General features: G+C 42.1%; 4 protein-coding genes across 9 annotated transcripts in view; 2 read left to right on the top strand and 2 right to left on the bottom strand.

The window, feature by feature from the left end:
• Window positions 1-401: 401 nt before the first annotated feature.
• snx8b (sorting nexin 8b) lies at window positions 402-14,314 on the bottom strand. 2 transcript variants are annotated; one of them, XM_036535797.1, is made up of 13 exons: window positions 14,246-14,314; window positions 11,859-11,986; window positions 10,114-10,243; window positions 8,063-8,253; window positions 6,615-6,735; window positions 5,583-5,719; window positions 3,410-3,490; window positions 3,021-3,181; window positions 2,373-2,502; window positions 2,218-2,286; window positions 1,875-2,024; window positions 1,479-1,628; window positions 402-1,039 (listed from the first exon to the last, which is right to left on the bottom strand). In XM_036535797.1, the coding sequence occupies exons 1-13, from the start codon at window positions 14,265-14,267 to the stop codon at window positions 908-910; spliced, it is 1,602 nt and encodes a 533-aa protein (XP_036391690.1). In that variant the 5' UTR covers window positions 14,268-14,314; the 3' UTR covers window positions 402-907. The 2 variants fall into 2 exon arrangements, with proteins under 2 accessions (XP_036391690.1, XP_036391697.1); XM_036535804.1 differs by lacking the exon at window positions 14,246-14,314 and adding an exon at window positions 13,382-13,448.
• A 346-nt stretch (window positions 14,315-14,660) lies between these two features.
• On the top strand, window positions 14,661-27,339 carry iqce (IQ motif containing E). 3 transcript variants are annotated; one of them, XM_036520997.1, is made up of 23 exons: window positions 14,661-15,578; window positions 15,782-15,829; window positions 16,108-16,156; window positions 16,312-16,449; window positions 16,583-16,714; window positions 16,814-16,884; window positions 17,127-17,240; window positions 17,404-17,454; window positions 17,820-17,890; window positions 18,053-18,125; window positions 18,344-18,393; window positions 18,482-18,639; window positions 18,843-18,898; window positions 19,089-19,315; window positions 20,300-20,392; window positions 20,559-20,655; window positions 21,284-21,448; window positions 21,618-21,647; window positions 22,444-22,545; window positions 23,927-24,060; window positions 24,512-24,627; window positions 24,723-24,860; window positions 26,953-27,339. In XM_036520997.1, exons 1-23 carry the CDS (start codon window positions 15,525-15,527, stop codon window positions 27,072-27,074), a joined length of 2,289 nt encoding a protein of 762 aa, XP_036376890.1. In that variant the 5' UTR covers window positions 14,661-15,524; the 3' UTR covers window positions 27,075-27,339. The 3 variants fall into 3 exon arrangements, with proteins under 3 accessions (XP_036376890.1, XP_036376882.1, XP_036376872.1); XM_036520989.1 differs by having other exon boundaries at window positions 16,312-16,458; window positions 16,586-16,714; XM_036520979.1 differs by having other exon boundaries at window positions 16,312-16,458.
• Window positions 27,340-29,799: 2,460 nt separating this feature from the next.
• On the top strand, window positions 29,800-97,896 carry ttyh3b (tweety family member 3b). 3 transcript variants are annotated; one of them, XM_036534386.1, is made up of 14 exons: window positions 29,800-31,255; window positions 51,758-51,927; window positions 65,334-65,445; window positions 66,188-66,408; window positions 68,425-68,520; window positions 71,292-71,364; window positions 73,302-73,377; window positions 78,491-78,546; window positions 80,056-80,148; window positions 81,398-81,490; window positions 85,051-85,187; window positions 87,996-88,169; window positions 89,028-89,103; window positions 94,831-97,896. In XM_036534386.1, the coding sequence occupies exons 1-14, from the start codon at window positions 31,130-31,132 to the stop codon at window positions 94,900-94,902; spliced, it is 1,575 nt and encodes a 524-aa protein (XP_036390279.1). In that variant the 5' UTR covers window positions 29,800-31,129; the 3' UTR covers window positions 94,903-97,896. The 3 variants fall into 3 exon arrangements, with proteins under 3 accessions (XP_036390279.1, XP_036390287.1, XP_036390296.1); XM_036534394.1 differs by lacking the exon at window positions 89,028-89,103; XM_036534403.1 differs by lacking the exons at window positions 87,996-88,169; window positions 89,028-89,103.
• An 18,223-nt stretch (window positions 97,897-116,119) lies between these two features.
• The window catches only part of LOC118784007 (beta-1,3-N-acetylglucosaminyltransferase lunatic fringe-like), an 11,349-nt gene continuing 5,572 nt past the window's right edge, over window positions 116,120-121,896 (bottom strand). The window contains exons 2-8 of the mRNA XM_036537975.1: window positions 120,220-120,268; window positions 119,479-119,581; window positions 119,053-119,206; window positions 118,852-118,937; window positions 118,367-118,532; window positions 118,136-118,221; window positions 116,120-117,681 (exon numbers count right to left, since the gene is read on the bottom strand). Coding sequence (XP_036393868.1) covers window positions 117,615-117,681; window positions 118,136-118,221; window positions 118,367-118,532; window positions 118,852-118,937; window positions 119,053-119,206; window positions 119,479-119,581; window positions 120,220-120,268 — 711 coding nt within the window. The 3' untranslated portion in view covers window positions 116,120-117,614. The remainder of the gene's footprint in view (window positions 117,682-118,135; window positions 118,222-118,366; window positions 118,533-118,851; window positions 118,938-119,052; window positions 119,207-119,478; window positions 119,582-120,219; window positions 120,269-121,896) is intronic.

Here is a 121,896-nt window from a genome sequence, read left to right as displayed (position 1 = left end):
CCCAAACCCTTCAATGTAAAACTCCAGTAATGTTGGTGTTACAATGTCATAGTAACACAATGTTGTAGCAATTTATGGTAATGTAGGAAAAACGATGTCAACGACCTGGGTTTGTTCACTGTCAACACACTGCAACACATTCTGCAGCTAAAGCATCACAAAAAAACAAGATGTGGAACCAAACAGACACATGTATGACATCATTTGGAACATTAATGCCCTTCAAATCCCTGCTTCCCACTCTTTTGAGGGTTTATGACAATTAGGAAAACCCACACAATATATAACGAGAATGACAAATATATAATGTGAACAACACTATCAACATTTATTTTAACTTTAGCTTGAGAAACCAAGTGCTCTATGTATCTATAAGTTACATACATATAACCCTCAAATCAGCAACTGTCTAAAGGATTCCAATGTGGACACAAATGTACATGTTTCTTTCCCTTTTTGTTGTTGTTTCTAAAAGAAGCATGCAGAGATAGCTTGGTGGATTGCAAAACCATATATTTTGTCCATTTTTGAACACTAATGAGACAGGCTTTGTGGAATAGATCCGTGTGTGCTCTCCAAGAGGGTAATTATAACAAGCACAGTTGTCCCACATAGCTCCCATCCACCTCTCCATGCATGTTACTCCTACAACTGGCCCATATAAAACTCCCAACACTGGTCATAGGATACTCCTTATTTTCTCAAGTAAACAGCATCAGTCCTTCCTGCAGTAGATTGCAAATTTAATTCCCTGCAATTTCACTGCAATTTAAATTCAAAACGTAACGCACATTGGTGTAGTGATTTCCCTCTGAGCCACTTTAGGTTTGAAGATGGGAGTGTTTGACGAGCCCGCTTAGGGAGGCCTCGAAGCCAAGCGCATGTGGCATCTCTCACCTTTACCTGCTTAACTAGGGGAAAAGGCAACAGCTGTCTTCCCATCCCCCTTCTGGGGTGAGAGAAGCGGAGAGGGGATGCCGTTGTTACCCCCAAAAAGACAACTCAACTTCGGGTGGAGATCGTTCCACACCTCACCCATCTAAAAGAGAAAAAACAAATTCAATCATTTAACAAGTGAATATTCCACCTCTTATCCTACTTATTAATAAAACATTACTTTGACCCTGTGGATAGAGGCAGAAATGTACAGGAGTTGATCTTTGACATAAAGATAGCAAAGAGTTTTAGTAATCCAAGGTCTTTTTTAAAGGGGGATCCCAATTACATGGATAGAAAATACATTGTTCATAAATCTCATCATTTTGTAATCCCTGGCGCTAAACTAAGACAGAGAGATGACTTTGAAAAATCATTTCCTTTTTGGAATCAAAGCAAAGGTCTCAGAGCAATCTGCATTTTTTACTTGTCAGGCGTTAACTAGAGCAGACACTGCCTTTACAGTACTTTGCTTACTCAATCTTCTTCTCCAAAGGAACAAAACAGAACAAAGGGGAGACAAACTGTCGCAGCCTGCAGACCTCTCTGTGTCCTTGAATCTGGGAGTTGACAAGAGCACCGAGTATGTGAGAGGTTATTGGCAAGTAGGTGAAGATGAGCTGGGTCTCCTGGTGAAGGCAGAACAGGGAGAAGTAGTTTCGTAGCTCCATCGTCAGGATGGCGTTCTCCTGCTGTGAGGGAACAAGCATCAGTCAGAGTGCCACTTGAGCAGCTTCTGTCATATAAGGGTTGCTGACAAAATCTGTTACAACCACCACTGTATGCTTATTTCTCAGCTTCTCAGCTTTCTCAGCTTCGTGTGCAATACGACACAGTGCTGGTGTGCTCCAGGGAAAATGCTGGTGTATTCTGAGACAGGGCACCCACATGTTCTGGTACTGGCATACTTAGAGAGCAACCCCAGATCTGCACGTTACCTGCACAATGCGGGACTCCAGCTGCTCCACAGACACCTGCTCCTTGGGCTGCACGGTGGCGCTCATCATCTGCCTCTTCATCACGCTGTACTTCTGCAGCGCGCGCTGGTGCTCGTGCAGGACACCCTTCTCATGCCGCTCGCACAGGTCCTGCGGGAAGAGGCCGCACACTTCCAACACAGCGCAGGCTGCACTCTCCCTCCTCCACACCACTGTAACCACTTCACACTTCACTTCTTGCTTCCACTGCATTTCTCTTATCATCACACACTCGGTTTAATCTCCCCGGATGAAAGATACAAATGTGAAGTGTATAACCCCTTCCTTATGTAGGCAGACTCACTTTGTATGACTGCAGCATATCCAAGAAAAGATTCAGCTTTTCCACAACGTCATCCTCTTCTCTTCTCCCCTTGAAAAAAAGAAGGTGTGAACAGCTAGCACGTTGCTCCAGGGTGGTCAAGTAACAGAAAGAGACTCTGGATAGGGGGTCCGTACCTGTTGAGCTGCCTTATCGGCCAGCAGGGCGAACTCCACGGACAGCCCCTTCAGGGACTGCCGCAGAGTACCCCACGAGCTGTTGGCCAAGGCCAGAGCAGGGACTGGAGATGTGTCTGAACCCACCGCACTGTCACAACACAAATGCAATTGGCTTTGTAAGATCATTCGACTACACTCAATATCCTGTTCTGTGGCAAGCTGCAAAGCTGTTCTGTGGCAAGCTGCAAAGCTTGAAATGCAAAACAAACAGCTGTCAATAATAAGACTACATAATAATGCTGACTCTAACTGAAAAATTATAACAGTGACTGTTTCTTTCACAGTTTCACTTCATTTGCCAAATACTGTTAATTTAGACAGTTAACTGATCATATTTGTCAAACCAGTAGCAAGCTGATTTCTCCAATCCACAGATGACATGGAACCACTCTGTTTGCCAAAAGCAAAAAATATGCTAACACTAAACAGTGCAAAGCTAACAACCACACATACTAGGCTGTTTCTAGAACAGTTCCGCAGGCTCTGCCCCTCGAGCACTTTGCCTGGAACTGGCAGGAATACAAAGCCATACTGGAAAAGTAGGCCATCTGACAGAACAGAGAAGAGGGAGGGAGAGAGAGAGACTCAGCCGTATGCTAAACGTGCCTCAGCTCCCTTCCAAACATTAGCAGGTCCATGGCATTCTCCTTGGAACGTTCAGCCATCTTCTCTGCCCTGTCCCGCAGCTTGTGGAAGCTGTTGAGAATGTTCCGGATAAGCTCCCTGCTGGAGGCAAACTGGGCCTGGATATCTGCCGGGAGGTACTCCTGTAAGAGGGAACCTTAAAGTGACCCACACTCAGCACCCACCCTTCAGCCCTCTACTACAGAGCCATACACAATGACAAACTAAACAAAGCATATCCAGAAATAATGCATATTTTACAATTCACCAAAACTCATTTTATAGGGAAGGTAAAAAACCTAGTAAGGATACATAAACTGAACTGACATTGTGAGGTGGGTGGTGTAGTTCACATTAAAAAAAAGACTAACCTTGGCTTGTGTGGCAATTTTACATGTCATAAACTCATCTCCTGCTCTCTTGAATGCCTCCCGCAGTTTGTTTTGAACATCCTGCAGGAAGAGAAAAGGGAAATGTGCAATTTAAAAAGTAGCCATCAACACAGCTTGGACAGCTTTCAGATCCACCCCCCGCACATACTCTTCCAATTCAGCTGGGAAAGTGACCACACGTTGACTCAAATTATCCACATATAACGGAAGCGAGCTCTTAGGAGAATAAAATATGCACTGAGAAAATGGAGCCCTCCTACTGTACAGACAGTTTATAGTTGCAGGTGGTGTGTGGGAGCCGGAGACCTCTATAGGAGACCCTTTCTGGCAGCCCTCGCTTCAGCAGCTTCGGTTCCAATTTTGCTGATGCAGGTGAGAGAGCAGGAGAGCCCGTGACAGGGTTGGGTGGCATGGATCTGACCTCATTAACCCCCTCGCTCTACTCATTATGCCCACTGGCAGCAGCTTCGCCCATCTCCCTCTCACTGCCTGCCTCTCGGCAAGGCATCCAATCAGAACACATTAATAAGGCCTCCACATCTTAATAAAAACATCAGTGCACAAAAATTGAATTATCCTTGTGCGATGTTCCAGTTCAGGTTTGTGTTTTTTTTTTCTTTTTTTGCAAGCTATTAAGCCTGCATCTCGGTTAGATGATTGATTACAGCTGTTATGGTAATGTCTTAAAACTACTCAAATGTATACTTTTTTGCTGTAAATAAATCTGTCATGGGAAATAACTTGCACTCTGTCTACCTAAAGAAAATGTCAGGTTTTGTGACACGTTGTTTGTGTAGAGGCCAGAAAGGCCAAAATGGTAACAGCCAACCACACCAGTGCAGGGTAAGAGTGGCTTCATGCTGGAGCATGTCAGGTTTTACTAGGTTTTATTTACAAGCTATTAAGATTCACCATCTACTGTGAAGTAACTAACTCTGTAACACAGATAAGTAAAGTACACCCAAAACGTGTAGTGACTGTGGCTTTTTTCATGGATGCACTGGATCCTGATTGTGTCTAAACAACTCTCTTTATTTAGAAGAATATGTATTTGGCCAGATATTTCTTCTACTTCAGGTCTCTGATCTGACCTATGTAAGGCCACATGTTTCATAGTGTTATGCAAGGTCTGGTGGCATCCATAATGGAAATAACAGCTAAAAGTCCAAACAAGTCCAGTTCGGAAAAATTTCTCAGTGGAGGTTGCCGATTCCTGTAAACTCTCATGCACTTTATGCAAAGAAGAATAATTTCGTGGTGGTGAAGAAGCACAACAGTAAACATCATTGTTCTGGAATAACATCTGTATTACTGGTGGAAGGCTGACAGAAATGATCTGTAACAGTGTCAGCAATTCCACTGTCCCTGCCACAGAATTCTCTGACACAGAAAGGAAATGTAACTCAAAGATTTTAACTGGACTTTGCAGCCCAAAAACAGCAGTGAACTTTGGTCAGCACTTGGGCTAAAAATATAAATGCAGCTATTGGCAAGATGATTGTAATGGTTGTGCGGCTTCCCTCTGTAGATGTTGGATTCACACAACTGCATGAAACGAGTTCTAAAATCCTATCTCGTTTTATTCTTTGACAGAGTATTATCTGATATGCACAAGAATGTAATGAAGCCAGCCAGGAATGATCTTGATTACAATTTCAAAAGTGATTTTTTACTCCATCGGAGGCTTCTAACGACTACCACACAGTGAGATATCACAGATCTGTTCTTGGAAATTAAGTTTAGTAGTGCTCAATATTAGATTCAGTATCCATTTGAGTCTTGCATATAAGCTTCAGAACTGTAAACAACCTAAAAATAGGAATTCAGTGTATCTGTTTTTTTGACCTATTGTGCAGATCCGCTCAGAAAGACAAGACAAATTTGAACTGGCACATTCTGAAGCAAAAAGGTTGATGTGCCAGGGCAAAAAAGAACATCCCCAGAACCACACAAAGAAAACAGTTTTGAGATGAGGGCAAACTCATTCCTGAAAGTTAAAACCACAGAGCAAACCTGTCAGAGAAGTCCAATCCTGCAGAATTTTGTCAAGGCTAGCCTCGGACACAGACTCTGCCCCTACCGTCTCGCAGCCAGGCTCCACTGGGCTGCCGTTGCCCTTTAATTGGATGGCCTAATTGGACAGGCCACTCACCGAGCCGCTGAAGGTTAGGAAGGTCTTCACCAGCTCATCTTCGGAGAAGAAGGGGTGCCGCGCCACCAGGTTGATGAACCTGCGCAGGGCCCGTCGCCGCCCCTCAATGAACTCTCGCTCTGAGGTGGAAGTTAGGACTGCAGACACGACACAGGGAAAAAGGAGGCCACACTTAGCTCTGTAGCCTTGCGGCAGTTGGCAGGGCTGGCCACGACATCCTTGCCAGGGATTCTACAAATAGCCCACTTTCAAAGAGTAGATTTGACCCAATGGTTGTTTATTAACCGCTTAAGTGAAACAACAAAATAAATCCACTACCAAAAAAAAGTAACTAAAACTCAATGCTCTCACTAAAGAAGTTAATGACTGTTGAAGGGGCTGGGGAGGTTGTGGGGGTCTTTTTGTCCCTGCCCTTTTGGTCCTTACCTTCTGTCTAGTGCCCTTCCCTGCCAGATGGACCATTGCTAAGCCATGCCCTTTTCTTAAAATTTGAGCCCCTGCTCTCCAGAAAGTCTGTGCAAGGCTGTCTGTGTGTTTTCAACCAGTCTAAGGCAACGAGTGACACCATGGCTGATTAGCATTCAGACTCAGCTGTGCAGATGCCTGTCTATAAGGCCACTACTGTTCCAGGTCCTAAAGTCTCCCAGGCTAGGGAAAGCGCAACCCAAAAATATTGTGGGAGCTGTCCTCTATACTCCAGCTCTCCCATCCAGCATCACAGGCCTCCAGGGAAAAAAGATGTGATAGAACTGATGGAAAATAATGTCTGTGAGCATCCCCCTGCTGTTACATTTGGCAAGGTGCAATTTTACTTCTGACTTCTGATAAGAGTGAATTCAGTCTAAGGAGGCAGTTGCCATTAAAGTCCTGTTAAAGTATGCCTGACCCTCACAACAGAGCACAGAGAAACAGTGTGGACTCCTTAGTGTGCACAGCTCAACACACTGGTTTACAGGTGAGGTGTGTTTGAGTGCATTTTGTGTACTCTAAAATTCAAGCTAAAATTCTGTCTCCCTTTGCAGCCTGACATACCTCCTTTCAGCATCCTTTTAGGTGGGAGAGCTGGCACCATTCTGTAGGCAAACCGCTGCAGCATAAGTTCGTGGAAAACATCGAAGTCACTGTATCTGCGATAGACAGATATTTTGAAGCGCTGTGGAGAAACGATAAAAATAACAACAGTGCATGAGCAAAGGAGATAAACATCACTGATGACCAGTTGTCACTGGCAGCGTTTTCTGTAAAAATGCTCAAATATAATAAAGTTGAATCATTAGATGGTTTAAATTTCCACTTGGCTAAAGAAGCAAACTAACACATGAGAGGATATTTCTTTAAGTGATAATCTTTTGGAGTTGATTATCGTCTGAATGAATGTCCAAGGATGATTACATCATACAGCTCCTTTTATTTCTCCAGATTCACTGCGCAAAAACACCACCATTCAGCTGAGAGGCAGAGGGCTCACAATAACTTCAGCTGCTTCTTTAATAGACAGTCTTTGGTGTACTCTTAATTGAACACAGAAGTGAGTTTTAAATCTAATGAAGGCTTCTAAAAAGCCTAAAGTTCATAAAACAAATGTTGTTCTCTGCTCCTCATAAGCACAGGAACAAAGCATATAATGAAAAGACATTCCATATCTGATCAAAAAGCTTATCTGAGTATTCACTGCTTCCATTACCAATGTAGTAGTATCCATTCTTTCCTCCTGTTTGAAATTGCACTTTTTCTTAAAGCAAACAGAAAATTCATAGTACTTTAATTAACATGCCAAATATCATTAAAATGCGAAATATACTGAGAAAACCAAAAAAACAGATTGTGCTCTTTGCTCCACCATAAGTGAGAAATGAGACACTCCAGAGTGCACAGTTGACTGTATGTGTTTTTGCCACCAAAACTATGTTTACTGCAAGACATGCTAGGAATCATTCTTCTGTTGCAGAATCAGAAATTAAAATATAAAGCCACTTTCTTTCACTTGTAAGGATTAAAATCTGTCCTTTACAAAAGTATAGTAGAGTATATGTTAGAAATAAACAGCGGCAAAACTTTGCACCCCTCTAACTGCTGCTAGGATGATCCATTGTTAGAGTTAGCCATCTTTGGAGCATACTTTTCATGGATGTTAGGTTACTTTGATATGTTTTTAATATATTAATTACAGTTTTGTTCTTTGCCAAATATTGATCACAAGGCAACACTTTTTTTTTTCAAAATGTCACTGTAATGTCTGCTTGCGAAATAGTATAAATATCTGAAACATCTTTGTATCTATGTGGTTATTCTCAAAAAACATTTTAACAGTAATAGCTTCAAGTCGGAAACATTGCCATACGTTTGTGGAACTTAGCATCCTTACAAAATACTAAGTCTGTTATATTCTGCATCCTATGCTGCAACAGTTCCACCGATCCTCCACCGATTCACTGTCACACTGGAGTCTGGTGGACATATGAAGTCACTCCGTCTCTTACCTGACTAGTGATCTGGTACTCCACATGCTTCAGGAAGAGCCCCTTCTTCTCGGGGATGAGCTCCACCTGCACAGCATCCCGTTCCAGCAGCTGTGCCAGGGTCTGCCTCACCACCAGGGGGCTCTCCTGAGCTGGCTGCATCCTCAGGGCCTGAAGGTCCTTGAGTTCTCCTAGCTGGGGTTTGGGGAACTCTGTCAAAACACCCACAAAACACCCAAGGCCCCAACATATAAGCTACAGCAAAAATTCAAAACATTTGCAACTGTAAAATGAGCCCCAGTGATACCCACAATAACCAGCTGACTCCCAGTGGAGTATGCATAGTTCTATTTCATATAAATTACACAGTCCTGGCCATGGATGTATTAAATTACAACTTTTGTTTTAGTAACTAGTGTGGTATTGATTTACAAGCTTATGCATTCCGAAGGAGAACAAGCGAACAACAGAGGAAGTGAACATTGCAGCTGCACAATCATTTGACCCAAGGCAGCCAGGGATGAGAGAACCCCAGGCGGGTGTACAACACATATGCTACTTTCAACGTGCTACACTCTGCATGTAAGATTTGCGTAACAATGGACCCCTGCCACTTCTGCAGCTGGTGTCTATTCAGCTTTACACAACAGGCTGCATCACGAAAGAAAATGTCACCGAAACAAAGAGCATAAAGTGTGTGTAATGCTCACATTATGACTCTTCCACTGGCTGGCAGAGACTGACATCCTTTCTCAATTATGAGTTGAAGGTAATTATGTAGCTTGTACAGATAGCTTATCGGTAATAAAGTTGGACAGGAACCTGATGTAGGAGTGACTAACCTAGACCGTGAGTCAATTGAAAAAAAGGAAAAAAACTGCAAAGCAAGTAGAATTCCACTTTTATGTCACGTGACGTGCAATCCTCCACGATATTGGATAAGCTTAGCACCCCACACATGTTGTCCTTATGCAAACACTTTTACTCACATTAAGTATTCCTTTGGAGCGAACAGGATTAAAATACATTTTAGGAATCAAGGAGCCACAGAGCAAAGGAGTGAAAAATCACAAAACAATGTGATGATTGTCCAAAATGCAGGATTCCTAGCACATTCTCCAGAAATATACTGTAACTGAGGAGAAAGGCATTCATACCAAGAACAGCCACAGACCCAGGGCTGAAAAATGACACTCTAGAGAGTGTTTCACAACACGCATGAGGCTGGCATATTGGAAGCACCTGTAATAACAGAGGGCCTGGATAATGATATGAATTTAGAAAACAGGAGTTCTTTCTCAAGCCTGTCTGAAAATATATCCTGCAGAGTGGTCTCATTCAGCAGTCATGGACTCTCTCCCACTCTTGTTTTTAGGTCAAGTAACAGGTTTAACTAAGAGCCACTGAGACTCTTTGGTCATTCTGATTAATTTTACCAAACTACACGTTTAATACACATCAAAATATATCACTATTTATCTTGTGCTATCAAATGATCAAAATGTTTATTCACACATGAAAATGTATAGTAAGTGTTTAATTAAGATGAATAGCTATTACCTACTTATCCTAAAATAACACTCGCATGCTAGGAAAAGGATGCTGAACACTGGCAGTTCAATTTGTCCAAAAATCCTTCAACTTTCATTGTAATTCTGCACAGGGGGGCAAGGCTGGGTCAGAGCAGAAGATATTCATGAAATGTGCTGACCAGATTCTTTTTGGTATGGGGAGTAGGGGGGTGGGATGCAAAGCACAGAGGTACTTGGAAATGAGCCAGGAAAGAATCTGTAGAGAGCTAATGTAGTTCCTGGCTTTATGACTTTCATGACAACCTTTCCTGCATGTAGTTAGACAGAAAAAAACACGTATAAATCAGATAACACTAATGTTGGTCTACCACTGGCACTGACTGTTTGTGGTAAAAGGCTTTCTCTCCTCATATCTCATGTGAACATGACAATTCGGCTATTTGTCTGTGGTAATAAAAGGGACTGGCAGCAGCACATTTTACTGTATTTACATTTCAGAAGAAGAAAAAAGTTCCCAAAACAGCTTGCTGTGCGAGTTACCTTGTATGTAGTTCTCTAGAAGCTTGGGACTCGGCTGTTTCCCCTGCTGAGCAAGTGCAATCAGAGCCAGGGCTTTATAGAGGGACAACTTGGAGAGGAACCCATCCTTGTGATCCACGTACTCAGCAATCTGTCAAGACAGGGGAAAGTGTCAGCTCTACCTTTACTGTTCATCCATTGACTTGACATTTCATTCACGCATCACAAAACCCAAAAGGTATATTCAAGAGGATCAAGTAGGGGTGATTTAAAGTTTTTTTTCTTTTTTTTACTGTAGTTCTTTTTATATTTTCAACAGATGTAAAAGAAGGCCTGACACAAAAATAGATAGAATGAAAGAGATAAAATAATAAAAACACCATATCTGTGTTTGAGGGCCCTGACACAAAACTGTTATTATCAATAACTTGTTCGTGCAATAAAAGCAGTGGTGTCATTTTAAATGGCTGACAACAGTTATTTGCATTACCCTACCAAAGGAACTGTGGTGAACTGCACAGGACATTAAACTTTGAGCCCCTTGAATGAAAGCGGAAAAGTGTTAAGTGTTAAGGAAACATGCACGACTTGTTCTTGTCCAATGCAGCAGACTTCAGTGAAGTCTTCAGTGATGAAACTGTCTTCTTTTTATAATGTCCAACAATTTCAGAATCCTAAAGAATCAGAAATGACTACTTTCTATTCATTTTCTACAACATTTTTGTACTGTTTGCCATTTTTAAGTCCTTACTGACACTGATCAAAAAATGTACACACAATTGAAAACATTGGTTTAATCTCAGGTGTTCAGTCCTCCAAAAGAAGATCCTTAAATAATAATATCACGTTGAGAAATTAATAATTATGCAGAAAACAATGGAAGTACAACAAGATATTCTTTTAAATCATTGACAGCTTTCTTTCCTCCATTTATTTATGCTGCTGAAGACACATTTATGGTCCCTATGCTAATATCAACATAAAAGAAGATATTCAATAAAAGACAGATGCTGTTTGCAAAATGCATGTTTTAATGAATAAACTGACCTTTCCCTTCCATAGGGAATTCCACTGAAACATCTTTGATGACACCAAAACCAGTAAGGACATGCAACTTATATAATAATTATCTAATAAATCCCATAACCACAAAAAGAGAAAGCAACGTTTTAGATAATAGGTAATTGGCACTTCGATTTGCTTTTTTGCAAGTTTGAAGTCATGCACATGTTATGATGTTGTACAAGAGTCTGTAATCCAGGAGATTCTGACCGATATGTCGAATATTGAAGAAAAAAAAAAACAAAATTTTACTGTTTTGAAAAATACATACACTTTTGTTCTGTCTAAATCACATACTTTGATGTTTAAATTCAAAAGAAGACATTCAGGTTTAATAAATATAGTCACTTCACAAATTGCTACCTGTTTTTCAGCTGTTCCTTCCACTTCCCATTCAATCTGTGCATTGTCTGTTTTCCCTTAGCTTCCTTTTCTAAAGGAGAGGATTTCCTGTGCTGCAATCCATGATTAACCAGCACTTTGTTATCTAAGAAAAGTCTGAACTAGAATGAAGATGACAATCTGGAGTTCCCCAAATGAAAGTTAAAACAAAAACCAAAAAAGACACACATACACACACTCACAAAGATTTTCCTCATGCAAATGCTTCAATATTGCAGTACTTTTTATCTCACAAAACAGACTTGAACAGTGTCTCAGAAAGAACACTAAACATAATATCCTTTTGGAACCTCAGTACTTACCTGACTTTGCACAGTGTTTGGAAGATCTGTACTGCTGAGCAACCTTTGAAACACCGCTATCTGCACCCGTTCATCTTTTTTGTTGCATATTGCTTCATAAACCTCTCTGTAGTAGGGAGGAACCGATCCTGTATTGACAAGAAAAGTACTGAACTTAAGCACGAAGATCAATGTGGTAACAACCAGCTGTGTGATCTCACATGAGGATCTATAGACCATGCAAGAAAACCATGATAACCAATAACATATTCCCTGAGCTTAAGGTTTAAAGGGCTTTGCTTGTACTCAGTGACCGGAACAGAACATATGTACAAAGACCAAAAATTATTATAACCCAAATCATATATAATTGGGCATAATACATAAGCCACGACAATAACTGCACCATGCTCTTTGTTAATCATTATACATGACAGAGAGTAGATAAATAGTACCCGAACTCATCATGTGCGTTTAAAAGGGAATGTATCTCACCACACACTATAGAAAAAAATAGAAAGCACTAAACAGGTACTTTTTACTGTCCAAGGCCAATGCATGAGTTTCGTTTTGCTTTTCAACAAACATAAGCCCTGTGAACTTGGACTAAGATTGAACTGGATGTGAACTTCTTTCATTATTATTATTTCGGACATTTCCTATTTTATCTGAACTCACATTCTCAACTATGTAGATATACTGGACGTTACTATCAATGAGGGTAAGACACGATTCAAAGCTGAAATGTCCCACTCCAAGCTCATATCATCAGCTTATTTGCACAGCTAGTGACTTGGTGATACGAATTATTAGATAGCATTTGCAGGTGTTTTGGAAAACTGCAAGAGAGTATATTCAGCAGATTCCACTGACATAAGGACAGCAGTGTGCTGAACTTTAGTAATCTTGAGCAAGATACTTAAGTTGAATAGTTCCAGTGTTCCACCAACACACATAGATACTATGCAAATATGTGACATTGGGACAGTGGATATGTCATATGCAAAGTTATGGGCTGATAGGACATACCTCGTACTTATAAAGCACCAAAACATATAGAAATAACCATGATAACCCTGAGGTCTGACTCATTAAAAACACTGACCTTGGTCCCATCTAACCTCATTTCAGCATAGAGAATCTGGATAAAATCTCATACAGCCACACAAACAGCCAACCAAAGAACTTTTTCTACTTTCTTCCTTGTCTTCTTTTCCACCTTTTTTGCTTTTCCATCTTATTTTTCCTGTTGAATATCCTACAGATTAAAGCCATAGATAAGGATGTCACTCAAAAATAGTTTCAAGAAATATATATTTACAACTCTACTTTCCATTCTATAGGGCCTAGCAGTCATTCCTAAACTTCCCTGAACTAAAATGCCCATCCATTTAGCTTCACAAAACAAAAAGATCTTCTCGGCTCCTCTCATGGTACAAGGAAACTACTGAGGCCTGCATGGGATCACTATGGAAACCCTGATGGAAGCGTATCCCATGAATGGACAGATTATCGTAACAGGATGGCAAATTGCCCAAATTTACCGTGCAACAACAGTGTACTACTTGAAGGGATCCCAATGTTGCTCTTTGACTTCCAAATGTACTGCTTCCTGCACAAAACACAGTAGGTTATCCACGACGTAGCTGCTTATTAATACGTTCCACTTAACGTTTGAAATAGCCTATGTCCATTTATGTGGAATTCTACATACAACATTGTGTTCAAAAATATTTCGGAAGAACATTCCTTGTGAACATGTTTACGCAGCACTTTCCCATCGCAGCCAGGATAAACAAAGTCTCTCACATTCCACGGCAGGAGAAACCTGTGCAACTGGCATTTAAAAACAGGCAAGGGCTGAGCATCTCAATCAAAATATTTGGCAGGACCTCGACCGATTAATTCCACCATGTAGCGAATACTAATTTGCAGACGGACGGTTAAGTCTAAAGTAAAATATGCAAACAGTAAAAACAAATGTGTTCTTGAATTATATTTAAACTAATATATTAGATTTAAATAACTAGCAATCTTCATTTTCGCTGTTGTTTTTCGTGTTATGTCTGATGACACATACTGTTGAAGTAGGTAGTCGACATCAAGCACACTAGTAACAACACGTGTAGCGTGGCCTCCTACTTATAACGGAGATAAAGTGCAAAAGCGTCGATTGTTCAACAAACAGTTGTAAGTAGTTATTTGGATTGCTTGTTAACTGTACCTAGCTGGCTAAATACAACTGGGCTGGAAAGTCAAGTAAAATGACAATCAAGCAAGAAACTGAAGATGGCGACTAGAAACGTGTTAAATTTTGGCAAAAACGATCTACAGATCTACAGGTCTTTAGGCCATGCACATAAGGTATTTATAAATAACGACTGGAACATAAACAGGTTTTTCGTTACCTTCATTGATGTCTCCTTCCATAGTTCAGATTGTCATGTGAGGACGACAGCACCTCCATGTGATTTCCTGGAGGAAAAAAAGTAAGGATTCCTTCAAGTTGTAAAGGTGGCCAATAAGAAGGTACCCAGAGTGGAAATACCTGAAAGAGTACTCGATTTACTGAGAACCGCGTTCGTCACCACAGAAGTAAAGACAATTTGTTACATTTGCGGTTTATTTTGCATATTCATGTAAAATAGCATTTTCGTGTTCTTCATATATCACAATTTATAGCAATCACATTGAAAAAGAATGTAGCAAGCCAGATGTTATGTAAATAGCCTATTAATCACCTTATTTTCGATGCAAAACAAAACGCGTCTGATTTTGTAATCAATCTTAAAAAGTAGAATATTTAGACTATTTTATATTTTCTCGAATTGTTTTTATTTGTGGATGCCAGCTCTTGAAAGACAGCTCGTGATTCGCCCAAATAAATTCCGAGTTAGCATCCGAGAGTCCCAAGACCTTGCTAGCTACACTGTCTCTGGTTGCTAGACGACTGCAGCGTAACATTGATGCCAAAGCTTGAATAAGGAAGATACGCAACAAATCGTTCAATTAATTGTTGTAGCGACCACGTCGGCCAGCCTTTGTTGTAAATGGGGGACAGATATCAACGTCTTCGAAAGCATTTGATGTGGGAGAAAGCGGAGACGTCCAAATCTTCTTTGGTCAAATTTTCTGTTAGCTGCATAGCTAGCTAGCTATTAACAACGCGATTGCAAGTTGCAGTATCTAGCAGGTTAGCTAGCTCACTACGTTAGATAATGTATAAGGTTACAGTCGTTAGTTAGCTACCTAGCAACGGTTCCTCGTGGTTTTTGATGAAGCTTTGAAAAAAATGCTGTTGTACATTGTTGTGTGTATGTGCAGCAGCTTTTAAACTGGTGCGTTAGCTTGAGTAAAGTGAAGATATCAAATATCATGCCTCGGTTTTTTCCCCTCCGAATGACAAACTGCAAACCCAATAATGGATACCAGCAGTTTCAACAGCCAACCTACTTAGCTAGCTTACTGGCTTGCGATCTAGTAGCTTGTTAACGGAATTAGAGTACCGTTACGTTATATGGTTTGCAAAGTGAAGTCACTCAAATTTAAATCGCCAACATTCGCAAGTGAACAACTGGTACTTCTGTAGCCTACATTACCTAACATCATAGCCACAGCTAATGCTAGGTCAGTGTTGCTTGTTAATTTGGAAGGATACATTCAGTAGCAAAATATCTAGACAACGTTATGTCCGTCGTCACAGCCAGTGATTTTCTTACGGATGAAGAGTTGGAAGATCTGGTAAGTGGCAATCCATTAAGTGCTGACAGTAGTTAAGCTGATGTTAGCAATTTTATGTCTGTTGTGTAGCCAAATGAATATTTGATTTAAAAAATCAGTAATAAAATGATTAATTTGATTATAATTAATGAGCTAACTTGCTGGTAGCCATATTTATGTATTTAATCTTATCTAACGCGAGTTAACATATTCGTGTCATTTAGGGTGAAGATGGACTTTCAGTTGTTACCTATATGTCGGACGCTGAGAAGGTACAGAGACTTTTTTTAATGATAAATAAAGTGGTAGCAAACAGTAGTTTTGTTCAAGCTGTCTGACTATTTGTGGGCTAGTATGCCGCAAAACGTCCAGTTAATGGCATTGTTCTGCAAGCGTTTGACAGTATTGATCATTCGCCGTAGCTGTTAAATATCCATTAAAATAAATATGCATAAGCCTTTAGATGAAATCGGTGTATGTTAGACAAAAATAGATATTTGAGTTAAAATACTGTAACACGGTCCTAACTTTTGATTGTTCTTTTTCTCAGCGACCCAGAAGAAAGAAAATAACCAGTAGTAAACCACCTCCATCACCTAGTAAGAAAGATATTTACTGTTGCTGCATTACTTGCCACTAACACTAACACCGTTTTGTTTTGGTAATGTTGTTGTGACCATCTGTTTTTCTTGTACAGGATGTACCAATCACTGGTATTACTTTAAACTTTACTTTTTTTAAACTTACCTTGTAGAATCGCCTTATTTGACTAGCACTAACCTGCACCCAAAAAAGGCAGCAGTGTGGCGATCTTTGAAAGGGAGCGGGATGATGCACACCGAAAATCCAACAGCACGAGCACCCAGGGAGTTCTGGCTGGCATCACTCAAAGGTGGACTTGGTCTGTATTTGTGGTTTAGTCATGTGAGTTCTGTAGCTGCTGGGTTTATAAGGGCAAACGCTTCTGTTGCTGAGCTTTGTCGGTTTGGCCTCGTTTAAATGGACTTTTTAATATTCCTCCGTAGCAGTGTCTCAGCCTTTGAAAACAGACTGTGATGTGACCTCAGCTCGGCTGTCTACTTCCATCAGCACACCTGAATACCTGAAGGAGGCTTTTGGAATGAAGAAACCAAAGCACTCTCGTTCTGCCAGTAATGGTGAGGAGAGCATAGTGCAACTGGAAACACAAACACTGCTGAGTTTTTGTGCGTGTGGAATGTATAAATTGAGAACTTTTATCTTTCACTCATTCACAGGTTATATTCCAGGAACTCCAGACTTTAAAGAGAAAGAAGACATGTATGATGAAATAATTGAACTGAAGAAGGTAAGGGGAGGCAATCAGTCGGGAATGTGATAAGGAGGTTTCTGCTGAGTGACATCTTGTAGAAATCTCTTAAAAATAGAGCATGGATGAGGATTTGGTGTCAGTCTTATTCTCGATATCCTCTCCAGTCAAACGCATGTTTAAGTGATGTCTCTAGAAAACAAGAGAAGAAAAAGAAAATGTGCGAAGAAGAATCACATAACCAATATGTTTGGATTTTAAGGTTTTTCTTTTCTGTTCAGTGCTTGCAGGCTCAGAAAGCAGAAAATGACATAATGAAGACCAAACTGCGCAGACTGGAAGAGGATAACAGTAAAAAAGAAAAGCAAATAGAGCAGTTGCTTGACCCCACAAAGGTAAAATGACAACACAAAATGAAAAAAGCACTCCAGAAGGAGTGTGCCTGTTAATATTTAAAAAAATAGCTTTCAAAGAAGATGCTTAAGTTACTATAAGCACAATATTATGTTAAGAATCTTCATAATCAGTTGGATTATAACTAATCTTTTTCCTCTTCAGGGCTCTGAATACACAAGGGCTTTAGTTGATAAAAAGAACGATGGAAGGGCTGTGAGTATCTCTAGCAACTGCTGTTTGACTGACCTCAGGCAGGATACAGTCTAGTACGAGAGAACTCTTATGCCTAAATTGTTGCTCTGATACTGAACATTAGTAGTCACTTCTTTTTCCAATTAATTTTTATAACCAAACATTAGAACAGTCTACTGGATGTGATATATTATGTGAAGAGACTCAGGATGCATTACTCAGTGTCATCAAAATATTTCTTATTCAAAACTGGAGTTAAAAAAGGCATTAAATAGTATAATAGCTAGCAACTGGACTTGAAAGCAGACAAGGCATATTTCAACTGTGCTGTTTTGGTTCAACAGCCTTATTTGAAATCATGTGTTGAGTGCTCTTTCCTCATGCAGGTCATCAATGGTCTGAAGCAAAAGATTCTTAAGTTGGAACAGCAGTGCAAAGAGAAGGACAGTGCGTTAAGGTAAGAGTGGCCAGTTTTAAAGGAGCATCTCTCGCAGTGTTAGATGCCAACTGCAAATATGGCCATACACTTTTGGATGTAGATAAGTGGTGGCATTTGTCAAAAATGTCTCATTGATCATACTATATTGGTAAACATGATTATTTACTATAATTTCCCCAGTAAACTTCAGAGTGATTTGAAGACAACAAGTATGGAAGAAATGAAGATTACACTGGAAACATACTTTGAGGAGGTACCTTTTCTGAATACTTTTTGCATTCTGAAAATCTTTTAGATTACCTCGTGAAAGGAAGAAGAAACTATCATAGTTATGAAGCCCTATCCAATGGTTTAAAATTTTTATACGAAATCACATGCTATATTTGTTTTGTCCTATGAATTAATCATAAATATGGTGACTGATGTGTGTTAACTCATAATGTCTTAAGCAGATGGCTTATCTTTTTTCAGATTCAGAGGCTGAGGGTGTTACTAGCCAGTGCAGAAGCCACAGAGAAAAGGTAATATATTTAGATATTTAAAACCCTTCATGTACAGCATGGCAGTCTGAAAGGATGCAGCAGAAAATGCCTGTTTGACTCTTCACAGCAACAGAGCTGAGAGTAAAGAATCCCTGAAACAGCTGAAAGTTCTCAACACAACCAACCTGAGACTGTCAAAAAACATCAAACAGCTACAAGAGGAGAATAAAACTCTGCGGGAAGAACTTGAGAGAGCAACCGAAAGCCCTTCCAGCACTGCCAGAGGTGAACTTCATGCACTCTCGCTCTTTTTAATATCAGTACTCATAAAGTTATTGAACTGTTTCTTCTGTGGCAGATTGAACTCAAATCAGTTTGCTCAAAAACTATTCTGACATGCCACATCAGATTTCTAAGGCATCCCAGTGCCTAAAACGAGTTTGACAGTCTATTGCTGTCATATAAATGAACATTTTTTTCTATTTCAGGGTACAGTGAATGGAGTAAACAGAGGCTGGTGAGGCGAATCACTGAGCTAGAGAAGGTAAACACACTTTTCTGGGTGCAGTTCCACCAGATATGTGTATGTTTGGCTGTAGCCCCAAAGATAGAGTTGATCCATAGCAAACCAAAATAGCTGTTGAAACTGTCAATACAAGAATGCAAGTCCTTGCATGTGTTATTATAAGTGTAATGTAACTTCTATGCACATGATACTACCATGTAACTGTCAGAAAATTGAGGATTCTGGAGGTCCACAGTCTGCCAAAGAGACAGATTTGGCTGGTGGTGCCAAGGCTACCCACATGAACACGGTGGTGCAGAATGCAGACCTGGCCATGCAGGGAGTCACTGCGGCCCCCTCAGGCAATGACCTCCAGGAGTGCACACGTCTACGGGGGCTTGTCAAGAAGCTTAGGGAAGAGCGGGCTGGGCTGCAGGAATCTCTTGCTGACAGAATGTAAGTTTGCGCTTGTGTAGCCGTTTATCCCAAACCTGTTCTGCTGCAGTGCACTCTCTGTGGTCTATCTGTTATGAGCTGTAGTGCTGTTTATCTCCGGTTATATGTAAAACATTCAGCATGTCTGTGAGGTAGCCACTGTTTTGCAAATGGAGGGTCTTTGAAGCCTTGTGATGATAATGATGCTGTGAAGCTGCCTCTTTAAAGGCTATAATTGAGAATCCAGGTTCCCTGGTGAAATTCTGCATTAAATTGAGAGAAACTTCTAGTATTATTAGGTTCTTTGCTTCACAATGATTCTTACCTTCCTATTGTGATATTTTTATCTTGGTTTTTTTTTGACAATTTTCCTGTTCATAATATACTGCCAATAGAGTACATTTGTAATATCCACATATGTTACTGTTTCCACATTATTGTAATGTGAACACTTTTCTCAACAAATAACAAGCTAAAAATTGTAATTTACAATGGTGTATCACAATATGGGTGCATACTTTTTGCATATCATTACATGGTTATGTAATTCCAAGTGCTGTACATCACTTACCCAAATTGACTCAAAGCATAAATAGTCATTGTTAGTCTAAGGGGAATAAGGTTCCTGCACCGCACATAATGCATTGATAAAAATGGGACAGTTATTAAAAGACAAACCATGGCCTTCATTTCATTTTTCTGTGGTTCGTTTTTCTGTGGGCTGTCACAGTTAAACCCTTGGGCCTGGAGTTTCTACAAATAAGGAATGAACCACCTCCATTTAGGTTAGCTCTTTAAGCAATACCAAAGAGCTTAACACCAGAGTGATACACAACAGTTATTACTAATTAATTGATTAAATGGTAGAGGAATTTAGCTAAACAGGTGTATTCCTTTGCTACCAAGCAGTAGACTGGTAATTGTTACAAAATGTACACCCAAGTTTAACACACTGTGAAAAATCTTAATAAATTGCATTTTTTACTGTTCCTCTTGTTGCTCCAGTGCAGAGATAAACCGGTTATCTACTGAAAAAGCTCAAGCTTCAAAAGATGTTGAGAGGCTGAAGGCTCTTGAACATGAAGTATCAAGTCAGAAGTACGTGCAGTCATATTTCTTTCACCGTTGCTATGCTGGTTCAGTTATACTACCAAGTCTAAAGCTGATTAATTTTTCTCACATTCACACTGTCTGAGGTTTTAAATGAAGTATGTGATGGACATTTTCTACCTGTACCTTTTGCCTGATTTTTTTTCTTCATCAGAGAGGAAATTGAGAGATTAACAGGAAAAATAGAAATGCTGGAAGCGGAGCTAAAAGAGGAGCGACGTCAAAGGGCTGAAGCACAACAAAATGATCAGGTGAAATAGCCAGTCATTCCTTGTTTAATTTGATTGACCGATTATGACAAATGTGCTAATATCCCCTCAGTGCTCTTTCTGTGCTCGTACACTACATATGTGAGCTTATATTTATCAGTTATATTTGACTCTTTGTCTCCTACATAGTAATAACACCATGCCCAATATTTATTTAAGCCAGATTTTGGACGAATTAAAATAAAGTGGGAAAAGTAGTAGTGCACACACAGGTTATTGCAAAATTGATTTCTTTGTCAGGCAAGAATACTCTATGTTTATGTCTGAAGACTGAAGTAAAAACTTAAGAATTTTTGTGCTATTCCTTTAATGTAATGTGTAATGATTGTTACGCATGTATACTGGAGTCTCGGATCATAGTTTTTGCATACTCGAGTAATATGTGTTCACCAAAACATATATGCAAAAAAAGTAGTGCTTCTGGAGCATGTCTTGCACTTTTATAAGTCCAAGTAATTTAATACCTAAAGGATACATGAACATACATGTAATTGAAAGCTGATGTGTGCAATAATTCACTTGTCACCTTCTTCAATGTTAAAACACGCATCTCGCTATTTCCGAGTCCCATGTCTTCCTGCTGAAAGATGTGTGCTTTCTTCATGGTCAGATGTTATGTTCTGCCTGTGGAGATCCAAGAGGTCAGACTCAGAAAAGTCCTGGGCAGATTTCTGAATTTCTATCACCCCAAGTGGCCCAGCACCAAAGACAGGATGAAACAGAGGAGAGGGCAGCAAGGACCATCCAGAGACACTGGCATGATTACAGAAACCGAGTAATGCCTGCTTATGTGCTGTTTTCTGTGTCACTATTGCTTCTGTGTGCTTACCACACATAGACAACTGTCCATCATAAATTCTGGATAAGATGTGTGTTTAACTCACATAATGTGTGAGTTAAGCATGTGAAAATGTTTAGTCATAAAGTTTTATTTCTTATTTCAGAAAGAAAACAGAGCTGGATATTCTGAGGAGGTAGGAATCTCACATTTACATTTACATTTATTCATTTAGCAGACGCTTTTATCCAAAGCGACATACAAAAGTGCATATAGTGGGCAAACGGGCGCAAGGGCAAGATGTGTACAGGTCATACAATGCAGATAGTGCTGACGCTGAGCACAAGGTCAGTGTGGCAGGACAGAACTAATCTGATCTATATATATTGAATACAATCACTGAGACAATAAAGTACCGCTATACTACCTAGGCAAAAACATGCTACAAATACAAGGTAAGAGAGAGAGCTACAAGTACAAGCCAAGAATCTTAGATTTACAACATCAAAATGGCAAGGGTGTCAGTCCAGGTAGAGTCTGAAGAGGTGTGTCTTCAGCCCACGTCTGATTAAGCCCACTTCTCATTAAGTGTGCTTTATCCGATTGCAAAAAGGTATCAATTAGCATCAATCATTAATTACATAATATTCTCTAGGATTTTTAATATACATGTGAAGAAATACAAAAAAGTATTCTTTATGAGTCAGACCTTTTTGAGAATTAATATCACTATTCAACTTTGTTTCTTTGTGGCAAATTCTAGATGTCTGCTAATTCAATAGTAATGACTCACTCAATGAAGGTTGCATTGTAACATTGAAAGACTTTATAAGAGGTCTTTGTCAGTGCTTAAGCCTGAAGAAAGGTAACATTTTCTTGTGTTAAGTGTGTTAAGTTGTTATCTACAACACTCTGATGAGCTTAGCAATTTGGAATGCCTATGGGGGGTGTTTTGGAAAGGCTGTGATGAGTTTTTATCTCTGTTTTTGTAGGACATAGTCATGATTCAGTCAGCACTAAGGGGACATATGACCAGGCTAAAACAGTTCGCACACCTTAAAGATGCCCAGAAAGATAAAAATATCTTCCACAAGGTAAAGTATTTATCTTTTTTTATACTGGAACTCATAATGCTAAATAATCTTGAGTTTCAGCCTCTCATCATCTTGGTTCCATCCTTAGTCAAGATGAGCTAACGCTGAATGTTTACCTGTGTCCAAGTACTGCTCTGTTGGTATTGCAGTAACATAGAATGGCCACAAGGTGGCCCTGCAACCTGTATGGCAGCAAGGGTTGAAGAAGAGGGGAGTAAGTGACATTGTGGGACAAAATGAGCATTATATATCAGATGGTATATAATAGTATTGTATATCACCGGCAAAGTGACACACTTGAAATCTTTGCATAAATGGTAGCATACTCCAGTCATATGCGGACTGCTGCAAGTTTTTGTGTGGGGAAAAATAAGAAGGGTTAAGTTAAAAAAAAATAGTGGGATTGAAATAAAGCTACATTGGGGACATAGCACAACTGTAATATGCTCAAATTTATTTTTTTAATTCCTTTGAAAGCATCAGTTATGGAATCTGTTGTTCAAAAACTTAAATGTGAAGGTATTTGTCATTTAGAATGAAATAACTTACTGTTACTTCTTTGTATGTTTGCTATGTATGTCTTCCAGTTTAATGAAGTAAATGGAACTTGTTGGTGTCAATATGGCACTAGTGACTTTTTAACCAAATTTTGTGAAGTGTTTTGATGTTTTTCAATATTTACTTTTTATAGCATTACTTAGTCATTGCTAATCAATTAGAAAACACATGTTTTTAATGTAGTGTTTGAGACAAAGAATGTTAGTCAAAATTTTAAAAATGTCAGTTACATCCCTCTGCTTATAAACCCTTGACTTGTGTCTGTAGTTCAGTCTGCTCTGCTGTGAGAATTCAGGCAAATATTACAAAATCATAGTTAACACAGCTGAATTAAAGCTCTCTCTTCATACACAACAGCAACAGTCTTCCTACAAGAGAAATGTTTTTGTAATCTAGCAACTGCGGATGAATCCAGTAGGAGGGGGTTGGATAGTTATATCAAATGATAAAAATCAGTATGCTTTGCAAATTGATGATTTTAAAAGGGGCCTAATCCCTGGATGACCTAAACAGTGAATGCTGTCATCTAAGCAAAGTGGATTTAAGAGCACAAGATACAGATGATTGAGCCTGCCTCATAATCATGTGATCCATAATATCTGACATGATATAAATCCATGTGTCTAAATGTGCATAAATCCCCTCCATGCCTCCAGTCCACATTAATGCTAGCTGTAAAGTTGTTTTCTTCCTTGGCACTAAATAGCAGGGAAGCAGATGTTACCATGCACTTAACTTACTTAATTCTGAAGCTGGATAATCTTATGGGCCAGTTGAAGTTTGGTGAGTGCACTCCGGCAGCTAGTGGGACCCTCTGTTTCAGAGCCGCCAGAGGGAGTCCAGCAGCACAGCTCCCGGCCTCCATGTGGGTGACGGGGATCAAGATGACGACACCGTGACACTCTTGCAGTCTGCTTTCAGAGGGCACCTGGCACGCTGCAGACTGGCCACAAACAGGTGATCTAATATATACAGCTGTCCCTCTGCAGAGGCTTTCAGAACCACTTGCCACGCTGTGGGTGTTATCCAGAGGGAAGTCTATGAATACCTGCGCAAATGCAATCCTTCTGCTTCATGTTAAAATTAGAGTCAGCATGCTTATTTTTGCTTGTGAAATTATTCCCTGGAATGGAAAAGGAGGAAGAAGTCTTCTTTAGAAAAGAGTCATTGTTGGTTTCATTTGTCCAAAGAGCAAAATGCAGTGTCATGTATACATTTTAACTCTGAACTGAAGTGTACTTGGTACAGTACTATGGCGTTTCTGACTGCTGTTTCAAAAATACTAAAATAAAGGGGATATCATATTTGTTTTGATGTTTGCATGTCTCTTCATGCATAGGAAGTAGTCCTACAACTGACTAAAGCAGTGCCACACTCCTGACACTGATTGTTGTGTTTCTGAATGCAGCGCCTCTGTTGGGACAGAGTCACAGACCTCTACTCCCAGGACAGAGAGCTCTGTACCAACACCAGCCCCGAGAGTGATCTCCTCAGCTGTTCCACGCTACCACTCAAACACCCAAGGTAGCAATGTGTCACAGATATGTGGGCCTGTGCTCATGTCAGTGGTATGAAATGTGCAAGGAGGCAGAGAATGACCTGGGGTTGTGTTGTGTTAGGTGTTAGCAGCACTACAGGGAGTGATGAGGAGGTGATCGAGGAGGATATCCCTGAAGACACTGGAATGGACACTGATGAAAATTGTAACAGTGCAGACTCCAATCACTCTAGCGCTTTTAAGCAGAAGACTGCTCCAGGTAGGCATTGAGAAAAGTCAAGAAAGCTCCCTAAAAACTTGTCATTTCGCATCCTCCTGCTTTCTCTCTGAACATCCTATTGCTATTTTGTATAATTCAACAAACATTTAACTTAGTTGAATGAATTTTTGACAGAAATTTCAATGTCTAACGAGGTCTCTCTTTCTTAAAACTTGCAATGCATCACACAAGCTCAAGGAAGCAGCATTTTTAAGAGAATCTAGTTCAGAGATTTCCTTGCATGATTTTGACAGGGCATGACAATGCAGTAATATGCCGTTAGGGCCTGTAAAATGGTTTGATCCTCAAATCCTGTGGATTATGAATCTATCATACTTCATCAAGCAGAATAGCATGTCTCTCCTTTTAACACTGTCGAATGCTTGTGATTTAACATACTGTCAGTATGTAGGTTGAAGATGTTTATAGCATGCATGTTGAAATGTAGAAAGGATGCTGAGGGGCAATGACATGGATTTGGTTATACTCTGTAATCTGGAATGGCAATATCAGCTCTTTAGTTTCTTGTCCTTGCTCATTCTAAGGTGAAACTCATGACTCACTCCTTTACCTGGGCATGCTTCAGGTATATTCCCATACTGGAACCTTTTATTCTTCTGCTTTTCATGACAGTGTGAATGGCTTTGCATGGCTAATCACATCCTCACGGTCTGAGAATACTGAATCACTCCAGATATTCTCAGCCAATGCAACTGAAGTTAAAGCTTAATAAAATGGCTGCAGTATTTTTCATCACACAGAACAAAGGGTTACATTTGATGAAAATACATAAACACAAATACAGTGCTTTGCAAAAGTATTCAGACCCTTGAACAAATTCTCACAATTTACTGAAATACAAATGATACATTGAAATGCAGTTCTGTGTGGTATTTTATTAAAAAAATACTGGAATAAGGTGACATTGGTTTTATGTTAAAATAATCTAAGAAAAATAAACTGAACACTGACACATTAATATTTGGAAGAGCCACCTTTTGCTGCAATAACAGCTTTCATTCTTGGCAGATTTGCTCCAGCTTGTTCAGGTTAGTTGGACTGCGCTTGTGGACCGCAATTTTCAAATAGTGCCCAAGATTCTCAAAGAGATTGAGATCAGGACTTTGACTGAGCCACTAGGACATTTACCTTTTTTGTTATTGAACCACTCCAGTGTTATTTTGGCCTTGTGCTTGGGATCATTATCCTGCTGATAGGTGAACCTTTCCCAAGATTCAGTTTCTTAGTGAACAGAAGAATGTTCTATTGCAGTATTTCCCTGTGTTTTTCTCCATCCATTCCTCCTTCAGTTTTAACAAGATGCCCAGTTCCTGCTGATGAAAAACATCCCCGCAGCATGATGTTGCCATCACCATACTTCACTGTAGGGTGGTGTTTTTTGAGGCATGGGCAGTGTTAGGTTTGCACCACATATAGCACTTTGAATTTTGGCAAAAAAGCACTATCATGGTCACATCTGACAAACCATTTTCCCACATCTGGGAAGTTTCAAAATGTGGGTGCCTACCTGGGTCACTCTCATGCTTACTGGCAAACTCCAGACATGCTCAGAGATGGTTCTTTTTGATTAGTGTCTTTCTTGTCACCCTCCCATACAGGCCATTTTTTTAAACAGAGTGGGGTTTTTATCCAGAAAATGTGACAGTTACTTTAATGGTTCACAAGTAGAGCCCAATGGTAAGGCAACTGTGTCCTCATTAGGGCAGTGTTTTCATTTGTGTAAACTTGGAGCTTCCAGCACACAGGGGTGTGAATACTTGTGCAAACAACATTTTTTTCCCTTAAACTATTTTCTAAAATAAAACCAATGTCACCTTAAAATAATGAATTTTAAGTTTCAGTAGTACTTTTAAATGAAATATCACAGAATGAAATGTGTCATTTGTAATTCCGTAAAATGTGGGAAATGGTCAAAAGTCTGAATACTTTTGCAAATCACTGTATAAACACACACACACACACACACACTCACACACACAAATAGAATAATTGCTGCTTAAAGTTACAATAGGTCTTGAATAGGTCAACGGGACATGTTTGGATAACAATTACATGTTTTTTTCCCTAACAGCACAGTTAGAGCTGCATCAGCCCACAGTTGCTGAAGCCACGAAAGCAGGCGACTCGGACGACTCCGATGACATCATTGTTTCACCGTCAAGGCCTCTGAGACGAAGAGACTCCTTCTTCTAGTTAATGTTGGCTTTCATTGTGCACTGCGTCTGTGGAGGCTGAATTGGAAGTTTCTAGACTGAGCCAAAGCCAATGCTCATGTTCAGGCTTGCATTTATGTGTACTGCAGTTGGGTGTATGGGTGCGTGAATGAAATCAGTTTTATTTAAGCTCGACATGAATCACTTGTGTCCTTGAACAATGGAAACCATTCCTCTTGTGTGCATAATTGCATCAGTCCATTGTTATTACCAGCTCCTAGCAAACGGCAAAAAACTGTATTACAGACAGGACTTTGATTTACCAAAACTTAGTGAATTGCAATGATGAATAATCCATATCTTACATTGTGCCTTTTAATTAATTTATAAGAAATAATTTGTTTTATATAATGTGCCTTCTGTCACATTAAGAATGTCCCTTTACTGATCAAATATCTCATATGAATAAGCATACAGTGTATGGATTTTTAAAGGGTTGTGCATTTATTTAACATGTGCTTTACTTCCCCTCTGAAACAAGTGCCATGCACCCCTCTATTATTATCTTTAATTATTGACCAAAAAACACATGGTTATTTTGGCACAGATAAAACTTAGATTTGATTTGCAAACGGCAGTGAGAGTGTTTTACCCAAGCTGTGCTTGTCCTATAAACCAGAGGCTGGAGGTCTCTTTTCTTCTCAATGTAGAAAATGAAACTGAACAGAAACACTGCAATACTGATCAAACTGTGAATCTAACAATGTAATATAATTACTGCAATATGGCACTCTTAGCCTAAATATTTGATATATGTCGTCATCTTCAAAAGATATAAAAGATAAGATGTTAATTGGTTTTATGTGGAAAATTATGCATTGATACATTTGTGCTCTGAAGCCAGTTGTGTGTTTGTGTGCATGGATTGTTTTTTTCTATACAGTGCCTTGATGGATACTGAAAACATGAGGGATTTTGAAGTTGTTTTTCTAATGTATTTATAAATATTGCTTTTGTTATTAAACACACATTGAATGCACTTTACTGTTTCATTTATGAGTGGACCAGCTATACTTTTGCATTACATGATCTCCTGAAAGGGAGGTCTTTACATTTTTGAAAAATGAGAACCTCCTGTTATCGTGCAAGTGTCAATTGTGTGTAACATTTTCATGTGATGAACTTAGGCCACGTCCACACGTACGCGGGTATTTTTAAAAACCGGGGTTTTTAAAGAAAAAAAAATCTCAGTCCACATGAAAATGCAAAAACGCGCAGTCGAGAGCATGCAAAACCAACAGGCGGTGATATAACCCTAACTGTAAAGCCATGCTGGCCAATCAGAAGCCTGAAAAAAGTTATTACAGCGCACACTCTGACGTTACAAGCAAAAAACTTCCCTGTCTACACGTAAACACTGAGAACGGAGTTTCTGAAAATGTTCACCCTGGAAGGAGCTTTGCAACAGGTCCATTTTCAGTGATCTAAAACGCAGTTTGCGTGTGGACGAAAGGCCAAAACGCATAGAAAAAGCTATGTTTTAAAAAATATCCATGTATGTGTGGACAAGGCCTTAGTAGTCCATCTTCTGCTTTTTGTTGAATTTTAAAATTCTGAAAGCTGACAAAACTGAAATAATTATACACTGAAAAGCATTAAAAATGTAACTATGCAATAGTATATTTTAATATTTAAAATAGATTGGCATATATCTCTAATATTAAAAATAGATTACAGACATACATTTTACTCATTATTTAAAATATACAGACTATGCATGAGTCGTGTAAGGTTGGCTTATTTTGACTTTGATTTTTGTCATAAGCAAAGGCCACAATGGAGTTTATTTTACACTAAATTCTCAATAGTATGTCTTTCATTGGTATACAGCAATACTGGATATTCAGAAGGGTGTATGACTGTGGAATCACATTCTACTCATTCAAAAGAGCGTTGCACACATGAGCATTGTATACATAAACACGTTATTTCAGTTTTAAACTGCAGTTTTAACAAATAATGTTAACTTAAGTTTGACTTTATACTAGATTTACCACACCCCCAACAGCGTATTTCTTTTACTGATAAGCAACAAATTAAATGTATTGATGGCAAAAAAGGTTGGTATTCAATTAACAGTTTAATCAAACCTGCTTAACCAAGAGCTTGGCTATACATGATCTGAATTATTTACTGGTGAGTTAGTTATAATAGTGGTGCAGTGGAAGTCAACTACATTCTATGCACATTGTTGGTATAATACATTTGTTGCTAGTATGCTGTATAAAAGCTATGAAATATAGGCTAATTTCATTGTTCAACTGAGGGAAAATATTATTTTGATTTTATTAAAATATTATTATAAGTGATTTGAGACCATATTGATATTTCACATACATTTTTTAAATTCAGTTTAACTTTTGAGATGCTGGGATGAGAACATTTTGTTTATTGAAAACAATCTACTGTTTTCATTTGCAAAGATATGTTCCCTAATAACGTCTATAAGCGTATTAACTGGTAAAACAAATAAAACTGCTGTACAAGTTCACTGAACGGAGGTCAAGTTAGCAATCAGGGCCTTGCTTAATGAAAACACACTTCACCTTTTGTTTGCAGTATGAGGAATTACTTTTTCAACCCTGTTACATTGTGACGATCTTGGTGGGTATGTTGCGTGAACCAGCTGTGGACCACCAGGGGTCAGTGCACGCAACTATTTTCCTCCGATGATCATTATCTCGTGTCCTTTTAAAAGAGTGGGAAGCTCGAAGGGGGGACTGTAGCTATCTACTGTGAGCTGTGGATGTGAAGCAACGGCGTTCTTCTTGTTCGTTTCATTATCTGCTTGGATCGCGGCGATATCTGCACAGCCTCTCTGATGTAAGGAAAGGGAAAGCATTCGTGGACTTTGAAATCCAGAAGACTTCATCATATGAAAAATAGCCACCCGAACGCTGTCGGAAAACAGAAATCTAACAAGGAACCAGTGTGCAAAAAACAGAGAGCGTTGCTCTTCAGATATCAAAGGACAAGGAATGGTTGGATTAACAGGGGAAATCCAAAACGGCAGGACTAAGATTTAAAAATACAGTTGTTTAAATATCTTTATGATTTCAGATGGAAAGGGTAGCTATGGTGTACGTGTCTGTGTTGTTTAGCTAGCTTGCTAATTAGCTAGCTAACTCCCAATCTCTGAAACGGCAGCTAGTGACTAGCTAATCTGAGATTCTGTAACAGTAACAGGATACATTTCTAACAAATTGTTAATGGTCACTGGCAAGTGGAGCAAATTGTCAGATCGCAGTTCAGTTAGCAAACAACGTAACATTGTCTCTGTTCCTCTTGATACTAACAACAGCATGCTAGTTAATTAGAGATTTGCAGTGGTGTTATTAGCTATCATAATATGATCATGTAAACATTAGAAACGGTAACAGTCTGATAGCGCTCTTCCTCGTTAACTGCTGGACTTTGGTTTGCAAAGGACAATGTTGTGGATGGGGCAGGAAAGGGAGATATTTGCGGTATTAAACACTCAAGTCCTCTGACTGTGTAGTTTGGGATGCATAGTGGTGAAAGAAAATTAATCCATAACGTGATGAGAGAAGGGAAACCAAAGATAGTACCTAGATAGCGTTGTTTTCTTGTCATCCAGCTAGACTAGTTGCATGATTCTTTGATCAAATCTTGAACTTGAATCAGTCCCAACAGATGTAAACATTTCTGACTATCAGGGTATTGCTGTTCCACTGCCAAAATTCAGGACTAGCCCATGATCAGCAGTAATTTTGCTTGACACAACGAAAGGAACAACTGGAAAAATAGTGTAGGTGAGGACCGATCATACTACATACAAAGGAGATCTGTCGGGGAAAAAAAACTGAAGGACATCAGTATTACATTGTAACAGGAGTTTCCAGATTCTACAAGATACTGAGTTTTACCTGGTCAGTTAGTAACTGCTGGCAAACTGTCTGATAAAAGTGGAATATTTGGACTTTGGAACTCCCTACATGTAAATTGAAATCTCGCGCAAGTTCAGTGTCAACCCGTTCAGAAGACATTGGATATTCTTCCGACCTCAAGCAAGCCATGGCAGCTGTAGTAAACTACTCACCTCCATGGTGGGTGAACCTACTACATCGACTCCCTCACTTCAATCTTCAGTTCCAACAAATAAGCAATGACTTTCGCCCAGAGGACTCGGAATACCAGAAGGTATGTTGAGTTGAAATGAGAGTGACATGTACACAAAATCATCCATCAGCGTGGCTTCAAAACGAGCCAAACGATTTATAAGTGCATACTTAATGTGTCGATCGATCTCCTCCTGGGTCAAATGTAAATCATATGGCAGTTTGCCCTATTATCATTAATAATAATAATAATAATATTAGGCATGCAGATTCTTTATGTTGTGGGTTTTAATGATATTTGATGGTTCCAGGGTACATATATATATATATATATATATATATATATATATATATGTATATATATATATATATATATATGTATATATATATATATATATATATATATATATATATATATATATATGTATATATATATATATATATATATATATATATGTTTATTGTCACAGGTATTTAAATTTCATATATTTAAAGCCTCTATAACACGTAATTCCATGGACTTGGTCAAAATCAGTGCATTTCGAAAATGTAAAGGTTCAGATTATGATTACCTCCAATTTATTTGTTTGTTTTAGTTGTTTAACTGTTCATTTGTTTTCCTCCAGAATTGCATTATAATGTTGCTGGTATCAAGTAAAGACCATGAAGTGTGTGTAAGGAGGCATCAAAATGATGCACATTAACAGATCACAAATCTAATGGTTGGAGTGTATTACCAGAGTTCAGGGTTGTTTTCCTAGTCTGTGAACAGGTTGTGAGGTGCTGACTCTATCTTGAGAAAGGAGGGATATTACCCAGTCCCTTGAACCCCTGCAAGTGTATGTGGCACCCTTCTCCTTCTTATTTTTAAGGCAACAGATGGCTCTCAGACATGCCAGGAGATGAATGACAGTGGTTTTAGAATTGGCTGCCCTACTGCAATTTGCATATGGTTCATCTACATTGCTTTGAATTTTAAATATGTCTTACTATTTTATTTTCCCATCCTCTGTCATTAAAATAGGCGGCGGTTGTGTAACAGCAAAGAGCTGGGGGTGTGAAAGAGCCGTGAGTCAGAAAGATGTTTTTTCCATGTAAACCTTGTGTGTAGGTAGGAAGGCACACATTGTTGTGGAGGTGGGATGAGACATGCCGTCTGCTATGTTTCTGGCTGTACCTTGGATGGCAGCATGAGTGCCATGCTCAGGTTGGTCCAGACTTGGACATGGTCCAGACTTGGACTTGGGTATGGGCATTTTAAAAAGCTTGCAAGGTTAGGTTGCACTCCTTTACATCATTTTTAGATGGGTAATCTCTTCTTAATGGACTTGGGTCTTGCCTTACTATAGCTTTTAGGTACAGTAACTAATTTATCATCTCACCTCTCTCATATGGTGTGAAATCATTGTATTTGCTTGAACGTTTATGACTGACTTTGGCCTTGCAGCCAACAAGTTCAAAGGTCATGTGAGCCTAAAGGTAGACACACACAGGCTTGGATTTGCTGGTCAGTATTTTTAAGGTATTATTAAGGATTTGCTGTTCAGTATTTTTCAGCTCGACATTGTTTTCAAAATCTCCAAATTTGCTTGCCTAAACATCTAAATTGTAATAGCCTGCTTCCTGTTGTAGTACTACCCTTGTAGTTGCTTGTTTGATTGTTCCCATGGTAATCTGTCAGAACATGATTAGATTCCTTTGGTGCATTTTGTGAAATAATTTGTTTGACTGCAGTTGATTAAAATGTTCATACCTTCACTGTGTGCCATGATCTTTTCCTGCGATTACACAAACCTAGGTACTGTTAGAATGCCAGGAGAAAAGAATGGCTTTCAGTACAAGTTGTTCATGTCACTTCACAGTGTTCTAGACAATGCTGTTGACACCCTATACCTATCTTGTAAGTAACCCACGAGTCTTTGTATCTTGTTTAGCTCTCTCTTGCCTGTAACAGTCTTAATCATGCCCAGGTGCAAGTATAGGGTCAAATATATGGAGAAGGAAAATTTAAAAAGATTGAAATTGATTGGTTTCTATGTGAGGTACCAAGAAAGCAGATCCGTAGATGGATGAGATTTGGGGATTCAGCGGTCTGTTTATTATGCTCTGGTGTCAGTGGAGTGTGAAGTGAGGCTTGATACAGCTAGCCAGCAGGTCAGATTCCTACTGTGGGTCAAGGGGTCACTGCAGACAAGTCCAGACGAAGCAGCAAGTTCACACTGCTGAATGGTATGCTTCACTTATCCTGTGTCTGACAGTGGGCACCTTGATCAGCCCATGCCTGGCAGGTTATTTGGTTTTTCCCGGTGTCGCTGGGGTGAGAGTGTGAGTTCAGCATGGCAGTGATTTTCTAGCAGTGACCTCAGTGTGCTTACACCGCTGTGTCCCGATGCTAAAGGCTCACGATCCTCTGCACAGACATAGCGCTCGGGGAGGCCGCTCATCGATTGATCACACTCGTTCGGCTGGAATTCCATTTAGGCCTGCGCTTCCCCTCCATCCCCCAGGACTCTTTAATGCCGTTATGGAGATTCTCAGCTGCCCACCGCCAAAACGCCTGCAGGACAGAGGCAAAGCTGGCAGTCATAATGATGACAAATGGACGTGTGATGATTTCTCCTCCCCATGCTAATGGAGGCTAAAGTAAATACAGTTTGTCTGTCTGCCTTTATGCTGGGTGGATCATTGTGGCAAGAAGTGCAGGGAGGGGTGGCTGGTCCTGCACCTGGAACAGGCCATGAGAGGACTCTTTCCTGGGGAAGGAGTCACCGTCATCATGGCCACAAAATGGCAACACTGTTACTGCCAGTTCTTTTGACTGTTGGTGCAGTGTTGCCAATGGTACACCAGCTCTCTGGTATAGTTAGAGGTGTTGTGCTTCCGTTTGCTATCTCCGGTGTGGGAACACCAACATGGATGAATGTGTGGATTAAGAGATTGAACTGCTTAATAACGTGATAAGCAGTGGAATCGCATTAGCTTTGACAGTATTTGATTGTGTATTGGATTGAGTATTGGACCTCCATGAGAAATCTATGAATGAACTTGTAGCTAATGGTCCCGGTTAACTAGAGTGTCTATTAGTTTGACCTTTGCGGCAGAAGTGCATCTTAGTTTCCATCTTATTTTAACTATGTAGTGAAGTAGGTGGTATATGTCTTTGCAGAGTTGAAAAGAATATCATTTCTGTTACAACAGATACAGCCAGGCATATCAGTGGCAAATCAGTGCTACTGAGACAGTTGGCTTATAATAAGAGGCCTCATTTCTCCGGGTCTTGAGTTGTCCTATGTTTTGTTATCGTAGTTCTATGTTATTAAGGAAGCAGGCAGTAGATAAGCAAAGGCAACAATATTCTGACTCTTCCCCATGGATTCGTTGTGTGTCTGTCTCCTCCCATATCTCATGGATATGTTTATTTTGATTAAAGATTTAATCATAGTAGTGTCTTGGGAGAAACTCTTATGTTACCTGTTCTCAAAAAAGGCACATTGTTCCAGTAATTTAACATTATTAATACTGGAGAAGAATGCGTGTGGCCAAATTTTCCTTTTCATGTCAAAGCTCTACCCATCTACTTACATTCAGCGTCTCTAATGAGTTACTGCTACTGACACCAGCAGCTACCCTCCTCTTCATGCAGTATTAGTCTATAAGCTCAGCTGCTGTTGACTTAAGGTGGTCAGTGCTGTCGCTCTAATTGGTTTTGTAAGTGTTGCCCTTGTCTTTGATGTCAAATACTTTTATTTTTCAGTAGAGTTATTTCCTCCTCCTGATGCCGTGATCAGAGCTGGGCTGCAGCTGGATGAGCTGTGACATGGATTGATTAGTGAAGCCCATCTTGTTGTTAAAACTGGCAGCAAGCATACTGATGTGTGTGTGTGTGTGTGTGTGTGTGTGTGCTTATGAATTATATATTTCCATTAGATTTAACTCTCGGTTGTGGATGCAGATGGGACACCATCAATGTGTGTTTGAGACTCAGTGATCTAGATAGATATTGTTACCTCACTACATCTTTATGGATTTTTGAATCAGGTCATGTCTTCACTGATGGCAATTTTGTATCCATATCAGTGTTAATAACAGAATGCAGTGCTATTTTCCCCCTGTCTGCTCTCAAAGCGGTAAGAAAGCGGTCCCTAACACCGTTTAAGTGCAGAGGGCCACATGCAGTTGGCAGTCATTTAGTTTAACTGGGAGGTGACGTGTTAAGGGCCTCATACTTCTCAGGCAGAACGTGTAATGGATTTTTTTTTTTTTTTTGCATGTGTGTCATTGGAATTTGCCACTGTGGGAAACATTTCAGAGGTCATCTCTGCGCTGCCTCACATGCCCCAGCTATTCTGTGTTTACACTCTGCAGCCCGGCTGCTTGAGGAGAGGTCATAGGGAGTCCTGGGGGACTCGCTTTGAGGAGGGAGTCTGTTGGTCTGTTGCAGCTGAATGAATGCTGGTTTTTACGAGTGCTCATAGTATGGATTTAATCTCCTATTTGTCACTGTACTTTTCACGTATGCCTTGGTCGGGCTGACATGGCTGACTCTGAATGGTCTGCATTAAGGGGACTAGGCAGCAGAAATGTCTGATCTGTATGCAGAGAGGATCGCCAGGGACGGGACGGTCGGATGCAGACAAAGACTTGACGCCTTTGTATTCAGTTATTCAGAAGAGCTGTCATGGTACTGCCACTGACGGAGCAAAGTGCTCCATGGGGGATGGGCTGGTGTCAGTAATGTGAGGAGCTGGACCGGGTGTCTTGGGCTCTCCTTCAAGCAAGTGTGAATCAAAAGACAGATCACAACAAGTAAGCTCAAACAATGGGATAAGGCGAGCCAAAAACAACTGAGATTCGCACATGTGTTTCATTAGTGGAGCCGGGTGTTTCCTGAAAATGAATATGAATTTTAACCCTCAGGAAATGTTTGAGTGTGTGACAGAGCATGGGCATCGGGAAAGATCTGACTTCCATTCCAGAGATGGATAACAGCAGAGATCCGGGGCTAAAAGAGCCCTGGGAAGCAGGAGAGTTGGTTTAGACTCAAAATCCATTTTCTCCGTGAGTCCACACTGTCACCCCTCTCCAGTGGAACGACCTGCTGAAGGGTCGCACCGAATTGCGTCCGCCCTTCTCAGCTGACCGAGGGAGCGAGACCAGCCCTCTGTTTCAGCGTACCAGCCGCAGAGCAGAGGGCCGCGAGCAGATAACCGCCGCTGCAGTGTCATCAGACATCAGAGTTGACACACGACAGGCACAAAAATAGGGGTGGATTATACGCCGGATCACGATGGCAGCGGCTGCCGGCGGGAAGCGGAAAGAGCGCCTGCCAGCGCTGCTCATTCCCAGCAGCGGGGACTAAGATAACCCATAAGCCTGTCAGGCATCCTGCCTGTTAAACATGCTTGAGCATTGTGCACCCTCTCCTTTCAGCTGAGATCCTTCATTTTACTAACCTTTGTTTACTGCATACGTGCGATTAAGCACCTCCAGGATGCTGAGACTGACATTGACATTGTCTTCAGTAACAATTTCACTTTGGCTGTTTTTCTGGTTAAGAAAAAAACATTGACTTTGTGCACAGTCAGTCCCAGCAGTCTTCACTTCCCTCATTTGTCAATGCGGTACTACTGAACATGTTGACATCTGGTAACATAAATGTTAACTGTAACGTTAAGCTGCCAGCATTTTGTATTGGAGGCTTTTGTCTCCAAGGCTTAAAAGACTAATGTGTGTCACAAGGAAAAGCTGCTTGACCCAGGCTGGCCATGCTAGAGCAGACTCTATGGCGTATGAATGCTAAAGCTGATCGACAGCTTTACATGTAACTGCATTCTCATGCGGGACTCTTTTTCACATGTTACTCCTGTACAGCTGCAGCTGACCTGAGCTGATACCTCAGTCTATAGGAGAAGAGGGATGTTTTTAGTTTGGCTCTGGAATGGTCCTCCTCTGCTCTGCGTCTGGTGCTTGAGCACAGGAAGTCCCACAGCAGATGTGTCTTGGCTCAGGCCTGCAGCAGGCTGCTTCCAGAGCCGGGCTTTGTGGGAGGGGGCAGGCCTCCTGATTTGCGATACTGCTTCAGAAGGGGCGGGGCCCTGATTCAGAGAGGTCAAGGGAAGGGCCGGTGGTGGAGCTCCTGCCTCGAATCACCTCTGGAGCTATGATTTGAACCCTGGCTCGTCACAGTGGTGCGCTCCTCCTTCCCGCAGGAAGTCAGCATGTCTCCCCCCCGGGCTGCACGGCAGGCCTGTCACAAACACTCGCCTTCTGCCATTGCCGCATGTCATGTGCTGTCATCTCAAACTGCTGGGTGAAGGCTGCTGAGGAATGGGCCTCAGTGACTCATCACTGTGGATGTGAGTGCCACTGTACTGCAGTGTTCAGTATGTCCTCTATTGTCTCTCAGTCACTGTAGATGGACACTTTGAATGCAGCACGTGTAAGATTCTGTCCCAGACTTGCCTGTTCTTGACAGCGCTGACCTAAATCGCTACCTCACTTTGGCAGGCTGATCAGTTTTCTCTTTCTGCACTCTACTCACTGTCTGCTGTGCCTGCGTTATTCGGAAGAACGGAGTCACTGAAAGCTGGCTGTATGGAATGCCTCTGCCTTCCTCCTCAGGCACCTCCCTGGTCCAGTCAATCAGAAACATGGCTGCAGGGTTTCCTCCTGCTGCAAGCAAAAAAAAATTCTGAACGTTTGCAAAGCTGTGGAGCCGATTACTTCAGCAGATGCCGTCCTGTAATCTGCTTTCGATCTTGAGTGTAAAGGACTGATTTGGGCCTGGACAAACAGCGTATCATGGAATAATTAGAAACACATTGAGTTAAAGAGAGTCCAGCTGGCGAGCTGCAACATTTTGTGCAGTCATTTCACACTGGAGGGGGTTTTACTGTGTTGTCATCTGAGAGTTGGAAGGAAATTCAATCAAGGGGTGTGCAGTGAAGTCACAAAATAATTTGTTTGCCACAGTGATCCCTGACAGAGATTTTATATCAGCATCAGCATAATTTGAAACAAGAAAAAAACATTCACTCTACATAAACAAAAGGTAATGAGTTTCAGTCAAGGTCACTGTGAAAAGGTAAAATTGGTAACAACACTGGTACAACACTTGGTTAAAGCAATGCTCGCTTTTTTTGTAGACATGCAGCTGTCCTTTGAATAATTTCATTGGCTTGATGCAATTGTATATACTCAATGTCTTCCACTTTTACTGGAGCTGTCGTGACAGTGGTGGGTGGTGCAGAAGACACTGCTGACAACAATGTACATTTCATACAGCTTGTGTATTTTTTAAAACCCAGTGAAGATCGCCTGTTGTTGTGGAAATCATGTAACAGTGGGGAATTGAGGCCGGCCGCCCCCTTCACTGGGTCATGGAGGTTTCCTCACCACTGTGGAAGAGTCTCTGCTCTTCCCAGGGAGTCTCTGGCCCTCCCCCCTCTCACCGACGCCCTGGGTGTTGTTCTGTCACAGCGCATTACTCTCACCCAGTCAGGCCCCTTCTACGCTCTCCATTATGTTACATTCATGCCTCTAGTGCCCGCTCCATTTCTCCTCTCAGTTTTTAACTATGCACCAGATATTACATTAATGAAAATCGGCAGAGCATCAGCTGCACAAGACCCATTTCCACGAGAGGTTGTTTGTCTAATTGTGTGTGAACCGTGTAGTTGTGTTGATAAGGTCAGCAGTGCGTTAATGATGGCAGCTTGGACAGGCGGAGAAGGGCGGGGGGAGGGGAGGTCAACCCGTAGTTTACAGTAGGACGAGCACACGTCTGTCCAAAAGTACGGATGGCGGTAATGGGGTTAAGCTCAGTCTGGCCAAGAATCTTTTTTTCTTTCACAACAGATAAACTGTTTTCTCTTTGCATGCCTTCAGTTTACATGGAACTTCAACAAACAGTTAAACTCATCTTTTTTTCCTCCACATGTGAACTAAATTATCTGTATTTGCTGCCCTTTCTCCCAGTGTACTCAATGCAGATGGACTTTTTTCCCTGTGGGAAATGGAAAATGCCTGCGGCATAAACTCCAGCATAGAATTGCAGTTGGGGGGGTAAGCCGGGTGGACAATAGAGCTGTCTAAAGAGGTGTGGACAATAGCCAAGCTTGGGGGGAGGGGGGAGGGGTCTCCTCATCAGTGCGGTGGAGCATTTCCTGTGTTGGTAATGAATTGGTGCTCGGCGGCGGTGCTGGGTTTGTTTTGGTGCCGGCAGACGAGGAGATGAGAGCAGACGGGGCCAGCGGGGTTCCAGCAGCTCTGCGGGTCAGTGAGTCACAAGAGGTAGCCAAGGAGGAGCGCGGTGCTGTGAGGTGGATCAAGACGCCATTAACTATTCAGTGCACGCACACAGGCTGGTGGGAGAGGGGCTGGCCACTGCCTTAATGAAGGTCACTGCAACAAGGACAAGGCCACACAGCCTGATAAGGGAGTGAACAGTCTGCAGGGATTCCCTTGGTCAAATGTTGGACTGGGCTCTGTGGGGAAATCCCACTATTAACAACCTCCCAATATTGCAACCTCTCAATTCCATGCACATGCAAATTAGAATATGAGAAGTTTATAGCCAAATGTTTATTACATACAGTTTAACACTACTGCGAATGCCATCAACTTAATGGCATACATTGGCATACACGTTTTAAATTACTCCACTGCTTTTCCTAGGCATTTTCTTGTTGAAACTGCCAAGTGCAGTGGAAGTTTTGCCAAATCTGTTTATTTTGTGAAACAGCAACATACTTTTTTGTTAGTTGTCCTGTTTTATAGGGTGCAGCACCTGGTCTCCATCAGTTGATTTGTTTTGAAGTCTGAAAAAAGATGAACTTTTGTATCTGGCTGCATGAGCTAATCCTTCCCCATTCATTACGTTCCCATCATAATCAGCAGTCACTGTTTTGAAATGCACAGAACCTAATGCTCACCAGTAGTTTCCTTTTCAATAATCACCTTTAATCACTGATGCTTCACCAAGTTCTTACACATTTATATTAACTGTGATTGTCAGACCTAGCCACTGAAATGCATTCATTTTATACTGCAGCTCTGTGCTTAGTGTGCTGGCTGAAAGGAAAAGATGTCAGCTAACAAAAACCACAGCATGGGTGCTAATTACTAACTACTGTTCAAAGCTGCTGTGTGGGAAATGTACAGTGGGCAAAAAGTAAAGAGGCTTCTTGATACTTAAACTTGATAAGGTGTGTGCTGCACTTTGCATGAAACTGATTTGTCTTTTCCTTTGTGTGTCCTAAATGAATCATCATCTTACGCAGCCTCTATTTTGCTATTCACAAGTTTGTCACTAACTATTTTTGTGTTAGCATTTTCTGCATTTGTTTTAATGAACACTGCAATTAAAAGTTGGGTATAGAAATTCAACTCTGGAATGGCTTTTGAGTATAATGTATGAAATAAAATAAAAAATATAAAATAAGATAAAAAGCCTCACTGACATTTCTTTGTGATGGCTGGTTAGGCCTAGTTTGTATGAACAATGACTGGAATTACTGGAGGAAAAAATAAATCATTTTCATGCACCCATAAGAAAGTAAGATCTGGCTTCAAGATGACTGATACTTTGCAGATTATGAAGCAGTGTTATGTCTCTTTTGTAATATTATGGGCAGGAGCAGTACCAATGTCCAGATAACCTGACGGGACATTGCTTTTGAAGATGATATAGGTATGATTGGATTAAAACATCACACTGCCAGCTCAATCTCACTTGCTCGCAATCAGTGCACTGGTGACTGAAGCACTGTTGACCGAAAGGAGAAAATACATCTTCTAAGTATTTCACAGAAGAGGTGCTTTGAAAATCAATAAAGCTTGTAAAGTGGACTCTAGAGAGAGATGAGAGGCTGCAATCCATCCAGGTTCCTAACTTGTACCAATTCCACAGAGCACATTGCTGAAAACCTCTGGGCCATAAATGATGACCTCTGAGGATATGTGGCACATTCCCTGTCCCCCCCACCCCCCACACACACACACACACACACACACACACACACTCACTCACAAACACAGGCATGTCCTGATACAGTAGTCTTGGTTCTGCTCTAACTGGTGTAATGTGGATATATGGTTTCAGTCAGACAGTTAATGCATCAGTGCTTGATTTGGTTTTTGCCATTGATTCCTCTGAAAAAAAATATGTCTTTTAGAAAGCAGAATGCTGGTGTTTTAAGGAGAGGTATACATCCCTCTGCCTCCTGTGGCTTTGTGGTGATGCAGTTTGAAACCAGAGCCATTGATCCAGGGTCACCTGTGTGTGTGTTTTAACTTCAGTCGGTGTATGTTTGGAACAGGGAGCCTCAGAGACTGAGCTCTGGCCTTTTTGGTGAACTTTAGTAAATTTAGACCCAAACATGAGGCCCTGACAACAGTGCGAGAGGGCTCCCCTTGGTGAGGCCGTGGCTCAGTTCACAGGGCACACGTGTTTCACCCTCATTCTGAGAAACTTTTTCAAACTAAGAGGGAAGGTGCCCTGTCGGGTGAACGAGCTGAATTCTTGGAGGGGGTTGAGGGCATAGGTGGGCGATTCTGGCGGAGCACACTCCCGGGTGGGTGGAAAAAGCTCTCCATCAGCCTCCGTGGGCCCCCTCTCACCCTGACAGCGGAGGTACTAAGGAGGTACTGAGGTACTAATTGAATAATTGTGTTCAGCGTGGCACACCACTCTCCCCACCTCCTGCAGCCTCTGCCCAGCGTGCGCTGGGTAATTGAACAGCAGTAAACCCTTTCTGATGTGCACTTGTGAAGCCTTTTGATGGCTGATAACTCATTTGTGATGCGCACCTTTTTATCTCGCCCAGCACCCTCACCCCCCAGTGCTGCATGCTGAACTTTGAGAGGACATTCTTCTGACACCGCTTTGGAGAGCGGGGCTTTTGCATTTCGTGCGACTCCTGGAGCTTATGAGTTGCTGATGAAGTGTTTCGTGTTTGTGTGTTTGGCTTGCTCCTCTCAGCCCACTCCTTGGTGTGTGTGTGTGTGTGTGTGTGCGTGTGTGTGTGTGTGTGTGTGTGTGTGTGTGTGTGTGTGTGTATGTGGTGGGGGGGGGCGGGGTGTGAAAAAAATCCACAGCTGTCTACTGCATGCAGAACAACTCCGTTGTGAGAGCACCAATCCTCAGTACGACCTTTTAATGATGAATAAGTCTATTCTTGCTTTCATGCTTGCACAACCATGTCATTTATGGTCTTTTAAGGGTACCCTGACACACCTTAATGAAAGGCAGTGGTAGCGTTTCTGATCTGGGTTGTCAGTATATTTGTGACAGTGGGGTGGCACTGACTGACGGGCACACTTAGACATTACACACACCAGGAAACTCAAGCTCTTTCTCTCTGCAGCGTACTGCAAACATATTTACTGTAAGAATTATCACAGTCTTGCCTCGCAGGCAGAGCGCGTATGTGTGCATGCTCTAAAAAAAAAAAAAAGAGTGGAGGTGCATCCGTCTTGGAGAGTTAAATGGTTTTCATGACCTCACTTAAAGGGTTAGCCAAAATTCTTAGAAAGACTTTAGGTGAGTGAGTTCCAAGAAATTGCTTCAGCAGTTTCTCATCTGTAAGTGTTGTTTTTGTGTCTGTATCTGCATCTGCATATGTGTTCGTGCACGTGAGTGCACGTGGGTGTGTGTGGGTGTGCACACGCATCTGGGTCTCTGTAAACCTTTCCTGCTCTTCATAGGCTGAGGTAACCCAAAATTAAGTCATTAGAAACTGATGAAGTGAAATGTTTGCTCTGGCATATTGGCTCTCCTCATAAATTGATGACTGATATGCTCTATTGTTCTTTCTTTTCCAGTTACGCAACTATAACCATCACCCTCCATTTTTTGGGAAAGATTAATCATAGAGGAAAACAATGAAATGAACTTTGCAGTATTTCCTGTTCTCACACAACAGTTATATGGAAACATGACCCTAGGAAGGCCTATGTGGTTATTTGTCAGGGAAAATATGGAAAAAGTAATAACTGGAAAAAGTCATAGGCAGGAGATGGAGGTGAATTAAAAGTTGTCAGTACTCTCCACAGTCTGTGATGTGTACCGCCATTGAACAGCTTTAATGCGGAATCGGTATTTCCTTGAGAGGTATTTTTTCTGGGTCCTCCTTCCATTTGTGTATGTACTGTATGTTTGCCATCGGATGTGTCTCTCCTGGTAGGTCTCTTTACTCAAATAACTATCATGAATGTAGATTTAAATTGGTACTGAACATCTCACTGCAAAACCGTCTCCAAAATAGTTGCAGTTGATGGTTTGACCAAGAAAGGGGGTGTGTTAACTCACATCTTTTGAGCATAACTATTATAATACCCTGGTATTATATGAGAATAAATTAGCATTTTTAGAGACATGAATGGCTACAGGACTGGCTCTGATTTTTTTCCACAGCACAAAAATTGGTGAGAAACACTGATGATAGGATAAGGTAGTGAGGTTAGTGCTTCTGATTTACCTCATTCATATAAAGGTTCATGTAACAACTTGAGCAGCACAGAGAAATGACTGTGCTTTTATGGACTTTAACATTTACAAAAGGCGAGGTTAAATATTATTTTAATATTTTTTTTTAACATTTTTCAGAGGTTCAGGACCTGAGCTGGATCAAGCTGAAGTATTCTGTTTTCAGACCAAAGGTGAATGAAAATTGCATCAGAGATCAGATTGTCAATAGTGAACCAATTAGTGCTATCCTGGTATCTGTATTAGTTGGAAGGAGCCTTGTATTTACATGTATTTGTTCTGTATAACTGATCAGTGGCACAAGGAAGTTCTAGAATGCCTACAAACCTGTACTATCCAGTTTGCTGGGCATGCCTGAACCTGCTGTTTGGCCAATATGACTTTTTTTTCTGGATTGTTAATCTGTATTTTGTCTTTAATGTCAGTGACCACCAAAATAGGAACTGCTTAAATTCATTTTATTTTCATTGAAGCAGTTAAACCATCATAGCAGTTAGGGTAAATGAGCCCTCAAAGAGTTGGAAATGAATCCTGCTCACTTTTGCATGCTGCATACTCCATCAGGCCAAATGCCTGGATAGGTTTCCTTTCCCTGGAGGATGTTTCTATCTTCTGCTTGTTCTGATTACGCTCCGTCATGGAGTTCTCACTTAATGGATGGACTGCTGTGTGGAAGTAAAAAAATCAGCAGTAAGTCTGCAGCAAACAAATGAAGACCCAAGCAGTCAGAATAAACAGAAAGGCTCACTGGCCATGGGCTGGTAGATTGCATTACATTTAAAAAAATGTGATGATGGATTTATTTGTCTTTTTTGTATATAGTGGCAATGGAGACCACAAACAATTCTAAGCCTACGTCTTTTGCAATGACATTGCATGGGGTTGAAACTCTGTCCTTCATGCAGGAAAATAGAGAGTTTTGCTAAATCAAAGACAGGCTTTAGAACAAAACAGATTGATGTAGTTAGACTTATCTTACACCAACGTTCTTTCTTTGTTTCTTTCATGCAGTTTTCTTATTATATGCTCTTTGTTCCCTTTCCTTGAAAGTTGTTCTGGATCAGTGGTGGCAAAGAATAGAATGTTGATGCTGGTATCCTGTCCAAATACAAAACCTGGCTGTTTCTGTTTGTTTTCACCAGTAGTGGCCAGGTGGTTTCAATGGAAGACATTGGATCCAGTACTCAATACATTTGTACATGGTTAAGGAGGGCAAATAAAAAGACGAGTATTCATGTATGCCTGTGCTCTTTGTTGATGGCCCACTCCAATGATTTGGGAAAAGGATGTTTGCCCAACAAACTGCAACTTATTCGTTATCCTCTCAGTGGGCATTCGGGCATGGATTCATCAGGTCTTGTTTATTTTCAATTTCAATTGTTGAAGATGGAGCCTTTATACCAGACCTATGCTTTATATAAAGGCTGTTGCCTATTCACAGTGCAGGAAGATATTTTTAGAGACCAATTTCCTCAGGGATACTGCAAGCCATAGCACACTCTTAAAGCCGTGGTAGTGTAAATTTGAAAGGACCCAGCATTTCTGAAACACACAAGCCCACAGTCTTTTGGAGATTTTGTAAATCAAACGTGCTTCAAATTTTCTATAAGACAAATAACTGCTGTTATTTTCTTTGATGGAACAGGATTTATGTTGTGCATTTCGCTACTCCTTCAATCTACTTTGGTACCATTGATTTCATGATGACCTATGAGTAAAGGCATGCTTTTTACTATGAGAGATGTTGGTTCCTATTCTATTCTCCATTCATGCATAGATCCTCAGGGGCAAACAGCATCCAATGTTAAGAAATTGCCTAAAAACCTCCCTCTACCCTTTATTTTCATTGTGTTGGACATGATGTTTCAATCTGGCTGGTGAACCTTTACAATAAGGAGATGGTAGCATGCAAAGAGGGAAATGTCAATGAGATGCTGTAATTGTGGTTGAGGTTTGCTCTTAGAATGGACAACTGAAATGGTTATGATTTTTATGGAGTTTCCTTGTATTCACCATGCAATAAGCTCATTAAGATAACTTCCTGTAATCACGACTAGATAATCTCAGAATGGGCCCCAGCCCTTTCCTGTTTAACGGCTCATAAGCCAAGACAAGCCCTTGCCCCTTATCTGAAGTGAAGTGGGAATGTAATGCAGTTTGTGGCTGCAAATCTGCTTAATTGCTATACACTGCAACCTCCCACCCCCCATGACTTTATTGAGAATAAAAATGTGCAGAGGAGGGGGAGGTGCCTCTTGCACGTGTGGCCTACATTTGAAATGACCCCTGTGCTAACACGTGAAATACCAGGTGTTCATGTACAATGCTGGGCATGTGCTCCAGTTACTTTACTAAAGAGCAATGCTGCAGTGCAGTGTAATGCATGCCAATATCAACCTTCATAAGTCAGGTTTTTGAATAACTCAGAGATGCTTTTCATTGATGGCGACAATGTACATGACACTTATGTGTAATGATGTATGATGTATGGTGACGTCCTCCCCTGTTGTTCATAGATTAAATTCATTTCAGAGGCTGAATGTCATTTTGAATCCCTGCTTTGCACAGCCCTTTCTTATGTGCGCCTGTGCACACACGCACACACACACCAGCATAACACAAGTGGAAGTGCACAAGTGCACTCACCATTATGTCTGCACAGTCCAGTCTTTCACAATAAGGTTATTGTAGGACATATTGTTGCATAGTCTAATAATGACATGTCCCCAATACACCAGACCCACTGACCCTACTGCATCCTGCTCGATCCTGGGGGATCTGACTTAAGTGTGTAGGCTGAAGTTCTCAAGTAGTAGTACTTAGGCAATGGGACATTCCAGGGGCAGGCTCAGATCATATCTGTTACTGAAGAGCCTTAGGAATCTTGTTTGTTTTCAAAATTCCCAACTTTGTCTTGACATGGTCATGGTCCTGCATCTCCCATTGTAGTCTGAAGAAAAGGCTTTTCCTGTGGCAGCTGTGTTTCCGCCACCGCTTAAACACTGAGTAATTCAATGACATTGCATGCAGAAAGTTTTTGGCACAAATCCTTTTAGCTGCACTTTTACGTCATCAGCTCTTCAGGTCTGCTGGGAACTGTTTTATTTTTGAAATCAGGTTGTTAATGCTACAGCAAGAGGTAATGCCTCAAATATATACTGTGAAACTGTCTCAGATCACTTCCAGACCTGCTACAAGCTGCCTCAGCGTGTGCTGTCAGTCTCTCTTTTTCCACTCCCTGGCACTTCTTTCTGCCAAATGGCAGTGTCTGAGCCTGGAATACATTTCCAGAGACATTAAAGGCCCAAGCTCCTGTGATCTACGTGGTGGGTCTCCTCTGTTTCCTCCTTGATGGCCGCATGTTCACTTTCCTGATAGGCTTGCATTTAAAGGACAGACCTCAGGAACGTTCCGGCTCTGCTTAAATGGCGTGACGGAAGAAGTACCTCTGAGACACTATAGTCTTCCTCAGGTTCAGTGCTCTCGGGCACCTTGATCCAGCTGCCAACTTGGCCTGCTTTGAAAATAACCACTTATATGGTAAGGGGCTGTCATAAATTCATGAAAGGACCCAAGAACCAAGAATGCCGTGCTCCTTAGCCTTTAAAAGACCACACACAGTTGTCTAATACATCGTAAAAGGCTTACATTTCTAGCCTAAATAAAATGAGGTGAAAAGAGGTCACAAATAAGGCTAGGCATTTGTAGCAAGAATCTGAAATACTTTGAATTTTTGACAGATGACAAACAGAATGCAGGCTGGGCTGTTGAGACCACATAGACCACTTTCTGCTTTAACAGTTCGCAGTGTTAGTTAGTACGGTCAGCTTGTGTGCTTACAGTAAATCAGCACTGACAGGTTGGATGGATTGACAGATTTTCTGCAAAGAGGACTCACATTTTAACATTTCTAAAAATTCTCAAATCCTGCTCAGTCTGGTACTGTGCACCAAAGGATATGCCATATTTCCCTCCCTTTTAACTGTCAAATAGTTTTTGAACAGATTCACCATTACATCTTTTACAACCGTGTGTTTCCACATTCTTTCCACACGAAATTTGTAAAAAAATAATAATAATAATAAAAAAATTACCCAAACCCTGGGCAGTGTGAATGAAAAGAAAGCTTTTGTGAAACATGGACAGCTAATGCAAAAAAACTATTTTATCTATTTTGGTCATGGACTGAAGATGCATGCAGTGGACAAAAAATAGACATGGCAAACAAATGGCACTCATTATGCAGCCAAGACAGCATATGATGTAGCATGGAGCCAACAAAGCTGTAACTGCAAGAACCTCTGCACCATTCTTCCCAAAAGAATATGCACCGCACCATCATGGAACTATCAGAACCTTTTATGTTGGAATGCGGCGTGCAGGGATGTAGAGTTCCATGGGTTGTCAAAATGTATGTTCGTGTCTTCATCGGGAACAGGATTAAAGATGATTCAACTGACCATATCATACCGCTCCACTGCTCAGAAACCCATCACCTCCTCTCCTTGCATCACTTGACCCACAGGTGGGCTTTGCCAAGTGTTTTGCATGGTTAGTGCACAGCTGAGGTATTCAAGCCCAGTGATGTTCCTTTATAACCTTTTTAGATGATACTGGATGCTCATAACCCTGCTTCAGCTCTGCACAGTTTTGCTGCCATTGCTCTTCTGTTTTGTGTTGCAGTTGTACCACGGAAATGCCAAGGCATTTATTATACGCCTACACAAACCTGTGCAATAAATATGTTGCTTTGGCTTGGACATGCACCCACACATTTTTGGAGTATGCACTTTAGCCAGCTGTTGCTCATCGATGATGGTCTTGCCTTATTATTCTCAAGATGACATTAGTATGGGAACCAGTCCCCCGACACATGAAGTAGCACCACAGTAGCACTCAGCTACCTAAATGACTGCCAAATCTGCACCAATAATTAGACCTTGTCCTGTGTCACTAAGGTCTCTTCCAGCCATGCTGTCTCATAATGCTGTTTTTTTTCTTGTTTTATTTTTATGTCCTCTGCCTGAGATATTGAATATTTTCCTTACAGAGTCCTTGATATGGTCCAAGAATGTTATCATTTGAAGTGCTGAGTTCTTCAGCTCTTCTGATAATCTCTTTCCCTGCATCAACAGCTTTGCATATTTCAGTACAGAATCAGGGAGAATAAAGAGAGTGACTCAGTACCCTTTGTTAAAATTTGCTGAAATCTTGTTTGAGATTTCAAACTGCCTCTCACAGACCTTGTGCAAATTGGTATCCTCAAAAGGGAAGGCACATGAAGCCTTGAAATTAATTATCCTTGTCATCTGAAAAATTTAGTCACTTGGCAGAATTAAAAATGGAGGTAAAGCGAAGAGCAACACTGATGTAATCTTGAATATTTGATTTGACTCCAGTCCTCCAGTAGCTGCTTCGTAAGTTTGCCCCAGTGTTATCTTGCATGCCATTGCCACATCTCAGATTCATCCACCCCTTGTGTAGATAATATGGTCTGGAAATCTCCGTGTTGTCATATTTATTTCTCTGGAAAGGTCCTTTTGGCTTTCCTAAACAATACTAAAGTATGCCTTCTTGTGCCATCTTTGGCTTTGTTCTTTTCTTTTCCAAGTCACTTAGTAGCATACAGAAGCTTCCTCCTTTGGCCTGAGCTCTAAAATTAGTTCCTTGCTTAGCATCAGCCTGGAGGAAATGTACCGTCCTGTGTTATGGAAGTCGTTAAATTTGTTTTGCATATCAGATAGGTTGAAATGGTTCCCCACCACTGCGGTGAAGAAATTTATTAGCAGACGCATCAGCATGAAGTTGTTGCCACAGCAGGAACAGGCAGTAGACACAAAAACAAACTGTTTTGTTTGAGGCGATTGCAGAAGAGGCAAGCTCGCAATGCAGTGTGTGCCAAGTGCATCTGTGGATTCCATATGGGTCATGCTGAAACCGATGACTGTGTGTTATGCTGTTCTCTAATTGTTGAAAGTGCACACTTTTTATCTATGCAGTAACCATTTGCTGTTGGGGGTGGCAAATGGGGACTGGCAAATGACAACCCATTAAAAATTGCCCCATAACATTTTGCTGGGCTGTTTTTTATTTGGAAAGGAACTGCCAAAACTAAACATGTTGATCGGGGTCTCTGAAATGCGGATGTCTGCTGAAGATTTGTTTGCTGGTGTTTGGTGGTGGTGTTTAGAATCCTGTACAGTAGTCCCCATATGTGTGCAAGTACTCTCATCTGTAAAGAGAGATGGTGTTTCCTAAGATCATCCTGCTTAACAGTCCTTGCTCTCCTATATTAGAAAACATTGACTAGGGCTGTGACGGTAATGATACATGCCCATACATGCGAAAGGGTTAAAACGAAATTTGCCGTTCAGCACATCTGCGTTTGCCACGCCTTTCAGTAATCCAGCCACGTAAATATCAGCGCTGGAATTATGGAAGGAAGTTCCGGTCAAACTTGATAATATGATTAATTTGCATTAAAACATTAAAGCATTAAAGTTTCCAGATTAATTGTGAACGAGCCTTAACGCGTTAACGTTGACAGCCCTGAAATAAATAATTGTGGTGATGCAGTAATGAGCTCAACCCCGTGGGAGGCGTCTCATGACCGCGGTATTGCGGTGATGCGGTTATCGTCACAGCCCTAACATTGACACTAGTAGGCAATTGTTACACGCTCTGTGTGCTGCATTCTTCAGTGAGAATCTTTCGCACACCCATCGGGCTTCTTTTCTGCTTGATATTTGAACTCTCTGTAGAGTGGCAGAGTCCTTTTTCTGCTGTCTGAAGTCAGAACAATAGGCTCCTCAGTCGATGATCGCACAGAGTGGGAGAGAGACGACTTGGCACGGGTTTAAAGAGAAAGGGGCAACTCAGAGTTACTGGGTGTCAGCAGTGCTGAAGTGCTCACAAAGACATAGGAAATCCCTGGGTCTGCAGAGATTAGCATGTTTGACATCCAGCCAGCAATGTTGATAGGCTTCGCTCTATGATGTAACCATTCATTTCTTGGATTTAAGGCCTCCCTTTTTGAAAGAAGAGTTTTGCCTTTTCACCTCAAGTCAATATGTGTTCTATGCAGACTGAGGGGCTTTTGTGCAGTTGTTTCCAAAAAGATGGGTGCTGTGCAATTAATAGGCTTATCAGTAATCTACTCGACCTGTTTCTAAGCCACTGTCATATCCTTCATCACAAAGCACATCAACTGAGGGTGGGACAAGGGAGCTTCTGTCATAATGCAGTTTAATGACATCAACCTTGTCAGTACTCACACATTCACTGAGGCTGGAGCAAAGATGGCAGATTCAATGGACAGGTCATAAGAACTAAATAACTGGCTAGAAGTGAACTCTCCAAATCGGATAAAATGATCTAAATGGGAATTGAGGTTATTGGTCTGTCTGTTTCTTGAGTTATTATGTCAGCTGATTTCAACTGATAAGCAGGATACACACTAATAATTCATGGAGGAAGATTATTGTTCAGAACCTGCTGTGGATACAGTTATGTAATGCTGTAGGCTTTTGTAATTAAAACATGCAGGTGTTGTTAGATTTCTTCTCACTGTGGGGCTCTTGGTTATGGAACATTCCAGGGTTGTTGTCCTTTGATGGCTCTAACCTTGTGCAAATGACGTGTGGGAGGCCAAGCAGCAGTGTTAATGAGCAAGCCCTCAAACGCAGAGTCATTAAATCCCTTTTTGGCTCAACACTACTGCGGTCGGAAGACAGCAGGTTGTTTCAGTGACAGATTGTTTGTACAGCAGAGATGCCAGGTAGTTTCTCCCAAAGAGAATATTGACTGAGAGAAACTGGTGTTGTGCATTTAAAAGGTGGTTATGTAAACTTTATTATCTCTGATTATACCTTTGAATTTTATTCCTGTGATTTTTTTTTCTATTCTCAGTGGGAAGCAGGTTACATTGAAGCAATCAGGGTCGTACGGTAACTGTCCCCCATGCAGGACAGTGGGCTTTCCGACCGTACCTTCACAGATGACACAGGCTGCAGTTTGCTCACTGGTGTACCCCTCGTACTCCTCTCCATTGCAGTTTGTGGCGTGTGATGTCATATCCCGTCTTCTCCTTTCTTCCAGTCCATCCTGCTGCTGGGAGGCGTGGCACTCGCCTGCCTGGCCCTGGACCTCCTCTTCCTGCTCTTCTACTCCTTCTGGCTCTGCTGCCGTCGCAGGAAGAACGACGACCAGCCCAACGCCGACTGCTGCTGCACGGCCTGGTGCGTCATCATTGCCACGCTCGTTTGCAGGTGAGTCTTTTCTGCCCGCCCTCTTCTCAAGCTGTGTCCTCTTCAACCAGACGCCAGAACCCGGGACTCCGTGAGACCACAGTAGGGCAGTCAGTGGCGTTTCCCTTCTCGGGTGCTCCGTGTCCAAGCCTTACTGTGCACTGCGGCTTGCGTTAGTGCAGCATTTTCAAGTCTTGATGAATCTCGGCAAAATCGATCATCAGCCTTTTCATCATCGAGAGCCCACTCCGGTGTCACAGGTGATGGAGCCGGAAGGCCTCGCAATGCTGAACAGTGCCCATCATTGATATGTAAAAGATGGCTTTCCCTGGGTGAATTGATGGCCATTTTACGCAGCCGCAAACCAAAATCTGATAGATCTGACAATCTGGAGCTGGTCCCTGAAAGGCAGAGCCGCACTCATTAATCTTCTCAGCAGATAGTGGATAGCTAGGGCACTAGGAATGACAGGCATCCTTACACACTGGCTCTGTCACTGGCATTCCTCTGTAGCTATTAACATGTGGTCAGAGAGGGGATGAGAAAGGCAGACTGTTTTCCCATCCTTCTGCGCTCATTAAATTGGATGTGAGGATTCGTCTGAAGCTCTCAATGTGTGCACCCAGTCACTGCATATCACAGGCTGTCTGCCCCTCATAGCAACACGTTTTCCAACTCCTACAGTAAGTCTTTACATGTCTTTAGGCAAATTTTACTTAAAATATCGTCAAATGTAAACGTTTCCAACAACAGAACAATAATGGTAACTGTCTTCCCTTGTTGTTGCTGGCTGAGCAGTTTGGTCTAGTACTGTGAGGTTGGTTTTATCTTCCACTCCTCAGCCCTCCCAAATCCTCTGTTCTAGGTTTAGTTTAAACGAAAATGTAAATGTCTTTTGTGAAGGTTTGCAGTGGGTTATTATAGAAGGTACAGTGAAGTGTTACATCAACGAAAACATGCTGGTTCCGCAGCCTCAGTGTGAAACTACTGTAGCATGGTATTTTTAGAAATAATCCCCTTTCTACTTCATTGGAGCTGTTACGCGGGCAGCACGGTTTATTGTATTAACTCCTCCTTGGCAGAGATCTTTTGGTCTTAAACTCATTGCCATGGTGACTTGTAAAAGCCGCTCAGGCTGAAGCCACAGTGTGGAGGGGTTAAAACAACTCTTGTTGTTTTAACCCCACATCTCCCTGGCATCATTTGAGCAACTTATAGGCAATTGACAAGTTGTGGGTTGCTTTTAGCAGCACAAGAGGAACCCTGGCCAATGAAACCTACCCTACTCGACCCCAGCAGAAAGAAGGCAGTTGTGTGCTACCATTATGGGCTTGAGGTCATTGATAATAAATGACACAGCTCAGATTTATACCCAGGTTTGAGCTGTGAGACTCGGCATGTGCTTGGAACAAGCACCTTAGTTGACTGAGCCATCAGTATCCTGCTTGTCCTATTCCTTATCAACAGTACCAGACAGTGCTGGGAAGTGGAAAGGCTTTTTTTTTTTTTTTTTACATGTTTTGGTTTGTGAGGCACTGTATGATGAACAATGCAAAGGGGGAGAGAAGACATTCTGTTACAGACCAATGTATTGAGTATAGCTAGTCTCCATTCATGTCACTATTGATATTCCTTTATTCATAATGGCATTCTCAGTTTGCTGTGGAAACGCATCAGTAGAAAAATGGCCTCTAGAGATCGTTTTTACTAATAGGATTTTATTGATTGATCATGATGAGACTATAAAATAAGCTGAAGCTATGATTTTGATAATGGAAGCAGAGCATCAGCAGCGCTCACAAGGAAAGGGGAACAGTGGGGAGCAACGTATGTAAAGAAAGGAAAAAATGCATCTCAAGTGGAGGAGACCGAAGCAGATGGCTTCACTACACTCTAGGCATTTGTTTGACTGTGGAATTTGGATAACGCCTTGTGCTTGCACACTGAGCCTGAAACAGAGTAACAGTCAGCCATAACGGATGTTGTTTGGGTATAAACAACCATTAAGCGGATATACCCCTGCAGATTAAACATTGTTTGTAGTGACTGTGAAAGAAGACATCCTTAAGTGATTATTGTCAGTTCTGAATTGTGAAGGGCCTCTTCAAAGGCTTGTATGTTTATTGAGAAGGGGATGGAGGACCATTACGCAGAATTTTTCACCACTCTGACATGTACAGTATCTTGTGAATGTGTGCTATACAGCAGTATGACACATATACTGCTCCTCTGGAGAGACAAGATGTTTAAATGGTGTTTATGTGCTTTCTTTCGGATTCTTTAGGATTGTCAGTTTTTTATCACAAAACTAAAGAAAGTGTAAATTGGACTTTTTTTTTATTCCCATTTGACAGGATCATTACATAGTGCTAAATTCCTGTAGAATGGTCATCTCATCTCATCTCATCTGTTCCCTTCTTCATGACTACAGTAGCCTGGTGTATTGCTGAGTGAAGCCTGGCCAAATATTGAAATCCACCATGCATTTTCAGACATACTGGTGTCAACAGCAGAAGCTTGAGGACAAGAAAGGGAGGCAAAACTCAAATACAGTTATTCCAAGGTTCTTGAGATTTACCAATTGCTCTTGATAAAAACGGTAGATAATTAATTTACTTATGGCAACCATTATGTTCAGATATTTTAATTATCCTGGCAGTTGCAATTTGAATATCTTATATACCACCCATTTAGGCAGATTGACAATTAATGATGCAATTCAGGTTAAGCACCTGGCTCCTAAGTGTACCACCTGTCAATCAAAACCTGCAACGCTCTTGCTGTGTGTTGAAACGCAGAGTGTTGAGGTATTTTTTATTTCTCGTGGAGCAAATCTTACTTATTTCTCCTGACTCCTATCAATAACATACAGTCTCCACTCAATGACAAGTTTATGACCAGCTAATGATGCTTATGGCTGGTTGCGAATAAATTGAAAATGAAGATAAATGTAGGTTTGTATTTTTGAAACAGCTAATGAACATAGTCATGTCTATGTGTAAGTGTCACGGGTGTAATTTCAGTGTAAATTCTGTTCTGAAAACCTGACATCCACTTTGGAAAGTGATGAGTGTCATCAGCCTCAGTAAGTACACTTGCATCTAGTTTTTGTACCATGCTATGACCAAACCATCTGTGCGAGAAATGTGATGTATTTAAACTTCCTGTTATTTTTGAGGGTTTCCACTAAATACAAGTTTTATACATGCGTGTCCACTACACTTCAAAAGAGACATAACTTGTGTCCATTTCATAATAAAACCCAAAGAAGTGTGAGCAAGCTTTCAGTGGGAATTTTATTATAATTTGTCCCACTTAATTAAAGGAAAAAAAACTGGAGCAAACTTTTGATGGATTATGGATGATGGATGATGGAAATAGGTTGCATCTAAAACAGACTTTGGCTCTCTTGACAGTAGACTAGAGTGATTAGAATCAGTTCCTTTCCAGAGCCATTTAGCTGTCACATCCACCCCTGTGCCCCTGTGGCCCACTGTGTTTGTAGAGCTCTTGAAACAGAACAGATTCTCACTTCAGAATCTCCATGTAATCAAAAATGCCATCAGTAGAGGGAGGACTCTAGACGGTAAAACAGAGAATGAGCATCAGCTGAGCTGAGTTCATGCTTTCCTTTGGGAGAACAGCCCCTTCTAGCTACAGTGTGTATTACACAACACTTTAGTTTGCCCTCCACCCAGCCAAGGATTTCCAGCACAAATAAAGGCAGGATAGTTCCGGGAGGCAGTGAGGACGATCGCAGGGAAGCCTCGGCCTAGTGGGCCAAGTGGGAGGGGTCCGGCCCTCTCCGGTCCCTCTTCATGTCCCGAGTTGCTCCTCCTGCAGGGTGACAGCTCACCATGTGAAGGGAACTGATGGCAGCGGAGATTGAGCCGTCCCAGGTCAGCGCCCGCATTCTCCGGCTCCGCAACGACGTGCCAGGCTTCAAAGGGCTGTCTGTGGCCGCGTGCCGCGGCTTGTCGCATGCAGGGAGCTGTGGACTCCCCTCCCTCGACTTTCTCACTGAGTGTTTATCAAGGAAGCTGCATGAGGGAGAGACAGGGCTGCCCAGGCTTGGGTGGTAAAGTCGCTGTGAATTACACATGCTTTGGCCCAGCAAATGGGCTCCTTTGGAACAGGGTTGTAAAGAGGACCTACCCTGCACAGATCTCATAAAGTATTCATGTTCATTGATTTGTTTTGACCTTTCCTCTGCGAGTACACTGTACTGAAAGGCACTGTAAAATGTTACACATTTTTTTAAATAATTGAAAAATGCAATATAAGTTTATGTATTTATCTTGCAGAATGTTCCGGCTGTCTATGATTCATGTGCAATATTTCAAGACAGCTGCTAATATATATTTTTTACTGTCCATAAGAGTCATATAGATGTTAGAATGACTTTGATTTGCATCAGCAGTTCTTCTAAAAGGGCTGCACAGTTCAGCTTGTTTCCACAGTGCAAGCACATATGAATCCAGGATGTTGCAGCTTGAACCTGTTTGCACATGGTGCGTTTATGTCTGTGATGTCGCTGACCAGTGCACACATAAATGTCCTGCCATGGGTGACAGTGACGTTCTCTGCCATCAGCATGCCCGCATCCTGCTCATTTCCAGCAGTCGTGTTATTTTTGTTCGTGCATCCAGAATGGGCATTTTTTTCTGAATTTGTGTAGCTGTGGTAAACAGTGCATAAAAGACAGAGAAAACACAACAACCTTCAGATGTGTGCCATTGAAGGATTGCACCAGTGTAAAGCTTATGACTAGTGATCTTGTGACAGTCACTTGCATCTCATTAATCAAATTTTGGGAGTCAGTGCATAGAGATCCTTTAATGCTGCTGAATTGTAAATGCATTTCTCTAAAAATGCATTTTCATTACCTTTCAGTGGATTTGTTTAGTTTGACACAACCACGTGTCTTTGTTTTCTGTACTTTGAAACAACATCTCACATATTTCCTGCCTTCAGAACTTTAGTTGTGCTCATTTTGACTCATTCACTGCAGAATGATTTTTGGACTGTTGTTGGATCGTTGGGAATAATTGACATCCTCTTTACCACACACAGGGTGTGATCAACAAAATATGCATGATGTGCCTCGTTAGTCAATGGATGAAGTGTCTGTCGTATGCAACAAGCCAGCTGTCTGCATTCTCATCTTCCGCATGCTGAGAGAATGAGTTCCCTTTATCTGTTTCCAGAGATGCAGTGAATCAGTGCAAACCAAGGCCTGGTGTTAAGCGAACTATAATTGAATTTTGCCTGCGCTGGTATGATGAAAGTTTGGGCCCTTTGAATTCCTGAGAGCGATGACAGTGATAGCACCAGCTGTCGTGAAGACAAGGTTCATTAGCTTTGGGGGTGATATCTTTTCTGTCTCTCTGGATGGTGCCTTCACCCGCAAAAAGGTACTTGTAGAGGGAGAAGATTTATGGGAATTGCAGGTGAGGTTGCCCCTTGCACACAGGCTGAGAAAGGCACTCACCCCCTAGAGCACATTGAGGGTAGGCAGCAGAGCGTCATTGACACTGAGAATATGAATAGCCTGAAATTGCCGTTATTAAGTGAGAGTGTGCAAAGTGAGAGGATGTGGTTAAGTGAGCGCTGTGGAGGAGTTCCTGGAAGCTCGCGAGTGGAGGGTGGGGGCCTCTGCAGTTGCAGCAGCTGTAGGAGTTTAGATTCAGGTGTGGGAAGGGAGGTCACAGCAGTGCTGCACGATCACATTGGCTCCTTTTGCTTTTTTAGCCGTTTCTTTATGCGGAGCTTAAATCTGCAAAGACTGAAAATGAGAAAATCCATATCTTTAACAGGGCCTTATCTGTAGAGAATATGATCAAAATGTAGCTACATCTTCTGTCACTTCAGAAATCACTGTAGTGATTGGAAATTACATACCATTTATGTAAAGGGGGACATCCATATGCATGTATATGTGCACACCTATATCACTAAGTCTGGTAGGATGGTGGCAGCCTCTGTGAAATTGCCTGACAATTCGCTCTGTTTTCATATTTTTTGTACGGAGGTTTTAGCTGCAGCCCACCCCCCTCCCAGAAATGCGCACATGTCGTCTCTTCCGTTTGTCTGAGCTCCTGGGGTTGTGCTGCTGTTATCTACACAGACACAGCCGGGAATTAGGCCTCAGAGATGGCCCTCATCTCCCTCCACTCTCTTCTCTGCAGCAGTACGATATGGCTGTCAGACAGACCAACAGACAGACAGAAAGATGGACAGATAGCTTTGGGATGGTGTCTGAAGCAGTCCAGCAATGTTTATGTGTGTTGCCTCGCTGCACTGCGTTCAGAGACTATTGCATTCTGTGGTTTGTGAGACAAACACTCTGTTCTGCTTTCGATGATGATGACCTTGCTCCACCTCTGGGGCATGTTTAGGACTGAATTATGACTACATTACATTACACTATTGGGATTTAGCAGAAGCTCTTATCCAGAGCAACTTACATAGGTTACAAGTTTTACATGTTACTCGTTTATGCAGGTGGATATTTACTGAGGCAATTCTGGGTTTACCTTGCCCAAGGGTACAATAGCAGTGCCCCAGCAGGGAATTGCACCGGCAACCTTTCGGTTATGCATCCTGCTCCTTACCACTGTGCTACACTGCCACCCCAAAGCTAAGCTCAGAGTTAGCAGTCCTCCTCTTCCATGTTGTGGGTAAGCTGTAAAAGTGTTTCCATGCGCAGTTGTCAGGGACCTTGCAGGAGTCTTAAAGTCCTTTGAATGCAGTTTTTTTTTTTTTTTGCAAGACTCCACAATTTAGCCATGAAAGCAGTCACGCTTAGGGAATGTGTGCATTAGACACAGTCTCAAAGGAGAGCACAACATAGAAAACAAAAAACAAGCCAACCTACACACAAAGCACCCACTCAGAGAGTGGAACACAAGAGAAGACCTGTAATGGACATCTCCACTAAGAGCCCCATATATTCCCATCACTTATTCATCCTGGGAGCAGAAGTGCATGCTCTCTGCAAATGACTTGGGCTGCCGCCTATATTGTGGAATCTTCCTTGCATTGTGTCATGGCCATTTATTCAGAGGGGCTCAGCTGCATCCTGTTATTCACTGCTTTGGTCAGGAAATGGCCATCCAGCGGAGTTTAGCCATGAGGAGCTCTCTTCAGCCCTTGGGTCTAATGAACACAAAGACTGTATGGGAGGACAATGCTGCTGTATGTGCAGGGGAAGGAGGCGCGGGAGGAGGGGCAAGGAGCAGAAGCTGCAGGGACAGGAAGAAGGGGAGAGTTGTGGCTCACAGGGAGGAGGGCGAGCGGATGGAGACTGGTGTTGCGGCGGGTCCTCTGTGGATTGCCGAGGGAAGAGGAGGCTCCGGTAGCAGGAGGAGTGGGGCTGAGACCAAGGAGGCGACACTGCAGCGTGACTTTCCCAGCAGAGCAGGCAAGGCATCTTGAGAGGGCTGCCGCAGCCTGCTCCTACAGTGGCATCAATTATTGAGCGGGGAAGGAACCGTGCTTTCCGAAGGCCTGGGTCTCACGCCAGCCGCCCCAGCCCCCAACCCCCCTCACTGAGACACACCACATGCAATATTCAGGCCAGAGTGGAGCACTGCAGACTCAACCCCCTGCTCCTCGGCCAGAAGAAGAGATAATGTTGTTTCATAGTATAGTTATGCTGCCATTAAAAAGTAAAAGAACAGCCTCTGTCCTGTGTTTCTTTGGTAGTAAATGGAGCTCCCTTCACCAGGCAGGGGGCTTTTGTGGCCCTGTTATTTTTTTTCTCTTCACTATCTCCTCGCCCCTATGTCCCAGCACATCATGTACTATGTCCTCAAAAAGACAGCATTTGCAAAATGACTGCATTTGAACAATGACTGCAGTGCAGAGTGTTTTATATTCCATTGTTCTGAAGAAACAGAATGTGTATGATGATCATGATTTACCCGTGATACTGCTTAAAATACTAATGCACTGAGAACACCATTATCAGGTGTTTTCGTTGGCTGTTGCCACCGACAGACTGTGATATGAAAGGAGTGCAGCTATCAGAATGGCTGGGCCTTTTTGCCTGTGGAGACTGAAGAAGAGTGGGTGGGTGGTGGGGGCTGCGGGTTGGCTATGATGGCGCAATATGCATCATTATAACGACCCGTGTCATTCATTAACTGTGTCATTATGGAATTAAACATTATGGAAATCCGGCCAAAAAGACGGTGCATAACCGGATTTATGGAAATGGGTTTTACCCTTTGCCTGGAATCCATTTTAGAAGGTGTAATATCATCAGGTTTCTGTGGCTGGCTACACCCCACACTTGTCAGCCCATCGCTGTTGGAAGCGAGTCACAGTTGCTGTGATTAATTCAGGCCCTGAGAGTGGGATGTGGGGCAGATCCGCTCTGTGGAAGCGTTCTCCTGCGTTCTCTGGGGTGAAGCAGAGCGCTTCGCCTGCGTCGGTGACACATAGATGTAGGTTGCTTGTTAGCTGTCTCTTTCTCCCACTTGCATCAGATTTATAGAATTATGCTAACCAAGTGCATAAATATCCCTGTGCGTAACGTAGTACTCAGTGCCAGATTCCTGAGCGGGCGAAGGAGGAATGGTTGATAAGTCTGTCCCTGCACCTGTGAACTTGGAGACATACAGCAGGTTCTTTGCACCTGGAACCCGAGCCTGCGCCTCCTCCTCCGCCCATGCTGCACGGTGACGCCGGCCGGCCATGGCCGCAGACCTTTCTCGCCTCATTAACCTGCGAGGGTGTGATCTGAAGAGATTAGTGTCCTCGTCAAGAGGCGGCACGTGTGGAGGAGAGAAAGGGAAACTCACCTGACAGGTGTGTTGCTGGGGGTAAAACTGTCAGCCTGTAAGAGGACAGAGGGTGTGGACTCTATTCCTTTTAGCCCCAGACTCACCTCAAATGAGGAGTGTTCTCCAGACATTCCAGATGAGATGAAAAGTTGCAAAAAGGAGGTTGAATTTGGCCCCTGTAGATCACCGCTTCCCAGAGGGACTCCGGAGGAGGTCAAGTACAGCACAGCAGTGCGTTATGCATGCTGTGTTACACCCTCTCAGTCCAGACTGACAGCAGCAGGTCAGTGTGCTGTCCCTATGGGAGAGGGGGTTTGGAATCCAGTCCTCATCGGGTGGTGGTGCTAAATAGGGGAAGTGTCCATGATCCCCCTTCCCACTAATGTCCCTGACCTCTGTCAGACAGTGATTCAGTCCACTGTCCTGCAGTAGTCATTACTCAAACCAAGCATGATCACAGCAGCTCAGCGTTAGGGCACAACTGTCAGACTGATTTTTTATAATGGGCCTGAGAAGATGCATTGCAGTTCATGTGGCCAGAGTGCACAAAGGCAAGAATTGAAAGGGGCACATCAAAAAAAATGACATGACAGATGATAGTACTACATGGAACTGAGACAATTAGCTAAATTGGCCTTGCTTCCCCTCTGTCCAGAGGCACATTAACTCATAGCAAAGTGAAATTCATTTGGAGGGTTGACATGAAACCCTTTTGGCTGTCCACTTCCGGCCTGCAGTGTTTCTGTTTGATGTCTGTATTGAAATGGAAAATGTAACGCATGTTAGCTTATCTGGATGACAGCAGTGTGTTGCACCTGTTTTTTCAAAGTGCTCCTCTTGTGCAGCCTCAACTTTGGCCTAGAAATGTTGCCATGGAAACAGAATCAGATTTAACATGGAAGAAAAAAAATGAATAATGTAGACACAGTGGCAGCGTGGAAATTTCAGCACAAACTGTATTGAAAATGTCCTCTAATATTTGATATTGCTCTTGAAGAGGCAGGCAGTGGTGCATTTCAGATGTTTTTGTCATGAATAGTAGATGCGTGCATCCAAGACCCATAGACCCTAAATCATAGACATTTCATCCAGAGGATTCCTTGTGGGGAAGTGGACTGAAAGTGATGACTAATACAGTGTTCCAAACCAAAATAACTCAACCACTGTAAATGTATGAATATTACTTTATTAAAACAAGTTTGTCTTTTCTCTTCCTTACATTCTCCCCAAATACTATTCTGCCAATCCCTGAAACCCTGCACTAATGTACCTTTGCTATTACACTGTAATATAACTTGTTATACCTTTGCTGCATCTATATATGATGCAGCAACCAAGTCATCGATGCACACAGTCACATGCTGAGTTCATGTTTATTGCTGCTTGTTGCCAAAATGGTGCCTCTCCATTTCAGTTTCCTCCATCCTCTAGGTGAGTCAGTCCTCTGGTCTTTCAAGGCTGCTGTGTGTTGCTGTTCTATCTGTGCTTTGTGTGGAATAAGTTGGTCTCCTTCAGCACAACCTTCTCTGATTAATCTTGGGTATTTTTCCACACAGAAAAGCATATTGTATTCTTGGCTCAAGGCACTGAATTTTTATCTCCACATCTTTTCATTATCATATGAAGGAGAGTTCATCTGTTTGCCAAAATCCAGTTTGAGTTATATTATTATCATTGCTGTTGTTGTGACACCGATGAAACATGTGCCTTGCTGGCAGGAGAAGCACAGTAATGGCTGTTGCTGTGGTCGCCATTTGCTGAAATGGGCTCCGCAGTGGAACCTGGGAGCTAGGCTCTCATTTCCGTCACCAGTATCAGAGGGGCTCAGAAACACTCAGGGGTGAAGAACAAAGACAAATCAACAGCAGAAAGATTAAAACAAACAATGGTGAAGCTGTCCAGCTGAAAGGTGCGTTATTATCATGAGAAATCCTGTGAGAGTCTCCGTGTGTCCCTGGGGATAATTCTGATAGAGATCTGGGGCAGGAATGATGGGAACTGTGATGTTTGAGGCTGAGAGTGGGAAAACTCCCTACCCACTCAGCCTGAGCAGTGGACTTGTCTGCGCGTCACGTGACCAAGGTCTGAGGCGGACAGTGGGTGACCTCTGCCTGTTGACCTCGGCCATTCTGCCAGGCACGCTAAGCTGATGGGAGCTCAAGTCCTCAAATCCTCTTGTTGCAGCAGGGAATTAAAGAGCTGAAACAAAGCGCTAATGCTTAAGGGAGGGCAGAAATGTGTGTAATTAATTCACCAAGAACAGTGCTGCAACTACGATGGAAGGGAAGGGTACCATGTTTCCTTCATGTTCACAGCAGTTGATTATTATTGGCTAAATGGTGGGGCAACATTATGATGATTTGTTTGTGCTCTTTGGCATTCTGAATGACCACGTCACTGTGCCTGGCATTCTCCTCTTCATTACTCTGCCTCAGCATATTTCTATTAAACTGCCTGAGTCACAATCCTAATGGGACAGTGATTTAATGAGGAGTTAATGGCACCAGAGCACCAGAACCTCTTGACATTGGCTTTCTGCTGCATTTCAGAGCGATGAATGCCTGTGCTGTGCTGGAACATTTGTTTCCTATTTCAGGAGTCCCTTTGTCTCAGTGTGTCAGTGCATGTGAAGCTGGAGGTACAGCGATATCACCTACTGGGTTATCTGCTTCAGCAGGCAGACTCCCTCATTGGGCACTCCTTGACTTGAGAGGTCTTGAAGTGAGTTATCTGTGGTGAGGTGGTGAAGGGGCTGTTGTCTGGACAGGCCCAGTCTGTGCAGACTCAAACAGCAAGGGAGGCAGTGATTGTTGGGTACGGAGGCATTCACAATGGCCAGAGATCTCTCTTAGAGGAGGGGGGAGGCCACGCAGAGGCATATTGAGCCACAGCACCACCTACTGGTAGGAGAGGATTTGCAGAGCCTGTGAGTCATGGGGCATTCCCCCTAGTGATTGCATTGGGAGTCACATTCAAATAGACATGCCCATGTCGCCCACGTGTGTGTGTGTGTGTGTGTGTGTGCGTGTGCGTGTGCGTGTGTGTGTGTGTGTGTGTGTGTGTGTGTGTTTGTGTTTGTGTTTGTGTGTATGCGCCTGCACGTGCCCACGGGGGGCTCTCTGCTCTCTGCCCTGAGGACCAGACTATGTGTGAGAACACTCCATCAGGCTGCTGTTTCTGTGAAATGGGTGAAATGGGTCATCGCAGTGTGACCTGATACTGTGAGTGTCTGGAAGAGTCCGTTAACTCTATCGATTTTTGAGGGGGGGGGTTGCTTTCGGCTACACTCCACTCCACATCTCAGAATTAAGTGCCCAGAGAGGTGAGATCCTGACTTCCATCGGCAAGCGGGTTCTCATCAGAGACAGAAAGCAAAGCCTCAGCCGTTTCACCTCTTTTAAAGTTACTGCAGGATGCAGAGGATCATTTCATCCTGGCCATCTTCACTGGAATGTATGACCATCACCATGCCTGGGGATGTGAAAGGCTTTGTCTAGATTGGGTAATCATTGTTTATCAAGAGCTACTACACAAGGACTTGTGAATTGCCAGTGACCTCTTTTCATATGCGCTTTATAGTGTGCCAGAAGTATAATGCTAACAGCTACCTGAAACCAGCTCTGTTTACAGTCACACATGACATAATGAGGACGTTGCTATATCACAGTGTCTGTACTGATGTAGAGCAACCATACATCCTGTGTCACATGCCTCAATTAATTTTCATCTCCTGATTTCAATGACAGAGAGCTTTGTCAGTAATGTTTCATGGTGGATTGATAATGCTCAGGTGAATTTTGTCATTTAACCTTAATATTTTTTTAACTATCTTGTGCAGCTTTTTAATTTTTTTTTAATCATTTATGTGTAAGATATGCATAATAAAGGAACGGTATATGAAATAGGTATAAACTACAGAGACTACTGTAAATGTAAGCTATAAAGCTTGTTTGTTATGCTTAAATAGGCATGAAAGCTTCTAAATATCGTTTCACATTTTGCGAATCTGAAAATACAGAATTGAGATGCCAATATTGTCTTTACTCTAATTAAGGGGAATTGTGCACCGTACTGATTTGTCCTCTGGTGTGAGTAGGTGTGGACCTGTGTAAGTCGCCTGAGCTCTGGTGTATTCATTGACTCGGTTAATGTGGAAAATGGAAAATGTTATTTCTCACTGCATGGGGTGTTTAAGCAGGGCCCGGTGATCAAAAGCAGAAAACAAAGCACAGCGGGGTTCCCCTTCGGCCGCAGTTTCTCATGCCTTCTCACTGTCAAGCGGCAGAGAGAGGGCTCTGTGTTGGCCTGGATGGCTTTCCCATAAGCTCAGCTTCCTGTTGCCGCCGCCGGCGCTCCCGTCTCAGTGCTGTTATTGTTGGGTTCAGCGTGAGGCTCGGAGCATTGCTGACCCTTCCCTCGGGGTTGCCACAGCTCTGCCCGGACGCTTTCCGTGGGGATTCAATGGGAACCTGTTTAGCCTAATCTGCCTGGCCTGCTTTTCTGAAGACGCGCCGTTCATTTGGGGGTGGGGGGGGGGGGGGGGTGTTGCATTGCATTTGGTAAATGACACCCCTTTCAGTCTCACGGACTCCCTTTAACCCTCCTCTCTTCCCACCCCCCTTTCTCTTTTTCCCACAGTGCTGGCATTGCTGTTGGTTTCTATGGGAACGGTGAGACTTGTGATGGGGTCAACCGGCTCACATACTCTCTCCGGCACGCCAACCGCACAGTGGCAGGAGTGGAGAAGCTGGTGAGTGCCGCGCCCCTGCTCAGCACGGCCGTCAGCCGTCACGAGTAGAGGATGGAAGGGTGTTTATCTCCTCTGAAGCATATGCACACTGTTAAATTGTCCCCCTAGAGGGAATATGGGATTAGAGCTTTTCCCCATTACTCGTTAGTTATTCTGAGCACAGATAACGGACCCAATTGGCGCGCCCTTCCGCCTTCACTCCCCCATTTTATGCTGAATCTCAAATCAACATGCAGATGTGAAGAACGGAAGACAAGGAATTTTAGCTGACTAGTGCTCAGCCTGGGTAATGAACTTTGGGGGAAATTGGGCAATGCATATTGAATTATAACTGAGCTGTTATGGTAAGTTTTTGAAAGATGTATTTTGGCATTTTGGTATTTAATTTTAATTGCTTTTTCTAACCTGACCATAACAGCAGAAGAGTGTCTGTAAATAAGACAAGCTTTTTTTTTATTAAAGCAATTAAATTGTAAATGGCCAGAATTGTAGTTACATGGAGAGATACAATTGCCTAAATTGCTGAGTGTACTGTGGCTTTTATAACAACTTGTGAGAAAGTTGTTAGAGTGAGCTATACATCAGGTACTAATAAAACCAACAGGACTTCTCTTTCTTGGTGGAATTCACCAAGGATAGAGTCCAGTGTGTCTAAACAGAGTTTGAAGGGAATGTTAGGCATCCAGACCCTCTTTGAAATGTATGTATGTATGTGTGTGTATGTGCACGCCTCTGCATATAGGTGTTGGACAGCACCACTTCATTGAACCAGACAGTAGAGGACGGCCTGCTACAGCTGGAGAGTCAGTACACCAAGCACACAGACTACGTGTCCATCGTACAGAAGCTACAGGGCCAGCTTGATGAACTGGTTCGCCAAATGGTAGAAATCCCCTTCTGGGGCAACAGTGACATATCTATGGAAGACCTGGCTGCGAAGACGGAGCTTTTCGACTGGTACAGGTGAGTCATTATGAGGTGGTGGTGACTGGGACAGGGGAACTGGTGGATAGGGCTCTGTGGCAGCAACCAGAAGAGTCTGAAAAGATAAAAGCTCCTTGGCTGATTGCAAACAATAAGTATATAACTCTGAAGTCCAATACATTAGTGCTGAAAAACCTGAAAAGGTATTAAATTGTCTTTTAGCAGATGCTCTTATCCAGAGCTGCTTATATAGGTTACAGTTTATATATTACCCATTTATAAAGCTGGATATTTTATTGAGGCAATTCTGGGGTAAGTCCATTGCCCAAGGGTACAGCAGCAGTGACAAAGTGGGGAATCAAACCAGCAACCCTTCGATTATAAGCCCTGCTCCTTACCACTGTGCTACACTGCTGTCCCATTATTACTCAAAGATGGAGTAAATTAGAGTATTCTACTTTAGTTTAGGTTGTTAGGTACATATTCAGCAAATTCACTTGTACACAACAGTTTCCCTCAAAATACCCAGTTTCTGATTTCTAAATGAGACTTACAAAATCAGGTTTGTGCTCTGCCACTTGTGTGTACTGTCTCAGCTGTTGTGGGGGCTGGAATGTTGGGAGTTACTTTGTTGGCTCATTCAAATTCACTTTCTGGAAAGAGTCATATCAAGTGTGAACTACTTGGCTGTGTTGTGTTTTGCTTTCAAAGAATAATTCTGCCTTCGAAGCAGTGCATCGAGCAGCTGTGTAAATCTACATACTATATTTTCCTCCACTATTTCTTTGAGGGCTTTGGCTTTGAAATGTTTCTCAAGAAGAAATATTGGGTATAAAATGGTTTTAAAGATGGCATTTTTGTAGTTTGTATTTTTCCCAAGTTGGTTGTGTTTATTTATTTACCCACTTCTGTGGCGATTGCAAAGAGGGCCAAGAAAATGTGCAATTTTAAATTTACATTTATTCATTTAGCAGACGCTTTTATCCAAAGCGACTTACATAGGTTACAGTTCTTTACAATGTTGTCCATTTATACAGCTGGATATTTACTGAGGCAATTGTGGGTTAAGTACCTTGCCCAGCAGCAGTGTCCCAGCGGGGATCAAACCGGCAACCTTTCGGTTACGAGTCCTGCTCCTTAACCACTATGCTACACTGCCACTGCCAATTTTACTCCCTTCCTTTATACACTGTGGAGTCTTCTGGAAAAAAACACATTTCTTTAGACTCAAGACTATTCTTCATAGACTACCTCTACAGTAGTACTTTGATGAATAGCTGCTTATTTTTCTTTTGAACCAATATCAGCAATAACTGTTTTAGATCCCGGCTGAAGATGAGAATCCTAAAATGGCTAACTATAGTGTTCAAGGCCCGGATTAAGTCTAATTGCAATGAGCTTTGTCCTTGACTTTTTCTAAGCGTGATATTTCTGTGATATTTTCCACTCATAAACAACATTTCCACATAGGTTAAGTTTGTGAAGTTGTGTAAGTAATGAACAAAATGTAACCTTGGCTTGAATTTGTTAATCAGTGTGAAGGAAAAAACGGTGTTGCAGTTCTTTTTGTCCAAACTGGCTTTGTTCTAAGGCTGAACTCTTCCAGTGTTCCTGTTGAAACGATTGAAAAATTATGCCTGGAATGCAGGGGGAAGGGGTGATTCCTGAGCAGAGATGCTAGACTACACACCTTTTTGGAAATTTTCCCTGTTCTCTAGTGTATTCTTGTAATGAAAATGTCAAAGATTTAAATGAGAATTTTAATGACGGAAACGCTATTGTGGTGTGTCTCATGGCAGGTGGTTGTTTTTGCAATATCAAATTATTACACATAGTAAAACTTGTTACATTTAGATAATAAAATAATATATACCATTAATAAAAAATGAATAGGACTAACAATGGCACTGCCCCGTCTTACCTATAAGTTAATTTTTATAAATGGGGTGACAAATGTGTTAACAGTGTTTTTCAGTATAACATAAACTTGTGTATGAGATGTGTAGGAGCATGTAGGAGGTGGCTTCAGTTATGTTGTGTTGTTTTTCTGTTCAGGTGGCTGGCATACTTGGGCCTCCTGTTGTTCGATGTCCTCATCTGCCTGCTGGTGCTGTTTGGCCTTATTCGCAACTCAAAGGGAACGCTCATTGGGTAAGTCAGGTCATGTCTCACTAGTCTCAAATGACAAATTAAATCCAGGCACTGCCTGAGAATGTAATGAGTTAAAGTACATTCACATTATGACTGAGCATGTAGGTTGGGAGAGCACAAGACAATGCAGACTGCCTGAACTGTGGGTGGTAGCAAATTATGTTAGTTATAATCAAATCCCCTCCTCTTAAACAATTTACATTTTTTTAATAAAAATGTGTCTCCTTTGGCACTACATTGAAACCTCCCCTGTTGTGTGATTGGTTTCAGAGTAATAACACCACTTCAGTTAGTCAGAAGAAAATTATATGGAATCGATTTTTGCACTCTGATTGCTGATTGGGTTTGTACTTGAACACAAGATATGACAGAGAAGTTCCATGCCCCCCCTCCAATTAAAAAATATTATTAATAGTAATAATGACTTCCAGTTTTGTTCTCTGCCTGTGCACATGCTAATGAGAAACTTCAGCTGAATCCCTCTCGGGCATCATCTGTGCTTTTTAGAACTGTCCAGTAAAATAAAAATGTCCCCACCAGGTCCCAAGCAGTGTAGCAGTTCATTTCAGGATTATTTGAGCTCACATGCACCCTGATTACGTCCAAGATTACATGGTGTTTGTTTTAATATTGATAATATGAGTGATGACAGATGGCAGATAAATAGACCAATATTAACGTGCAGTAATCTGTGTATGTGTGTCCCTGTGTGTGTAAGACTGGAGGAATAAGTGCTTGTAGTGCGAGTAGAATGAGTGTTTGTTTTCAGTGTACAGGTGTGCATGTGTGTGTGAATGCATATCCGTGTGTGCGTGTGTGCGTGTGCGTGTGCGTGTGCGTGTGTGCATGCGTGTGTGTGTGTGTGCACGCATTCCCACATAGTGGGTACTCAGGATAAAGGAGTATCATTACTCTCTTTGAAAGATGACAGATGAGGAGGGGTGGTCACACAAACCCCGCTTTGTGACTCACGTATCACATGCACTGTGCAGTGAATCAGAGCTCTGCCTCTCCTCTTTCGCAGCCCATGTGGTGCATGGGCGTGGGTGTGAACAGGACGTTTAATTTCAGCTCAGCTTCGTGAGCGCAGAGATGGGCCTCTTTTTGACTCCCCTACTGCGAGAAGCACTGAGTGGCCGGGGGCTGTTGCCTCTTTCTTCTTCCAGTTTGCTGAGTAAGGAGCTGAGAAGACGTTAGCTGGAGGAGGCATCGTGAGGAATCATCTTGAATCATACACGTTGCTGTGTTACTCATGCTTATCGCTCAGCAGGAGCGTCTGGTCCTGTTGGTAGCCAGACAAAGCGAGATACAGGGTAGAATGTATGTGCGCTTTAGTCCATACTCCTGGTTTGTATTATTCAGGTCCACTGCAGTTATTTGCAGGAATGACTTTGTTCTCATATCAAAAGTTTTGTTGATGGTATGTTGTACCTCTCTGTCAAGGCAATTAGACAATGCCTGTCATCTTTCATCAAGTACCACTTGGTCACGGCTCCTTGAATTGGACTGAAGCCAACAGTTATCTTCCAAAAGTCCTCCAAACATAGCTGAAAAGTGTAGCAGAGCAGAGCGGTCCTAAAGAAAGAAAAATGTAAGCCTTTTTTTCTTTTCAATAGCCACTTTCAGTTCAACACCCGCATGTACTGTTGGGAGCATATGGAGGCCATTCATTTCCACTTCTAGTACCGTCAGCATTAGAAATGCTCCATGCCCCCTCACTTGACACTGTAAAATACTCACTAGCTTTACTAATCCCATGTGTGGTAGACAGGGGTCATCATTTAGTTTTGCTGGAGACAGATGGGGGCAATTGAGTCATTACGAGTTTCAGGACTTATTATCTTAATTTCCCTAGGGGAAGGGAGCAAAGATGGATTCCCTGCAGACTCACAAAGATCATATGTAGGGCTTTATTTTTACAGTTGCCCACATGTTGTAAATGATTGCGATTGTGAAGGCAGGAATGTGGTTGGTATTTTGGAATTTATGGCCAAGGAGCTCTCTCCTAATGCAATTTTGAAGGCACGGATATTGTGTAGAAATTGTGGATGTTTTGGAAGTGATGAAAGCAGCACTGCCCTGGTTTCACAGCTCACTGCTGTAGCATCAGTCCAGAACCATCTCTTTCCTGGGGAACAACAACTGCTGATTGTTTCTGTAGATTATTTTCGGCCACAGACTACTTTTGGGAAGTGTATGTCGTAGCAGGCATTCAGGTTTTTAGGTCAAATGTACAGGATTGTGCAGTGCTATGTTAAGTGTCAGCATCTAGTCTATAATTATCAGTGTTAAACTGCTCTTGGCTTAATAGGTCAAGGTTTTGGGATTTCTGAATATATACTTTGTCTGCCATTTTCAGCAGAAGTGGGAGCAAGAAAATTGATTTTCCGAGGTTTATTTTCTCTTCAAAGATGTTTCTGCTTTCGTGCTTCAGGGGCTTCTGTCAGTGCCAGTGGAAGACAGCAGCAGTCTGTCAGATGGATTTTTAGTCCATGTTAAAATCTCAGCACTGAAAATCCCCCCATTTCCTTCGTAGACAGAAAAGGTTTTCTCATTGGTCAGTCGGTCGAGGAGCAGTAATTGCTTTCTGCATTTACCTTTGCAATCCTTCCAGTCCATCAGCAGCTTCACTGAGTGCATTGGGTTCTGCTGAGCCCAGCAGGGCCGGGAATCAGGTCGTCTCCCATTCTGTCACCTGTCCAAGCAAGCAAGCGCCTCCGTCACCCTTCACTCTAACCCCCATCTTCCTCTGCCTCCATTCCTCTCCACAGCGTCTGCTTGCTGGGCGTGTTGACGCTCGCTGTCAGCTGGGGATCCCTGGGCCTGGAGCTGGCTTTTGCTGCAGTGAGTATCTCCATGGGAACACCTCGCTGAGAGAAGATCTCTTTTAGCTGCTTAGTTTTAGGGACTTTGCTTTGGCACAGCGTGTATATCAAGTACGCATTTCCTCAGACTCACACGGTAGTAATGGAGACAAATCAGGGACATTGTAATTCTACAAAGCCCCCTTTCCTCTGATGATTTGAACAGTTGTATGCGTGATGATATACATGATGATATGCATGATGTATGCAACAGTCATATAAATGATGTAATGTAATAATGACAGATTCTGATCTACCTTGGGGAGAGCCGGCCCTGGTGCTGCTGAGGTGCAGTGTTACATCTATGCTCCTATGAAGCAGATTGTACCTAATAGTGTGCTCAGAATTTATGGGATAAAGCTTTAGAAGCTGTCTATTATGAGAGAGTGCAAGGCAGAGGTGAAGCTGGAATGGTATGTCACTGGAATTTATGACCTGGTGGCACTGTAAGCTGTACCTCCTGCATAGCTGTCCAGGTGGCCCAATGTGTGAGCTGACATCTGAGATATGGCCATGCAGGCAGCGGAGAAAACCTCCCTCAAGCCTCCCTCCATTCACCTATGTGAAAACACCAGAGAACAGTGAACCACAGCCTGAGGGCAATTAAACCCACTGCGCATCCCCACTGCAGTGTGGTCTGCCTGTCTACAGTAAACAGAACCACATTATGAAAATCAGGTGCTCATCACAGCTAGCTGAACTCAGCTTTGAAGTCTGCACATCCCCCAGTCTATGTGTAGGGTAATACTGAGCAATTTTCTGCACTTAACTGGGTGTTGTTAAGGTTTATTTGCATTGTGATTGAGATATTTATTCAGATTGTCAGTTCACTTGCATTAACAGGAGTGGTGCCTGTGAAATGGAGGATCTATGAAACTAGCAAGTGGATATATGAGGAGTAGGAGGTTTGGGGAGCTGCAAAGGAGTTAAAAACAAAAGCCGTTCTTTATTATGACAGAGAAGAGAAGTCATTCTGCTTGCCCCAAAAGGATTGTATGGTAAAGATGCAGCGCTGGCTCTGCCAAATCCCACCTCTGTCAGTGTCAGGCACGTGAACATGTCAGTGTGTCAAGAACGTGGGCATGCTCCAGCCTCCATCTACTCCCACTCCCGCTCCCACTCGCCCTGCTGTGCAGCCTGGATGTAAACATGTAAACAGGACTACTGCAATGCCGTTTGATTTTCTGAGGCCCGAAAAAAACGTTCTCTTCTTCAAGTGCGCAAGGGCAAAATGAATTTAAAAAGGATAAAAATTGAAGTAGTATTTCCTGACTGCAGCATTTCCCGCAGCATACTGACAACCTCAAAATAACGAGACTGACACAAGGCATGTGCTGAACCACAGAAATGTATGAAGTAAGGGGTGGTGGTGGTGGGGGGTAAGTGTGGTGTGGAAACGATGGCCGCCTGTGCAAACAAACCACCGTGAGGTGGGATTTCATCAGCTGTGCTTGCCTGCCGGGACCCGTGACGACACCTCTGAGGAAGTTCAGCTAGAAGCAGGCCCCAGGCGGGGCAGACACTGCAGATAACACCCGGTCCCTCAGCAGTCACAGCACAGCTCGATGTGAAAGTCTGTCTCGTCCTCCCTAATAGGATGTGTACTTGTTTGCCTTGTTCATCCACAACACTCGCAGGAAATGAGGCTGCTTTAGTGTCATTCTGAAGGGTCTCTCTCTCTTCTGTCCTTGAAATGCACTGTGGAGGTTGTTTGCACCCTGGGCATGGATTACAGTCCTCTCTCCTTGTTTTGACAAGATGCATCTCAGCTGTAGCTGTAGCATTTCGTATTAGAGATCAGATTCCTATCTCATAGCAATACTTAACTATAGCAGGGTTTTGCCCCGTTAACATGTATGTGTCTGAGAGTATGTTACCAACAGTGTTTCCTATGTCCCCCCCCCCCCCCACCCACAGACCTCCAGTGACTTCTGTGTGGCTCCTGACATGTACATCACCAAGGTGACGGAGGAGAACGCCATCATGAATGCAGGTAAAGAGGCCGTTCGCCCAAGCATCCCCCTGTATTAGTGAGTATTAATAAGCCAGACACAAGGTGTCTTTCCAAGCAGGTTAATTCCGACCTCATATTGATAGGCGCACCTTTGGAGACCCTGATTTGTTTGTCATGCAGTCGTGAAAGTGGCTGCTCTGTGTGCTCCTTGCCTTTTGTTCACAGCAGACCAAAGCTCAAAATCTCAAAGCCTTTCTCACAGGCTTTTGTCCCGTCGGCATAGACTGTGTTAGAAAGCAGCGAGACTTTGACACATGATGTCCATCAGAAAGGACTCTGAAGATTTCCGGCATTGTCAGCTCCTCCTTTTAAACCCGGTCGCGTGGTCAGGATTGACAAACAGGAAAGGAAATGCAGCCTTCTGCGGGCCTTAGTTTTTACGACTCATCAGTCCTGTGGTCTGTGTGCTCAGCACGGCCTTGCATCCTGATGCTTTTGAAGGGTGTTTGTGTTTTAAGGCCCTGCTCAGGGAATGGGAATCGAAAGCTGTTTTTTTTTCTTTCCTTGGAAAAATTATCATTTAACACAGCTTTCATTTCCTGTTTTGCGAAGGGCATCATGTCATGTGAGGCAGCGTTTAACTGCGTAAATATAGCCACACAATATTGCAACACAGATTGAAAGGATTGAAAATTATTAGCTCCTTGCCTTCAAATGGCTGGGGGACTTTGGAGGATTGTTATGATAAATTAACCGGGCAGTCTTTGCTGCAGGTAACTCTGAGAGTTAATACATTTTGTTTTGGTGATACACTGCAAAATATCAGTCTTCTACTGTTGCTGGCCTGAGTCACAGAAACACATTGACCGTAATGAAGCAGTGGAAGGAAATTACAACTTCCAGACAGTCGTAGCTCCATCCCACCCAGAGGGGCATTTAAAACTCTTCTGTTCGGTGGTTGTTAAAATTGATACAGTGGTATTGTACAAGGCCGGGCCTCGCTCTGAACCCGTCCTGTGGCTCTATAAATTCCACCTGCCGTAGCCCCAGCCAAGCTGTGCTTTATGTGACACTGGAGTTTGCCCTGCCTCGCCTCAGGGGTAATTGGACAATCTGCTCCTGTTATGTACTGAAAAATTGGAGGAGACGGAGCCCAGGGGGAAGAACACATAATGGAAATAAAGCCAATGGACAAGAGCAAGGCAGGGGATAGGGGCAGGAGTGGCCCACTCTCCTAATGCCAGTCATTCTCTGACCTTTATGGACAGACTTTCCTATGTCTCATGTGATCCCATTTCCCCTGTGGCAGTGCTCACCTGGTCTCAAACCGGTTTGGGCTAGTTCAAGCTTTTGTGAACTTTGCCCCTTAGCTGCTCGACAAGGGTGAGATAGGTCTGTGTTCCTATTTCTTGTCTCAGGCTAGGAGGATGACAAGATGTCTCCATTGGAAACAGGAAAGTAGAAGATGTTGTCATGTTAAATCAATTTAAACACCCAGAGTGGCAGATCGGAGGTCTTCAGTTCTTTGACCTTTATTTCTTTGCCGCTGTCCTCCTGCGGTTTACTTTCCTGCCTCTCTCAAAAGAACGCATAATTCAGTCTGACATCTCTCCACCTTCCACCCCCATTTTTAATAAATCTTGATAACTGTTCTGTGTGAAAAGGGTTTTGCTGCTTTATAAAGTGTCTGCCATCAGGCCCAAAAGCCTACTGCCACTGTGTCAGTTTGGTCAAAATGATTTGGCTCTAAATTGTGGTCCACAGTTTTGTACTTGCGCAGACCGAAAGCAGTGGCACAATGTCAGAAGTGTCGAGTATTGCAAACACAGCGGTCATTGAGACATTTCCTTCACTCAGAGGCAGTTGAGCTCAGGGAGCGTGAGTCATTTGACCTGCAAGCATTCTCACATCTCTCCAGAGCGTCGATTTTTCACAGCACAATATGTGCGTCTGTGCACTGCTCCAGCAGGAAGGGGGCAGAGCTGTTGTTTGGCGACTTGAAGTGCGTTTGTCATTCGATTTGCGCATTCTCCTTTCACGTGCTCAGCAGCTTTTCAGAGTGCAGCACGACCCGTTCCTGTCGCTAACCACAAATGAGAAGTGCAGACCCTAAATTCAAAATGACTTCAACTGACTGCAGAAATGACAACGTGGCAGTGCAGGGGCACACACTGAGAGAGGAGGAGTGATTACTTCAGTATTTGGAATGTAATTAGTTCATTTGGGTTTTCAACCTGCAGCATTGCGCCCTAAATTTAGCAGAGCACAAGAATGTCTGCTGCCCAGCCAGATGCAGGGCTGTTGAAGTTAATGAGTCTGCCTCTCAGGACTTCCCTCTGCTGGAGGTGGTCATACACAAAGGGCGAGCTTGTGTCTCCCCGTGAAGCAGTGCTGCTCTTCATAATGACTGTCTGTTTTACGCGAAGCACCACCCTTTTCTGAAAGCAGGCTCACTGTGTCCTTAAGACTCTCCCTCCTGCTTCTGGCTTTCTGTCCATCTCCACACAGCAGCAAATGAAAGGTCACCTCTTTCATTACATTTATCTCGTTCCTCTCCTTCCTGCCAGTCCAGGCATGCCTCCTGGTGCAAAATGCAGTGTTGCACACAATGGATGGCAGACAGGACAGGTTAAAACATCATTGATCTGAAATGGATGTTATAGGGACCTGTAGCCTCTTTTCCTCCAGCAGGAAAAGCTTGCATATTTATTATAAGTTTGCTTTTGTGACTGTCCAGGAAAGAGTACAAATGATTTTGAACGGCTTATTTTTCAGCCATAAAAGTAATCACCTCGTTGGACTGAGCATGTCTGTCATTGCCCTGCTTGTGCCTCTGCCCCCATACAGCTGCCTCATCATTGGCCTGTTGTAAACGTAATGGGTTTATTTATTTTCCCCCTGCTTCTATCACAGCTTGGGCAGGGCCCCTTGTTTTTATTACAGATGTTTCAAGTCATCTGAATATTACTGCTAATTAGTTCCCATGAGTGCAAAAGATGAGCCCATCATTTCAAGTGTTACGTATTAAGTGCTAATACAAGCTATAAAATTATAGGCTCCAATCTGGCGACTTGTATATGGCCATCCAAGGATATAAATGAATGGGCACTTTATTTCCCTTGTCAGCCACATAATGATGCTGTTTATTGAGTGCACGAGGAATGTACCGCTTAGAGGGAGCATGTGAAAGAGTCCATAACTGAGCCAGACCAGGGAGCTGCTTGTGTTAAATGGGTGTTGTGCTTTTTCTGCTCTGACCTGTGTTTAGGCCATGAGAGGAGGGGAGTTCTGAGTCCTCAGTCCTCGGTGCTGTCATTCAGGGACTGCGCTGTTCACACAGTGCGCAAGCCGAGCGAGCAGCTCGTGCCCGGCCTCTCTGTGTATGCGTGTGTTCAGTGGGCTGCTGCATGTTTCAGCAGCAGGATTCTCAGTCGGGGCGTGTCAGAATGCGAGGCAGGGGTTAGAGACGGCTCTGGCGTGCCAAGGTGCCTGACTGACTAATTAGCTCTGCAGTGTGAACCAGGGCTCTAGGAGAAGCCTGTTTGATATGCGCTGTTTCCCCCCCCCCACGTGCTGTCTTTGAGCCGCTCTCATGAGTATCTCTCAGGATGTCAGCCTCCCCTGAGATGTGTGTTTTCGAATGCCTGTACATGTTGCATGTATGTGGTTAGCGCTCTTACATGTTGTGGTACAATTTAGCGTGGTGGAGCTGCACAGAGATTTGGGAATATTTTGAACAGTAACATGAACTGTAATGGGGGTAGATCGTTTATCTGCTGTCTTGTTTTCTAAGCCACTCAAATCAGACCCTCTTTTTTTATTATTATCTTTTTTACATACGTGCCATCAGTTACTCAGTTTTGAATAAGCAGGCTAATTAGCATCCATTGATTGTGGCCTAATCAGTTCTAATGATAATTATTCACCCTCTGCAGAGGCAGAGAAATTGACAACGGTGTCGTCTGCGATGTCGTCTGTCCCCAGACAACATCGCAGCCCTGTTAACCCAGTATTGGGAGTCCTGTTAAAATCCAGGACTCAGCTTCCCTAAAGCCGCCCTGCGGGGTGGAGCTCTCAGCTGTGGGGTCTGGGAACGGAGCCCTGGCAGATGTTGGAGAGCCCAAGGTTAATGAATTATAAATACCCTCTGTCAGGTCAGCATGGCAGCAGCAAGAGAAGTCACTCTGCCTCAGATAGAAGTGCATTTTCTAAACTGCCTTTAGGAACAGATGCACACTGTCATTTCATGCCACACAGCTGCCCTCTGCTCCCAATCATGACACGCCACTCTCAAAATCTGAAATCTGCCCAAAAATAAGCACATGACGGTCATGGAAAAGACTGTGTTGTCCTTTGTTAATCAGCTTTTAGAGCGACCATCTTGCAATGTCATATTTGTATCTTTTACCCTGGTATTTCTTTACATTTGGTCGTTCTCAGTGTAGATAGACTTAAACAAAGACAGCTCTTTATCTGACTCAAACTGTGTGTTTATGCAAGTCTAGTGACAAACAGTTCGAGTGAAGTGGTAGTGCAACAGAAAGAGCACGAGAATCAGAGATGGAAGGAGAAGTTGAGCGATTCCCTGCCTCTCATTAGAGTTGCTACAGCGAATGCAGCAAGTGAATGCATCATTACTGCAGAAACCTGAGCAGGATGTGTTTCCAAGGTAGCACCTGTCAGGAGAAAGGAGAGCAAGTGGGTTAAGTCTGGTAAACCTCCACAGCTTGGCACAACACCAAACCTTTCTCACAGAGCTCTGCTACCTCTGCCCTTTTGTTGTGCTTGCTGGATACAGTGAGTGAACTGTGGGAGAGCTGAATGAATTGCATAAGAGAATTACAAACAAACTCATGCTGCAGTGTGTGCACCGAACGGCATTGTGGGTAATCTCAGCGTGTGGATGAGACCTTGCGGCAGAGTTGCTGTTATAAAGCATTGTGAAAACAGAATATATAATGGGAAAACACAATATTGTTTAAAACACATCTTTGCCTCATGCTGTCATGATTTTTAACTTTGATTTTTTGACTTTGAGGGAACTTCTGTTAAGCTTCTTCAGTAGCTGCAGTTATTCACAATTCAAGTTCAGGACAAAATTCGCAGTGGAGTAATGCTGATATTCATGTCTTCCGTTGTTTATTCTCCCCAGATATTCTGCAGTACTATCTGAAGTGCAGCATGGGACAAGCAAACCCATTTCAGCAGGTAGGTCGGTCTCTCTCATTAACCCCCTGAGGCATGCGAGCTACAGCCTGTCTCTCTGGCCGTACATGCAGCAAAGTCTACCGAATAATTTTTTTAAATATCTGATTTTTTCCCCCAGTGTGAATAGTTAAAGGGTTAATCCACAGTGCTATTTCGGCTTGTGTTCGCGATTGCCTACACAGCCAGCAATGGCATGTTGAAAGTCAATAGCGCATCAGTGGTGCTCATCTCACCCACTGCGGTAATCATTCCAGTAGAGCTGTAATTGAATTGGATTACTGGGCTGTAGATAAGGTAGCCAAATGGATCAGGGCTAGTAGATGGAAGTCATATGTAACGTATTTATGGTTCATCAAGGAAGCTCCTTTGGTGCTTTTGATTGTGGGGACAATCCTGGTTGCCAGTACCAGCAATGAACTCGTTCTACAGCACTGAGGACATCCAAAATTGGCCATCACACAAAAAATCTTGACAGCTTGCACAGGTGAGCCTATTACACATAGGAGATGTGGAAGGTAAGGCAGAAACAGTTCAAGGGCAGGAGATGATGACAGCCCCAGACTGATGGCTAAAGCAGCTCTCCAGTCCCCAGAGTGGTAAAGAGCAGACGGGATGGGCAACATTCCCAACCTTGTCGTCACACACTATTAGTGTGGGGCTCAGCAAATTGCAAAGCAACGTATCCAGTGCGGTTCTTAAATGATGTTTTGACAGGTGCTGTTGAGTTATCAGTGTATGGTAAGAGGTTAAAAATGGAAGTTCCAGCTAAAATATAATAACACCGTCACTTTCTCATGCAGTCTGCAATAAGATGTTTCCAGGACTATTATCTAAGAAAAGTGTTAACAGTAACAGGTGACAGGAGCTGATTAAATAATTCCGTTCTTAAAGTCGTTTTGTGGCCATATGCCCTGTGGCTCTGTTAACAACAGACAAATATTGAAACTTCCAGCTTTTCAGAAGCTTATATGTAGAAATATTTGAGTGAAGCTGCCCAGATACAACAGAGGGCAAAGTGCGGTTTCCTTTTTCCGAGCGGGCAGTGGCTTGTTTCTGAAATATTAATGCATTTTAAAGACTGTAAAAACCCAGGCTATACCCAGATTTTAATGGACTGTGGACTTTTTCCGTCTGCTTATTTAAGCATGACTGCATGCGGTACGAGCCTAAGTCTGCTTTTACTGTAACATTTTTATACCTTCCTTTAATGAATAATGCAAAGTTTCCCTCCAGGCTACAGAATGCCAGCATGTTAACACTTGAGCAGTGCTAAAAGAGTTGTCTCTGACTATCAGGAGGAGAATGAGAAAACCACTCTAGCATCCACAGTTTAATTACTGAATGTAAGGGCATGTTCTTTGGCTCTGGACTAAGGCCCAGTAATTCCGCTGTGTCCAATGTATTTGGTGATGATGTGGTCTGGAGTTATTCATATCTCTGGGCTTGTGTTGTCGTGAATCCCCCTCTTGCTGTTCCTAGTATGATGGATGCATTGTAAAACTCTTACAGAAGCTGTCAGGCAGTCACAAAGCACTGGTGGAGATGCAGGACGACGTGGCGGAACTACTGCGCTCAGCAACTCGAGAGTATCCTCAGACCAAGGTGTGTGCGCGTGTGTGTGTATGTGAAACAGAGGAAGCAACCTTACCCTGGTGCCTCAGCTGGAAAAGGATATAACAAAGGACTTCTTTCTCTTTACTGTATTTTGTATAACAGGTTTTATTCCAATCCTAGATAAAACGTCTACAAGAAGTCCCCACCCCTTAGTGCGCTGGATTTGCTCAATTTGCATCATAGCAAAAGTGTTGCTGGATGAATAATGCATTTGGACACACATCTCACAAAGTGTCTACATTTAAGACCTACCGCTACAGTGAAATACATGTCTTAATTTTGTATTTAGACATGTTATTTTGCATTTCAAAATACAAAGCCAGCATGATTATTAAATCTATTTAACACCTCAAATATCTGTCATGCCAGTGCAGGTGATATGGAGTCAGTGAAGTTCGGTCTGCCTGCTGTGATGCAGCCAGTCCTATGAGTGTGGAATGGACTGTCAATAGGAAGAGAAACGCCTCCACCTGGAAACCAAAGCACACTGAAACTTCTGCTGCTCTCTGTACATACAGCAGCATTCCTGTCCTATACAGACCATCTATGGGTCTATGCATGGCCTTTTCTTAAAGCGCTGAATAGCATTTTTGTCCCCTGCTGGTCTCTTCAACTGTCCAGGCTGAGGAACAAAAACACTGGCTGACAGAGAGGGACCTAACAGAAAAAGTGTGAGAGACAGACGCCGCCTTCACTGGTACAGGGTCCATTGAGACAGAGTGCTGAGCCTGACAAAACGTTACCCCGTCCCCACAAGAGTGCTGTTCACAACAGCTAGGCCATGAGACTTAGCCCTTTCTTAAAGTGTCTTTTTAAGCTGGTCTGAGCAGGTTTGCAGTCTTGTATTCCAGTAAATGTATTAACAGGAAACTCCCATGTGGCGTTTTTGTTTGTGCCTCTGTCTCTCACTTTGATTGGTTCCTGTTAGACTCCTCTGTTTAGTGCACAGAGATCTATGCAACACAAAGAGGTGACAATAGCACATATAATATAGCCTCTAAAGTGAATAGAAAATGATACTCATTCAGGTGGCAACAATAAGCATGCTGTTTCACTGGAGTGTTTCATCAGAGAGGTTTCATAGCAGAGATAATTGTTCTTATTCGGAACTAGGTACAATTTAGATACAAAACTGAATTCAGACTTTTTTAGGTGTAATTAGACGACTGTCCCAGTTGGAAGGGTGTTGAATGCAGTGGTGGAACCAGTGATCTGAAATGTGTCTCATCTGTCCCAGGGGAATCTGGAGCAGATCCAAGGGGTGCTGAACACCACAGAGATTGGCCTGCACCAGCTCACAGCCCTGGTGGACTGCCGCAGCCTGCACATGGTGAGAGAAGAGGAAAAAAAGGGGGTTTTATCTTCTTGTTCAAAGGTTTTTTTTTTATTTGCTTTGTTTTTCTTATTTTTAGTTTCATATAAGCACAAGAGGAGCTCAAAAAACATCTCTGTCTGCTGTTTCCAATTATTCAGTTTATAGTGCAGTGGCTACTATCACCCTTTGGATTATACAGAGCAGTGGTTTCTCATAACTCCATGAGGGAAGCCTAGGTCATGATGTGCTCCTGGGTCCTCTTTTCCAGGTTCTCTGACTCCATGTCCAGTCAGATGTTGGACTTCTCTGTGGGGAGGGGAGGTATACCTGGGTGTAGGGGAACCCAGCACAAAGACAGAAAGATATAGCACTAGCTATCTGGGGGGGCATGTATACAGCTGCAGTGCATTGTGAGTGTAACTGACAAGGGGTACTTATCACAGGATGGAAGGAGCTGTTGCTTTATTGTACTCATCAGTGTTCTGTGTTTTTTCATACTGACTTACTTGGCAATGAATAATGGTAACATTTTCTGATGGAACATTTAGCTCATTAAAATTCATGTTTTTGTTCATGTCATGTCTATGTTTTAGGGAATTTAATGTCTTTATCATGTCTTATGTTTATTTATAAATGCTGACACATAAACAGGAAGCTGTGAACATGCACACTTACTGCAATCATATTCTGTCATGATTGTTTATGGAACAGGACAACCATTGGAATGAAGCTCACGTGAGACAGACAGACCTTACTTTGAAAACAGTGATACCTTTATCCTAAAATATTGTTTTAAAGCTGCAGAGAAAGAGGTTCTCTGTAATGCTAGCAGGGACACTTGTTCTGCATAAAACAGCATTATTATTGAGTTCTGAAATATAGGGTATAGAAAGCAAATAATCTGGTGTTATTAGAGAAATTTTGTAATCTTGTAAAATGTATTATGATTTTTGTCAGACAGCTTTACAAAATAGGTGGTTTAGTTTGTGGTGTTGTTTTGCTGCAAGACAAGGAGACAATTTTACTGAGAGTGTATGCGCTTGTGAAATAGATGCTGGTCCCTTTTTGAGTGTGTGTGTATGTCTGTTTGTGTGTGTGTGAGTGACTGAGAGAAAGAGTGATCGTTTGGGTGCGTGTGTGCACATGTGTGCACGTGTGTGCGTGTGTGTGCTGTGTGCGTGCACATGTGTGTGTGCGCATATGCGCAGGAGAGAGAGATGGCCTGTGTTTGTGTGCTGTGTGGGCAGATCAGAGTGCTGGCAGCTCCTCTTGTGTGTGTGTGTGTGTGTGTGTGTGTGTGTGTGTGTGTGACTGTGGAGGTGTGAGTGGGGGAGGTAAACATGTTGGTTTCTTTCATGCTTTGCTGGGCGATGTGCCTGTGTGGGGAGAGCTGCGCTCACACTCCTGTGCGCGTCCAGCTGAGCGGACTACACCGCCTGTGCTCTCCATCATCATCAGCAATGACTGTGGCTCCTCAGCCTCTGACCTCAGTGCAGCCATTTGTGGGTCCTGCTCCTGTTATCCACTGAACCCAGCACAGTGTGCGGGGAGAGGTCACACCTTAAACACCAGTCCCTTGAGTGGACAAAAGTTTCGTGTCGGTGTTTGTATTTATATCTGCAAAGGCCTTCAAGTGATGGCTCTTCATTAGTGTACGAGCTCTCTACATTGGTCCATTTCTGTCAGCTACACAGCTTTATTAAGTCGGCAAGGTCCCCTTAGTGCTATTATGGGTGCGTTGAACGAAGCTCTGATGTTAGCATTCAGTCCCACCTCAGTGCTCTTGCCACAGTAGATTGATGCAGTTTGTGTTTGGCCATGTCAAAACCTCTGTTCCTGAGAAGATAAGTGAAGTGACTAAAAGCAAAACCCTGTTTTGTAAAATATTCATTGTCAAATTAGAGGAATTACCTTAGTTAAGCAAAAATATATTTTCTCTATATAACATTGCAGCAGTTGCTAAGACTTGTCTTCAAGACTAACTGTTAATAATTTAGAATAATTGACACCAAGTGCTCAGCAAATTAGGCCTTTACAGTTATCCTTAATGGAGGCAACAAGAGGATTTTCTTTTCAACTGAAGGATTCAGCCAATGTATTCTATTGATTGACAAGTGTCTTCTAATGGATTCATCCATAAGAGTGAAAGCACCTCCATCAGTTGGAAGATTATGCCTTACATTTTTTCATATTCAAAGGTTTTGAATGCAAAGCATTTATTTCCAGCATGAATTACACTTTTAAAATCAGTCTCTTAAGAACTGGAAATGCACAGATCCATGCAAGCAATGTGAAATGTGCATCTTTATGAGGCATGAGTCATGTATTCATGATGTGTGATAGAAGTGACATCATCTAATCAGTCTTCTTCACAATAACGGAACATGGTACCCATCTGAAGCCTTCTGAAGCAATGTAAAGTCAAATCTGGATTGTGACTCCTCCTGCACTCACTTAAAACACTGAATAGCTGCTTTCATTGTTTATACAAGTATGATTCGCCTCTTAAATAATTGCTGTAATTCACATCTCTTTGAAGTGGAGAGGGAAAGCTCTTTGCGCTGTGCCTCGGGTCCCTGAGATGCAGTCCAGCCCAGAGCGGCGGCGTCAGTATTAAATGGTTGTGTTTCCTCAGTGTGCGGGACAGATATGAGACTGCAATGACTCGCTCTGCAGCAGCTACAGAATGACATGTGGCAGTGCCCCCCCCAAGGGGTTTGCTTCCATATTGAGGCATTTTTTTAGCTGTTATAATGACTGTTGTTTGTTATTTTTGATATTGTTATTAATTATTTATTTGGCAGACAATCTCAGCCAAAGTGGGTTACAAGGCAAGATGTATATTGTGCATGCTGTATGCTTGACTGTGTCCCTGCCATTAGCTGTCATAGTACACTGTTGGATATATTTTCAAAGATAACAGATGATTGCAGCACATGCGCGCGCACACACACACACACACACACACGCACGCACACACACACACACGCACGCACACACACGCGCGCACGCGCACGCGCAAATAATACCAGCCCTGGTTTGCATCAGCATTGAAGCATCACTGGCAGTCTGCTGCGAAACGAGTCCCCTGCACCAGCATAATGCAGCAAGAGGACACATGGCACGTGAGGGCCGGGGAGGTGTGCGACAGCACTCGCGTGACAAGCCTCTTAAGCTGCCAGTCAGGGAAACACACTTACAAAGCATGCACGTTTGCTTGTGCTTTTGAAAATTCATTTGAAAAGAAACCATTGCCAATATTTCAGCTTAAGTTCAGGAGGCTAAGGCATTTTGAATCAAGGTCATAGTGTAGTGACTCTTGTGGACAGCTCCTCAGTCTATTGCTTTCATTGTGCCTCAGCAACCTAGTCTTTGGGGGGGGGGGTCTTTATTTAGATAGGAATTGACCCCATCTGTTGGAACAGAGGTGATTCTAAAACTGACCTTCTGAGCCTGAGACTGCCTGGCCTTGGTGGAGGTGGCAGGGTTGCGGCAGCATGCTTGACCGAGACAAGCATCTCTCAGCAGGTGATTGCATAGAGTAACAGAAGTGGTAATTCCTCCCCTTCCCGCAGGACTACGTTCAAGCCGTGACAGGCCTGTGCTACGACGGTGTGGAAGGCCTCATCTACCTGGTCCTGTTCTCCTTCGTCACAGCGCTCATGTTCAGCTCCATTGTGTGCAGTGTGCCCCACACCTGGCAGAGCAAGAGGTAAGAGGCCGCTGCTGCCGCCGCGCTCCATCCGCTGCTCGCCTGGGTGCTTCTCCAGTCTCACGCATCTTTCTGTCTCTTCATTTGGGTTTGAATTTGTTTTGACACATTTGGTTGTTTATCTTTTTCGTTACCCCATTTTTTTTCCCTCTTTCTGTTCCCTTCCTGATTTGGAATGCCCGGTCCACACAAGTTCATGGTAGAGCTCAGTCAGGAACAACAGGGACTGGCTGATGAGACACAGCTGTGGCTGAGAGGTTCAGGAGAAAAGGGAAACCTGGGAAGGTTAGACCTCCTGTTCTTCCCGCTGTGCCTTCATGACGAGGCCCCAAACCACTTATTCACGGGAACAGCCACACTAGGTCGTGAGTGCCTTAGAGGGGCCCTCAACTGGCAGAGACAGGTGTTCACTATTACAGTCTCCTCACCTGTGTCCCTTCATAGTTTAGGAATGCACACCTGATTCAGTGTTCTGACCTCTCACTGTTTTGGTTCATAGTTGAGGTCATTATAGCTCATATATTATCATAATAATTTGGATGGCCTAGTGAATACAGTGTCTCATGAAGTCCAGTGCACATTTTTTTCATTGTTGAGGAGGGATTCCTTATACAGTGATTCAAAATTGTCATCTATCATTGTGAGTCTGAATTTCCAGACAGAAAACCTGTGTTTTTTGTGAACCCTGCTTTGGCTTAGCTACTCTCTCAGAGCTATAGCACATGGATGTTTGTGACACAGGAGTAGCAGCCAGACAAACAACATGGGTTTCACCGCTCTGCTTCTGCGCTTTCTACCACAGCCATCTTCCGCTGAAATGCACAGAGTGGAGCATCTATGACACGCAAGATGTGTAATACTGAAGGCAGAACTACTGCTGCATGGAGAACCAGCCAACTCTCCTCTCAGTAGCAGAAAGAGGAAGATGTTTGTTGTCTCTTGAGCATTAGAGGGAAGCTGTAGTGTGTGTGTGTGTGTGTGTGTGTGTGTGTGTGTGTGTGAGTGTGTGTGTGTGTGTGTGTGTGTGTGTGTGTGTGTGTGTGTGTGTGTGTGTGTGTGTGTGTGTGTGTGTGTGTGTGTGTGTAAATGCTGCCTTTTGTTTGAACTGTCTTTACCTCTCAGAAGCTCCTTGCTCTTAAGCTTCCAGGAAAAGGGACAGTGCCCTCTGCTGGAACATTGCTGTAGTGGCAGGGACACTCCCTTGGTGTTGCTTTAGCTGAATGTTGGTTGCACTGCCCGGTAAATGCTTAGGCAATAACATTGCTGTGTGCATATCTGTGGTGATTTACTGGGAGCTGTTGACATTTTAACATTGGATGCATCACATAAGTCAGACATTGTGATCTGATTCTGCAAAAGATGAAAGATTTCCCCCAAAAAAATAATTTTTCAAACCAAAAAAGTTGAGGTCATGGATGGATGTTTTTGGCCTCTTAAATGATTCTGAACAACTGAAGCTGGTCTCCTTCTCCTTCATATAGCCACTAGTATGATAAATTGTTCATTGAATGTACTTATTCATAAGACACAGCTGCTGTCTCCAGTGTATAATTTCCTACCATTTGTCCTCTAATTGTTTGAGGTTTTGAAATGAATAGGAGCAATTAAAGACACTTACATAGTTTGTAGCTCAATAGTCAATCCCCCATTGCTCATCCTATTCAGGCAGCAGAGAGCTGAAAGATTGATTCCTGGAGGAGAAGAAGGGATAAAATAGGCTAATTTTATTGTTGCCTTTTGTATTTTTTCCTCAATGTCATCTTAGCTTGTAGTTGCCCTCTGTTGTCATTGTAATAACTTTTAGTGTGTTATGCTTGGTAAGAGGTACTGTCGCAGTATGATACATTTTTTTCAAGGTTAAATAATCTTGGAAACAGTATAGTAACTCTTACCGACTATGGAGTTTTATCCATGAAATACTAGTAAGCAATTCACTTACACAAACTAACGAATAATTAGACAGACGGTTTAAGATGATATTGGGAAATTGAGATGATGAAGTGTGTTTTATATGGTAGTGCAAAGATCCAAAAACTACAGAAGCAATTGGGAAGGTATAGCTGTTGGGCAAAAGTGATTGCCAGTAAGATTCACAGGTTAAGAACTAACAGATCTCTCTCTTGGTCAGTGGATACATTGCCCAGCATATAGTGGCAGATGGACACTAGACATCCTGGTCTTCAAGGAGCTGTGATATATGGGTATATGTAACATGTAGATGGGGACAAACTCGATTGTATGCACCAAATGGCCTCCAAATCTACTCTCATCCTAAGACATTTTTTCTTCTTTTTTTGTACATTTCTGATCATTTGACCATTTTATGTTGGAGTGGAAAATGGCTACAAAGCCATTTTTCCTAAACAGATTTTTAACATTTTTAGAATCGTTTACTTTTGATTTTTCACAGTGCCCCTTTCCCTAGACCATTCAGAGATCAACACGTGAACCGAAACAAGATCTTAGAATCAACACTTGAAAATCACTTCTTCAGCTTGCTTGTTGAAATAAATCAGTTCTATCTGGCCCAAGCTATAAGCTTTGCTTCTTGCCATTAGATGTCGAGCCAAAACTTGCCCAAGCTTGGAAATAAAATCACAATGCATGTTTTTCCTGTGTAGCCTGTATATGATGGTAAAATGTAAGGAGGAATCCTACCCCAAGAAGACCTGGCGTTCCCTGTGCTCAAGTGGGCAATTCGGGCCACGCCGACCTCTGTGCATGATGTGATATTGTCATGTGGAAAGCAGGGGAGGAGGAGCCCCCTGCTGGCTGTGTTTCACTCTGCTGTTTTCTTGGTCCTTGAAGGAATGAGGAGGATGGAGAGGAGGAGTCCATGGCTCATGGCAACCGGCAGACTCACGATAACCTGTACCGCGTTCACATGCCTAGTCTGTACAGTTGTGGAAGCAGCTATGGTAGTGAGGCCAGCATCCCCGCGGCCGCACACACCGTCAGCAATGCACCCGTCACAGAGTACATGTGAGTCAGCCACACGGAGCCTGCTTTTCTCTGCTACCTCTCTGAGCACACTCTGCATGACTGCAGACAGACATTGCATCTAGCTCTGCAGTGCTACGCGTAAACTCCAGTGATGACACAGACACATTTCGTTAAAGTGACTATGTTGTGGCTTGTCACAGATATTTGCTGTGTAATCCATTGGCAAAGACAGATCTGAAACAGAGTTTAGAATGACATTACAAACTCCTAAACATCCAGAAGCAAAATAGTCACTTTAAACATTTTTGAAATGTACCTACACTGGATATATTTACAGCTTTAAATGATAATGCTGAGTGCATGTTTTTGAATGTAATTTTATTTCTAGGGCACAGCCCCACACTGTAACCTTTTGAAATGTTTACACTATATCACTCACAACATCTGCATGGATACCTTAAGGCTCAGTTGTTAAATCAAGCCATCCATTTAGCCAGAGAAGAGAAGGGCAATGACAATAATTGATGCCAACATGTGAGAGAGACATTTACCCATCAGCCCCGAAATGTGGAAGTGTACTTCAGACATACCTCTCTATTGGCGACAGCTACATATAATGTGCAGTAGACTTTGAATGAGTGAGCTAAGATGTGGGACACAGCATGCGGGAACCACAGAGAGGTGATAGTCTGTGCTGCAGCCTAAAAGTAACGGTGCCTCATCACTCTTCAGCTGAGGCTGAGTGGCACACCGAGGGCGCTGTGCTCCGCCGCAGGGCAGGGACTCTCGTCTGCCCAGTCATGGCATTGGCGTGTGGGCGGTTGGGTGGCCGCGTGCCACAGCAGCCCATCGCCGGACTGGTGTAACGGAGTCTCTCGTTTCTATATTGTGACACAGGAGCCAGAATGCAAACTTTCAGAACCCCCGGTGTGAGAACACCCCACTGATTGGCAGGGAGTCCCCTCCACCCTCTGTAAGTCTGCACTCTTTGTTCGATTTGATTCCAGAGTGTCATTTTGGCAGCCTTGATTCAAGAGACAAAAGAAATCCTCATATTTTTTTGCAAAATCTTTTTTTTTTTTTTTTTACATTCCCCTCTTTACCAGATCTCTGTACATGCATACGCACACACACACATGCACACACACACAGATGTTTAAAAGGCAAGAAGACTGTTTCAAAGAAGACATATCTGTAGAAATCCCCTTTTTTAATTCTGATGAAGCATTTGTTGCTTTTTTCTCTGCATATTGGTCTGGCATAGTTTGGAGATCCAAATCTATCCACCTTTACCTTTTTGACATGTATTTTCTAAGTGTAACCTAGCAATGCCCTATGACAGCCTTTTAGGGAATAATGGCTGAAATATGCTCTTTCAGTGGTTATCACACTCTTCTCTTTGTAAGGAAGCTTGAATTCCATCAGCCTGTGCATAAGGGCATTCCAGATGCCACAAACGACTGAAGTGTGACACTGCCAGGGAAGGCAAATTCATGCTCTGTGCAGGGATGAACATCCTAATGCTGTGCTGTTTATGACATTCTTTTGGAATGGTTTTATTTTTGAAGGAACATGCTGTGTGACAGTTCCTACCAATTTACAATTTTCTCTGGTCGAAGAAATCATCAGGAAAAATTCACTAGATGGCATTATATACCCGGCAGGCCTTAAAATGTTCCCTGGCACATCGCAACCTCAACTTCACCCTTCCTAAAAATTGTAGACCTTTCGTCTGCCAACCACCTAACCCCTGCTTCTCCTAGCCCTGTGGCCTCTCTTGGACGCTTGGCTTTTCGCGCTCTCCCTTCAGTTGCTGACTTGCACCGTGTCTTTCTACCATGTCACACATGGAGGCTCCACTGTGTATTTTCTCTATTTTTGTTGTTTTCTTTTCTGCAAACCCATACAGTTGTATTTGACTGCCATGGACTGTAACAGCCACCACAGCTGGCTGTCAAAGCCCTCGGACAGTGCAAGAACATATTGGTAACAGCGTCTGCTATTCTAACAGGTACTGAAAACTGAAAACCCCCTACACCCCCCTCCCCTCCCTTCCACCTTCAGAGTGTACACAACTCCCTTTCCCTTATGCCTAGTTGGAGTATCGTGCCCCAGCCCCAATCTTTTGCTAGAATCACACCTCTCACCCAGCGTTGGTGTCCTCTCACCTTTGGGCAGCATGTGTTCTCCTTTCTATAGCGTTTTGGCTGCAGGGTATGCGCTCCTGTTCATTTGATCTCTCTCTACCTCTCTCTCTCTCGCTCTCGCTCTCTCTCTTTCTTTCTATCACTCCTCCTTTTTCCTTTGCGGACTTAACTTGATGCCGTTATCTTGAGGCATTGGAATCCAGCTGTTGCGTATTATTTGTATTATTTTACTGCGGTGAAGGTCATTATACATACATTTTATTTTTTATAGGAGAAAATGAGTTTGAAGGGTTAAATCACTGAGCATTCCTAATTTCCTTTTGTAGGTATTGGTATGGAAAACTGCTTTATTTTTTCTAATTTCTAAGAACACAAAGTTTGAAATCCTCTTGTGGTTCATCATGCTATTTTACCCCCAAAGAAATCCCAAAACCCATAACTCCACTTCTCGTAGTCATTGTACAGATTACATTTGCAGATCATGTCTCGTTGCTCTGACTGGAGAACTAGTGTTCCAACAGACCTACCATGCAAATTTTGAAAGTGGGGAGTTGTAGTGTTACCATTGCAAGATGTAACTGTTACTTCTATGAGTATTGGCAAGCTTCCTGTTTCTTTGCTATTTCACAAAATCACCTTTTATTGCCAGTTTTACCGCTCTGCTCAGCTATTTCTTTCCACTTACAGCTTTTGTATTGTTGGTCTCTGTGGATGGGTCAAATAAACACTTGTGTCCTTCCCATAGCACGGAAGCTTCTCACCTTTCACCTTCCCAATATGTGTTTTTTGCCCCAGTGCCCACATCCTGCTGCCAATTTGTCTTTCTTCCTCCACAGTTCTCTCACTGCCTCCTTGTTTTAGTTCTAAGGAAAGTGGCTACTGGTTGCTGACACATGTTGAACAGTCATTTTTCAGGCACTGTTGAAATTCTTCCTCATGTACTTGTTCACAACTTGTGAAATCTGATAGACCAACATATTCTGACTTGCCAACATGTTCTTGACAGGCATCTTAATTTGTAAGCACTCAACACACTACAAGATCTATTCCATTAAGACAATGATTGCATACTATTAGTTTCAATAAAAGTAGCAAATTGTATCTCTTCTGGACTTTTCTCAGGGCTAAGCCCATCCGTGTTCTTTAGAGCTTTAGAGCCCTAAACACAGCCTACATGGCGGTTTTTGTCTTACCATGTTGTATTTGTACTCACTGGCAGAGCAAATTTACAGTGCTTTCAAGAAATTGGAGAGGGACACAAAGAGCATTAGGAGAGAGATTCTCAATTTTTACTTTTTAAGAAACATCAACACACTTTAAGTAAACAGTAGATGGTTTCCTGTCCATGAATGACAATCTCTATTTCTGAATTTGTGGTGCATTTCTACCTCTGTTTTTCTGCTTGGCATACACATTTACCCCTTTTTCCTCTCCAGTAACAAATATCCCCTTTCCTTTTTGATGAGAGTATCCCTGGACATTGGGCAGGGCAGTTTAATCCAGTCTGTTTTCTTAAGGGAGAGGGGAAGTAGGTCGGGCGCACTAATCCTCCATTCGTTCTATTCTGAAATTCCAGTTATCTTCATAAAACACACTGCTGTGGATCTGGACTAAATCTGCGGTTTTATCAGGCGATAAACTGGATATCACAGCCTATGACCTCAAGCAGACATATCCCAGTTGGCCATTATTTAACCCTTCACTCTACTAGGCATTCTGAATCCTGCTGCACAAACTCTGTGTGCTTTTGGCTTCCTTTCATTTGTTTACATCATAATGCAGAGAGAACATGGTTCTGGCACCATTTTTGAATTTCTGACTAGGCCGGATAAACAAGGTTTCTGAGATAAACATTTTATGTGTTTGTTCAAGATATATTTAGATTGCAGAATATGCTTAATCTGCTACCAAAATAATCCAGAAATAATAAAAACAAAGGACATTTTTTAGCATCTGCTGTGATCATGCGGTTATTAGAGAGCTGTCTAGGTTGTGTGTTTACACAACAAAATGTCGTCATCTTAAAATATGACTTGTTAACTAAAATATTTTATCAACTTGGTTGTGTAATGTTAGACAGTACTGAAACTTTGCCATGTTTTGCATATGCCAAGACTGTTTACCTTGCGAGTGAATGTTAATTCACATTGACAGCGCATAAAAAAACCAGCCGTCTTGTTGAAGACCTAAAATGAAATGAGACAAAGGAATGGAATGTCTTGCTGGATAATTGCTCAGTTTATTTTCTTAACATCAGCAGTATTTAATGAAATAATAGATCATACATTTTACCTTAAGTACAGCTAAGATGTTTCATTTCTTCGAAATTATTTCCAGCTAAAAGATGACTAATAAATGTATCTGAATTATTAAATGTAATCTCAAATTACCTTCTTTAGCTATAACACATTTGACTTATTAGTGATGAATATTTTTTTCAGTTTTTTAATACATAGAGCCTTGTATATAAATATTAAGGATGTCCCAATATGTGGTGCTGTGGATAACACTGTATTCATGATAGCTAGTTAGCTACCACTTGTAAGCTCATGAAATAATTGCCCCTCAGGCTGAAACTCTGTAAAACATATTGCACCATTTTGGGGTACACAGTGTCAGAAATTCCCCCATATATAATTGCTTTGCACTGTTAATGGGGAATTTCACCCAAAAAAGAACAATTTTTCCATGTCACACAACATGCTATGTGCTTGACCATGGGTATAAGAATCCTGTGCCCCTGAATCTTTATTCTGTCCCAGCAGGGGCAAGGCAAGAACAGATTAATTTCACCTTAAAATGATTCTGTGAGGGAAATGTCCTCTTGGGCAAATTGTACATGCATCTACTAAGGGATCACTCTACAAAACCAGACAGACCCTAAATTACCATTCAGAAAAATGTCAAGTTCATTTAACCCAGACTGCCACAGAGATGCCCCTGTAATATATTGACACTTTTGGGGATGCATTGCTGAGAGGTCATTGAATTTACTTTGATTTGATGAAAGAAGGAATGTATAGTAGCTACTTTAAAGGGACAGAACAACATATCAAATTATGATTTTTAGCTAGAGTGCTTGGTTATGGGCAACATTTTCTCCTGTCTCGCAGTGTAATTGTTGGGTTCTAACATGTTTTATATGGTCATGGAATTTGTATGTCTCTTTTTTTTCTACAATGTGCCCAAAAAGCTGTATACAATGTCTGTATACAGTTACAAAGTCTTTGAGGTTAGTTTACCAGGCCTTCAAATAGCTAAAATTAACATGATGAAGAAAAGAATGAACATTGGTCCTTAGTAGGCAGACATGTGGTAACTATTGAGAAACATCCAAATCAGGTTAAAGGACCAACTCATTTAGTGGCGGTTAAGGGCTTTTTATCAGTGGTACAATGAAGTACACTGATGAGTCAGATCCCAGCCCTCTCTGTCTCCCCTGGTAAAGACTCGGTCATTTCTGTGACCTCTTGTGGTACAAGAAAATGGTTGTTGTGTTTGTCTGGGAGATGTTTTTCTCTGTGGTACACTGTAAAAAAAAGAAGATGTTCATACAGATGGCATATTTTCTTTTGTGTTTGTCAGAGAACTCTTTGCTCTACCAGATAATGTACGCTTATCCATTTGTCTCTGTCACATGTGTGACTTTCAGTAAACTGCAACAGAAGTCCTCATCTACATCTGTTTTGCTAACGACATGCTACATCAGAATTAAATTGACCTTTCTGATCACTGTCAAAGGAATCTTGCCACTGCAACAACTTTAGATACTATTTTTTCTGTTCTATATCCAAATGTGTGAAATTACATTGACTCTCTCTGGTTGATTTCTCTGTTTCTCATATCAGGCTGTCCAAATGACTCTGAGTGTTATATCTGTGTTTGTGTCCATCTGTGACCTGTGGAGTTTGCACATCCTTTGCCAGCCCCTCAACCAAATCTATTCTTTTTGATGTCTTTATTAATGACTGTTCACTTGAAAGCATAATGCTGTACCTTAATGCTTGAAGAATGTGCAGTAAACTGACCTTTTTTATTTAAAACACAGAACCCTGCATGCTGACAACTGTTTGAATATACTTTATGCATCACTGATTTTGCCTATTTTTTCTGCACTTGTATGACGTTGTTCTCTCACTTAAATTAATTAGAACCAAAATAATATGATTCTTCTCTTCTGATATCAGTTTATTCAGTAAATGCCAAACCTAAACTTTGAAAAAGTATTTTATACAATATATTTATCTCAAAGTATCCTCTAATTGATGTGAGAAATTATGTTTTTTAAAAATTCAAGGTAATTTTTTCAAGGTTGTGCTATATTGGTTGTAGTATGTATTCAACTTTGTATTTACTTGGCCTTTGAATATAAATGTCACAGAACCAAAAGAATGCAGAAATTATTTGAATTGTCCCATCTTATCTGGCCCTTCTCTGGCTGTGAATATAATATGGGACAGCCTTTCTAAAGCTCCTTTGGAGCGGGCAGTATTGATGGTGTACACCCATTTCTGTTCTTTTTTTTTTTTTTGTCTCTCTCTCACCCTCTACAGTACACCTCGAGCATGAGGGCCAAATACCTTGCCACCAACCGGCCCGAGCCCAACAACTCAGCTGTACAATAAAGGCCGTTGGCTCATACTCACCTCCAGAGACCAGTATGGAACCCTCCAGAGTCCGGGATCTCTCTTCAAATGCACCCTCTGTCTCCACTCACCCCAACCGCCAATCATAGACATGCTCATCCGACAAATCAGAGCTTCTGCCGTTCTCTGTGCTTTAAACCAAAACTCTCAGCAAATGCAAGTCTTTAAAATGTTTTAATCATAGCCATGTCCTTCACTTCAAAAAAGAAGAAAAAGATGAAAGATGCTTTTATTATGCATTGTAAATATTGTAATTCCCTGCTCCTGAAACCCGCTGTGGTGCTCTGAAAGAAAGGGAATCCAGAAGACTTGCTGTATTGCAAGGTTCAGTTTTCTCCACCAGAGGGCAACCACATGGTTACCTAGAAGACTCCTTGGAAAACATGTTTCTACTCTTGCATTCTGGCTCCAAAAGTCTGATGACTAACAAGATGCTAGGAAGAACATGTGGAAAAAGGGGACAATGACCTCTGCTGGATTTTTAATTTTTTTTATGAGTTTCACATACCCTCTTTATGTTTACTCCAGACAACCACTTTAACATTTTGTTTTTTTTTTTTTGCTTTGTTTTTTGTAAGAACCATACCACTATGTTTACCACTACCAGCTATTGCAGTGATTTCACTCGGTTTTATATGGCCTGGAAATGTATGACTTTAATGTATACAGGGAAGATCCACATATTTGACTGTCTGTCTTATCATTTCCTTTGCAAGGTGCAGAATATGACTATCTTTGAAGACACTCAGTTGTGTAGATTCAGACACAAAGTGACATTGCCGTTTAGCAGTGACCTGGAATTCAGCACTGCTAAAGCTGGAATGCTGAGGTCTATAAAACCCACTGTTGTTTTCAAGTTTATAGAAGAGATAATACACACGTGGCAATGTGCTTTGTGTCTTTTCATGAATGAATTCTTTCCTGATATTCTGACAGAGGTGAGGAAACCGAATGTCTTGAAACACTGTAAATTCTGGTCAAGGCTGGAAGTCTTCTTGCATTTACCTTGTTGTCCAAACATACACACATCAGAGATGCCATGTAGTCATTTTGAGCCTAAGCTAGCTCTGTAGTGGCAGTATTGAAATGACTGTTGTTATGGAAATGTCATAATGTGTTTTTCATCACTCCAGCAGTACATCACACAGGATTCTATCTACTCACTCAAATGCCAATATGAAGGAACAGTATTCAGCACTTGGTGTTGTGTCCTTTCAAGGCGACTTGAACCATGGTTCCAGCAGGATTAAGAGGTTTTGTTTATAATTTACAGCATCTCTGCCAGAGAGTTGACTCAAACAAAGCATTCCTTTGTCTTGGCGACACTGCCACTCAACCGATGGATGAAAACAATGTTGTGTTTTTTTTTTTTTTGTCCACGTCTTTCAAATCACCTTTGACATGCTGCCACATTGGCATGATGTTCCCTTTACCATTTGTTTCATATTTGATTCAGCAGGGTAGCCTGTAACACCTGGGACCAGTGGCCTGTTGCATTCATGTTGTGTCTCTCTGGCTGAGTCTCTCCGTGGGGTTTTGCCATCGAAGTTTACTGCCGCTATGTCAGAGAAAATGTTGTGATAATGTGTTATTTGACTACACTTGAATTGTGAGCACTTGTGTGCATGTTTAAATGTGAACTGGACACAGAATGCTGTGGATCCTGCCCCTTGGGTAAGGTTCCAATCACCATTTTGAGCTGGATGAGGAAGGCACACTGACCAGTGCCAAATACAGTAACAGGAGAGTGGAAGGAGTCATCTGACTTTCTCCTCTTACTGCTCAAGTTGAGAAAGGGAGGCAGTTCAAATGGAATTTACAAAAGAGAAAAAAATTGTTGTATATTCTTTTGAAAATCCACAAGGAATTGATGCATTGGTGCTCCTTATGTGATAATGTGACTAACAGAACTAACCACAGTAGTTGTCGATTTTTGCTTATGTTTTTTGCCATAAAATTTTTTTGTTAAAAAAAAAAAAAAAAAATCCCCTGTAAAGCACAAGCATTTTTGTTCCGACAGCCTTTGGACTGGTTCTAAATCGGAACTACATCATGGAGAAAAAGAAAAAAAGAAGAAAAAAGCACACTTGCAACAAGGAGTGTGCCGTGTGGAACTGCTCAGCATCAGTTCTCACATATCAAAGTTTCTTTCAACCTGTAAGATATCTTTGCTGTGAAGTTCTTCAGTCTACCAGTTTTCTAGTGCTAGTGGTAGTCTTCCTGTGCGTACAGTACAGTTGTTGGTGTGTTTGCTTGCCAGTGGAAATGGGCTCAGTCTTCTGGTTTCCTGGCAGCTCCCCAGCACCTTTGCTCCTAGCACAGATTCTGCTGGGCCCCCGCACACTCGCTCACTCACTCACCCTCTCACTTCTCTCCCAGTCTTCTGCTCTGTACAATGATGACGCACACAGAGGTGCCGTAGCGGCATTTCTATCTTGCATAAAAATGCAGGAGAGTATGATTTCATTCCACCTGACTGCATATGTCTGAGGAACAAAGGTCTGTGGTGTGTGGCATTTGGAGTGAAATATTCCCTCTGCTGTCACATATTATTACACATACAAGGAACAGCAGCTCTGATCTCACACAAGCAGAATAGGATTGTTTTCTCTGTGCTAAATGCACTGAGACCTCTTGATTTAATGTGATTAGTTTTAAATTTGAAGTGGAAATTTGAATGCAAAGTGGAATCAACCCTCGAGAAGTTAAATAAAGGGAAATTCTCTCGAGGCTGGGGTTGGTGGGTCTTAGCATTAAATCATCTTTTGTTATCTTTAAGCAAAGTGTTTTTACATTGCATAAAGGACATTTCAGCAAACTGGGCCAGTCACCAACAATACAGCTCCACTCTAGTCTTTCCTTTACCTCTCTGTTAAATACCACTGGTTGTTTTGTTCTCATTCACTTTTGCCTTTTTAAAAATGATCATTACTGGGAGGCCTGAACAACCAAAAGACCTATGTGAGAATTGAGCCCTGCTTTTCTAAAAAAAAAAAAAAAAAAAAATCTACTCTGTATTTTTATTTCCTGTGAGAGAGAGCATTTCCTGTTATAGTGAGACAATCTTGCCGTTTTAAGTAGTAAGTTGCTCTTTATTAATCATTGCTAGAACAATGTATCTACAACGTAATATGTTTGCACGAAGAAAAATCTGGTAAAATGCAAAATGCCTTTGTAAACGTTTTTAAACTGTTGCATTTTCATATCATGCATAATTTTTCTTCTTTTGAAACTCTTTAATTTCCCATAGCATATTTTAGAGTTTATTAACAAAAAAAATGTATTTCTTTATTAGTTGTGAATGAATACGTTTGGTCTTTTGTTCTGGTTTGATAAAAAAAAACATTACTGTAGATTTTGTTTTATGTTTGTTTTTTATTTTGCAATTACTACAATATTGTACATGTAAAACCTGTGGTTTCATTGAGCTTGGATTCAATGTTTTAAAATGGAATTAAAGTTACCTTAACAGACCGGTACTGACTTTTGAATGTTAATGAGCAAACGTGCCCTCTCCGGTCAGGTTTGGTGTTTGTACGTGTGAATCTTGGTCATATTCACACTCATGAAGCAGGTATATTGCTTTTTGTGTGTTTTCTGTGGTTTTAAAAGTTAATATAATATTTTATATATATATATATATATATATATATATATATAACATAAATATTCATGACAATTTTGAACAACCTTGCATTTAACAACAACAACCTTGCAACCATGCATCACATTTAAGACCAGAGTAAATTTAAAAAATACAAAGAGTTATGTTCATAGGTACTTGTCAACCAGTCAAATGATTTTTGCTGCTATAGACAGCAAAAACAGATCATATTGTAAAAAGATGCTTTCAACTTGTTCCTACCTCAGCCACAGATCATCATGTCCTCATTGTCTTAATGCAGTGTTTCTCAATCCTACTCCTGGAGGCCCACTGTCCTGCATACCTTCTATCTATCCTTGCTCCAAACACACCTGATTGAAATCAGTGTGATTAACATGCTCTCATCAGGTGTGTTCTGCTAATCAAAAGTGCCACTGATGAATTCAGTCAGGTGGGTAGAGCAGGGAAAGATGGGAGCCCTGAGGAGCAGGATTGAGAATCAGTGTCTTAATGCATATACACACCTGTTGTCGGACAGACTTCCATTGACATTGCTGCAGGGAGACAGTAGATGGCACTATTACTACAGCAAGGTTCACTTCCTCTTTAAATTTTGAGATGAAATGTTCTTCAGCTCTCTTCTGATTTTATCTCTGGCCAGCTATTGTCATCATGATGTCATCAGTACTTTTAGTCCTTTTCATAGATTATTGATGTTGAAACATAGACCTGGCAAGCCAGATATTCTGTCTATCCTCGTTAATGTTGAATATGGTGAAAGGGTCATTATTCTTATATATATATATATATATATATATATATATATATATATATATACACACTATATGGGCAAAAGTATTCAGACACCTGACCATTACACCAACAGGGACTGTAATGACATTGTTCAAATACATATACTTTAATATGGAGTTGGTCCCCCTTTTGCAGCTATAACAGCTTCCACTCTTCTTGGAAGGATTTCCACAAGATTTTGTAGTGTTTCTGTGGGAATTTGTGCCCATTCATTCTGTAGAGCATTTATGAGGTCAGGCACTGATGTTAGACGAGAAGGCCTGGCTTGCGATCTCCTTTCCAGTTCATCCCAAAGGTGCTCAATGGGGTTGAGGTCAGGGCTCTGTGTGGCCCAGTCAAGTTCTTCCAGACCGAACTCATCAAACCATGTCTTTATAGTCCTTGCTTTGTGCACTGGGGCACAGTCATGTTGGAATAGAAAAGGGCCTTCCCCAAACTGTTGCCACAAAGTTGGAAGCGTAGCATTGTCCAAAATGTCTTGGTATGCCGAAGCATTAAGATTGCCCTTCACACACACACACACACACACACACACACACACACACACACACACATCAACCACCAAGCAACAACTGCAAAATGGACCATTTCTCAGATTCAATTTAGATTTGAAAAATGTGTTTCAGGATACTGTCTCTGGACAATTAGCTGTGATATAATGCTTAGCTATCCATTTTTAGATTAAGCTCCCCTCTTTAATTGGTTTTAGAAACAAATGACAGTACATTAAGTACATTGTTATTCAGAGCATAAACATTCCCTTAAAAGAAAGTGTGAGGGTGGGGTGGCCATTGGAAGACATTTTCTGTATTGTTGCATTCCAGATCTAGAGCCAGCGTCTGTGCACTTGCATTTTTCACACTTTTTACAATGCTTGCACGGGTATACACGATTGTTTCTGAAGTGTGCAGGAAGTGTGATAGCCAGTAATGCGTTGAGCAATCAATGATTTTCCTGAGACCTTTGAATAGACCGCAGTCTGATATAATCCATTAGGTCTTTGTTACATGTGCTGACAACTCCTTACAAAGCTTATTCTCATGAACAAAGTGTTGAGTGTTCCCAAACAGAAAAAAATATGGAGAAGAATGTATCTCCCCATGGGGTATTTTTCTGTAGTGTCAACAAGTACTGATGACATTTTAAACAAGAGCAAGAACAGACACTGTTCAGGGGTGTGACTACTTTGGCAGTGACTTTGCCATCTTGCGGTAAGATGAAGGTACTCTTTGTTACTTGGGGAGCCATTCTTTGAAATAGTTTGAAATAGTCATACAAACTTTTTTGGATGAGACTTTTAAATGCATGTTCCCATGGCCAATTCTTCCACACTGTCTTTGTGACTCCTTCCAAGAAGGAGACTGAAAATTATTATTATTATTATTATAAGATGTAATGCAAACCTGTTAGATCTGATATAGTGCAGCTCTTTGGTGCCTTCCATGCACAGCTTTTTTCATGAATACATTAAATGAACAATTAGATTGTCTCAGACTACCACCAGGGAGTGAGTCTGATTGTCACTCCCATGAAGACACAGCAAACCCAACTCTGCATTTTAATCAGTCGTGTGCTTTCTTCTGTTGTAAAAGAGTGACTGATGGTGTGACACTCTGCACCTTCCATGGCTCAATGTGCTGGCTGGGACTCCTGTGAGAAATGGGGGGGTTGTGCATGTGACCACACTGGAGTGACCGCGGGAGGTCAGGGCACAGCCGTCGGCCGCGGTCGTAGACAGGACAGACTGGCTCAGGCTCACGCCTCCTGGAGCAGAGCCATCGTCTTTCTGTCCATGTCCAGGCAGCTGTGGCGGGGGCAGGGGCGGAGCCGTGTGTCCAGTATGAAGGCACGTCAGTCCCCAACAATGCCTCACTCACATGGAATATGCTGGTGTCCCGGTGATAACTTAAGTGCAGGAGTGGTGTGGCCGTGGAGTGTGCCCTCACAGAAACACAGCCGCCTGCTTTGGCGCCTCTCGATTATTTAGATCTCGGAAGCCGCTGTTCATGTGCTCCTCTCATCTGAGTGAGTTTGCAGGGAGTTCAGAGCGACATACCCAATGGGAGAAGAGGGATCCCCTCCCCCCTCTTGCCTCACTCTGGCTGCAGGCTTGACACTTAGGGTATCAGTTTGTTGTTTTATGAAGATGTGGGGGGATTTTTGGACCAAATGAAAAAGAGGAGGTATTGAGTTCAAATATCTATTCGAATAACAGTTTGGCTAAGACATAAAGGAATGATGAGGACGTTGCTTATTTATAGAAAGACTTGTATTCTTTTCAGTAGAAAAAAGGAAGCAGTGAGATATTTCAAATGCAACAGAGATTTATTTTGTGGAGAAAAGAGGGGCCCTAATGAAATTTCACACAGCCTTATTTTTCAGGAAGTGGAATCACTCCCGATTGTTAGACCGAAGGAATGCGTTGCTAATGCATTGAAGTGGAATGCTGAATGGCAGGGTGAGATGCGCCCGAGCCCCCAGGACCTTTCTGCAGAAACGCTGTGTAGCAGGACGGGCGTGCTGCCAGGCGGTGGGCAGCCGAGTGAGGGGCGGGGGTTTCCTCTTCTCTCCTTTCTTCTGGTGTGTGTGTGCTGCTGGCCTGTGTTCTGGGGTTCAAAGTTCACTTCCACACACTACTCTCAAGAAGCACAACAATGTGCTTCCAAACTTTACACCCTGCTTTACACTGTATTGTAGTAAAAGGAAGGAAATTTTGACCTGTGGCACACGTGGTCTGTTCAAACACACAAGACTCTACACGAATATGTGTTTTTTTCCTATGAAGCTAATGGTTGTTTACTTGTCAGCCATTATCCCTGAATAATCTTTGTAAAACAAACACAATAAGTCATAAATGATTGACTCCTTAAGCATCTTGAGAATGTTCCCCCATATTCATCTAAATGGGGCTGAGCCTTGTTTGGCAAATTACTCTCTGTTGTCCACTTCACCGCAGTTTGCTCTAGCTGTGGGGTCAGCCCTCAGAATAGCAATCTGTGATTTTCAGGCCTTTCCACTGATTTGCTGTCTATCCTTACAGTGTGTGCACATGGAAAGTGCGATGGCTGGGGAATCAGTGTTTGAAAATAAAACACATAAAATTCTGTAGCCCTGGGATGTTAAAAAATCATGGCTGCACAGGAATTTTTTCATTAGAGTTTAGGGACCAACAAAACTGGAAATGCATGATGTAAAAAAAAAAAGCTAATAAATTATGTGTCTCAATCTGTAGCATTCAAGGAAGCAATGTTTTGTCCATTCCTAACATGTAAATAAACTGTAAAATGGAATTTCTATACTTTTGGCTCTGAGAGTAATATATTTTTAAAATTTTTAAGAATGACCATTTCCTATGGGTCTGTTATGGGTCCACCCCCCTTCTGACCAGATGTAAATGCGGAGAAAGAGGGGTTAATGGTTGATCAGGTCATCTTAGTTCCCTGCCGCTGCGGTTGGCAGCTGCCAGACTGATTGTGTTGGTGGGGTCTCTGGGGACTGGGAGTCAAGGAGACAGGGCTTGTTGTTGTCCCCTATGAGGCGGGACCCAAAAAGGAGGCAGCTGTATTCTCAGTGTCCATGTCCCTGTTAAGCACACCCCAGTGACTTCTTTAACACACCTACCATACATGAATAGGGATGAGAGGGGGGCTCTGGGAGAGCGTTTTGTGGGGGTTTGGTTTGGTTTTGTTAATGCTCAGCTCCCATTTACAACCCAGGTCCCGCCCCTTCCCCCACCTTTTAATTCAGCGTTGTGTAGAAAACCAGTCATTTTTTTGAGTGTTGAATGGTGGATTTGGGGTCCAAATCAGTTAACTTCTCAACAGCCCCCTCCCTTTTTCCAAGACCCTTGCCCTTACTATTCTCATTCAAAATTCTAGAAAGAAAGAAAAAAAATTCCTGTCCGGCTTGGTTAAAAGTGCAACCCCTTTCTTTACATTCACTTGAAAAGCTACAAAGGCATCTTTTGCAGCGTGTCAGGGTTTATATAATGGTCAGCTGGTATTTCTTGCTGCCCATAGAGTCCAAAGAAATTTTGTGAGGTAAAAACATGCTATTTGCACCAGATTGGTGATGTCTCTACATCCCAACCAAAAAAGCAACAACAGTTAAATATATTTATAGAAAACTGCTTTGTAGCCAAGGGTTTAGAAGGTTGGCAGACCCGCATTCAAGATTTTGATGTCGTCTTGTGAATGAACCTTTCAACCTTGTTGTTTGTCGTTGAAAGTTCATTTGGGCTTCAAACAGAAATTAAGCAAAAACTAACTCCTGCTGGGTGAAGGACATGATTTTTAAAAAGCATTTTGAAGGCAGTTTATGCTTTTATCTCTGCTGCATACACAAGTTTTAAAGCCAGCTTTTTATATATTATGCTGTACAGATATAGAGGGGAAATTGAGAACAAAACAGGACCTATTTCTTCTTGGGGGTGTGCTTGTTTTTGTGACCCCCTTATCTGCTGGTCACATCCTGACACCTGCGCTCTGACGCTTTGGGACTAAACAGCATTCCATTATAGATGTGACGCTCATTCAGCCAAGCTTGGGGTCATTCTCTGTTCTCACCCACTCTATGGATGTCTGTCCCTTGGGAGAACCGGGAGCTGAAGCCTCTCTAGGCAGAAAGAGCAGACAAACATTTATGTCTCTTGCCAGAGTAGAGCCATTTGGAGGAAATTGCATTGTGTATAAATTCTACTTTATACACATTTTTCCTCTTTAGATGTACAACCAGGCCAGCACAAGCTGAACCAAAACTGGATGACTGGATGATTGCCTTTCCATTATATTTCCAGCAACCAAATCAAATAGCTCATGTCACACTGAATTCTTTCATTGGTTTCTTTCATTGGCCTGGGCTCAATCTGATGTCAAAAGCTGTGTTACCTTCCCCAAAACAGCTCCATGTTACATAATCTTGTACCTCTGGTTGTTTGCTATCATCAGCAATAGTGGTGCAGTTTTTCACATCGGTACCAACAAAATCAATGTAGTCATGCAACTGGCTAGGTCCACCAACAGCTGGCATCTGAATAGGCTAATATAGTATTGTCAGCAGGTTTCAGGAAGATTAAAAAAATAATGTAATGTAAATGTATATAACCATTGTTTACCATATAAAAATAATGGATAACTAACCTTGTTTAAACATCGCCTGACTAGTACAACAAGAATGTGATGTCATCATAAAGCAGAGTAGTGTCTCACATGTAGTTACATCATGAACTGCCAATGTTGTTGTGCCCTGTGTTTGGCCCAGCGCAGCATATGGTGTGCGTAAAGAGGGCTTGGTTTTTTCTATGAAAACACAATGGCACAGCCAAACCCAGGTTTTGGGAATGAAGCTGCCATAAGGTTTCGACTGGAAAATGAGAAAATTACAAGTTAGCTAAACTCAACCAGAAGGGTGCGATGCTATAAACGTAACACTATAGTACAAAGTAAAAGCTATCTGTATTATGGTTAAAAAGCGCAGTTTCCATGCTAAGGAAATTGTATCTTTGCACAGCTGCACACAAACTGTTATGACTACAAGTTTGACTGAAAATAATGAAAAAGAGTTCAGAGGTTTGCTCATTTCTAAGTGTTTTTCAGTATATTAAGCAGATGTGTAAATGCATAGTATCTGCAATTGTATATTCTAACTACTTTTCCCTGTAAAGAATGTGCAACCTAAACGTAATGTTTTTGTCTATTGTTAATCTATAAAGCATTCCCACCTCTTGTAAATCACTACTGTCGCAAAAATGATTGCAAAGCTGTATTTTGTTACAAAAGTATTCAGATTTAGTCTTCCATCACAGGATTCCAAATTCAGATAAATGAAAAACCTTTGCCTCCCAAAACAACATTGTCATTCTCTTTTGAAACTAAGTCAAGATGGCAGTATTGTATTAAATTGTATTTTGTATTTGCTGCTCAGATTTCCACGTCCAGTCGATTGAAGGATATAGGTACATGACACATTCAAGTGCAGAGGGCCAGGAAACAAAATGACAAGAACAGGTAGTGTGATGCGAAAGCAGAGCTGATTTTAATAGGGTGTGATCTTGAATGAGGTCAAATTTGGGTACAAGATGAAAAAATAGTCTTTACTCAACAAACTGCATTGTTTTTCCCTGACTAACTCTCACTCTGTCAAAAAAAAAAACAGTTGCAGATAATTACTGCCATTAAAATTTGCATATTGCTCAGAAACAATCTAACGGAATCTAACTGAAAATCCATGAGAATGACAAAAAACTGGCAAACATGACTAAATTTATTCAGCTGAAGGACTCAATGTTCACAGTGTTGTTCAAACTGTTTTGAGGTGAAATGTTCATTTAAATGCATGTGTTTTTGTCTTCCTAATCAGTGAATTTTAAATCATCATAATTGTATATGGTCTTAGCAGGCTTGCAACGTGTCCTGTGTTACAAACATTGGAATTCATTTATGGATACTTACTGCAGTAACAGAGGAAAAAGTGTCTTGCTTGTTGATGAAATGCATGACCTGGCCCCATCGCTACCCCACACTGCTGCTACAACCAAGAAGCCAGACTGTTCTTTCTCATTGGCAACCTGCAGATAAATGCCTATGCTTCCAGTCTAGACTAGTCTTTCTCTGGGATAACACAGACACAGAAGGGAATCATAACCCCCCAGAATACTGCTGCCCCAACAACAGGGAATTTAAAGGAGCACTCAGAACAAAATCTACCATGTAACAAGCTGTATAAAGTTGTAAGACCAGCACTGAACCCCCCTCCAGCTGCTGATGATATGACTAAGGGAGTACCTAGATGTTGCTTTACCCTGGCAAACCAAAGTCTGACTATGAAAATTTGTTTATGGTAGCCCCAAATTTTGCATTTTGCATCCATCACAGCGTGTGATTTTGAAGTGGGTCTATGGGTGGGTCTGCAAGTACAAATGGGTTTCTGCCCCAGAAGAGTGTAACAAATGAAATCGAGATGGTAAATTGCATGGCGGGTAAGAAGTTTGCACGGTGAAAGCGAGGGGTGTGGAAAACATCATTGACTGTAATGGACTGCTGCTGCTTTAAACCTTAACACAGTCTGTTGGTGTGGTGGGCCTATCAGTCAGCAGAATGAAGCAGAAACATATGTGAAATTATGCGTTGTGTGTGCAAGGCAAGTATTTCATTGTTCCAAAATGCTATTTCCGTAACAATCGAGACCCATGTAAATGTGTTTCACAAAGTTGTTTTGCAAAAAATTTGAATTAAAAGGAATGGCTGTTCAGTATCTGCCATTACCTTTTCCTCCTCAGAATGGCCCCATGGGAGACAGCTTTAAAACAGACTCTAGAACAGTTAAAACAGCAAAAGGAGCTCCAGTCCAGTTTTCATTGCAGGGATTGTTAATTCGCTTTGGTTACAGCTAGACTTCCAGTCAGCATAGTTTGCATCATTTATTTGTGGTGTGCACTTTATTGAGGACCTTCTTTAAATAATCCAACTTTGCTAGCAGGAAGGACATCTGGCCCAGTGTTTATATAGCTATATGCATCTGTGTCTTTGAGTTCCTGCCCTTTGCCCACATGGATTAAAGTTTGTCTCACACCAAATTGCTGCAGATCATCTCATCCCTCCGCTGTGTTGTCTGCCTTTGCGGCCCCCCATTTCAATTTTAACATCAACATACCGTCACTGTCAGGAACAGCCACATATCCGGTACAGAGATTCTGAGCTCTATCCAAATGTCATGACTGTCTTACGAAAGCCAACAACGATAAGCAATGTGATGCATCATAACGTGATATACAAACAGTATCTCAAATAGCTCTGAGTCAAATCCACATGATGCTGTGCAGTTGATAGTGACTGTTACAAGATCAGTAGGGTGGGTGTGGAGCTCATTTTCCCTTAATTACCTGCCAACTGCTGATGGTTTTTCAGTTAATTATAGTGCAAAGGGAGACCCTGCTAGACTGGATAAGTGAGTCCCTTCCCCTTGCACAGGTTATGTTGCATTCTGCAGTCTGCGTATCTTAATCAGCCGACATCTCTGCAGTGTTATTTATTGAATTGCTTCCAATACTAAGACAGTTCAAAGGTCAGACAGGGGCTGGATGCTAACCCAGGACTTTCTTCAGCTCTACAGACAGGACACAGAGGAATGTCTAAGTGATGGTAAATTCTGATCATTAACAGAGGTTAGAGCTTTAATGCTTGCTTAAGGGGAGTGAGGGCAACCTTTCATGAGTGAGTCATGGTGCTTGATTTATCGTATATTCAAATATCCTGATGGATGCTCTCCACAGGCAAATTGATTTTCATATGCCACAGTGCTACTCATCACTGGATATCTCCCTTGACCACTCAGTTCGGGTGTCCTACTCTGTTCTCATTTGGAGGACATCTGATAGCTGGATCACCACAAATGCATTCGGTACAGCTGCTGTGACCAGCCTCTGGCGTTGTCAGTGTGCACTTGATCTCAGTCTTTGAGCAGCTGCCAGCGGATGGTTCACAGGGATTAGGGCAGTAGCCAGTTGCTCTGAGTCGCTGTGTCTGGTACAAGAGTATCTGCCCACCCTCTCTAATCCGGAATGCTGCCGCAGACCCCTTTTTGCCGTTAATTGGGGATTCCTCAGCGTAGTGTGAAAAGCCCCAGTGACAGAGCACAAGGCGACTGAGCCCCTGTAATCCCTGTGCTCAGTGGAATGTGGGCCTCTTCCTTAGTTCAGCTGTCCCACAGGCAGACAGGACCATGCTGCACCCAGACCTGCCCTGCAACTAAGGCCATCATAGGACATTTACCCTCCCTCACTCTGTGTACCACTGAAATAATCAACTCCTAACTCTTCGTTACTACGAATGTTGTTTTTGTTGTTTTTTCAACACTGCAGTATGTGTAAAGTCAACCTTATTTGACTATTGATAACAGTAGCAATCAACCTATTTAATTTTGGTCATTGCCTGCTTATTTGATATGTCAAACTACTTAATCTGATAGTTTGACTAAGATACAGTAAGTAACTGCTATATTGAATGAATATATCCTGTCACCATGAACCAGGGTGAGGTATCAGCCAGGAGATGGACGTCTATTGCTCAATTATCCTCACACAGACACACACACACACACACACACACACACACACACACACACACACACACGCACAGACACGCAAATGTAAATATTTTACATTTACATTTACATTTATTCATTTGGCAGATGCTTTTATCCAAAGTTACAGTTCTTTAAAATGTTATCCATTTATACAGCTGGATATTTACTGAGGCAACTGTGGGTTAAGTACCTTGCCCAAGGGTACAGCAGCAGTGTCCCAGCGGGGATGTATACTTACATGTCAGAGGTGAGTAATGCTCTTTCAGCCATTTTAGCGAAGGTTGCATGTCAATCTGTCGGTTGAACAGTACAGGACCAGTGTCTGGCAGCCCCATGTTAGAATCAATGCTTGGCACATTTTTATTAGCAAACTGCTACCTTTTCAGATCCCCTTTCATCTCTGTGCCAAGGGCGCCCATCCAAGCCCCAGGGGTTCTGTGCTCTGCTGTGTGCAGGCCTTCTGTGAGAGCAGTAAATGGCATCATTGTTCTCGGTCATATTCGATTTAAATACAAGGTGTGCTGGATCTAATCTCAAACTGTTTATTTTGGGGCTGCATAACTGCACAACCGCTTCAAAAAATTACCAGTTCTAATCTTGGATAGGTCTTCAATGGCAGGATGTGTAAAAAAAGATACCCACCCCACTCACAATAATGCTCTTGTGTGTGGGTTAGCTTTTCTCTTCCGTTTGAGAAAATCCATATTTATATATGCATTACAACAACTGAGAAACTTTGCCAAATAATCACATCTGAAACAAGCTCCATTAGCAGCAACAACTGAAATGTGAAATGAAGGAAGTAACACCAATCAATTGTTTTTTTCAGCTTCTGTTATCATTAGCAAGCAGAACAGAGCATTATCTGGCAGTTATCTTATCATCTTATGAAATGCACAGGCATATTTCATCCTTGTGAGGCTCTCTGTTGACTTTGTTGACAAGTACTTTGCTTCCACCCACTGTGAGAAGTGTAAGTGCATGCTTAAGCAAACTGTATTTATATTGGTTCAGTATGAAAACATTTATAAATTTACAATTACTTTACACCACTGAAATAGTTTTCATACACTTTTCATGTTAATGTATGAAAAAGACAGCTTTTAAACTACCCATTATTGTAATTGTGCTATAACATGTAGAACAGAATGTTCATCCTATCCATTAAAGTGCTTAAGTATTTAAAGCCAGCAGGATATTTAGAACAGCAGGTTGTGCAGCAATGTTGAAACAATGGTTCAGACCCCAGTCTGTGCACTGCCATCCCCAGTGCTCAGCTGTATAATGGAATATGAAGTCAATTTATGTAAGGTTAGATAGATTTGCTAAGCAAACACTGCACTGTCATTGAAGAATTGTATGATATTTTAAAAGCATACATCCATCCTTTCTTTCTGATACAAGAGAAATTATCCTTAATATAAACTATTATATATTAATTAAAACAATCTCCTCAAATTTCAAAGATCTGTCCATCGTTCAGAAGTACCAGAAGGCACTCAGTTACTGAATTCCATGTCGTTTGATTACTTTCTCTTGAAGGTATGACCTTACACTTACGGTATATCTATGTGTAGATAGGTTTTTGGGTATACACATAAAATACAACATTTTCCATTCCCAGAATTTTTGCACTTGCCTCATTATCCACTTCCCTCATTTGTTTGAGTATCAACAGCATATTTATATTAATCTGATGAGTTGCTTAGAACCATTGACTTTAGAAAGCTGATGACACTCTATGATGGGCTGCCTGAGGCCTTGCTAAAGGTGATAAAAGGTATTGTTTAGAGGGAAAAGGGCCAAGTAGAAGAGGGCCATCATTTCCCTTATCCTTCATTTCCCTTACCCTCCCTTGCCACACCCAAAACATCATCAAGAGTGTGAGAGTCAGACTGCTCAGGAATACAGTGATCTATTTGATCATGTGTAAAGGGAGACTGCCAGTAGCAGCCTTTGAATACGTGTATGAAAACAAAGGCAGAGGCAGCAAATATGCTGGAGCTCAATGTGAGTGTATTAACAACTGGAGAGAAAGCTCTTTAAAGCAAACAGCATCAAAAGCCATTTAATGCCCCTCCAATGAAATGGAGAAGCTCCGTTTTGAAGTGAGGTGAAGATTTGCAGTTTGATGCTCCATGCTAAAAATCCTCATTTTTTGGGGGATAAATCGTTATTGCACAATACAAATGAAAGGCTATTCAAAGGCGTGTTTTTCTTTTCAAAGCCCAGACCATGTGTGCCCGAGCTTTGGGGCCATAACTCATTCTTCTTCATCCCATTATTATGACCAGTCTGGCTCCCCGATAGGCATTTCTCAACAAGCACTAACAACAGCACAAGTTTCCCTGGGAACAGATGCTGGGCCGCTCCGCACTCCCCCAGACTGGGTAAGGGCACAGTGTGGTCGGCATGAGGTCTGTAACACAGCTGTGGCGAGCCAGTCAAAATAAATGCAAATAAGCCATAATTACATATCTGAGCTTCCATTTATGGATGAGAACGGAAATTAGTAAGATTTTTCTCAGTGGGCTTCTCAGAGCTGTCATCTGCAGTTATTAAAAAGGGTGGCAGACACAATGAGTTGGCTGTTAGAACTGAGAGACCTGATGACAGCCGTGCAGAATGACATCAGTTCATTCTTTCTGCTGGTCTTTCTCAGCTTCACCTGAGCCATAATGTATAAGCAAGGCGTACATAAACACATTGCCGTACACTTTCCTATTTCAGAACCTATTGCTGATGATACACATCACAGGTTTCAGAAGTTAACTGTGACTTGTAGCACTCCTATGCTGTTGCTACCATCTCCATAGACATCGTGAAAACATGCAGATGGAGGATGTATGTTAATGTTTGTATCTTCATATTATATCATCAAAATCAAACACACATCAGTATAGATTGAAAGGAAGAGATATACTAGATTTTATATACAGTTTGAATTTAGCATATTATCATAACTACCAAGATTATAAATAAATGCTTTTTGTTATTAGTTGCAGGCATCTGTAATCATGGTTTCCTGCATATGCAACATAATGTCAAAACAAGGTTTAAATCTTCTGTAACATTGTTTAAAGCATGTCTTGGTCTCCATTATTCAGTTTGGTATTTTGTTGCTAGCTAAAATGGCAAATTGTATTAACACATTTACCACAAACCTGGCCAATACGTCTGACAAATAAAATGTATAAAACCAAAGCCTAGTCATAAAAACTTAAATTAGCTACCACTGCAGGGAACCTTAATAAAGAAAGCACATTGTAGTTCAGGTAAGGTAAATAAACACCAAGCTTAACAAACTTTATTGTCCAAATTGGACCCTTGATCAGAGCTCCTGAGTTTAAGTAGCTCCTGGTAACTACCAAAGCAGCTTCAGCTGGATTCATTCCAGCCATTAATCAATCCCCTAAGGCAAATCACTCATCTTCACCTGCATTACATTCAACAAGCAGTTCACACCTTTTATACGGTATTGTAATGGTAAGTAAAGAAATAAAGCTTTACACCATGTTTTTGATAGTGAACAGGATATCCCAGGAAAATGCAGATCAAATGCACACAGATTCTAATAAATAAAATTTTATTTTAAAGTACATTTTTAACAGTGAGTACTTCTGCTTCATAACTTTGGGAGTCAGACAAGTACATTTTTCATCAGGGATGTGGAAAACAAGTTCCATATCCTGCATCCATAGCACAAAAGGCACTCTTTGATTTAATTTTAGATTAATCTAACATTTTTAGCCGGATTTGATACAACAAATGGAAAACAGGCGTTCATGTGGATCAGATTCGGATTGTAGGTTACACTGAATTCTCAAGTTATTTGTCCTCAAAATCGAAACTTTCTTGCTTGATTGCTGTCGACTTCTTCCCAGCACACTTTGGACAGATCAATCCAATCCAAATGAAGGTGTACATGAGAAAAGAAAGCGCCGACAGCAACTGACTGAGGTTTTTCTGATTTCACCCTAATGGAAATGTAGCGTACTACATGTTGAGTCAGCCACCCTCACCCAAGCAATCAGCCCTGGCAGCTGCATCTTACCAGGGGGTAGTCACCAAGCCAGCCAGTCTTTGAGGAAATCCTTTAATTATCATGCTTCTAAAGGGAGGTGAATATTAGCCTGAGTGTACTGTTTTTTAATCACAATGATTTATGTTCACTTAAAAAATGTTGAGTAGAATGTATAATGGCAGTCAAAAATACAATTTTCTGAGAGACTATAAAGCCTTTACAAGGTTTGCAAGACAAATAGACCTTCTTTCTTCCCATACTAAGACTTGCCCAGAAAGAAAAATTGAGCTCAGCTTTAATCCAATAACCCTAATCATAGCATTACACTTTAGTGAAGTAGTGGGAAGGAGGAACAGGCTCGCATGTTTCAGAGGTCTTGTGCTAAACAGAGACTGTTTATTAGCTCAATTTTCCCTCATCTCCCATCAGTCATAAACGAAGGACAGTCTTACGAATTTAAATGGATGTGAAATGTGTTTGAAGTGTGAGGCAGCAACATTGACAAAACCCATATGCCAGCCCTTCCTCTCTTAGCTGGTGAGTAATGTCAAAGGGGAGCTTGGTCAGTAGGTTTCACAGGCTATAAACCTACAGAATGGGGATATTTGTGCACTGGCATCACACTCATGGGAAGGAGGAAAGAGCTGTAATAAAAAACCCTAGTTTAACTGAACGGGTGAGTGGTGGATGTTTTGTAATAGAACATGGTTACATTAATGATGTGGTTTTTTTGCTATGTAACCAGAGGATTATGGGCTAAAATAACACTGAAGCAATATTATAGTCTGTGGAAAACAGATTTGCATTGACAATAGTGAATTATAGATGCTGCCTTGTGGCTGCCGCAAATGTCCAGTAATTTTTCATTGTGTTCTTCTTATGACATTTGGAATAGATGAAACATTCATTCAAAACCATTTAAATGTTAGCTTCAAATAACTCCCTTTTCAAAAAGAAAGGATGTACTTACTTACATCCATGTGGAAAGGTTATGCAACCAATATACCAATATTTGATCTTTGAGCATCCCTGCACTGTGTGTCAACTCCAAAGCCATTTGAACAACAAACAGTGCACTCAGGAACTGCTGCTTCAGAGGAGGAACGGGATTTGTTTACTCTTCCTGGGTAACAATTGGGCAGCCAGGAGGGTTTGAAAATAAACCTGCTGTATTAGGATGAATAAAGCCAGACACCAGGGCCACTTCCTGCCTCTGAAGAGTCTGAGCCTTTTATGACAGGAAATGTGGGGACAGCCCATTCCCCGTCCCTCCACGAAGTTACCCATGTGCTCCACCTGCTTGTGCTTCAAACAATAACAAATTGTTGCATTGACTATCAAATCAAGGTCTTTCTTCTTCCTCCTTCAGTCTGAGATGTATTGAAAAAGGCCCAAAGGGAAGATCTCATGCGATGGTTTTATATCCATCAAGCTTAAATCTCTTGGATTTTGGGCTCTGTCATTATATTGCATGCAGCCTAATGGTCATATACATTTCACTGACTTTCTGTTTATTTTTCAACTTTCACGTGTTTTTCAGTTTTGTCCTTTCCCATAGCCAGATCTCTGCATGCTCGATACAGAACAACAAACTTGTCCATTATTATGACCAAGTTTATATTCAGTTCAGTCTTGAAATGGTTGCCATGACCAGAATCATTTACACCCCAGGCCATTACTAACATATGGTAATCGTATGGAGACTGTTTTTCTTACATGTTTGTTCTAACAGAGATTGTATAACAATTTATCTTTGACAGAGAAGATGTTAGTCCTTAGGCCATACCATTTGGGCAGGCTGTGCATCTCTCTGTAGCTGCTGCTGCTTTTTAAACTTTAGTAGCCTAGCTTTTTCCTTTATGTCCACAATGCTGCAGTACAGATAGTCTCCTCACATCTGGTCACAGCACAGCACATCAAAGCCTACGCGACCCCAGGGCCATGTCTGTGCAGTGATGATCCAGCTGAATGGACTGTGCATAGAGGGAGACATGAATGTGATATAAAAGGATGTTTGTGAAATGTACTTGCTGGATACTTTTCTTTAAAACCTAAAAATAACTCTCTTGAAATGACAGGGAGATTGTGTTGCAGTAATCTTCATGCATTCGGCATGTTGGAGTGCTCTGTGACTCAGGGCTCTAATCAATTTAACAGCAACATGGATTGTCCTTCACTTGAAACTGGTGTTATATTTTTCATTTCTTATACAACATCAACATCAACAACATTTCATCTTTAATTTCAGAGACAAGCAATGTGTAACATTGACACAAAAAAGACAAAAGAAATATTTGCTTTGATCCATTCATTCAAAAATATTTAGCTGGACTCAATAGAAGTTCATCTTACAGAACTATTGCACTTCATCATGCTGCACATGGTTAATTGCAATTTGAGAGCTGTTAAAGACTCTGAGAAGTGTTTTTGGCTGGGACTGGCTGAGGAAAAAGTGCCATCTTTGGGTATGAAGCCCCATGCCATGGACATTTATGTTTCTCACATATTCACAGTTTATACTATCTCTGACTACCACCATGACCAATTCAGTCTGTTTCCTGTTTGGACTAAGTTGCTGGACCAGAAAGGGTTTTGCCTTTATGGGTCCTGACAATGTAGTCTACATTCATGTGCAGATGTGGTTGAGACCAGCTGTCTGGAAAGACCCATGGAACAGACAGCCTGGAAGGCACAGATCATTGTCTGTCAGTGCACTTGAAAACTCATCATCAAATATAAAAGTTTAACTTCATGTTCTTTAAATTTCAGTTGCTTCTGCTCACAAACATCTAACTGTTTTCATCTCCATTTCACAGAAGAAATGTGCCTGGTCAGAGAACAAGAAGCTGTGTGGCGTTTTCATTATCAGGAAGACTGAGGCTCTCAACCACCGCGGTTACTGCATGCCTCACACTACACCATATGGAACATGTGAATCAGTTAGGTCACGGTCTGTGATCAAGGTGTTAACCGTTGTGTTCTCTTTGGTGCAGTCAGCCATTCACTCCATGGTTGGTTACATCTTCACGTGACTAGTCAGAAGCTCCTGAAACCTCATTCCAAGACTCTTCCAAGAGCCACAAAGAACAGATAGGGTGTGTGGTTTATATCCTAGCAATGTTGAGAAACACTGGTATTGTGAGGTACGCAAGAGATATTAGTAGGCATTTCTTAATAATGTGACTTTCATCGACTTATTCAAAAGTGACTAAGGTGTGAGAGTTTGGAAATGCTGAAGACATTTGGAGTATTTTAGTGAGGTTAATTGTTAATTGTTAGTGGATCAGAATTTCCATTTGGGAGTACAAGCATAAACTCACAAACAGAAAATACAGAATAAACAGAAAGCAAAAACAGAGACCATATTTGTCAGGCAATGTGCTGCTTTATTAAAAGCAAAGAATGGTTACCACAGGACTTTCTATGATAACAGTATCAGGTTTATGATCCCTGAGAAGCATTCTGTATATATATATATATATATATATATATTTATATGTATATGTACATCAGAATTAAACAATCCAGATACTGGAGTATAAATTACATAAAAAGACACAGTTACAAGCAGAAAACAATCCTTTGAAGTCCACCAGAAATACTTCTGATACCCATAAAAACACACACACACACACACACACACACACACACACACACGCACAAACATTTATGTACAAATACAGTCACTTGGAAAAACAAAAGCCACAGTAAAGAAATACTGCTTCAAATAAGAATATACAGGCGCACCCACTGTGGGTCATTGTCACAGAGTGAACCTCTGTGTATATGTGGAAGACTGGCGATGCTCTTGTAAAACTCTCACTTAGCACCACACACATACAGCCTCAAAAGTAACATTACAAAAAGCAAGTGACTAACACCCTGAAGGGGTAGTCATTTGAACAAATCAATGAGCATATTTGGAAAAATGAAAAAACACTGTGACATTTTAAAGGAAAAGGTCTTTACACATTTAGCTGCCATTGATTCAAAACGCTGATCTTTTGTACACAACTTTTGATACATATGGGTCTTGAGGCTTTTTGCAAAGAGATATGAAAAGATCTCACATTAGTTGGTGGAGGTGTACACAGTTGCGTTTTAACATTGTTTCAGGAATAAAGATAATGTCACATCTCTATGCATCTGAGGCTTTACAAGAGCAAACAACAGTTTTTTTTTGTTTTCAAGGAAGCTGTGCAATTATCATTTTTACTACATCTTTATGAAATACACAAGATGATTGTAGAATTAATTTTTGAAAAATTGCTAATATATTATTTTTTTCAAGATTGTTTAAATTGCAATAAATTGCATTAAATATAACAATAGAAGTCTATAGAAATGGTTAATTTCTGGGACACTTCTTCCTTCAGTATTAGCACAAATTTTAATAATAGCAGGCCAAAACATTCACTAGGGGGAAAAAGTGCTCTACCGAGGCATACCTCAGACGAAAACACCTGAGTGTACATCCAGGAAACTCGCTACTGCCAGCCCAAATCATAAATCATAATACTGAAATATTGCAAATAAAAAACTTCATCTCACTGTTTCTGTCCGGAGTCTACTGAAATAACAAAACAAATTTTAGAAATTACTTTAAAAATTATTTCATGTTTCCCTGTTTTTCTCATGATCATACTTTACATAATCTTTGATAATTGCTACAGAGTCCTCTGAATTATATTAAACAGCTTCCGAGACTCTGATTATGGAATGTATAGAAAGGAAGGTAACAACAGTAAGAATAATACCGGTGATAAAGCAAACAGAGGCATAAAAAGCAGGCAGAGGCTGGCAAAAAGGCATTGGGAATATAAAGGTACATTCTATGAGAATTGCAAATAACACAAGCAAAATTTACAACGCGGGAAGCACATTCGATTGCCTGTACATCGTGATGCTGGGAGCCCCTTTCCCTCAGCCGCTACACCCTTGTCTCCCGCCCTCTCTGAAGCACTGGAGAAGGAAGCCTGGGCGGCAGGGAGGGAAAAGTCCATAACCAAACTGGGGGCCGCACAGCAGCCCAATAAAACTTACAGAGGCCACGCACCACTGCGGCAAAAACACAGCGGCCTCGCGGCCCAATACGACACGGGTCCCACTGGCCTATCAGATACCGAGGCCATACGGGGACGAGGATACCAAGAAAGGAGGCCGTCGCCGTTAATAGGCAACGTGGGAAGGGCACCAGGGGGTGTCTGGGTACAGCAAACAGTGCACAGACTTGAACCTGCAGAGGGAGAGAAACAGAGAGAAAAGGGGAAGTAAGCCTCACAATGAAAGGAAGTAGACTACTTTGTTAACCCCCTCAAAAAAATAACACGCACATACATACAACCACACACATGCGCTCGGCACATTGTATTGTTGTTAGTGAAACATATCTGGTGGATGTTCTTTAGCTGGGCTGACAATAGCTCAGCGTTTCTGGCCTAGGAACATGATGTTCTTTCAACACCAGACAAAAAAAAACAGAATAGAGGCAGGATGGGCAGGAGGAGGGGTTAGAAACTGCAGATTAGCAGAGACGGAAGGAGCACCCTCGGCCTTATCGCTTTCCGAATGCAGCTTCGGCTTCTTGAAGCATTTAAGGATTTCCTTTCCTTGTGATTAGATCAAAGGTCATGACAGGAACAGCACAAGCAGCAGCAGCAGCGTGTGCCTCTCGGCAGCCTCGCACTCACCTGGACGGGTCCTCCTCCACTGTGAAAGCCCCCTTCACATTAATGATATTCCTCTTGTTCTCAAACATTCCATAGCTCAGTGTAACCTGGGGAAAACACAAAAAACAAGACGGTTTAGCGCTGTGCTCCCCCAGATTAAATCTGCCGTTATGATGCTACGCTTATGAGAAGATGCGCGCTAATACAAGATTAAGGAGATCAATCTGTGTTTAAGACGTGTGGGTGTCGTACCTGTTTGTGCAGCTCAGACTTGGGCACCTGTTGCAGGTTCTCCAGGTGCGAGTGGAACAGGTTGCTGCGGATCAGCTTGACCCCCAGGACCGATTCGATGATGTAGCCGATGGTACAGTCATCTGGCAGCCGGATCTTCTCTGCGGTGTTCATGAAGTGGCCACCACTGTGCAGGGGAGGGGGACATAGAGGTCAGGGGCCTTGATCTACAGAGAGGCGGCTCGTAACCGAAAGATTGCTGGTTCCATTCCCTGCTGGGGCACTGCTGTTGTACTCTTGGGCAAGGTACTTAATCCACAATTGCCTCAGTAAATATCCAGCTGTATAAATGGACAACATGTAAAAGCTGTAACCTTGGTAAGTCACTTTGGGTAAGAGCATCTGCTAAATGACATTGATGTAATGGGAGAGATGCTATGTTTGTGCCCTTTGAAGTCTGCGGTGCTTGTCTGAGTGTGTGGAGGTCCATGTGCTCATTCTCTTACCTCGCCCATGGGCTCATCTTCAGAGCCAGTCCTCGGCTCACACAGAAACCAGCTCCCCCGGTAGCAAACCAGAAATTGACAGGCCTCTGAAAACATATGACCAACAAGCTTCAGAATTCATTTCTGTGTTGCTTTTCTCCTCCTTGATTCTGAAAGCATGTTAACTCAGTGCACCAGCATCACGGCGCTTTGTGTGCCTACCATCTTGTTGTCCCCAAGTCTCTCGGTGGCCTCAATGGGTCGGTCCAGGCTGGGCTTGCCAATGTAGACATCCTGAGTGTGAGGGTAGTGGGACAGCAGCTTCACCAGGGTCCGCATGTTCACATAGTTATCATCGTCCACATGGCAGAACCACCTGAAAGTCATTAACACTGTCAAATCCAGCTGCTTTTGAGAAAAATGCATTACTGTCATGTTAATGGCCCCATTCAGGTAGTCAGCTGTAACCAATAGGAAAGATCAACATGTTTGATGCTGAAATTACAAGGAAGACATGTTTGTACATGAATTACGCTATCAAAGCAAGTCAAGTTTTTTAACCCACAAAGTAAATGTGTCCATCAACTTCAAGTTAAAAACTGTAATTGACTTCAAATGATGCTGGTTTTAATTAGAGCCGTCTCTTACTTTTTGCCTGACTCAATGAACTTGTCATACTCCACTGCCATCTTGCAGGAGAGGGCCTGGCGACTATGGGCTGCAGAGCAGTTTGTGTTGATGGCGTGGCTCCCTGCATTAAGAAACAGACAGAGAAAGAGGGTTATTGATTCTGAAGGGCAGGGCTGATCAACAGGCCCATCATTCTGCCTCACTTGCAGTCTTGCTCCACATGTCCTTTGACTATCTGCCACCTGTTTTGAGGTTGTCCCCTTAGCATGCCTGCTTGGGGGTTTCAATAGAGTGATTTGCATGGGGACTATAGAGCCTTGTCTGAGAGTGGAGAGGCCTCTTGGGGCCAGGAGCAGCAGTCTGAATGGACATCCCACCCTTTTCTAAGAAGGGAAAGTCTGAATTCATCCATTTTAAGGGACAGATCAGAGCATCAATAAATAGCAACCTCCACTCATTTCAAACACTTCCCTACTCAGAAAGCATTTTGTCACTGTAGTTTCAAAAAAGAATTGGCAAGCTACAGTAATAATAGAATAAGCTTCCTTTAAGCACATGGCTGTAATTTCCTGCCCAGTATCACCAATGGCAGCTTACCCACAAGCAGTCTCATATCTATTTTAATAGACAGGGGTGTATCAGCCTCTTAAAACCATGGAGAGATATGGTGAAGTGGACTTTGAGATACTGGACTAAATGCATGGTTCACAAATAGTGTCAATTTGGCCAAATGTAACTGTTCTGTCTTGTCTGACTCACCAATCTTCTTCTTCAACTCTTCATCTTCTCCGTCAGTGAAGATATATGTCTGTAAGAAACAAATATCAAGTTAAGATTATTTTTTTTAATTCCATTTCTATTGAAACTCCTGAGGAAGAGGAACGATACTGTTGTAAACCAACTAAGAGAGTCAGCCAACTAAGTCAGTCAGCATGTCACATTTCCTCAAATGCAGCCATCTCGTGCTACTGTTCTCTGCTTAAAATGTTATCTCATTTGCAGCTATTGTCTTCCTATTACTCACTGAAGAACTGGGTGAGTTAAGCAAGTCAAACAGGCGTACAATGTCTGCAAAAGAATTTCCCAAAGAATAAAAGCCTCTTGTGCTGGGCTGTGCTTTCTCCATGGCAACTGCCCTGGGCCCCATAGCATCCCAGACACCATGCTTGCAGCACGACAAAGAGGGGAGTGGACCCCCCCCCCCCCCCTTCCATCTCTCTAACCCCTCCCTCCCCATTTCATACTAACAGAGAAGACACTTCACACAAATGTGGTGCTAAAAGCACAACCACTAAAATGCCTCACGCTGCCATTCATTCATTTCGTATTTCAACATTCTAAAAGTAGCAGAAGAAGTGGCCTGAAGGCTGAAAGGCATAAAAACTCACAGTTATGTTGCCTTTGGTGACAGCAACCGAGTAGGGAGTGGGGGCGCAGTCTTTAAAAAACTCTTTAAAGGGCATGTTGTGATAAGCGCTTTTGTCTCAGATGTGCCTGAGCAGGTGAAGACGTGCATTCATCTGCATTCTTGATTCATCTATCAAGATAAATACGCTTCTGTGTATGCCTTTGATTAAAAGGCAGTTGGACCATGTTTTCGATCCTCCACTGTTCATTTGTTTATTTTTGATCTCAGGTGAAACGGCACCTGCTTCTTGCTACCTTATCTCTGGCACGTGTCCTCGCTTTACCCCCCCCCTCCTCCCCGCCAGTCAGTTTGGAGGATTTCAGAAGAAGCCAGGTAATTGGATCTGGGGATGCCCACGCTAACTTGCTAACCCTGTTCCTCCACCCCTTACTCCTTCTTATGTGTGTTGAAGTACTCAGTGTCTTTTTTTGACATCAGGCCAGTACTCCCAGTAATTAAAGTTCCTGCTGTTGAGCGACTTTGAGCGTAGCGTGGCCGCGGGTTGAGTTCAAGCCAAAGGTAACCCTCTGCCCCTTTCAACACTCCCACTTCTGTACCTGAGACAGCTGCCAAGCCCCCGGCTGATATGTTTGCGGAACAAACACTGAGCAGATGTGGCAATGTGTAGTGGGCCCAAGGCCTCTGTTTGTTCAAGGGAGGGTGGCGGTTTTGCTGGTGAAAAGAGTGGAGAGCTGGCCGTGTGTTTGCTTCCGCTGAAAAGAGAGCCTAATCAGCGGCCAGCCTGGCCCTGAGCAGTGCCCATATCTGCTGCTCCTATCATGTGCAACGATCAACCCCCCCCATAACCCATCAACACCCACACACACGCACACAATCTACAACCACCCAGACAGAACAATGGAGCGTGTTTCTTCCAGACTGGGTTAAATCTCTAAATGGGTAAAGTTTAAAAATGTTTGCTTGCATTAGCATACAGCTGCGGTGGTTAAATGAGGAGAACTCTAGGGGGAAGTGCTTTGTTCTTTGTTTCTTTTTAATATGTTCCCAAAAGATCCCTGTCCTGTCAA

The sequence above is a fragment of the Megalops cyprinoides genome, chromosome 1, assembly GCF_013368585.1.
Source record: "Megalops cyprinoides isolate fMegCyp1 chromosome 1, fMegCyp1.pri, whole genome shotgun sequence".
NCBI classification, from domain to species: Eukaryota; Metazoa; Chordata; class Actinopteri; order Elopiformes; family Megalopidae; genus Megalops; species Megalops cyprinoides.
This window is presented reverse-complemented; position numbering and strand designations above follow the sequence as displayed.

Bases quoted from the DNA above. Each gene is read 5' to 3' on its own strand.
- snx8b (XM_036535797.1), bottom strand. From the start codon at position 14,267: ATGGAAGGAGACATCAATGAAG. The intron at 10,244-11,858 runs GTAAGTACTGAG...CTGTCTTGACAG, and splicing joins CAAACACTGTGCAAAGTCAG to ATTGCTGAGTACGTGGATCA. The intron at 5,720-6,614 runs GTATGTCAGGCT...TCGTGTCTGCAG, and splicing joins TAAAAGGATGCTGAAAGGAG to TCCTAACTTCCACCTCAGAG.
- iqce (XM_036520979.1), top strand. From the start codon at position 15,525: ATGTCCGTCGTCACAGCCAGTGATTTTCTTACGGATGAAGAGTTGGAA. The intron at 15,830-16,107 runs GTACAGAGACTT...TCTTTTTCTCAG, and splicing joins ATATGTCGGACGCTGAGAAG to CGACCCAGAAGAAAGAAAAT. The intron at 20,656-21,283 runs GTGAAATAGCCA...CTTCATGGTCAG, and splicing joins AAGCACAACAAAATGATCAG to ATGTTATGTTCTGCCTGTGG.
- ttyh3b (XM_036534386.1), top strand. From the start codon at position 31,130: ATGGCAGCTGTAGTAAACTACTCACCTCCATGGTGGGTGAACCTACTA. The intron at 31,256-51,757 runs GTATGTTGAGTT...CCTTTCTTCCAG, and splicing joins AGGACTCGGAATACCAGAAG to TCCATCCTGCTGCTGGGAGG. The intron at 51,928-65,333 runs GTGAGTCTTTTC...TTTTTCCCACAG, and splicing joins ATTGCCACGCTCGTTTGCAG to TGCTGGCATTGCTGTTGGTT.